Genomic DNA, 122,500 nt, shown 5'->3' on the forward strand with positions numbered 1-122,500 from the left:
GAATCCCTCTGTTAAGTGAATCATTCTTAAAAGTTCTCAGACTTAATTGATCCTAATAACTAAAATCATAGAGCTACCACTCCTATCATTTGCTTTGCCAATTTCCCAATAAAATATATAAACATTTCTGCTAGCAATGTTTCAGACCCTGACGTAATCAGCAGCATTCAGCATACCAAAACTCACTACAAAATTCTATTTAGCCCTTTTAATAAGAAACGGTCCCCCCCCCCACAAAAAATAATTTGTTCTCAAGACAGAGTCCCTATTATGGGACATTTTAATTAGTGCATTTTAGCACAACAGAATGATTAATTAGAACTTTTTTAAACCATACTGAATAAGTTTCCTTTACACTGATACATACAATAAAATTTTCATCCACATAAATGGTAATAACTGGAAGTAAAATATGTATAATGACACCGAATGGAGTAGAAATATCCTGACATAGAATGCTGTATGTTTAATGGAGCTCAAAGGATCAATCAAGATACTTACATTGTATGGTCATTACTATCTTACACTCAACATTCATCCTCCATAGACCATACAATGTCCCAACATATCGTGTACTTACTGTGAGAATTAAAGACTTTCTTAAATCACTTTCTAGCTTTGCAAACGCAATTAATCTGCACTTCAGCATACTTTAAGTACACATCAAAATGAATTTACAAATCACTAAAAACAATTTGAAAAAACACGAATTGGAATAGGTGCTCAAGATCTGTACGACTTTTGTCAAGTTTTAGTCTTACATTTTCACTTGTCCATTCCTTTTGGATATTTCATTCTCCAATTTCCAGTACATCTCAAGCTATTCATGTATTTGTTAAATAGAAAACTCCCACATCTCTTTTATTCATCACCCAACCATGTTTTGTCATTCATGCTTAACCTCTGATTTACCTTTCTTTAGCTGTTAATCCTAATATTCAAAGCTATGGAATATTAATAATAAAATTCATCACTTCAATACATACCAGTAGTTCACCTTTCTTCCTTGCTGAAGCCTCCACCGATTCCCTATCTCCAATTGTCCATTTACAGCCTGCTATAATTAGCAAAGCCATCTATGGCACTCTATGGTAAACAACATTGGCTTAGTGCTGCTTCATATCTGAAAGTGAATTTGAAGCCAAAGAAACTCTTGCCATCACTAACCAGTGGGGAGGTGGGGGTAGGGGAATTAGGTGAGCCCCATGTAATTACCGAAATAATAAATTCCATTAAAATTATTTTATTCTAATGTCTTACTTGGGATTTACCTTGCTGAATCCTGCACTCTTATTAAGGTGGGTAAGTGAGGTAAAGAGCCAAAAGAAAGTATCCTAAACCTGAATCATTTTATATATTAACCTGGATATTCTGCTAGTCAATATTCCATATATTTGTGTTATAAAACTATAGTTACTTCTACCAAAAGTTACAAAACAGATCAATTCTAGTGAGATAAAAAAGGGATTTTGACGAAGGAAAAATCTATTTCTGGGAAGAGGCCTGTGACGAAAATTTACCGAAGCGAACATACCCAAAATGGCTGCCGATATCTCGGCAGGACAATCGCTTCCAAAACTAAAAACCACCATAATGGAAATAGAACAAATGCCCGGTACTGTCAAAAGCTGCCAAAACAAACTATGGTACTTAACATTGGTAAGGGTGAAGTAACAACGTCAGTCATGTTGAAATAACGAGAAATTCTTCGAAAAAACACTGTGCCCAAAAAAACTATGCTTGCTTCAAGTCCAATTAAAGAAGGATGTCCTAGAGGGCGCGCGTGGTAGGTGTCGTTGGGGAGTTCAACCATGTTATCTAGGGCCTGTCACGGCCCTCCCCATTGATGAAGGGATTATCTAAATGGAAGACAACCTGTGAATAGTGGTTTACACACGCCTTTGTTTAATACACGACACCTACAAGGTGTTCGCGCGAGGGTTGTAACCTCTGCATTCCATGCTTTTATCTTTCTCTAGTATATTTGGAAGATTTATATTAGGAAAGGTATAAGGAAGGACCTTTCTCACCGGCCGTCACAGGCCCCCCAGAAATAAACAATTCCCATAGGGACCATAAAAAAAGTCTATAACTATTACTGTACAGTTACAATAAAATATCGAACATCATATTAAACTAAAATATGACCAGCTGCTCCCACAAGACTTAATGCCCAGCAATCTTTATAAAAAACAGGCCTCATTCAAGTAGTTTAGCACACACTAATTGGTATTCCACTGACCTGTTGCCAAGACCAAAGAAAGATTCCAACAGAAATTAAGTTTAGTAACAGAACTAATATCCCGAACCCTAACTTTTAAGTACTGCATATTTGCTTGATTCCAACTCTACATTCATTTCAGTCCCCAAATCTTTAAGAAATCACAGTACATAGATTTCTAGGAAAAGGGGTGACTGTATCTCAACACTCCCCCCCCCCCACAAAAAAAAAAGCATGGACTTTTTCCTAGTGAAATCTGCATCTATATAAACCTTTAGCACACCTTACTATACATAGAAACCTATCTTCTGAATCACTACACACAGTCTGACCTCAGAAGGGGATATGAAAAAAGTTGAGGTAAAACATCTTGCATTGAAATCACTCTTGGTCTTCAAACTTGGCCAAAGAGATAAAACTATCTAATCAACCACTAAGCTGACATTTCTGAAAAGGGCCTGAAATTCACTACATTTCAATGCCAAAGCCAAAAGAGATTCTTTGTTGTGAGATCCTTGAATGGTAATCTGTACAACAGTTCATAACGTGGGCCTTTCAAATAGAGTCAAACCACACCTAAATTCAAATGAACTGATCTAAAGACAGGAGGTTTTCTATAATAAAAGATCTAAAACTATTTGCAATAATACCGAAAGAGGAAAAATTTAATCCAATATTGCTGATGGCAGTATTAATCACTGACTTAGAACCTTTAATAAATGAAAGTAATTCCTTATAAAATATGAAAGGAAACACTTAACAATAGATAAACTGGTCTTGGCCTCTGAAATTCCTCTGGATTTCCACCAATCACAATACATGTCCTTGTCTTTGGTATGAATTACTGGTAGATTATTTTTTGTAAGCTGAAATAGACAGTCTAGAGGGCCTTGAAAAAACTCTCCCTCAGTGAAACAGGGGATACTGACCAAATCAAACACAGTTATTGGCCATTCAAGGCAAGCAAAATATTGTTGGATAAGAAAGCAAACAACAACGAATAAAAGTAAAAATACAAAAGTTATTATTAATGGTATCATTATGTACAACTGTTATATAAAAATCTATTATTAATCAGGCACAAATAAATAACTTTAATCTACAAATTTACAGATGAGAAATTAACAACATAATATTTTGTACTAGATAAAATATATACAGTATAATACACATTGGTTCAAAGACTGATACAAACTATTAATACGCATATGAAGCCAGGAAATTAATATAATCATGATAAAGGAAAAGATAATTATATGTCAAAATTATTTTCATGATTCATAAATATAAAACCACCATTTTCCTAATGTTGTTAACACCAGTAAGGTGAATGTTACAATTATTTATATTATAAAATACAATACTTCAACCAAATCTCTCTCAATTCTCAATAGGCAGACCAGAAAGATAACTGTATTTCTTTAATGAAGGATGAAAATTGCGTAGTACCAAGTTAATGAAATCAGCCAGCAAAGTGGTAAGAGACCACAAAGAATGAATGTAAAATTAAAGCTATAAATGTAAAGTAGTTAGATACAAGAGAGATGCTGCAAAGAACCTTTAGATACTATTGCACGCAGCCTGAGAGCAAGGCCCTAAGTAGGGTAAAGTACCAATGGGAGCGGTGTACACTGCCCAAGTACTCGATCACAATGCATAAGTAATTTTGAGTTATTCTCAAAGGTTAATGTTATCATTGATAGCAATTGCTCCCTCTTTTATACCATGAGTTACATCATAATTAGAATACAAGTTATGTACAATTACACACAAAAGTATAATAACAGGTTGTCAAAATTTTAAGATTTGGATATACAGTACACTGTACTAAGTAGAAATTCAAACAAGTAAAACAAAACGTTTTGAAGCTCCAAAACTTTCATATTTCAGTATGAAAATTATAGAAAGGAACAAAATAATGCAATGTATACAGTACCATAACTGCATGACAATGATTATTGATACAGTATTTGAGAATCTGATTTTCAACTTACAAAGCAATTAGAATACCACAATGATTCAGCAATTACCATGTATAGCAAATGTAAAAACAGTTATTTATAGTTTATAAATTATGTTTTTCCCTCTTGATATTTGATCAGTTCAGGCACTAAGCCAAAGTATAATTCTTGTTCTATACCATGAAAAGCTCCCATTACACTTTGGCTTGCAAAGTGTAATTACTTGATGCTTTAGCTTTGCTTAACTGAATATGCAAGCTGAGAAGTTACTCTACACTTGATGGAAACTTAAATCCCGTGTCATAAAAATTATGGAGGTTATCACCCATATTTTTACTGTGCAAGATTCTCAGGCATCAAATAACATCATGAAAAATCCACCTTGAGATTCTGATATATCATGGAGAATAAAGAATCAAGCATAAATATTCTAACTTGAGGTAACCTTAGGATGATGTTTGGAGGGAATTGAGAAATTTGCATCACCTCAAAAATTAGGGCAATTCAGTTATCATCAAACAGTTTCTAAATGAAGAATCAAGAAACTTCCCTTCTCTTTGTTGTCAATTATACCATTGTATATAATTCCAATGGAAACCTTGGTTATTAAAGAATACTAAATTCAATTGACAAACCATAAATGACCATAACACAATTCTAGTATTTTTAACAATAAGGTTGACTAAATCATGACAGTAAAGGACATGATACATATAAATAATAAAAGTGTTAAAAGTGTATTTAAGCATCAGTGATTCTGCACTTATAGAATATTTTAGCTCCATAGAACTGAACATAACGTTATCATAAATAACTGAGTCTACAATACTTTAATTCTAGAACATATCACCTAAGTACATTTGTTGTCATTGGTTACACATGCTCACACCAGTTAAGGATATGATACAGGAAATTTCTATTATTATTATCAATAAGTAATAATTTAAACCTGTCCAAGTAAATCTTTTTTAAATCTTACAGGGATTGTTTATAAGTCATTATTACACATGGTTTAATATACAAGTGTACAGTATTGCAACTCCTTAAAATTTCATTGATTGGATAAATTAAAAATGCTGAAGATTCTGAAAATTTCTTTGGGACGACTGTTTCCACCTGGTATATTTAGTTAAAAATTGAAGAAACATTAAAAATATGATTGATTGTAAGGAGATTTGAATTGAATTATTGTATTCGTATAGAAATAAGTAATTCTGGGATGTAGACCAAACACACAATCATAGATTCTTTACGTAGATAATGTCTCTCTGATGGTTTTCCTTTGCTAGGGAAATGAGACAATGGAGAATAAAATTGTGCGGAGGGAAATACCATACACAATTCCATGGTAAGTTTAATAAAGGATGCAAATCCCAAAATGTAACATGGGTTTCTTGCAATGATAAAACCAAATTACCCCTCTACTCAGTAAAAAAGAGAATAAGGAAATGATTTATATTAATTATTACATTACCTACAAGACACCAAATTATCAGTCAATAGAAAATGTGTACCAATTATTGCTGTGTAATGAGTTACGAAAACTTGATAACTTTACAATTTTGCGAATATGGTAAGTAAAATTTTTCAAATGATACTGTATTTTAAAAAGGACTGCATTATAGGTACAGTACTCCCAAATTAACAACAGGGTTAAACGTTACTTAAGGGTCCGTCCGCCATGGTGTTTTGACATAACCTTCAGAAATTGAAAATCGTTTTAGTTTTTATGCATGCAGAAACATATACATGCTCTCCGGAAGTTTCAACCAATTGTTTTAAAAAATAATGAAGATATAGCGGTCTGCAAAATCTTTTACGTCTAGCAGAGATGGAAGGCATTGGTAGAGGTAGGCGAACGCAACTACGATCTATGAGAAGAACAGCCAGAGTTTCAAAAGACATATAGAAGTTACATTACATGTGTGTTTGTTTACTTGCAGTTCATAAATGCATAGTGTTTTCACAACGTCCTCATGAACTTTATAGCAAGGCCAATGTTACCCAAGGTCAAAGAAAGAACAAAAAGTAACCAGAGAGCAATGAAAAGAACCAAAACGAGAGGGAAACATGAAAAAAAGCACAAAGCTGGAACATTCTAACTTAAACTCTGGCAACAATGAGAGGCCACTGGCAACTCATGACACCCTTACACCAAGTGTATTAGTAAAAATAGTGTTTAAATACCTCGTTTAGGAAGCCTTCATGTAGGAATCAACAATAAAAATACAAAGTAAGGTTTTCATAATAATGTTATCTTAATTTTTTTGAGAAAGAGCAAAAATTTATAGCAAATCTTTAGGAGCTCATAACTCGAAAACATACTTATTAACACTTAGGTACATTTTTCTCACTTACTTATTGTTCGATATTTGAGAGAAAAATATCATTGAAAAGAGGAATAAAAATCCCAAAATTTTTTGTACCAGAATTTGGATTTTCCTTCTTATCTTTTTTCATGATTATTCTACGTCTAGACGAAGAAAATTAAGAATTAATTCATTATAAAAAAGAAAAATCGAATATCTGTCACAGAGTTGTTTGATTTATTAAGAAGTTTTGATGGCAGGATTTTCAATGCAATTGGTGACATTAGTTGAGAAAAATGTACCTAAAATTCCTATAAAAATCTTAATTTTTGCTAATAAATCAAAAGGTTTTTGACCAAATGACTTGAAATTTTTATATGAGAAAGGTAATATATATGTCTAAAAACATATATAGAAATTGTGTATTTTGAATCATTAGAAAAAAAAAGGGCGGACATGGTTGACGGTCCCCTTAAGCGTATTCAACAGTAATCAAACACAACCCTCTTGGCAAACGTTTCTAGTCTTAGATTTTTTTCTAATAAAGGGTGGTAAGTCACATCAGTGAATTTCCTTAAGGCTTAGGACCTAAACTCAGACACTTAATATAGATTCTCATAAATCTAGATTAGGCTTTCGGTCAATCCCTCCAAAGTTAAAATGAATAAAAAATATCGGGTATGTCTGATTTCACATAAATAATGCAGAGCAATATACCTGTACATATTAGCTGCTCTGCTTCAGAATTTCTTTTATTTGGTAAAATCTTTCTTATCGTTTTTCCTATTTAATATAGCTTATACATATTTTTCTTTCATTTGTGCATTGGTAGTAGGTTGGCCAAGGCACCAGCCACCCATTGAGATACTACCACTAGAGTTATTGGGTCCTTTGACTGGCCAGACAGTACTACATTGGATCCCTCTCCTTTTTCCTTTGCCTAAACATACACCAAATAGTCTTGCCAATTCTTTCCACATTCTCCTCTGACCTCATGCACCCAGCAACACTGAGATTACTGAACAACTCTTCTTTGTTCATGTGGTTAACTACTGCACTGTAGTTGTCCAGTGGCTACTTAACTCTTGGTATGGGTAGAAGACTCTTCAGCAATGTTAAGCAGCTCTTCTAGAAGAGGGACACTCAAAAATCAAACCATTATTCTCTAGTCTTGGTTAGTGCCACAGCCTCTGTACCATGGTCTTGGGGTATAGTCCTCTTGCTTGAGGGTACACTCGCACACACTATTCTATCTTCTTTCACTTCCTCTGGTTTTTAAGTTTTTGTAGTTTATATATGAAGGATTCATTTTCATGTAGTTACTGTTCTTAAAATATTTTATTTTCACCGTTCATTACTTCTCTTGTAGTTTATTTATCTCCTTATTTCCTTTCCTTGCTGGGCTATTTTCCCTGTTGGAGCCCTTGGGCTTATAGCATCCTGCTTTTCCAACTAATGTTGAAGCTTAGCAAGTGAAAATAAAAATAGAAATAATAATAATAATAATAATAACAATATGACAAATTCGTAGATAATTTGTATTTTTCCTAACTATACAAACCTTAGCTATTTAATATGGGTATTACTTTCAGCGTAGCTGAAATGACGAGCCATTAGAATTTTAACGTGGGTTTACTACCCCCGCGCTAGTTAGCGAGGGGGTAGGGAGGGGTAACTTGCTACCCCTCCCCCCCTCACACACCTGTGATTAGCTCACTTTGCTTAGAGGTAGGACTTCCCGGGGGACAGGGCTGGCGGGCAAGTTTGATTAAATAGCTAAGGTTTGTATAGTTAGGAAAAATACAAATTATCTACGAATTTGTCATTTGTTCCGTAACTGAAATACAAACCACGCTATTTAATATGGGTGACTCAACCCTTAGGTAGGGTGGTAAGTCCTAGCCATTACTGGCTTTTGGCTTTTTTCCCGGGGACTCAGTATCTGAATGTGTTAGTACTCAAAGATAAGGAGTCCCTGCACCTTGCAAGTGCCTTGCTCTGCAAGGACCGCGGCCTACGTAAGCTTGTGTGTGAAGGAATGAAGTGTGACTCGTCCTAGGAAGTTGACCTGAAGTCCTTTAGATGGGATTCTAGGATAGGACGTTCCCAATACCACCTCGTAAGGGTATGGGGATGTGACAGTATTATCTTAATACTAGGAACACAAGGAAACATGGTTTACCTGCAGTGGTTTGAGGTCAGTTGTGCAGAGAACCCAGGATGCTGCTTTCCCCAAGAGAGGGGAGAATGAAGAAAAGAATAAGGGCTAGGCATACCTTTTCATTCATGCAGACTAAAACCGGGCAATAATGCCCTCAACCCTCTGCTACTTGTCCATTAAGGAGCCTGAGGTTTAAACCAGCTGTTGTGCAGCCATCACAGGGCCGATAGAAAACGTATCGAGCCTCCTGTGGGTCACGTTATGCAGGTAGTGGGCTGTGAAGGTTGTCTGACGCTTCCAAACTCCTGCTTGTAAAACCTGTGTCACTGAGTAGTTCTTCTTGAAGGCCAGGGATGTAGCAATGCGCCTGACATCGCGTGCTCTAGGGCAACATGCCGGAGGAGGGTCGGGATTCAGGGAATGATGGATAACCCTGCTAATCCACACTAAGATAGTATTCTTAGTGACCCTCCTCTTCGTCCTTCCGGTGCTCACAAACAATGCCTGCACCCGAGGACGAATTACAGCTGTTCCCTTAAGATAGAGCCTCAGACTCCTCACTAGGCACAGTATGAGATGGTCTTGGTTATCTGTTAAAGAACAAAGACTTGAAATCCGGAAAGAGTCAAACCGAGGGTCCGGCACTCCTGGATTTTGAGTCTTGGCAACAAACTCAGGGACGAATCTGAACGTTACCTCCCCCCATCCCCTTGAATGGGCAATGTCATACGAGAGACCATGAAGTTCGCCGACTCCCTTGGCTGAGGCCAAAGCAAGTAGGAAAACCGTCTTCTAAGTCAGGTGGCGATCAGAAGCCTGGCGGTAATGGTTCTAAGGGAGGTCTCTTAAGAGACCTGAGAACTCGAACCACGTTCCATGGAGGAAGTCTCACTTCCGACTGAGGGCAGGTAAGTTCATAACTTCATATGAGTAAAGAAAGTTCCAGCGAAGAGGAAATGTCCATACCTTTGAGCCTGAAGGCAAGACTTAAGGCTGAGCGATAGCCTTTCACTGCCGAAACCGAAAGGCGCATTTCTTCCCAAAAATACACGAGAAACTCCGCTATTGCTGGAATAGTGGCATCGAGTGGAGAGATACCCCTTCCACGCACCAACCACAGTAAACTCTCCACTTCGCCTGGTAGACCCTTCGGATGACTTTCGCAGGTGTCGAGACATCCTGATTGCAACTTGTTGCGAAAAGCCTCTCTCTGTGAGGAGATGCTGGATAGTCTCCAGGCGTGAAGTCGCAGCGAAGCTACGGCTTTGTGAAAGATGTTGGCGTGTGGTTGTTTGAATAGCTCGTGTCGTGGAGGAAGTTCTCTCAGGAGTTCCGTCAGGAGCTGCAGAAGGTCCGGAAACCACTCTGTGTGATGCCATAGCAGAGCTATCAAGATCATTGAAAGGTTGACCGATATTCTGGTCTTGTTGAGTACTCTCCTCATCAGACAGAGCGGGGGAAAGGCGTATACGTCAATGTTGTCCCACCGTTGTTGGAAGGCATCTTGCCAGAGTGCCTTGGGGTCTGGGACTGGGGAGCAGTACAGGGGCAGCTTGAAATTCAAAGCTGTCGCGAACAGATCCACCATCGGGGAACCCCACAAAGTCAGGACTCTGTTGGCTACTAGACGATCTAAAGACCACTGGGTACTCACTATCTGGGATGCCCTGCTCAGACTGTCGGCGAGCACATTCCTCTTGCCTGGAATGAAACGAGGTGATAGTGGAATCGAGTGGACTTCGGTTCATCTCAGTATCTCTACTGTCAGATGGGATAGCTGCTCTGAAAAGGTACCTCCCTGCTTGTTGATGTAAGCCACTACTGTGGTGTTGTCACTCATCACCACCACGGAGGAACCCGCCAGGTACTGTTGGAACTGTTGAAGTGCCAGGAATACGGCCTTCATTTCTAGCAGATTTATGTGGAGGCACTTTTCTGATTCTAACCAGAGGCCTGAGGTCCTGTGGTTCAGAACATGGGCCCCCCACCCTTTCTTTGAGGCGTCCGAAAACAGCATCAAATCCGGGGGGAGGACGAGAAGATCCACTCCCTTTCGTAGGTTCTTGTCTGTCACCCACCACTGAAGGTCCGTCCGTTCCGCAGGACCCAGTGGGACCATGACGTCCGGGGAATCGTGTCCTTGATTTCACCGAGACTTGAGTCGCCATTGCAGGGATCTCATCCTGAGGCAACCGTTTGGAACTAGACAGGCCAGGGAAGAAAGGTGACCGAGGAGACGTAACCACGATTGGGCTGGGAGTTCTTCTCGTCTGAGGAAAGGATCTGCAACCCTCCTCAGCCTTGCTATCCTGTCGTCTGATGGGAAGGCTTTGTGGAGATTGGTGTCCAATATCATGCCTAGATATACCAGTCGCTGAGTTGGAAGCAGAGAAGACTTCTCAAGATTTACTATGATCCCTAGATCTTGGCAAAGTCCCAGAAGCTTGTCTCGGTGTCGAAGTAGGGTTGACTCCGAGTCTGCCAGGATCAGCCAGTCGTCCAGGTAACGGAGGAGACGGATGCCGATCCTGTGTGCCCATGAAGAAATCAGAGTGAACACTCTGGTAAATACCTGAGGTGCTGTGGAGAGACCGAAACAAAGCACCTTGAACTGGTAGATCTTGTTGTCTAGGCTGAATCTTAAGTACTTCCTTGAAGACGGATGGACTGGGATCTGGAAGTCCGTGTCCTCCAGGTCCAGTGTACACATGAAGTCTTGTGGTCTCACTGCAAGTCTGACTGTGTCTGCCGTCTCCATGCTAAATGGGGTTTGTTTGACAAACCTGTTCAGAGCTGAGAGGTCGATGACTGGTCTCCAGCCTCCAGATGCCTTCCTTACAAGAAAGAGTCGACTGAAGAAGCCTGGGGAACCGTCGACGGCCTCCTGGAGAGCGTCCTTCTTTAACATTGTCTCGACTTCTGCCCGTAGGGCTTGGCCCCTTGCCGATCCCATGGCAAAGGAGCTCAACGACACTGGATCCGCTGTCAGGGGAGGTAGAGATGTTGTGAACGGGACGCGATATCCCTGACTGATTACGGAAATCGTCCAGGAATCGGCCCCGAGTTGCTGCCACCTGATTGCGCAACTTTGTAGGCATCCCCCTCACTGGTGGACATGCAGGGGGATTGCCAATCCTAGCGTTTGCAGCCTCGGCCACTCCCTCTAGGATTTTTCCCTCCCCTGGAGGACTTTTTGCCTTTCTTGTCTTTGACAGGAAAGGGCTTGACACCGTTACCTTTGCTGCCATTGCCGGTTTCGTCGTCTTGGACGGGCGAGGTTGTTGAGGTGCTGGAGGTTTATAGGGCTTTGATGTAAGAGCCCTATGTAGGAGAGAGTCCTGGTTGGACTTCCTCCACCTCACAGCTGCCTGTTCCATGTCTTTAGGCTCAAACAGATTCTTTCCCAAAAGGGAAGAATGTCTGAGCCTGCTGACCTCGACGGCTGGGACCTTCGTGTGGAACCTCTCTGTCACTGCATCACGTCGTTTCAGGATGGAATTGGCCCACAAGTTTGAGACATGGTGGGCCAGAAACTCAATGGTGCGGGTGCCTGAAAGGAGGAAGGTCTCCAGAGCCTTCGTGGTGCTCTCCTTGGACAGGTCCTCGGATCGCAACAGGATGCCAAGAGACCCCAGCCAGACGTCCAGCCACGAAGTAGCCTGCATGGCACACTTCGCAACCTTCTCCTGACTTAGGATCTCTGCCGCCGAGAAAGACACTTGCCGGCTAGAGAGCCTCTCTAGAGGGACTCCCTTGGTGAGCTCTTCCACCGAATGGTGCATGGGGAGAGCCAGGCAAGACTCCTCCATGATCTCAAAGTACCTCCTCTGGTGGATACGAGGAGGAGGGAGGAGCTTGTTGCCAGCAGTGGAATGGCTGGAGGAGGCGAGTTCGGAGAGCTGGCCCTCAACCTTATCCCTGGCACTCTTCACCCCTTGGGACCAGGGCAAAGCCGCACTGGTCTTAGCGGGTTTCTGAGTGCCAAAGACTCGGTCCAGGACTGTGTCTTTACCCTCTTGAGGAGGAATCTCAGGGTCCGGGAACCCGTTGAGATGCCTCATCAGGGTCAGAACCTGCCAGAAGGCATGCTTTGACTCCTGTGGCTCCCCTCCTGGAGAACTGGCAGCAAAGTCTCCCGTCCCCAAAGGCTCTTCTTGGGGGGACACGTGGACGTTCTCTGAGGGTCTTGTTGGCTCTGGTCGAATCCTTGAAGATGACTTGGGGATGGTCTTAGAGTCCTTAGGTTCCCTCCTGGGAGGAATACAGGACTCCAACGACGACGTCTGTGGGATCTTCTCTGCCCCCATCCCGGGACGATTCTCCTGCACGAGGTGGGGTTTCTCCCATTGGTGCAATGGGAGAACGTCTCACCTTGGTAGACTCCCCTGAGGACGGAAAATCGTCGTCCACAGGAGAGAGAGAGAGAGAGAAAGTCTGGGGGGGGGGAAGAGCCTTCCTCAAGGACTTCCGAGGAGCCAGCTTGGCCCTGGGAGAAGTTCAGTACCACGACTTCTACTCCTCTCTTCCTCTTTAGTGGGGTAGGAGCTGCCATTGATTTGAGGCCCAACTCAGAGAAGGCAGGTTTGAAAGCCTGCATGACGGCTCTGACAAGGGGCCCGAACCATGGCTGCTTACTGACAGCTGCGCTATCAGAGACTCCCTCTGAAGGGAAGGGGATCGGGCAATCCTTCGGAGTAGAAACTACAACTGGGCCTGCCTGGAAAGAAAGGGAAGAAGGTTGGTTCCTGGACCTATCCGGAGTATTTCCCTCCTCCTGCTGGAGCGCTGATCTGCACTTGCGGGGGGGAACGTGAAGATGACAGCCTGGAGGCTCTCGTTCCTGTAGCTTCGCGCGGGGGCTCGCGCTGTAAATCCCGATGGGAATCGCGCTGGGGATCGCGTTGGGAATCGCGCTGGTGCTCGCACGATGGGATTTTGCCTGGTTCGCGCAGGCGTGCAGAGATGATGGCGAGGGCGCGTGGGCGAGCGCTGGCGTGCAGGAGAGCGATGGCGCACTGGCGAGCGATGGCACACTGGCGAGCGATGGCGCGCTGGCGAGCGATGGCGCGCAGGCGAGCGATGGCGCACAGGCGAGCGACTGCGCACAGGCGATCTACGACACGTGGGCGAGTGGCCGCAGGTGATCGGTGACGCGCAGGTGCGCGATCTGGCGAAAGCAGAGAGTGTGCCGAAGGGTGTGCAAGTGCTTGCGTGCACGGAGGTGATACCTCGCATACGCGTGGGCGCGTAGGAGGGCGCACCGCAGGAGCTGGAACAGTGCGCGCGATGTCGCGTAGGCGAGGGCTGACGAGCAGGCGAGGTTCGAAGGAGCGCAGGAGATCGCTGACGGGAAGGAGAAGAAAGATTCTTCCCTCCTACGCCCAGATCTGGAGATCGTGGGCGCGCAGGCGAATGCTGGCGCGTAGGTGAAGAGCGCTGGCGAGCAGGAGATCGTGGGCGAGCGTGGGGCGCATCAGGATGAGAGAGCGCAGATGTGCGCTGGCGAGAAGAAGATCGCTGGCGCGCAGGTGAGCGCTGGCGAGCAGGAGAGCGCTGGCGCGTAGTTTCAGCCACAGGAGATCGCTGGTGCGTTGTCCCTGGAACAGGTTTTTTCTGAAGTGCAGTCTCAGGAACAGCAGGAGAGCGCTTGCGCGCCATAGCGTGTGGGCGTGCAGGAGAACGTTGGCGCGCAGGGGATATCTGGTGCTTAAGGGACTTACTCACAATGTGAGAAAGCCCCTTTTACCCTGTAGGGACCGATGCCCGTTGGATAGCGGGGTGCGTGGGCGTCCACAGCGCATCAGCGGCCAGGAATGGAGATGGGAGGTCAGCAGGTCTGGCAGGTGAAGGAGATCGTGAACAATCTGCAGAGAGGTACAAGGATACAGCTGCAACGGTCGGTGCTCGGCGAGGAGGATCCTCTGCGGGGGACTGCGAAGATGAAGAACCGAAGAGGCGCTTCCTAACTCTCTTGAGGGGAGAAGGAAGGCCTCTACGGCGAAGAGAAGGGAGAGTTTTCCGTCTGATCGTCCTCTGGGGGCAGCAGGCAGACCATCGGCAGTCCTCCGAAGAGAAGTCTCTGCTAGTGAACTCCCCCGAGGGGGAAAATCACCTGCAGAAGAGACCGTTGGACTTAGCTCCTCCCTCGAAGGATGTTCGGAGGGGGGAACTAAGCCTTCAGCTGCATCAGGAACCATAGCAGGGGTTTGACCTAACTTGTCGGAAGCCCCTGCCACAACAACGTCGACGATAGACAGAAGATCAACCTCTGCTACCGTCGGCGACTGTTTGACAGCAGCCCCCAATCTGATTATGTCAAACAGGGTTTCCTTGGAGGGCGAACCCTGAAGCCCCAAGGAAGCCCAAAGCTGCAACAAATCATTGTTAAAAACATTATCAGAAATATCCTTCCCCGGGGGAGGAGGAGGAGCTGCCTCGCTATGGGCGGCAACTCTCTCTCCCGAACCCCAAGGTTGGTGAACGTAAGTACGGCCTACGCTACCACTCGACGGCCTCTCGGGAGAGACTGATCGAGTGGGAGCTTCGGAGGAGGTTCGGGCTACGGAAGAAGTCTCCTTGGGATTTTCTCTCTTCAAGGAAACCCCTGGAGGAGAAAGATCCCGTTTGGTCTTCTTCTTCCAGTGCCGGGAAAACCTCTCCCACTGGGAGGTAGACCACTTCCAACACTCACCACATACTTTATTTCTTTCACACCGTTGGCCCCTGCAAAAAGGACATAAAGTGTGAGGGTCTGTGTCCACCGCCGACATAAACGTTCCACAAGGGCGGTCAGGTAAGCCGGGACACTTCCGCATGGTAGAGGCCAACTTCCAAACACACTGAAAAGAAAAAGCAAAAAACAAAGATCAACGGCTGTCATATAAGCGAGGGTGGGAGCAGACACGTTTGATCGTCACCCGAGCCAAAAGCAAAGTGAGCTAATCACAGGTGTGTGAGGGGGGGAGGGGTAGCAAGCTACCCCTCCCTACCCCCTCGCTAACTAGCGAGGGGTTAGTAATCCCTCGTTAAAATTCTAATGGCTCGTCATTTCAGCTACGCCAAAAGTAATATCCATATTAAATAGCGTGGTTTGTATTTCAGTTACGGAACAAAATAATATATGGTATTAAAGAGGGAGGTTTATAGACCAATTCAACAAAATACTATATGTATTTTACGCTACACAAAATGCTGAAATCCTGTGCTTCTGTTCATTAAATGCTTTATTGTACAAATACTGTATATGAAAAATATATTCTTTTTCTTCCTATAAGGTACATATTTTGTGCTCATTTACATTAGATAATCTAACATGAAGAGTAAGGCCACCAATATTTTACAAAAATTAACATATATTCAGGCAATGGCAATGGTAATTAGATGACAAAAAATCAAACTAGAACGGACACTCAGTAGAGCGCACACTAGTTTCCTGGAAATCTGATATAAATTGACCATGATATAGCAAAAGGACGTTTTGACCTTTTTATTAACTTTTTATTACCAATCACTTCCAAAATTCAATCAAATTATCCTTGGATCATGGCCAATCATCTCAACAAATTTCATGAGATTAAGTCAAATAGTTTTGGGTTATCCAAATCACAAACAAACAAACAAGGGTAATCATATCACTATAAAATGTTGTATATCACAAGATCATCATCACAAGATAGGCAAGTTAATTGTGCACATTTTGACGATACAGTAGTTTCATTCAAATCATATAAAAATTGGCCTCGATATAGAAAAAAGACGCGTTTGACCTTTTTGTGATCTTGGCCTTGACTTTTGACCCTATCACTCTCAAAATCTAATTAAATTGTCTTTGGATAATGGCTAATCATCCCACCAAATCTAATGAGATTCGGTCAAATAGTTTTTGAGTTATACGAATCACAAACACACAGACAGACATACAATCCAATAAATACACCCCTATCAAAACATAACCTTTGCAATGAAGTTGGTGAAGGGAATGACCATTAAAAAACATCATGAAAACATGAAAATCATAACTTCCATGAAAAATTTTATAACTATCATAATCTCACCTGCAAAATCTGAAATTCACTTCAAACTTGGTTTACGTTTGTGTATGTTGGAGTCATGGCAAAAGGCTTTAGAAATATTCAGAAGTAAATATATTTGGAAAACAGAAGGAAGAGCGAAAGCACTGAAATTTCGATATACTGTACACTCTAGACCTATATGAGAAAGTACAGGAAATTTACAGCAACAAATATCCCGGCTAAAAGATGAAGTAAAGTAAATGGTATACTCATTTTAAGACCTACAAGAACAAAATTATTTATAGAAATGCAATAAGCAATCTTAATTCAAATTACTATTTCAGGAAATGATCCCTGAACAGAAATAATTTTATATGAAGATAGATATTAAGTTTCAGCTTTCATCTAATGAGAGTAAACTGTTAAAATAACACATTTCATAAGTTATTCATAGATTCTTTAAAGACCATTTCTAATAAATCTAATAAAAATAATGCTCTAAAAAACAACAGAATTGAGGTATGTTGTGCATAATTCTCAAAATATGCAATGTAACCTCATACAAAGTATAAAAGGAACACTGCTATAAGGAAAACTATAGACCTCCTGAAAAGGAAAAAGGGGAAAAAATATTCAGATAAAAACAATTACCGTACTACCACTACAGGTATATCAAATATTGCAGGTAATTTTTCATAAGTAAAACAATATACTGTATTTCACTTTCCAACAGACTACATTCATTAATAAAAATATATTAAATTTTACTTTTAATTACATTTGCAAATACTGCACAAGTTCATAGCATTTGTATCTAGTATGTAAAACCTCTCTAGAATTCAAGCAACTAACATCATTACAAAGTAGAGACTTTTAATGAAATAAGAATACCCATAACCAAAATTAAATACAACTGCTTAAAATAATACCTTACCAGTTTCAGAGTTTGGGGCCCTTTCCTTTTGTAAAGACTGATAGTGTTCTGAGACTTACTTGTCTGTAAATATAAGAATGAAAAATAAATAAATGGACGATATTTAAAAACCTTCTATTCCATAATAAGAGCCACCAATTCACAAAGCTTGTAACTATAAACCAATGTCTATACAAGTTCATGAAAAACATGAAATCTTCATTAACCTAAGAAGCAACCTCTATCAGTGAAAGTTACATTATTTAACCTCTGTAGGATATTACCACGGGACTCCTTACATTAAATCTTTTGCATCAAACTGTAAAAATGAATTAAGATATTTCATATATCTATCTATATATCTATATATCAACCATAAGGGCATTTAATATCGAATTCAACCTTGGGAATATATACCCCCTGAAAATTCTTTTATGCTGAATGCTTCTGACAAGGCAAAGACTAGAACCTATGCCTCGGAGTTGAAACAATTGACAGCAGTAGAATCTACCAAACAAGCCATCACGAGAGATACAAGCTCATTTCAAGTCCATTGTACTTATGTCAAACTCAGTAATCTGTTCTTAGATGTGAAATCAACCCATCTCCACTATGACTGCTGATTAATGAGTTAGCAACACATGGGTAATTATGATGATTCTTAAACACTAACACACATGACTTCAACAGATGTAAATATCAACCACAAATGACTAAATTAGCATGGTAATCTAAAGATTCTAAATCATTTATAATTTTTTTCAAACCTATGGCAAAATTGTCCCTTTTCTTAAAGAAACATATAACAATAATAAAAAAGAAATAAATAATAATATAAACTCAATTGAGATGAAAATATTAATCTAAATTTACTCTTGAATGCGATGAATCTAAAAAAATCACTGCAATCTATCTATTACTTTTGACATCTATTCTAATTACAAGACAAGAGACAAAATTAACCAAAATGTCAATACCTTTGACAGATGTAATATTTTCTATCCTATAATTTTGTTTCTCATCACAAATAATTAAAGATATCAACAGCTTAAATACAAATCACATTCTGTAATAGTCTTAGAATTCATAGAAATAAAAAAAATGTATTTACCTATTACCTGATGTAAACAGTTCCCTTTTCATACTTACAACTTACCTTGCTATATGACTTGGAAGAGCTGGAGGGAATAAGACTAGAAGATGATATGGCGAAGACTGTACAACATACACTTTAAAGGAATCGCACGAGATATAAGACTCTAAAGGTACGTGGTCACGATGAAACTGAAAAAAAAAACATGTTATAAATAAACTAAACAGATCATGGAGAAAAATGGTACCTTTATAATAAAATCAATTATCTTTATACTCACCTGAGGTCTATATGGCATACTATATGATGCTAGTTCATTTTTGACATTATCACTGATTTTAAAAGTTTCCATTTTCATCACTCCAATAGCCTTACCCCTAGTATGATATTATACAGAAAAGAAGAGCAAAGAAAAGTATATACTGTAGATTCCAAGATTTCACAAAATTAAGTCAGTCTTCATATCAGGAGGTGTTTCAAAGCTGTATTTGAGGCGAACCAACCCATGCTATGTGGAGTGAAGGATAGCACAGAAGCTCGACAACCAATGGGCACAGAGGTCTCATTATTTCCATCACGAAGGCCTATGGGAATAGCAGGCAAAGTCCTTGCACAGACACTCCTGAGAGAAACGGGGTGCCCTTTCTCTAATGAAGGGGTTCCAAGATTACATTACAAACAAAGCCAGAAAGCACAAAAGTAGTAGAGGATAGCACAGAAACTGCATAAAAGAAATAAGAATTAGTCAGTACAGCTCTAGTGTTGGCTGTAGGTAAGACCATGGGAATAACAGACAAAGTCCTTTCCACCTATTTAGTCTCAGGAAAACAAGACCACATAATACAGATTCAAGAAGCAGCTAAGAGTGAAATTGCGGTACTGAAGAATTTTGATAAATCAGTTACCATTTTTTTTACTAAGAACAGTTCATAAACTTCCTGTGAAGGGACAGGTTGAACCTCAGGGGTAATAGGGGAAATCAAGAAACTGAGGAGTGCAAAAGATGTGTGAGGATGAATGAAAGAGAAGTGGAGAGCCAAACCCAATATATCTCACATGCTAAATGAGCACCCTGCTATTTCAGCTACAATGCATACTGGGGAAATCTCATGAACAGTCATGAAACCATTTGGACAGCCCACAAAGTTCTTTTCTTTCAAAAATTAAACAATTCATCTATAAAAGATATTATCTTTTAAGAATTAGACTATTTACCAATGAAAAAGTTCTTTACTTTAAAGAATTAGACTATCTATGAATAAAATAGAATTAAGCTATTTACCCATAAAATAGCAGAGTAAAATCTTTACTTCCCTTAAATGCACCATAAGAAACGACCCAACTCCCTTCACCTACATATAAAATCTCTCATCAATTAGAAATAAAAAGTAAACAAACAAAATAGGTTAAATTCTTTTGAGTTCTCTCACAACTTGGCTCAAAGAAATTTTATGCATTTGTACAGTCTTAACGCAATATTTTAATGCATAATATCAAGATGGAAATTGCAATAGGATACGACATGACATAAAATTGACAAAACATCATTTAATTTAAAGTGCTGGGCACAAGTGAAAAAATAAAGACTAATTAGAATAGATCTATTGTAGAAAACATTTATTATACAGAAAAAAAAACTTGAAAGGTGGCTAATTCCAATACCCAATAATGCACAAATCTCTCTCCCCTTCTCTTTCACATGCATGCATGCATAAATTGAGATATCTTTGTATTCTCAAATTTTGACTGCATATTAAAAAGATATTCTGGTAATAAATTCTATTAATTTAGTTTAACTATATCTATTTAATGCTGATTTACAGTCAATTTACATTATTTGGCAATGATGTATGTGAACACTTTCATAGTAGTAACGCAGGCCTTTCTAATGTTACCACATGCTAGAGATACTACTTTCCCAGACAAAGTAAGTTTATATAATTCTTGGTCTCATTACCACTGGCTAGATATGCTACTTTGCCAGACAAAGTAAGTTTATATACTTCTTAGTCACTTTCTATAAAATAAATTTTTGATCTTTTAAAACATTCTCAGTGTATTTGCAAATTAAGTGTGGTTGCATCACTGCTAAAGCATGCTAGTTATATAATGATTTTTGTTTCCATAAAAAAAAATGAACACTTCTTAATATACCAACCTGTAAGATTAAATATTAGAACCTCTAAAAATTTCTTGGTTTATCTAAAATAACCTAAATCAATTACTCAAACATAAAGATCATACCATGTAGTTCCTCATGAGAAAAAATTCTAGTCTTCATGGAACCCATGGAACCCAAATTTAATCAAATATTTCCTCAATGACCAAAGCTTATTTCGATATTTGCATTTACCAAAATTCCTATTTTTTCATAAATAACATTCCTTCCACTGAACTTGAAAGTTCTATTTTGAAAAATGATATTTTAATTATAAAATAAATTTTTGAATATACTTACCCGGTGAATATATAATAGCTGCAACTCTGCGGCTCGACAGAAAACACACTCAAAAAACTCGCGAGCAATCGCTATGAAGGTTGCGGGTGTGCCCACCAGCGCCAACTGTCGGCCAGATACCACTCTTGCATGTAAACAAACCCTTCAATTCTTCTCGTCCCGCTGCGTCTCTATTGGGGAGGAAGGGAGGGTCTTTAATTTATATATTCACCGGGTAAGTATATTCAAAAATTTATTTTATAATTAAAATATCATTTCTAAATATTTAACTTAGCCGGTGAATATATAATAGCTGATTCACACCCAAGGCGGTGGGTAGAGGCCAGAGTTAATTAAGTTTACAGCGTATAAGCTAAGAGTTTTTTTGACAGTTATCAATACAGTATAACAAAACCAAAATATATAGGTACCTGGTAAGGAAGTTGACTTAGACGATTACTCTGCCTTGTAAGTCTGTCTTCCTCACGGAGCCCAGCGATCCTCTTAGGATGCTGAAAGACTCCCAGGAGCTGAAGTATCAAGGGCTGCAACCCATACAACAGGACCTCATCAAACCCCTAATCTGGGCGCTCTCAAGAAATGACTTTGACCACCCGCCAAATCAACCAGGATGCGAAAGGCTTCTTAGCCTTCCGAACAACACATAAAACAATATTAAAAACATTTCAAGAGACAGATTAAAAAGGATATTGGAATTAGGGAAGTGTAGTGGTAGAACCCTCACCCACTACTGCACTCGCTGCTACGAATGGACCCAGTGTGTAGCAGTCCTCGTAAAGAGTCTGGACATCTTTCAAGTAAAATGACGCGAACACTGACTTGCTTCTCCAAAAGGTCGCGTCCATGATACTTTGCAGAGATCTGTTTTGCTTGAAGGCCACGGAGGTTGCTATAGCTCTAATCTCGTGCGTCTTAACCTTAAGCAAAGATCGGTCTTCCTCACTCAAGTGGGAATGGGCTTCTCGTATTAAAAATCTGATAAAATATGACAAAGCATTCTTTGACATAGGTAAGGATGGTTTCTTAACCGAACACCATAACGCTTCAGATTTACCTCGTAAAGGCTTAGTACGAGCTAAATAGAACTTAAGAGCTCTAACGGGACATAATACTCTCTCTAGTTCGTTGCCTACGATCTCTGATAAGCTAGGAATATCAAAAGATTTAGGCCAAGGACGAGAAGGCAGTTCATTCTTGGCCAGGAAACCAAGTTGAAGAGAACAAGTGGCTTTTTCTGTCGAAAAACCGATGTTCTTGCTGAAGGCATGAAGCTCACTGACTCTTTTAGCCGAGGCCAAGCACACCAGGAAAAGAGTCTTAAGAGTGAGATCCTTCAGGGAGGCTGAATGTAAAGGCTCAAACCTGTCTGACATGAGGAACCTTAGGACCACGTCTAAGTTCCATCCAGGAGTAGCCAAACGACGTTCCTTAGAAGTCTCAAAAGACTTAAGGAGATCTTGTAGATCTTTATTGTTGGAAAGATCTAAGCCTCTATGCCGGAAGACCGAAGCCAACATGCTCCTGTAGCCCTTGATCGTGGAAGCTGACAGGGAGCGAACCCTTCTCAGGTATAAGAGAAAATCAGCGATTTGGGCTACAGAGGTACTGGACGAGGATACAGATACTGACTTGCACCAGTCTCGGAAGATTTCCCACTTCGATTGGTAAACGCTAATGGTAGAAGCTCTCCTCGCTCTTGCAATCGCACTGGCTGCCTCCTTCGAAAAGCCTCTAGCTCTAGAGAGTCTTTCGATAGTCTGAAGGCAGTCAGACGAAGAGCGTGGAGGCCTTGGTGTACCTTCTTTACGTGGGGCTGACGTAACAGGTCTACTCTTAGAGGAAGACTTCTTGGAAAGTCTACCAGCCATCGAAGTACCTCGGTGAACCATTCTCTCGCGGGCCAGAGGGGAGCAACTAACGTCAACCTTGTCCCTTCGTGAGAGGCGAATTTCTGCAGTACCTTGTTGACAATCTTGAATGGTGGGAATGCATATAGGTCTAGGTGAGACCAATCTAGGAGAAAAGCGTCTATATGTATTGCTGCTGGGTCTGGGACTGGAGAGCAATAGATTGGAAGCCTCTTGGTCATCGAGGTTGCAAAGAGGTCTATGGTGGGTTGACCCCAAGTCGCCCAAAGCCTCTTGCACACGTCCTTGTGGAGGGTCCATTCTGTAGGAATTACCTGACCCCTCCGACTGAGGCAATCTGCTAAGACGTTCAAGTCGCCCTGGATAAACCTCGTTAACAGGGAGATGCCTCGATCTCTTGACCAAATGAGCAGGTCCTTTGTGATCTCGTACAGTGTCAGGGAGTGGGTGCCTCCTTGCTTTGAAATGTGAGCCATGGCTGTGGTATTGTCCGAGTTGATCTCCACCACTTTGTTTCGAAGGAGACTCTCGAAGTTCATCAAGGCCAGGTGGACTGCCAAAAGCTCCTTGCCGTTGATGTGCATGCTCCTCTGACTTGAGGTCCACAGACCTGAGCATTCCCGACCGTCCAGGGTCGCACCCCAACCCAAATCCGATGCGTCTGAGAATAGAACGTGGTTTGGTTTCTGAACTGCTAGGGGAAGTCCCTCTCTTAGACTGATATTGTCTTTCCACCAATTCAGGCATGCATTTACCGTTTCGGAAATCGGGATTGAGACCGCCTCTAGCGTCTTGTCATTTTTCCAGTGAAAAGCTAGATGGAACTGGAGAGGTCGGAGGTGTAGCCTTCCTAGCGAGACAAACTGCTCCAGGGATGATAGAGTTCCTACTAGACTCATCCAATTCCTGACTGAGCAACGTTCTCTCTTCAACATCCTTTGGATTACGAGCAGGGCTTGATCTATTCGGGGGGTAGACGGAAAAGCCCGAAAAACTGGACTGCGAATCTCCATCCCTAAATACAGTATAATTTGGGATGGAATCAGCTGTGACTTTTCCATGTTGACCAAAAGTCCCAATTCCTTGGTCAGATCCAATGTCCAATTGAGATCCTTCAGACAGCGATGACTGGACGAGGCTCTGAGAAGCCAGTCGTCCAAGTAAAGGGAGGCTCGGATTCCCGATAAATGGAGGAATTTTGCCACATTCCTCATAAGCCTCGTAAACACGAGAGGAGCAGGACTTAGGCCAAAGCACAGGGCCCGAAACTGGTACACCACATTGTCGAAAACAAACCTCAGAAAAGGTTGGGAATCTGAGTGAATGGGGATGTGGAAGTATGCGTCTCTTAGGTCGAGAGAGACCATCCAGTCTCCCTTTCTGACCGCTGCTAAGACTGATTTCGTGGTCTCCATGGTGAACTTTGTCTTCGTGACAAAGACGTTCAGAGCACTGACGTCTAGCACCGGTCTCCAACCTCCTGTCTTCTTCGGTACTAGGAAGAGACGGTTGTAAAACCCCGGTGATTGAAGGTCCGAGACTTTGACCACCGCTCCCTTCTCTAGCAAAAGAGACACTTCTAGTTTCAGGGCTTGTCTCTTTGATTCCTCTCGTTAATTGGGAGAGAGATCGATGGGGGAAGTCGCTAGAGGAGGTTTGTGTACAAATGGAATTTTGTACCCCTCTCTGAGCAACCTCACAGACTGTTGGTCTGCGCCTCTCTTCTCCCAGGCTCGCCAGAAGTTCTTGAGTCTGGCACCTACTGCTGTCTGAAGCTGCGGGCAGTCAGACTCTGCCACGTGAGGACTTGGCTCCTTTCCTCTTTCCTCTCTTTCCTTCGGCACGAGTACTTCCCCTGCTGGGAGCTCTGCCACGAAAGGGCGGAATAAACCTGGACGCTGGAGTGTCTATCCTTGGTCTAGCAGAAAAGGAAGTCGAAGGAGTCCCTTTGCGAGCAGAGGACGCTACCAAGTCATGGGTGTCCTTCTGCACGAGTGACAAAGCTATGTCCTTAACCAAAAGTTCAGGGAACAAAAACTTCGATAAGGGGGCAAAGAGTAGCTCAGATCTTTGACAGGGAGTAACTCCTGCCGACAGAAAAGAGCAAAGAGACTCTCGCTTCTTAAGGACTCCTGAAGTAAACGAGGAGGAGAGCTCATTGGATCCATCGCGGATGGCTTTATCCATGCAGGACATAATGAGTAAGGAGACATCTCTATCAGCCGATGAGATTTTCCTACTTAAGGCTCCCAAACACCAGTCAAGGAAGTTGAAAACTTCAAAAGCTCTAAAAATGCCTTTCAGTAGATGGTCAAGGTCCGAGGATGACCAACTAATCTTCGAGCGTCTCATGGCTAGGCGGCGGGGAGAGTCTACAAGGCTTGAGAAGTCGCCCTGGGCAGAGGCAGGGACTCTCAAGCCGAGAACTTCTCCCGTGGCATACCAGACGCTCGATCTAGACGAGAGTTTAGATGGGGGGAAGGCAAAGGCCGTCTTCCCTAAACACCTCTTGGTTTCCAACCAATCGCCTAAAAGCCGTAAAGCTCTCTTGGACGAGCGAGAGAGTACAAGTTTTGTAAAGGCTGGCATGTCAGCAGGTACGCCTAAAACAAACTCAGACGGCGGCGAACGAGGAGCCACAGAGACAAAGTGTTCGGGAAACAACTCTTTAAAAATGAGCATGACTTTCTTAAAGTCCATAGATGGCGGAACTGCTCTTGGTTCATCAATATCTGAAGGATGATCCTCAGGCTGAGGGTCAGCAACGTCCTCATCCGAAAGTTCCTCATCTGACAACTGATGAGAAACAAGCAAAGGGGTTGGCAATGCTTGACACGCAGCGTCCACCAGCACTGGTGCATAAGTGGCGGACCAGGACGCAGCGTCCTGTAACTGCTTGACAGTCTGGGAACTGTCAACAACAACAGGTGCGTGAGGACGCACAGTGTCCACCCGAGACTGCTTAGACCGCCTAGTCTGAGCAGTCAAAACAACTCTAGGTTGCGGAAGTTGACGCTCAGCGTCAAAACAAGTCAACTCCGATGGTTGGCGAACGTCCTGAACGTCACCAGGCGCATCAGCAAGTTGCCTAACGTCCAAATGCGGCTGAAAATCCACACGAGATCGCATCGAGTGTGGTTCTACCCCAACTGCTTGACGTGACTTGGCTACACCAGCGTCAACAGGACACACAAATGAACGTTTGGGTGGCTGAAGGCCAGGATCTCGATGAGATAAACGGCTAGGCTCAACGGAAACCTTATCGGCATTGTAGTCTTCCATAAGGGACGCAAGCTTAGACTGCATGTCCTGCAGTATAACCCATTTTGGGTCCATGGGAATGGGTGCGGTAACCGACGGGGTTACCGTCTGAGACGGCACAACTTTGCCTTGCTTAGGCAGCGAGCAGTCATCCGATGACTGCAACGGGTCCGAACTGTCCCAATGACTACATCCAGGACGTTGGACCTGTCCTGAAGGGACCGACTTCCGTTTAAGAGGCCTAGAAACCTTGCTCCACGGTTTCTTGCGTGAAAAGCCTTCGGAAGACGAGGAAAAAATGGGCTCTCTCGTCTTATGGTAGGGGCGATCTTGGTGAGATACGCCTGATACCATAGAGGGAACGTCTGTTCGCTGATCAAGGCCTCTCGAACCCATAAGTCGTACGACATTACTTCTCCCCTGGGCTTGGGAGCTTGCAAGAGGTCCCGGACTAGGTGAACGACAGGCACGAACAGACGAACCCTCGGTCGCAACACTGTTCACAACACTTTGCGCACTAATCACTTTCCCACTTTCCGCCGTGGCACTATGACACTTAAGTTCCTTCACGTCAGCCATGAGTTGATTACGATTAGTTGCTAACGCTTCAACTCTTTCCCCCAAGGCATGAATAGCACGTAACATGTCTTGCATAGACGGTTCCTGAGTGCTAGAAGGGGGGTTAGGAACAACCACTACAGGGGAAGGATTAGGTTCAGGGGCATGTGGAGAGGAAAAATCTACAGACCTAGATGAACTCCTCCTTACCCTATCTCTCTCTAGTCTACGTGCATATTTATCGTATTCGAGCCAATCGAATTCCGAAAGGCCCACGCATTCCTCACACCGATCTCCCAATTGACAGGTTTTACCCCGACAATTGGAACAAACAGTATGTGGGTCGAGAGAAGCATTTGGAAGACGCCTATTACAGTCCCTAGCATTACACTTTCGAAATCTAGGTACTTGAGAAGGGTCAGCCATTTTGAATTAGTCAAAGAAAATTCCAAAAACAATCCAAGTCATCAACAAATAATCTGATTCAATAAAGAGTTCAAGAGTTTATGTTGAGGAAAAACACCTGCACTGCGAAAGCTCAAACCAAAATGAAGTACTTCACCAAATATGTTGAGAAAACTCCAGGTTCTACAGCGAGTATGAATACGTCTTGTCGTCAACGTCGACAGAGAAGAATTGAAGGGTTTGTTTACATGCAAGAGTGGTATCTGGCCGACAGTTGGCGCTGGTGGGCACACCCGCAACCTTCATAGCGATCGCTCGCGAGTTTTTTGAGTGTGTTTTCTGTCGAGCCGCAGAGTTGCAGCTATTATATATTCACCGGCTAAGTTAAATATTTAAAAACAAAATCTTAGTCATAACATAAACTCATTTTTATCAACAAATTTTCATAGTTCCTCGTGACCAAACTTCTAATCCTCACTGACCTGAGTTTACTTGAATATTCCCTCATGGACCTCTGTTTACTTGAATATTCTTTTACCCATTTACCTAAATTCCTTTTTTTCACAAATAAATTTTTTTTTAATAAAATCTTTGTTTATTTTAAAACTCCAAACTTTATGATTTATAACTGAACTAGAACTACTGGGCAACGACTCAAGTTATTTGGATACAAGATGTTTATCTTTTCTAAAAATTAAGGCATACATACCCCTGCTGGTATGTCATCTGGTGGCATCGCTGGAGGTTGTAGCAAAGGACCAACAAGACTCCTGTAGACTGACCGCAAAGCAGTAACTTTTTTTGTAATACTCAATGGCCTATTTCTTGACTCTTCATTCAAATGAACACAACTGACACACCTTTTATTATCATAATTGACTAGAAGTAGTCTGGAAAAAAAAATTTCCATCATAAAAGAACATAAAATATGTAAATTTACAATATCTAATTTGTAGTTTACAAATTTTACACTTGCCAATATCTTATTTTATTCCAAATAATTAATTTTTGAGTTGATTGTATATTCTGGTTTCATATACAATATTCTGATATTTCAAATAATTTATAAATATCTATTTCCTAATTTCAAATTATATTTCACTGAAATAAAATCAAGCGTATCTTCACCAAAACAATAATAAACAATAATATTTAAAAATCAGAATATAAGTGATACAAACATCAAATAATTTTTCATATGTAAAATGTCCTCCAGAGTCAGAATACAAGTGCTTTGAACAAAATATTTTCTCATATACACAACGCTCTCCAGAGTTAATATAATTCATAGCTCCTACTGAAGCATGAGTTTACAACTTTCAAGCTTTTCTAGCTTTTTCATGAGGCTAACATATGAGCAATTTAGCTCTGGAACTGTTAACGTCTTTTAAAATTTGAAGATACTCTACTGTATAGTACTGTACTGTAGAAAGAAATGACAAATAAACTATCAATTACCAGAACTTTCAAAGTGCAATAGCAACAGATAGAAAGTGTTTTATTTACCCAATAACTGCATTATCCAACTGGGAGAGTATATGTGGTGTGATATTCCATGGTATTAATGTTGATATGCTTTCAATAATTTGGTATGACGGAGCCCAAAAAGTTGATGCTGATCTCATCATTTCATTCAAGGTTGGAGTTGGCCCACATAATGTAAGAATAGAGAGGTTTACAGTTAATCGTACCACTAGCATTCTAAAAGGCACCTGAAAAGAACGAAAAAACCTAATAAATGGGGTGATACCTCCAATACAAATATCATCTAAACTAATAACTAAATAAAGGAAACCCTAAAAGAGTCTGCCCTTCTTACCCATAGGCATTAAGTTACAGCTATTGCAAATGACAAGAAACTAGAAACTAGTTTAGAAAATGTATATTGAAGCAATAACCAAGGAGTTTAACTAACAAGGCCTTATATAAAACCTTGTTGAATATCTTAGAAATATCCAGAGATATTACATAAAACTCCTTCACAAGAAGCAGCTCAAAAGTTGAAAAAAAATGTCAAGAAATAACTTTGAAAGCAAGATATGGATACATGACATCAATATGTTTGGTGAAATAGATAATGACCTACCTCAACTGTTTTATATATCTTTTTCTTTACTTCATTTAAAATCAAGATATTTCAGATGAAATTTTAAATTTCCTATTAAACTCTCATATGTAAAATATTCCAAAGTCAAAGCAAGAATATGATCCAAACCCAACTAAATAAATATTCCCGGAAAATATATTTTCACTTAAAAGAATTGGATCGTTTTGAAAAGACTTACATTCGGACTTTTATTTGGGAGATATATTGGCATGTCTCTTGCTACTGTGCAAAGATTTGTAGCTACCAGAAGTGGCAATAAGACTAGTTCAATGTGGGATAAAGACCAGAAATTCTTGGTTCCACATAAAATTCTTCCTTGTAATAAAATGCACCCATATGTAGAATCTGCTGCCTCGCAAAACTTGTCTAACTCTGACTGAAAAGTAAAAAATATATCAAGTTAATACAAATTTCATAATAATGTATACCAAACAACATATTTACAATGAGAGATATCTACAGTGGACAGAATAATTTTGTTTTTATTCATGCTCCAATGTCTTGCTAGAGGTAGAGAAATGTCAAACATTACCAAATAATTCCAACTTTACTTGTTACAAAGTTCTATTCCTTTACCTCATTTATCTGCAAAACAGAAGTCTTGAACAATTAAAGCAGTTGTGCACAGGAATATTTTCAAGTGTTAACAAATTAAAAGCTTGTATTCTGAATAAAACATGAATATAAAATCCTTATATGAATTAAAATGACAAGATTCAGGCAGTGGGATACCCTCTAAATGATGCACTGAAGAGAAGACAGAAGATGGCAGAACAACAGATGCCAGAACAGCAGCCTTGGTTTATGAAACAGGTATAGTCAATGCCACAACTAAGGTAAAGAAATGGCCAAAATTTAAAAGACAGGAACAAACAAGATCCAGTCACTGTCACCAAAGGGCAAAGATTGCAAAGTTAAAGATAATATGGGATTGGCAGCCATCGCAAACCTTGCACAGATGAAGCCACAAGGATCATGGCCTCCAAACCCAAGATCAGTGCCTCAATTTAATACCCAACTGGATACTGTACATAATTTGGGCCGGGAGCAAAGACCACTTTCAATTAAACCTGATGTTTGAGGCATATAAATTTGCAACAAACAGGAGATTCTGCAAATGTGAAGGGATGGAAGTGGGTGATGCGGATGCTATAACATAAGTGCACTTGGACATTCAGAATAAAAGAACTGAAAAAAGATAAGGATAAAAATAAACTGAAATACTTCATATGCATATTACCAACAGTACAGTATGTGTGTTGATAAATTCAAGCTTTTCATAAGTTCCATTCTAAAATGAGCAAATATAAATTTGGAAGTACTGTACAGTAATTTGTATTTTTCCTAATGATACAAACCTGTAGCTATTTATAGGGAATAATATCACAAATTTTAAGTAATTTGTATTTTTCCTAACAATACTTACCTCGAACTACTTTCTTAGGAGTATCTGGGATCTCCTCCCAACCGACCAGAGTTTTGTGTAGTTTACCCCTAGTCCCTTTTTCTATGAGGGGCAACCTCAGGTGGAGTGGAACATGCCCTGAGGCTATCACCCAGGTCAGAGAGCATGCTTGCTCAGGTCTCGATCTCCAGTAAGTTCTTGATAGCTTAGGTATCTATGAAGTCCAGCAAGGCACTCGGGGTAGGATGGGCGGGCCATTACCCGAAAGTAGTTTGAGGTAAGTATTGTTAGGAACAATACAAATTACTTAAAATTTGTGATTTGTTCCAACACAGAATACTTACCTCGAACTACTTTCTTAGGAGACTTATACCTTAGGAGGTGGGAGTGTCCTTCAGGACCTAGAGACCGTGACGAGAATAGAAGAGGAACCTAGGTAGGAGACTAGGTTCTGCTGACCTCAAAGAAAACACGAGAAAAAAGGGAAAACTACGCAAAAAACCATCTTAGTGTCTATGTAACTCACTTCAGCAAGAATCCTAGGAGACATGTCCTTCCAATGATAGTGTATCCCATGGCAGTTTCAGGGGGCTAACCGAGCCATTTCCGGTAAGGGAATAGGGGAAGGAAGAACAAGGGGCTCAGGAAGGAACCTGTGTCTCTTGGACTAGCTACCCGCAGTTACCACTGGGGCTACACCCTTAAACCATTTGGAGCGCGGAAATGACGGGACCGCGCGAGAACCCGCCCAGGGACTTTCTCGAGTAGTCCTTCAAGCAGTGAGCCGTAAAGGTCGACTGGTTAGACCAAGTACCTGCCCGCAGGCTTTGGCCCACTGCCATGTTCTTCTCAAATGCCAAAGAAGCATTTAGACTCCTAATGCTATGGGGTCTGGGCTTTCCTGGAAAGGGGACCCCTGCACTACTGTAGGGCCTGACGATCACTTGCCTTATCCAGAAGAAGAAAGTGTTCTTGGAGACTGGCTCCTTCACAGTCCTGAGGAAAATGAACAGACTCTTGATCTTGGGATGAAGTCTAGCTGTCCTTTCTAAATAATGGCATACTGCAAGTCCCTCGGGTTGTCCGAGCGAGGAAAAGCTGGCACTGGGAACAATTCCATTTTAAGGTCCCAAACAGCTGGATTCTGAGTCTTGGCTACGAAGGAGGGTAAGAATCTGAAAGTAGTATCTCGCCAGCCCTTCGAGTGTGAGATCTCGTACGACAGGCCAGGAATCTCACCTACTCTTTGCTGATGCCAGAGCTAAACAAAAGACTGCCTTGAGGGTGAGCTCCTTGTCTAGAATGTCTTTTAGAGGCTCAAAGGGAGGTTCCAAAATCAACTTCAAGTACCCTAGCCACATCCCCCTGGGGCACTCTAATGGCTTGGGGGAAAAACGACTGCTCGAAGCTCTTGAAGAGCGTCGAGATCTACCTGGAGGCATCCAGGCCTATGTCCTTCAGGAGGAAGACTTGGGATGGACATGCCCACTTCGTCCCTGAGATAGACCAGGAAGTCTGCTATCTCGTGAATGGAGGCCCCTAATGGCCTGATGTTCTTCGAGGAGCACCCCTTAGAAAAGGTATCCCACTACGCCTGGTACACCTCGACTGACGAACGCCTCAGGTACCCTGCCATCCTTGATGCTGGCCTCGACGGAAATCCTTCCCTTTTCAGGAGACGCTCGATAACCTCCACACGTGAAGGAGGGATCAAGGGTTTTCGTGGAACCTCTGGAAGTGAGGCTGCCGGAGAATGTCTGGTCTGTCTGGAAGTGTCCCAGGTGTAAGGCATGCCAGTTCCTTTAGATCCACTCCCTCTCTGGCCACCAGGGCGCTACCAAAGTCACCCACAGGTTGGCCGTCCGTCTCATTGGAAGGCATCCTCGAACGCTGCCGCTGGATCTGGCACAGGAAAACAAAAACACGGGGAGCTGTGCGTTTAGTCTCGTGGCGAAGAGGTCGAACACCGGGGAGCCCCACTTAAGGGAGAGGGTTTTGACCACTTCTGGGTGTAGGGACCACTCGGGCCCTACCACTCGACCCTTCCAGTTGAGGCCGTCGGCCAGGACGTTCCTCTTCCCCGGAGAAAACCTGGCTGAAAATTTAATTTGTTCCACTTCAGCCCATTCTAGGAACTCCATCGTGAGATTGCACCGTTCCTTCGACTTTAGTCCTCCTTGCTCTTTCACGTAGGCCACCACCGTGGCGTTGTCGCACCCCGGATCCCCGGAACTTCCCTAGGGTAGATGGACGATCCTCATCTCCAGCACGTATATGTGCAGGTTCGTCTCCACGACTTCCCATTTACCTTTTGCCATTTTGTCGAGAAGATGAGCACCCCATCTCTCCTTGGATACGCCAGTGAACAGGAGCATCTCCGGAGGGTCGGCAGAAAAGGGCATACCCTTGAGGGTGTTCGTTCCGATTGCTACCACCCCAGGACTTCCTTCATCTCTGGGGACACCAGGACTATCTAGTGCGGGGAGTCCTCTCAGTCTTTGCTAGACCTTGGCTCTCCTGGGTTGGCCCGACAGGAAGGGCCAGAGTATCTGTTTCAGGGTGTCCAGTTTCTCCGCGGAGGGGAAGGCCCTCGCCATCCGGGAGTCTAGAACCAACCCTAGGTAGGTCATCCTGGTGGAGGAAATCAGCCGGGACTTCTCCAGGTTGATGATGATACTCAAGACATTGCAGAACTGCAGGAGCTTCTCGTCTTGCTCCCTCAGTACTTCCTCTGGGACTGAAAGCAACAACCAGTCACCTAAGTACTGAATCTGGCGGACGTCCTGTTCGTACGCCCAGCCTGAAACTGTTGAGAAGACCTTCGTGAAGCCCTGAGGACTGTCGACAGTCTGAAGCATAGGGTTTTGAACTGCCATGTTTTGGTACTCCAATTTACCTTTAGGAACCTCCTGTTGGAGGGATGAACAGGGACCTGGAAGTAAACGGCTTTGAGGCCTATGGACCTCAGCAGTCCTCCTCCTTCAAGGTCGCTAAGACCAACTTCGGAGTGTCCACCTTGAAGGCCCTCGCCATCCGAGAGTCTAGAACCAACCCTAGGTAGGTCATCCTGGTGGAGGAAATCAGCCGGGACTTCTCCAGGTTGATGATGATACTCAAGACGTTGCAGAACTGCAGGAGCCTCTCGTCTTGCTCCCTCAGTACTTCCTCTGGGACTGAAAGCAACAACCAGTCACCTAAGTACTGAATCTGGCGGACGTCCTGTTCGTACGCCCAGCCTGAAACTGTTGAGAAGACCTTCGTGAAGCCCTGAGGACTGTCGATAGTCTGAAGCATAGGGTTTTGAACTGCCATGTTTTGGTACTCCAATTTACCTTTAGGAACCTCCTGTTGGAGGGATGAACAGGGACCTGGAAGTAAACGGCTTTGAGGCCTATGGACCTCAGCAGTCCTCCTCCTTCAAGGTCGCTAGGACCGACTTCGGAGTGTCCACCTTGAAGCCGGTGTTGTACACAAATTGTTGAGGGCTGAAAGGTCTCCAGACCCCTGTCGCCTTTTCCACCAGGAAGAGGCTGTTGTAGAACCCTGGACTCGGTTCTCGACTGGTTCTACTGCCCCTTTCGCCAGCATAGCTGAGCCTTCTTCCTGCAATACTGCTACTCTCCAGGGGTCTCTGGATGCCAACCACTCCGCCTGTTGATCTGGGATCCGAGGTGGAGGTCCGCTAGGAAGGGAAGCTTGTACCCCTCCTTTAGTACTGCTATGGTCCCCGGATCCGCTCCGTGGTCCCGCCATGCTTGCCAATATCGTTTGAGGCATCTCCCCCACCTGAGGCGCCAGCAGGAGTAGGGGGGGGGCCTCCCCTCCTAACTCCTTCGAGAGCCGCGGCCTGAACGCCCTCTCCTGGAGTCTGAGTAGGAGGGTCTGAAGGTTAACTGAGGAGTCGAAGCTCCCCTACAGGGGGCAAGGCAAGGGAAAGATTATGTGTGCCAACTTCTACATCCGACGGGCGGACGGAGCCGAAGAGGCACCGGGCAAAGGTGCGGGGCTCCCTCTCCCGCGGCCACCGAGGCAGGCACTGGAGAGGCAATATCCCCGTTCGACCCGCTCAGGGAAAAACCACTCTGCCTTCGTCACGGATGGAGCCGTCATGGTCCTACCCCCTCCCGGGGAAATCCGTGGGGTTTTAGAACCCTGCCATGTCAGAGGCCTCTTCTGATGCTTGGATGGGGTTGGCCGGGACAATGGCATGGCTGGCCCCATCATGGTTGGAGCCGCCGGAACGGAGGTATCCGTCATGGGTGCGTCAGCAGCCACCTCCAATGCTTGGATGGGGCTGGCCGGGACGATGGAGCGGCTATCTCCATCACGGATGAAGCCACTGGGACGGAGGTACCCGTCATAGGTCTACCCCTTCCCGGGGAGATCCGTGGGGTTTAAGTACCCTGCCATGTCAGCGGCCTCCTCCGATGCTTGGATGGGGCTGGCCGGGACAATGGCATGGCTGGCTCAATCATGGATGGAGCCGCCAGGACGGAGGTAGCCGTCATGGGAGTGTCAGCGGCCACCTCCAATGCTTGGATGGGGCTGACCAGGACGATGGCCCGGCTGGCTCTATCACGTATGGAGCCGCCGGGACGGAGGTAGCTGTCATGAGTGTGTCAGCGGCCACCTCCAATGCTTGGATGGGGTTGGCCAGGACGATGGCACGGATGGAGCCGCCGGGACGGAGGTAGCCGTCACGGGTGTGTCAGCGGCCACCTCCAATGCTTGGATGGGGCTGACCAAGATGATGGCATGGCTGGCTCCATCACGGATGGAGCCGTCGGGGCGAAGGGAGCCATCATGGGTGTGTCAGTGGCCACCTCCCATGCTTGGATCATGGGTCTACCCTTTCCCGGGGAATCCGTGGGGTGTGAGTACCCTGGCCTACCAGCGGTTGACCACGAAACCTGAATGGAGTAGTCGTGGTACCGGGTATGGATGCCATGCTGCCGGGTCGATCCAGCGGCTACTTCCGCTGGAAGGATGGAGCTCCTGCGGATATCCCTGGAGCCACGGGCTTCCCCGTGTTGGCTGGTTGGTTCCTTTGTTCAGGGCTGGCCATCGAAGGAACGGAGGCTGGGACAAGGCTGCCAGTCCGAAGAGGCGACTCTCTCCGCTGGGCGGGAGAAGTCGGAACCTTCGCGGGCTTATGCCTGTCGGAACGGGGGCCTCTGTCCTGGGTCCACTGCGCTTGTGCCGAGCTAGGTGGCCTTTGGAGGTCAGGACTCGACTGCCAGACCAAAGGGGCGACTCTCCGCTGGGCGGATGGAGCCGGACCCTTCGCGGACTTATGCCTGTCGACTGGCATCACCGTTGGAACGGGGGCCTCCGTCCTGGGTCCACTGCGCTCGTGCCGAGCTAGGTGGCCTTTGGAGGACTTATGCCGGTCTGCCAGAGCCTGCTGTAGGGTTGTCGGGGTTCACGTCGAAGGGCGGGCATCACCGTCGGCACGGGGACCTCCGTCCTGGGTCCACTGCGCTCGTGCCGAGCTAGGTGGCCTTTGGAGGTCAGGACCCGACTGCCAGGCCGAAGGGGCAACTCTCTCCGCAGTGCGGATGGAGCCGGACCCTTTGCAGACTTACACCTGTCGACTGGAACCTGCCATGATGAGGCCCTACGTCGGGTGCCGCTGCTGAGCTTCCTCAGCGCCCCGTCTTGGGAGGCTCCTTCTCGGCGACATCCTCGGCTGCAGAAGTGACTGAAAAACATGCCAAAGAGGCTGGAGAAGAATTAGGGACATTTTTCCCCCACATGGGGTCATCAGAGGAGACGTGGCCTGCTTGCACCAGGACTCCCGCCCCTCCCTCAAGCCCCTCACTCGTCTGGAACGACGCCACAACCCCACTATCCTGAAGATCAGACTCTTGGGGAAGGGCCGCGGCCCTCTTCCCCACAACGGACTTACCTCGTCCCCTACCCTGGGTAGGGGAGGGTAGTAGGGAAGCTCTGTCAGACGAGACGCCCGGCGAAACAAGGGGGGAAGGGGCGCTAGTCTTCTTAGGCGACCTCTTCGTTGCCTACTTCTTCTTGGTGCTATACTGCACCCACTCAGACTCCTGGGGAAGAGCAATGGGCACTTCCCCACAGCCGACTTACCTCGTCCCCTACTCTGGGTAGGGGAAGATGGCTGTATAAAGAATCTCCATTCGACGAGGCATCGGGAGAAGTAAGCGGCGAGGAGAGGCTCTCCTTTCTATGCGACCTCTTGGACGCATTCTTCTTCTTGGTGCCGAAGCGCACCCACTGCACCACGTTCCAGGACTCGCACTCCGGACACGTGGCTGTAGGAGAACATAAGCTGCCCCTACACCACGAACACAGAGGATAAGGGTAGGAAGGATGATTTATTGTTAATTTGTTCTCTTCAGCTATTTATTTCCTTATTTCATTTCCTCACTGGGCTATTCTTCCTTATTAAAGCCCCTGGGCTAAAGCATCTTGCTTTTCCAAATAGGGATGTAGCTAGGATAGTAATAATAATAATAATAATGTCCACGTGGGGACCTCAAAAGACAGAAAAAGGGGGGTTGGGGACACAGGGTCGCACTGGGTAAGAGAGAGCGCTGAGATGTTATCACGGCGTGACCAGAGAACTTACTGGAGATCGAGACCTGAGCAAGCATGCTCCCTGACCTGGGTGATAGCCTCAGGGCATGTTCCACTCCATCTGAGGTTATTCCTCATAGAAAACGGGACTAGGGGTAAACTACACAAAACTCTGGTCGGTTGGGAGGAGATCCCAGATACTCCTAAGAAAGTAGTTCGAGGTAAGTATTCTGTGTTGGAACAAACCCCTATATATAGCGTTGGTTTGTATTTAGTGACGGAATAAAATGTGAACTATTTAACAAAACGTTTGTTTTTTATTATGTCAACATATTTGTAACGTTCCTACTAAACGTTTCATCAAGTCAGGATATATTTGCAATACCGCTTTTTATTTCAGTTTTGTTCTATACAAATAGGCATGCATATTCTCAATAGTATTGGTGTGCATATTCTAACATTAAAGAGGAATCATAAAATAATATCTTCAAAAAACTATCAAGGGTTTGGTTGTGAAAATATAGTTCAAAGCAATGACAATAAAATACTGAGTATAAAAGTACTGTAATGGCAAAGGATCATCATTGAAAAAATTTGCATTGCATTACAAGAGAGTTTAGTTTATGTATACAATAATGTATGTATGAATTGCTAAAAACTACCAAATACTGCCATAATTAAAAATGAAAGTAGCTATATTTTTGTAAAACTTTTTGTATTAATATTCTTGAATTAACTGCAATCTAATATATTGATTACATGCAAAAATCTTATCAAAGTTCTTTCTTCTATACATATACAGTATCTGTACATGCTACATATTTTCATTAGTTGAGTCAGGGGAGTGGGAAGGAGTGCTAGATAGCTGATAAAAAAAAAAAGGGTTTTGACAAAGGAATAATCTATTTTTGGGGAGGTGCTATGATGTCGCCAAGGACTTTTCTGTAAAAGACTAGGACAAGGAATCCAATACGACATAAATAACAAAGAATTGTTTCCCCGCTTTAGAGTCAGTGTATCAATGTGCATAGCACTAACTAAACTTGTATTAAAGAGACCTTTGAATTCAGACACTACTCAACTCGACAATGATGAAAATCCTTTTATGGGTGATGTCATTCCATTATCACTGCATGGACAAAAGTACCAACGTTGCAATTGGAAACTATTATACTAGCATATCAGCTTGCGTCCAACCGCAATCATCTATTTCGTCATTCTAGGGAAAACAATATCGTCTAGTGAAGCAAGGAAAAGAAAGTTGAGTAACAGAAACCAGGATTTCCTCTAATTGCAAAACTGTATTAGTATTACATAATGTAAGTTTAAATCTCGAGCAAAAATGTTGAAAACTGAGTAACTAAGTGTTTTTAATTTTGATTTGTACAGCGTTTCTAGCCATTACCCCCAGCTTCTTATAAACATAGATGGGTTTTATTTGTTCACCCTTCCAGTGCTTTTTTATCTTTATCAAAATGTCTGAAAGCAATAGGAATGAATATACAGTCATGTATTGCATTTCTTGCAAGATTTTTCAAAGTACAGTATTTTCTTCTTTACAGACAACTGTAGGCTAAATGTTTTTGATAGGAGTTGAAAGTAGGAGAGGAACATTGCCAGCTGACAAATGAGAATGAATGACTGGTTACGTCAGACTAGTCTACTAGTAAAAAACGGATTTTGAAGCGAAGCGAAAAATCAATTTTTGGGTGAGATGGCCATGTCATCCTGATGGAAGGTTCCTATTGGTAGCTTTCTAAGGGATATTTGGCTACAGTGATATTCCCAGAGAATTGACCTTTAGGTCTCCAGAATTCTAACTCCTGGCGCGAATATCCTTAAAATTTCTCTTAAGGATATCGCATAAAATCAGGGGACGTATATCTGGATATGACACATGGCAATCTTCACCCCAAACAACGTTTTCATTTTTTGGGGGGAAGAGTGGCAAAAATAGAAGGGGAGCCGTTATCAAGTTTTCCCTTCCTCCCGTACTATTACGAGGCTCCAAGATGTCGCTCATTCCTTGTAGCATTGAGCATGGTGCTACAGATATAGTAGTTTCGAGAGGGATCTTGCCTAAGCCTTTTCTATGGAAAAGGAGGGCGGGTCCATCAGGACGACATGGCCATCTCACCCAAAAATAGATTTTTCGCTTCGCTTCAAAATCCGTTTCTTGGGCTGATGGAAGTGTACCTGAGAATTACTAGAAAGTACTGTATCTGTGGATTTGTATAAGGGCCTTCTAACCTTGGGAAAATTTTATATGGTCATACAGGCCATTAAGAAATATGACGATACCGTTATACGTCATTACCTCTAATCATGGAACAATGTTAGGGCTTCTTGATCCCTGCAGGGAAGTGTCGTGCTAGACAGTAAAAAGTGTCTCAAGGTTTGTATATTGTAGGAACAAATATAAGTATCACTCAGAATTATTTGTTTCATTTATTCCAGTAATATAAGGTTTACTTAAGAAATTAAGTAAAGAACTCTGGCTATCTTTTATTTTGCTACTTACAGGGCGAAATAGACGCAATTACGCTTTTAGTCCTTTATTTATTAACAAGTGTAAATAAAATCACAAATTTTAAGTAATTTGTATTTTTCCAAACAATACTTACCTCGAACTACTTTCTTAGTAGTATCTGGGATCTCCTCCCAACCGACCAGAGTTTTGTGTAGTTTACCCTATAGTCCCGTTTTCTATGAGGGGTAACCTCAGGTGGAGTGGAACCTGCCCTGAGGCTATCCTCCAGGTCAGAGAGCATGCTTGCTCAGGTCTCGATCTCCAGTAAGTTCTTGATAGCTTAGGTATCTATGAAGTCCAGCAAGGCACTAGGGGTAGGATGGGCGGGCCATTACCCGAAAGTAGTTCGAGGTAAGTATTGTTAGGAAAAATACAAATTACTTAAAAATGTTATTTTGATAATAAAATAAATTTTTGAATATACTTACCCGGTGATTATAATAGCTGCAACTCTGTTGCTCGACAGAAAAACTCTAAGTAAAAATTTGCCAGCGATCGCTACACAGGTAGGGGGTGTACTCAACAGCGCCATCTGTCGTTCAGATACCTAGTACTCATTGTAAACAAAGAACTCAATTTTCTCCTCGGTCCACTGTGTCTCTATTGGGGAGGAAGGGAGGGTCCTTTAATTTATAATCACCGAGTAAGTATATTCAAAAATTTATTTTATTATCAAAATAAAATTTTTCAATATTTAACTTAGTCGGTGATTATAATAGCTGATTCACACCCAGGGGGGTGGGTAGAGACCAGCAAAATATGTTTACATCGTATGAGCTAAGAATTTTTATTTCATTTTAGAAGTTATCAAAATAACTAAACAAAATAAATAGGTACCTGGTAAGGAAGTCGACTTGAACAATTACTCTGCCTTTTTAAGTACGTCTTCCTTACGGAGCCTCGCGATCCTCTTAGGATGCTGAGCGACCCCTAGGAGCTGAAGTATCAAGGGTTGCAACCCATACAACAGGACCTCATCAAAACCTCTAATCTAGGCACTTCTCAAGAAATGACTTTGACCACCCGCCAAATCAACTAGGATGCGAAAGGCTTCTTAGCCTTCCGGACAACCCAAAAACAACAATAAAAACATTTCAAGAGAAAGATTAAAAAGGTTATGGAATTAGGGAATTGTAGTGGTTGAGCCCTCACCCACTACTGCACTCGCTGCTACGAATGGTCCCAGAGTGTAGCAGTTCTCGTAAAGAGACTGGACATCCTTAAGATAAAAAGACGCGAACACTGACTTGCTTTTCCAATAGGTTGCGTCGATTATACTTCGCAGAGATCTATTTTGTTTAAAGGCCACGGAAGTTGCGACAGCTCTAACTTCGTGTGTCCTTACCTTCAGCAAAGCTTGGTCTTCCTCATTCAGATGGGAATGAGCTTCTCGTATTAACAGTCTGATAAAATAGGATAAAGCATTCTTTGACATAGACAAAGATGGTTTCTTAACTGAACACCATAAAGCTTCAGACGGGCCTCGTAAAGGTTTAGTTCGTTTTAAATAGAACTTAAGAGCTCTTACAGGGCATAAGACTCTTTCTAGTTCATTTCCAACCATACGATAAGCTTGGAATATCGAACGATTTTGGCCAAGGTCGAGAAGGCAGCTCGTTTTTGGCTAGAAAACCAAGTTGTAGAGAACATGTAGCCGTTTCAGATGAGAATCCGATGTTCTTGCTGAAGGCATGAATCTCACTGACTCTTTTAGCTGTGGCTAAGCATACCAGGAAAAGAGTCTTTAAGGTGAGATCTTTCAGAGAGGCTGATTGTAGCGGCTCGAACCTGTCTGACATAAGGAATCTTAGTACCACGTCTAAATTCCAACCAGGTGTAACCAAACGACGCTCCTTCGTGGTCTCAAAAGACTTAAGGAGGTCCTGTAGATCTTTATTGTTGGAAAGATCTAAGCCTCTGTGACGGAAGACTGATGCCAACATGCTTCTGTAACCCTTGATAGTGGGAGCTGAAAGAGATCGTTCTTTCCTCAGATATAAGAGGAAGTCAGCTCTTTGAGTTACAGAGGTACTAGTTGAGGATACGGATACTGACTTGCACCAGTTTCGGAAGATTTCCCACTTCGATTGGTAGACTCTAAGGGTGGATGTTCTCCTTGCTCTAGCAATCGCTCTGGCTGCCTCCTTCGAAAAGCCTCTAGCTCTCGAGAGTCTTTCGATAGTCTGAAGGCAGTCAGACGAAGAGCGTGGAGGCCTTGGTGTACCTTCTTTACGTGTGGCTGACGTAGAAGGTCCACCCTTAGGGGAAGTGTTCTGGGAACGTCTACTAGCCATCGAAGTACCTCGGTGAACCATTCTCTCGCGGGCCAGAGGGGAGCAACTAGCGTCAACCTTGTCCCTTCGTGAGAGGCGAACTTCTGCAGTACCTTGTTGACAATCTTGAACGGAGGGAATGCATATAGATCTAGATGTGACCAATCTAGGAGAAAGGCATCTATATGAACTGCTGCTGGGTCCGGGATTGGTGAGCAAAATATTGGGAGCCTCTTGGTCATCGAGGTTGCAAAGAGATCTATGGTTGGCTGGCCCCAGGTGGCCCAAAGTCTCTTGCATACATCCTTGTGGAGGGTCCATTCTGTTGGAATTATTTGTCCCTTCCGACTGAGACAATCTGCCATGACATTCAAGTTGCCTTGGATGAACCTCGTTACTAGTGATAAGTTTAGACCTTTTGACCAGGTGAGGAGGTCCCTTGCGATCTCGTACAAAGTCAGAGAGTAGGTCCCTCCTTGCTTGGAGATGTACGCCAAAGCCGTGGTGTTGTCCGAGTTCACCTCCACCACTTTGCCTTGAAGGAGAGACCTGAAGCTTTTCCAGGCCAGACGTACTGCCAGTAGCTCCTTGCAGTTGAAATGCATTGTCCTTTGACTCGAGTTCCATATTCCCGAGCATTCCCGACCGTCTAATGTCGCACCCCAGCCTACGTCCGATGCGTCCGAGAAGAGAACGTGATTGGGAGTCTGAACAGCCAGGGGAAGACCCTCTCTTAGGTTGATATTGTCCTTTCACCAAGTCAGACAAGACTTTATCTTTTCGGAAACTGGGATCGAGACCGCTTCTAGCGTCTTGTCCTTTTTCCAGTGAAAAGCTAGATGGTATTGAAGAGGACGGAGGTGTAGTCTTCCTAGTGACACAAATTGATCCACGGATGACAGTGTCCCTACCAGACTCATCCACAGCCTGACTGAGCAGCGTTCCTTCTTCAGCATCTTCTGGATGGATGGCAGGGCTGGGGGCTGATCGTTTTGTTGTTCAGCAACGTCCTCATCAGAGGGTTCCTCATCCGAAACTGATGAGGAAACGGCAACGGAGTGGGCAACGTCTGGCTCGCTGAATCCGGTCGCACTGGTGGATGCGTGACGGAGCCGGACGCAATATCATGGAACTGCTGCACAGTCTGTGAACTGTCAACAACCATGGGTGCGCGAGGAAGCACAGCGTCAACCCGAGACTGTCTAGACCGTCTGGGTTGTGCAGTCAATACCCTACCGGGTTGCTGAGGTTGACGCACTGTGTCAAAACAAGTCACCTCTGCTGGTTGTTGAACGTCCTGAACGTCAACAACCACCTCCGAGCGTCGCTTAACGTCAACGTGCGGCTGGCAACCCACACTGGGTCGCATCGGTGGAGGAACCACCTCAACTGGCAGACGCGAGTAGGTTACCTCAGCATCAACAGGGCGCACAACCGACCGGTTGGAAGGTTGTTGGCCAGAAGGTTCTTCTCCGCATTTAAGTCCTCTATCAAGGACGCAAGCTTGGACTGCATGTCTTGCAGCAAAGCCCATTTAGGGTCTACGGGAGCAGGTGTGGCAACAGACGGGGTTAGCGACTGAGGCGGAACCGTTTACCATCCCTGAAAGCCTTGTTATGCGTGACATAATAGTACAGCAAAACTTCAAAGGCTCGACAACAGCTGTGAAGTTGACCTGTAAACAACTTGGAGCGTCTTCTGGCTAGGCGCCAGGGAGAGTCTACCAGAATTGAGAAGTCTATCTGGGCAGAGGCATGAACTCCCAAGCTGAGAACTTCTCTCGTGTCATATCAGACTCTCGCTCTAAAAACCAGTTTAAAAGAAGGGAAAGCAAAGGCTGTATCCCCCAAACTCCTCCTGGTGAAAAACCAGTCGCCTAGCCAACGTAACGCTCTCTAGGAGAGCGAGAGAGCACTAGCTTAAAAACAACGGCTTCGAAGTAGCTAGGCCTAGTGTAAGCTCTGACGTTTAGGCGAACGAGGAGCAGCAGTTACAAAAAGATCCGGACGAAGATCCTTAAAAAAAATCATCATGATTTAATTAAAGTCCATAGGAGGCTAAGCAGCTTTAGGCTCCTCTCCATCTGACAGAGTCCTCAAGGGAATATCAGTAGGAGGGAGAACAGCAACTTCCTCATCTACAGGAACCTTGTCCGATAAAAGCTGAGTCTATCACTGGTGCATTAGTAGCGGACCAGAACGCAACGTCATGTAACTGCTTGACAGTCTGTGAACTGTCAACAACTGAACTGTCAACCACAACAGGTGCGTGAGGACGCACAGCGTCCACTCGAGACTGCTTTGACTGCCTAGACTGAGCAGTCAAAACAACTCTAGAATGAGGAGGTTGACGCACAGCGTCAAAACAAGTCAACTCCGATTGTTAGTGAACGTCTTGAACGTCAACAGGAGCATCAGCCAGTGGCCTAACGTCCAAATGCGGCTGAAAAACCACACGAGACCGCATCGAGTGTGGTTCTAAACAACCTGACTGGCGTGACTAAGCTACGCCAACGTCAACAGTAAGCACAAAGGAACGTTAGGTTGGCTGAAAGCCAGGATATCGATGAGATAAACGGCTAGACTCAACGGACTAATCGGCAGAATAGTCTTCCATAAGGGAGGCAAGCATATACTGCATGTTTTGCCATACAACCCCTTGAGGATCAACGGAAATGGTTGTGGTAATAGACGAGGGTAACGTCTGTGACCGCAACACTTTGCCTACAAAAAAAGACTCTCGGAGTCTGTGTTACGTTTTTGTTAGGCGGCGAGCAGTTATCCGATGACTACATAGGGTCAGAGCTGTCCTATTGGCTGTAACCAGGACGCTGGACCTGTCCTGAAAGGACTGACTTTCGCTTAAGGGCTTCGAAACCTTGTGACAGGTTTCTTATGCGAAAAGCCTACGGATGGCGAGGAGAAACAACGTCTCTCTCGTCTTATGGTAGGGGAGATCTTGGTAAGATACACCCGATACCATAGAGGGAAAACGTCTGTTCGTTGGTCAAGGCCTCTCGAACCCATAAGTCGTTTGACATTACTTCTCCCCTGGGCTTGGGAGCTTGCAAGAGGTCCCGGACTAGGTGAACGACAGGCACGAACAGACGAACCCTCGGACGCAACACTGTAACACTTTGCGCCTCGGACGCAACACTGTAACACTTTGCGCATATCACTTTATCATTTCGATTTTCTGTTTTGCACTAATTTCTACCTGAAACACGCAATTCTACCCTTCATTAAAAGGTAGTAATTGCGAAATTAGTCGTATAATGCAAGCTCATAATACCAGCAAAAAACAGAAAACATATTTTAAGATAAAAAGAAAAATCAGTGGCTGGGAAAGAGACTAAACACTAGTTCATATAACTACGTTTTCAATCTCTCACCGCACATAGCCTGGGGACGAGAATAAAAACCTAAAAACGTTTTATCCTTCCTCCCCGTACAGCGACTAGGGACGTGAGTAACACGAGAACAACGTTACCCGCTTGAACGGAACGTTTTCTCTCCTCTCTCTCCCTCTGTCTCTATCTCTCTCTCTCTCTTTCTCTCTTGATTTCGCACCTAAGAGAAGAGCCCAATTATATATCGTCAAAAAAACATGTTATTTGACTAAAGGAAAAAACTGAAAGGTTTTTCAAATAAAAAGTTCCTTTAAATTAGAATTTAAAACATTTAAGCTAAGAAAGAATGAACAAAACGTCAGAATCGGTTTACTCTTACTGCAAAGTGAAACCGTGATACACTCTCTCTCTATCGTAACGATAGAGCGCATGTTGTACGTCCTGAACGTCAACAACTGCGTAGCATAAAAAAACTAAACGTTAGTTCATCTTTGAAAACAGTACGAAGACTATCAAAGAAATTCTTTCATAAAATATTACATCTAAAAAGTTTTAAAACCTTAGCTCTTTAAAAGCTAAAGACGATATAAAGGGCTCAACGTTGATTAACTTCGGTTCCAAGTTAGGACCGCCTACTCTCAGGCTCTGCCTTTTTAAGTACGATATATAAACAAAGCATTAAAATTTATATTTATATGTTTATAAAAAATGGAAAGTTAATCGAAGAGGCCTAATAAAGGCGGAGAGATATAAATTATAGAGGAAAATCTATAACGTGATAAGATAATTATTAAAAGCCTAAACACACTTCCGTCTAAGGGAAGGGTCGGCCATTTAAAAGTGAAAGAAAGTCCATACTCTCTTTGTCACCAGAATTAAATCTATCCAAAACGAGTTCAAGTTTTAAGATGAAGATAAAACACCTGCATAGCGAAAGCTCAAAACTAGAATAGTGTACTTCACCAAATAGTTGTGAAAACAAATCCAGTTAGCAACAGCGAATTAGTAGGTCTTGCCGGTAGCCCGACAGAGAGAAAATTGAGTTCTTTGTTTACAATGAGTACTAGGTATCTGAACGACAGATGGCGCTGTTGAGTACACCCCCTACCTATGTAGCGATCGCTGGAGAATTTTTACGTAGAGTTTTTCTGTCGAGCAACAGAGTTGCAGCTATTATAATCACCGGCTAAGTTAAATATTGAAAATTTGTGATTTGTTCCAACACAGAATACTTACCTCGAACTACTTTCTTAGGAGATTTATACCTTAGGAGGTGGGAGCGTCCTTCAGGACCTAGAGACCGTGATGAGAATAGAAGAGGAACCTAGGTAGGAGACTAGGCTCTGCTGACCTCAAAGAAAACACGAGAAAAAAGGGAAAACTATGCAAAAAACCATCTTAGTGTCTATGTAACTCACATCTGCAAGAATCCTAGGAGACATGTCCTTCTAATGATAGTGTATCTGAGAAACATCACAACAGAGCTGCTCTCAGTTATTCTGGTTTTTCCTGAATTAGCATGAACAGTGAATTAGATTGATAAAGTTTGTGACTATATGAAGTGTTGGTGATTGACGGGACACTGTGATAAGGGCATTAAATAGTGTGAATTATATTTTCAAGGGAGCATTTACAATCTCCCTGGCCCCACGAAGTTTTTTTTCCTTGGTTGCCATGACAACAGATTTTGTTTATATAACGTTTTTTATGATTTGAGTGGCCATTTGAGGGCATACTTAACCAAATGGCTAACTTGGAAACTATTGAAGATGTTAGGAACTTGTCCCAAACCCAAATTAATAGGCTGACGAACACCCAACTGAAGGAGGCACTGAGGACAGTCCTTAATGCACACACTAATGAAGAACCTTCAAACGCAATATTACTGCAGGAAATAAGGAATCTGACAAGAGAAGTAGAGCAAATGAAGCAAATAAGAAAGGAGGTGACAGAATTGTCATCTGACTTAAAACAAGCTTTTAGTATTATAAGTCAGCAGCAGATGTTCCTGGAATCACTGGATGCAAGAGAACATCGAAGAAAAATCATCATTACTGGAGTATCAGAAGTAGAAGACAATATAGGAAGGGATGATCAGTCAAAATTGAGGAGGATTCTGGATGAAGTAGGATGCGATGAAGCTTTAGACCCAACGAATTGGGAAATTAAAAGGCTTGGTCAAGTGAATGATAGGAGGAAGAGACCAATCCTGGTAGTTGTCGACGACCAGAGACAGAAGGACAACATCTTGGATAAGGCCAAAAACTTGAAGGAAAAACCTGAACCTTTTTCGTCTATTTACGTGAAAAAAAGATGTCCACCCAGCAGTGAGAAAGGAACTAGGAAGGTTAAGGAAGCGTGAGAGAGAAGAAAGAGAGAGGACAGAAAATCGGGGAGCAAGCATATTCTATGACAAGCAATGACGTGTCTTGTTGCGGGACGGTCTTGTGATTGATAGGTATGCACCTTCGTATTTTTAGGAAGGTCACAAAACAGTGGTTGCCCCAATGAACTAAATATGTGTTGTTGGAATGTTGCAGGAGTAAAGGATAAGATGAATAATCAAGATGTTTTATCTTTTGTTCTTAATTATCATATTGTTTGGCTATTGGAGATAAAAACAACTGCTAAAATAAATGTACCTGGCTTTTATACATACCAAAATCCGTCTATGTATTGTGGTAGAAGAGGTGGAGTGGCAATGTTAGTAAAATATTAATTATTGAGTGTCATTAAATTTGTGAATATGAATATAGAAGGTCAAATTTGGGTTGAATTATCATGCTATCCTGGGTTTATGTTTGGAGGTGTTTATATACCACCAAGTGATTCGCCTTATTTTGTACCAACATGTTTTGGTAACCTTGGAGCTGTTATGAATGAGTATGAAAATGTAGTAGCAATGGGGGATTTTAATTCCCGTGTAGGTATTCCCCTTCTTTGTAACGAGAACTTTGAACCATATATTTACAGTGGGGTGATTGATTTGAATATTAATGGTAATGGTAGGAATTTGTTGAATATGTGTCAGAGCAGTAATATGGTAATTGGTAACCACCTTGTTTATGGAGAACACACTTTTGGAGGTGGCTTAACTTTCAGAAGGGGGTCAGACTGGGTATCAGAAATTGACTTGTGCATTATTTCACAAAAATCACTTAACCACTTGAAGTCTGTTGAAATAAATCAAAACTTTTTAATATCTGACCATGCCCCGATGATGGTGAGGCTTAATCTCACTAGTACGAAGAATGTAACCCTTCCATTATTAACTGAGCGTGCAAGAGATTTGGGCAGATCTTACTTTGACTCAAATTATCGAGATCACAGTTGCATAACGAGAGGACTTGCTTGCAAGCAAGTAGATCTAAATAGATTTAAACGAGCAATAGAGGAGGCAATACCTCCCAGTTTGGATGAAATTAATGTAAATTCAGTTTGTACTGGATTGGAATCAGCCACTATAATAATCAATAGGGTGGCTAAAGAATGTAAATTACCAAATGGGAGAGAGCAGTATCAAAATGAATGGGATCAGAATCACCCAAGGTGGAAAAGGATATTTGAAAAGGATGATCCAAAAATTATTTGGAAGTCAATTAACTGGAAAGGGAATGTAATGAATAATGATGACAGTACTCAACCGGATGAAGTTCATTTCAAATTACATTTCGAAAGGCTCTTTAATCCTGATCCTAATCTTGCAAACAATATCCAACCACTCGATATATCTTCGTCACCTAACATTCCTATATTAGACGACCCATTCACTTATCAAGAGATAGATATGACAGTGAAAAAAATGAATGAGGGGAAAAGCTATGTTGGTGTGTGCCCTGGTATATTGTCGCTTTTGCCAATGACTTGGCTGAGCTTTTCCCTTACCATTTGTAACTTTTTATTTTGTAATTTTATTTACCCTTTTGCTTGGTGTCATGACAGGTTAGTTACACTCTTCAAATCAGGTAATAGAATGGACTGTGGGAATTACAGGGGCATAAGTATAATGAACACTTTCGCAAAATTTTATGATGCACTGTTGGTGAGACGTTTAAATCTGTGGGCTGGTATAGATAAATGTCAGGCTGGAGCCCAAAAGGGTAGAGGGTGTATCGAACAAATATTATCTTTGAGGCTTATGATGGACTACGCAATTTTTAAGAAAAAGAAGCTGTATGTTGTATTTGTAGATTTTAGTAAAGCATATGACCGTGTTCCAAGAGATAAGTTAATTGAGTGCCTAAAAGAGAAAGGTTGTGGTAAGACTATGTTAATGGCCATTCATAAGATCTATGCTTGTACTAAAAGTGTCTTGAAATCAGCTGTGATTATATCTACTGTTGGAATACGTCAGGGTGCTCCAACAAGCTGTTTATTATTTACTATCTACCTAGACAAAATGGTTAAAATGATAAAAGAGGGAATTGGCAGAGATGGGTTTTTAGGGACAATGCATACGCTATTATTGATGGATGACACAGTTATTTTAAGTACATCAAGAGAAAAGTGTTTTGAGAAAATTGGGATTATGTTGGATTACTGTAACTTATATGGGATGATTGTTAACGAAAAAAAGACCAAGTTTTTTGTAGTAAATGGAAATGCAAGAGATAAAGAGTCTCTAGTCATAAATAATGTTAAGATAGACCATTGTGAAAAATATTTGTATCTTGGTGCATGGTTTACGGGTGATGGCAAAATGCAATCAGTGCTCAAACAACATGAAATTGAAAATGCAAAGACCATTAACAAGTTCTCAATATTTTGTTATAACAATACAACTATGCCATATGCATATAAAGTCAAAGTGTTCAAAGCAGCGTTAGGAGCCTCACTACTTTATAGTGCAGAGAGTTGGCTTACAAACAACGTAATATGTATGGAGAGGATATACAACCAGGCTGTTAGATGCTTATTGGGGGTCAGAAATAAGACGCCTATGACATTGTGCTTAGTGGAGAGTGGCCTTGAGTCTTTTAATCATGAAGTTCAAGTAAGAAGGAAATGTTTTTTAGAAAAAAAAAAGGCGAACATTGATATGGAAGAACCGTTCCACTATATTTATGAAATTTGCAGAAGTGAAAATACACCCGGTTACAGATTTTTGAATTCTTGCCTAGTTGATAACATCATCAGGTCAAGCCTTGACCAAATGAAAAATGAAATCCGGAATAAACCTGAAACAGCAACAAAATATTATATGTACAGAGAAATTTTAAATAGATCCTTGCAAAGGCATAGAGTGTACAGTGAAAATGTTTATGTACCAGACTATATACGAATTGCCTTCACTAGATTACGTTTAATGTCCCACGACCTAAGAATAGAGACGGGAAGGTGGAGTAGAACTCCAAGGGAGTTGCGAGTGTGTAATTGTGATTCACAGACAGTACAGAATGAAATGCATGTCCTAATTGAATGTACAATGTCACGATCGAAGAGGCAGAAATTTAGTAATCTTAATTATACGAACATAGACGCACTGTTTGGAGAAGAAAACCACGTAATTGACCTGTGCCAGTATATATTTGAAGTGTTAAAGATTTATAATTAAATATTTGTTTTGTTTTGGTGTTGATGTATAAGGGGTTTGTTGTGATGGTTGATTAATAGCCTTATATTTCTTTATGGAAGAAAATATGATTTTTCTGGATAAAAGATTTTATAATGTAATGGGGAAAATGTATAATTGTTACAGAATAAAACCCACTGTTTTGTGTAAACTAAATATAATTATTGTACTACAATGTATATAAAGTTTTGTCAATAAAGAATAAATAAATAAATAAATATTCCATGGCAGTTTCAGGGGGGCTACCCGAACCCTTTCCGGTAAGGGAATATGGGAAGGAAGAACAAAGGGGATCAGGAGGGAACCTGTGTCTCTTGGACTCGCTACCCGCAGTTACCACTGGGGCTACACCCTTAAACCACTTGGAGCGCGGAAATGACGGGACCGCGCGAGAACCCGCCCAGGGACTTTCTTGAGTAGTCCTTCAAGCAGTGAGCCGTAAAGGTCGACTGGATAGACCAAGTACCTGCCCTCAGGCTTTGGCCCACTGCCATGTTCTTCCCAAATGCCAAAGAAGCATTTAGACTCCTAATGTTGTGGGGTCTGGGCTTTCCTGGAAAGGGGACCCCTGCACTACTGTAGGGCCTGACGATCACTTGCCTTATCCAGAAGAAGAAAGTGTTCTTGGAGAGTGGCTCCTTCACAGTCCCGAGGAAAATGAACAGACTCTTGATCTCGGGGTGAAGTCTAGCAGTCTTTTCTAATAACTCCCATACTGCAAGTCCCTTGGGTTGTCCGAGCGAGGAATAGCTGGCACTGGGAACAATTCTATTTTGGGTTCCCAAACAACTGGATTCTGAGTCTTGGCTACGAAGGAGGGTAAGAATCTGAAAGTAGTATCTCGCCAGCCCTTCGAGTATGAGATCTCGTACGACAGGCCAGGAATCTCACCTACTCTTTGCTGATGCCAGAGCTAAACGAAAGACTGCCTTGAGGGTGCGCTCCCTGTCTAGAATGTCTTTTAGAGGCTCGAAGGGAGGTACCAAAATCAACTTCAAGTACCCTAGCCACATCCCCCTGGGGCACTCTAACGACTTGGGGGAAAAAACGACTGCTCGAAGCTCTTGAAGAGCGTCGAGATCTACCTGGAGGCACCCAGGTCTATGTCCTTCAGGAGGAAGACTTGGGATGGACATGCCCACTTCGTCCCTGAGATAGACCAGGGAGTCTGCTATCTAGTAAAAGGAGGCCCCCAACGGCCTGATGTTCTTCGAGGAGCACCCCTTAGAAAAGGTAGCCCACTACGCCTGGTACACCTCGACTGACGAACGCCTCAGGTACCCTGTCATCCTTGATGCTGTCCTCGACGGAAATCCTTCCTTTTTCAGCAGACGCTCGATAACCTCCCCGCGTGAAGGAGGGACCAAGGGTTTTCGTGGAGCCTCTGGAAGTGAGGCTGCCGGAGAAGGTCTGGCCTATCTGGAAGTGACCCAGGTGTAAGGCATGCCAGTTCCTTTAGATCCGCGAACCACTCCCTCTCTGGCCACCAGGGCGCTACCAAAGTCACCCACAGGTTGGACGTCCGTCTCATTGGAAGGCTTCCTCGAACGTTGCTGCTGGATCTGGCACAGAAAAACAAACCAAGGGGAGAGGGTTTTGACCACTTCTGGGTGTAGAGACCACTCGGGCCCTACCACTCGACCCTTCCAGTTGAGGCCGTCGGCCAGGACGTTCCTCTTCCCCGGAGAGAACCTGGCTGAAAAATGAATTTGTTCCACTTCAGCCCAGTCTAGGAACTCCATCGTGAGATTGCACCGTTACTTCGACTTCAGTCCTCCTTGCTCTTTCACGTAGGCCACCACCGTGGCGTTGTCGCACCCCGGATCCACGGAGCTTCCCCGGGGTGGATGGACGATCACTAGGCCCGCTCTTTGTACGATCCTCATGTCCAGCACGTATATGTGCAGGTTCGTCCCCTCGACTTCCCATCTACCTTTTGCCATTTTGTCGAGAAGAAGAGCACCCCAGCTCTCCTTGGATACGTCAGTGAACAGGAGCATCTCTGGAGGGTAGGCAGAAAAGGGCATTCCCTTGCGGGTGTTCGTTACGATTGCTACCACCCCAGGACTTCCTTCGTCTCTGGGGACACCAGGACTATCTAGTGCGGGGAGTCTTATCAGTCTTCGCCAGTCCTTGGTTCTCCTGGGTTGGCCCGACAGGAAGGGCCAGAGTATCTGTTTCAGGGTGTCCAGTTTCTCCTCGGAGGGGAAGGACCTCGCCATCCGGGAGTCTAGAACCAACCCTAGGTAGGTCATCCTGGTGGAGGAAATCAGCCGGGACTTCTCCAGGTTGATGAAGATACTCAAGACGTTGTAGGACTGCAGGAGCTGCTCGTCTTGCTCCCTCAGTACTTCCTCTGGGACTGAAAGCAACAACCAGTCACCTAAGTACCGAATCTGGCGGACGTCCTGTTTGTACGCCCAGCCTGAAACTGTTGAGAAGACCTTCGTGAAGCCCTGAGGACTGCCGACAGTCTGAAGCATAGGGTTTTGAACTGCCATGTTTAGGTACTCCATTTTTCCCTTAAGAACCTCCTGTTGGAGGGATGGACAGGGACCTGGAAGCAGACGGCTTCGAGGCCTATGGACCTCAGCAGTCCTCCTCCTTCAAGGTCGCTAGGACCGACTTCGGAGTGTCCATCTTGAAGCCGGTGTTGTACACGAATTGTTGAGGGCTGAAAGGTCTCCAGAACCCTGTCGCCTTCTCCACCAGGAAGAGCCTGTTGTAGAACCCTGGACTCGGTTTTCGACTGGTTCTACTGCCCCTTTCGCCAGCATTGCCGAGCCTTCTTCCTGCAATATTGCTATTCTCCAGGGGGCTCTGGATGCCAACCACTCCCCCTGTTGATCTGGGATCCGAGGTGGAGGTCCGCTAGGAAGGGAAGCTTGTACCCCTTCTTTAGTACTGCTACGGTCCCCAGATCCGCTCTGAGGTCCCGCCATGTTTGCCAATATCATTTGAGGCATTCCCCCACCTGAGGCATCAGCAGGAGTAGGGGGGCCTCCCCTCCTAACTCCTTCGAGAGCCGCGGCCTGTCTGAGTAGGAGGGTCTGAAGGTTAACTGAGGAGTCGAAGCTCCCCTACGGGGAGGAAGGCAAGGGAAAGATTACGAGTGCCAACTTCTACATCCGAAGGGCGGACGGAGCCGAAGAGGCACTGGGCAAAGGTGCGGGGCTCCCTCTCCATCGGCCACTGAGGCAGGCACTGGAGAGGCAATAGCCCCGTTCGACCCGCTCGGGGAAAAACCACTCTGCCTCCGTCACGGATGGGGCCGTCATGGGCCTACCCCCTTCCGGGGAAATCCGTGGGGTTTAAGTACCCTGCCATGTCAGCGGCCTCTTCTGATGCTTGAATGGGGCTGGCCGGGACAATGGCACGGCTGGCCCCCTCACAGATGGAGCCGCCGGAACGGAGGTATCCGTCATGGGTGTGTCAGCGGCCCCCTCCAATGCCTTGGATGGGGCTGGCGGGGACGATGGAGCGGCTATCCCCATCACGGATGAAGCCACTGGGACGGAGGTACCCGTCATGGGTCTCCCCCCTCCCGGGGAGATCCGTGGGGTTTAAGTACCCTGCCATGTCAGCGGCCGCCTTCGATGCTTGGATGGGGCTGGCCGGGACGATGGCACGGCTGGCTCCATCACGGATGGAGCCGTCGGGACGGAGGTAGCCGTCATGGGAGTGTCAGCGGCCACCTCCAATGCTTGGATGGGGCTGACTAGGACGATGGCACGGCTGGCTCTATCACGGATGGAGCCGCCGGAACGGAGGCAATCATCATGGCTGAATCAGCGGCCACCTCCAATGCTTGGATGGGCCTGGCCAGGACGATGGCACGGCTGGCTCCATCGCGGATGGAGCCGCCGGAACGGAGGTAGCCGTCACGGGTGTGTCAGCGGCCACCTCCAATGCTTGGATGGGGCTGACCAGGACGATGGCACGGCTGGCTCCATCACGGATGGAGCCGCCAGGGCGGAGGGAGCCATCATGGGTGTCAGTGGCCACCTCCAATGCTTGAATGGGGCTGGCCAGGACGATGGAGCGGCTATCTCCATCACGGATGAAGCCACTAGGACGGAGGTAGCCACCATGGGTCTACACCCTCCCGGGGAATCCGTGGGGTGTGAGTACCCTGGCATACCAGCGGTTGAACACGAAGCCTGAATGAAGCAGTCATGGTACCGGGTATGGATGACATGCTGTCGGGTCGATCCAGCGGCTACCTCCGCTGGAAGGATGGAGTTCCTACGGATATCCATGGAGCCACGGGCTCCCCGTGCTGGCTGGTTGGTTCCTCCGTTCAGGGCTGGCCAACGAAGGACCGGAGGCTGGGACAAGGCTGCCAGTCCGAAGGGGCGACCCTCTCCGCTGGGCGGGAGAAGTCGGAACCTTCGCGGGCTTATACCTGTCGACCGAGACCTGGCTGTCGAAGTCTTGGAGGGTGGGACATGGCTGCCAGACCAAAGGGGCGACTCTCCGCTGGGCGGAAGGAGTCGGCACCCTCGCGGACTTATGCCGGTCAGCCAGAGCTTGATGTAGGGTTGCCGGGGTTCACCTCGAAGGGCGGGCATCACTGTCGAAACGGGGGCCTCCGTCCTGGGTCCACTGCGCTCGTGCCGAGCTAGGTGGCCTTTGGAGGACTTATGCCGGCCTGCCAGAGCCTGCTGTAGGGTTGCCGGGGTTCACGTCGAAGGGCGGGCATCACCGTCGGAACGGGGGTCTCCGTCCTGGGACCACTGCGCTCGTGCCGAGCTAGGTGGCCTTTGGAGGTCAGGACTCGACTGCCAGACCAAAGGGGCGACTCTCTCTGCTGCGCGGATGGAGCCGGACCCTTCGCGGACTTACGCCTGTCGACTAGAACCTGCCATGATGAGTCCCTCCGTCGGGTGCCGCTGCTGAGCTTCCTCAGCGCCCCGTCTTGGGAGGCTCCTTCTCGGCGACGTCCTCGGCTGCAGAAGTGACTGAAAAACATGCCAAAGAGGCTGAAGAAGAATTAGGGACATTTTTTCCCCACATGGGGTCATCAGTGGAGATGTGGCCTGCTTGCACCAGGACTCCGTCTCCCAACACACTCCCGCCCCTCCCTCGTCTGGAACGACGCCACAAGCCCACTATCCTGAAGATCAGACTCTTGGGAAGGGCCGCGGCCCTTTTTCCCACAACGGACATACCTCGTCCCCTACTCTGGGTAGGGGAGGGTGGTAGGGAAGCTCTGTCAGACGAGAAGTCCGGCGAAGCAAGGGGGGAAGGGGCGCTAGTCTTCTCAGGCGACCTCTTCGTCGCCTACATCTTCTTGGTGCTATACCGCACCCGCTCAGACTCCTGGGGAAGAGCAATGGGCACTTCCCCACAACTGACTTACCTCGTCCCCTACTCTGGGTAGGGGAAGATGGGTGAATAAAGAAGCTCCATTCGACGATGCATCGGGAGAAGTAAGAGGAGAGGCTCGTCTTCCTGTGAAACCTCTTGGAAGCATTCTTCTTCTTGGTGCCGAAGCGCACCCACTGCACCACGTTCCAGGACTCGCACTCCGGACACGTGGCTGAAGGAGAACATAAGCTACCCCTACATGACGTAACACAGAGGATAAGGGTAGGAAGGATGATTTATTGTTAATTTGTTCTCTTCAGCTATTTATTTCCTTATTCCATTTCCTCACTGGGCTATTTTCCTTATTGGAGCCTCTGGGCTTAAAGCATCTTGCTTTTCCAAAAAGAGCTGTAGCTAGGATAGTAATAATAATAATAATAATAATAATAATAATAATAATAACAATGGGTCCACGTGGGGACCGCGAAAGACACAAAAAGGGGGTCGGAGACACAGGGTCACACTGGGTAAGGAGAGCCCGTCGGGATGTTATCACGACGCGACCAGAGAACTTACTGGAGATCGAGTCCTGAGCAAGCATGCTCTCTGACCTGGGGGATAGCCTCAGGGCAGGTTCCACTCCACCTGAGGTTACCCCTCATAGAAAACGGGACTATAGGTAAACTACACAAAACTCTGGTCGGTTGGGAGGAGATCCCAGATACTCCTAAGAAAGTAGTTCGAGGTAAGTATTCTGTGTTGGAACAAAATAGAATTATACATGCAACAGTTACAGATAAAGTTTTTATACCTGAAAGGGAATAAAAGGTTAATGCTACCATAATAATTGAAAAATTAGTTAAATTTATCAATATAATTTCAGTAAATGTTGGATACTATCAAAACTGTGTACTATACTGTACTATGTACAAGCGGCACAAGTGTTATCTGTATAATTCTTCACCTGAAAATTTGAACAGTCCTAGTGTCACCTTGGTGACACTCATATAAAAGATATTGCACTGTAGGTGTCAACACCTTTTCACCCGAATTGAGAGTCCCAATCAATTCACAGTTCATCGCAGCACTAGACGACAGGTTTTAGTACACTACCTGCCACCACCATAATGTTTGTAAAACACTCTGGATGACTTCCATCCAGTATATAAGCGAAAAAGGTCGAAGTCCAGATACTAAAAGAAGTTCAGTGAAGAAGCAATTTTTCTTGGATCATGACCTGCGGGTGTACATTCAGGATCCGCTCTGCGAATAAACTATGTGAGCTTCGCTCTCAGTTGTTTTAGGGATAAGTTAGATCCTGAGGTTTCTCGTTTGAAGAGCTGTCCTCCCCTGAAGTCTGAAGTTTTACGAAGATAGACCTTTAGACATTCTACTGGACACAGAGAGACATCTTCCTTCAGAGGACAGATTCTCCAGGGACCCCACCTCTTAGTGGGTAGCTCATTCTTGGCGAGAAAGGTAGGATCAGGAAAGAGATTCAGTTCTTCCACTTCTGTGAACTGAATGTGGCGCTCATCTCTTGATAGGGCTACTATTTCACTAACTCTAGCCCCTGAGGTTAAAGCGAACAGGAAAATAACTTTTTGAGTAAGATCCTTAAGAGAACCATTTTCATTATTCAAGTTCGAGGCAAAATGTAAGACTTTGTCCAAAGACCATGAAATGGGCTTCGGAGGTGCTGCAGGTCTAAGTCTAGCGCATGATTTCGGAATCTTGTTAAAGATTTCGTTTGTCAGGTCCACTTGGAAAGCGTATAGAAGAGGTCTAGTCAATGCTGACTTACTTGTCGTTATCGTGTTGGCAGCTAGGCCTTGTTCATGAAGGTGGATGAAGAAGGACAGGCCAAAGTCTATTGAGACTTCCTTTGGGTTTTTTGCTTTGACAAAAGCGACCCACATCTTCCAAGACGATTCGTATTGTCTTCTCGTTGGCTTTGACTTGTATTCTTCTGGAAGTCTATACTGCTTTTTGAGATCCCAAAATCTTTTCTTAACTGCTAAGGTGAGAAAATCATGAGATGAAGGTTTTGGGTTCTCTGTGATGAAGCGAAGACAGTCGACTTCTGAACCAGTTAAGATGAGCAGGGTTCGGTAGAGGGACCAGCCTCAGCTCCAGTTCCATTACCAGAGGGAACCAGTTGCTCTTGGGCCACTTGGGGGCTACTAAAGCTGCTGTTCCCTTGAAGGATCTCAGCTTGTTAAGGACCTTCAGAAGGAGACTGGTCAGAGGGAACAGGTAAATCCTGGTCCATTCGTTCCAGTCGGGGGACATGGCGTCTATCGCCTCTGCTAGAGGGTCCTCGTATGGGGCTACATATCAAGGTAGTTTCTTGTTGTCGCTCGTTGCGAAGAGATCGATCTGCAGTACCGGGACTTGTTCCAAGATGAAGGAGAATGAGTCTGCATCTAGGGACCATTCTGACTCTATCGGCTTTAGCCTGGATAGAGCGTCCGCCGTCACACTGCGGAACCCTTGTAGGTGGACTGCTGATAAGTGCTATCTTTTCTTTTTCGATAAAAGAAAGATGGCTAGCATGACATGGCTGATGTAGGGCGATATCGAGCCTTGTCGATTCAGACATTTCACTATCACTTCGCTGTCTGAGATCAGCCTGATGTGGGCTGATCTGCGAGGGGAGAGTTTTCTCAATGACAAGAGGACTGCCATAGCCTCCAGAATATTGATGTGAAAGGTCTTGAACCGGGAATACCAAGTCCCTTGGACTTTCCTTTGGTGAGAGTGACCTCCTCATCCTTCCATCGAGGCATCCTGATGGTAGAGGTGGTAGTAAGGGCACAGTCCTCGTTAGGCTCTTGACCTTCGACCACGGCTTGAGAAGTGATCGCAGTAAGGCCGGTATCGGTCTTTGTAGACCTCTTCAAGCGTTCGATGCGTATCTTCTCCAGACTCCTGACGCATCTTTTAACTGGGCTCTTAGCACTGGGTCTGTTACTGCTGCAAACTGGAGAGAGCCCAGTACTCTTTCCTGTAGGCGTCTTGAGATCCTGTCGGATTTCAGTAGTCTCTTGACAGACCCCGCAATCTCTCTTCCCTGGGGGGAATGGAGAGATGGTGTGACTTCAAGTTCCAATGGATTCCCAGCCATTGAAACTCCTGAGCTGGAGAGAGTCAAGACTTCTTAAAGTTGATCTTGAATCCTAGATGTTTCAAGAACTAAATCACCTTCTTGGATGCTTGCAGACAAGCCGTCCTGGATGCTGCCCACACCAGCCAGTCATCCAGGTACGCTGCTACCTGAACACCTTCTAGGCGTAGTTGTTGAACGACTGCGTCTGCAAGTTTCGTGAAGATCCTTGGGGCTATGTTTAGACCGAAGGGCATGGTTCTGAAGACATACATTTTCTTCTGTAGCTTGAATCCTAGGTAGGAGGAGAGGGGGCAGCTGACTGGGAGGTGCCAGTAAGCATCTGCCAGGTCTATTGTGACTGTGTACGCCCCTTTTGGTAACAGGGTCCTTATGTGCTGAAGGGTTAACATCCTGAACTTGCTGTTCTTGATGAACTTGTTGAGTGGGGGCAAGTCCAGAATGACTCTGAGTTTGTCTGAGTCCTTCTTGGGAACACAAAAAAAGCCTTCCCTGGAATTTGATGGACTTTGCTCTTCTTATAACCCTTTTGCTCATAAGTTCTAGGGTAAATTCTTCCAATGAGGGGGAGGAGTGCTGGAAGAATTGAGGAAATGATGGTGGAAGCTTGTTCCACCTCCAACCTAGTCCATTCTTGATTAGGCTGTGGGCCCAAGGATCGAAGGTCCAACGATCCTGAAAGTGTTGGAGCCTCCCTCCTACTTGAAGCATCTCATTGCTTCGATTGTCCGGAGGGTTTACCTCCCTGACCGCGTCCTCCCCTACCTCGTGAGAGGTGTCTTGAGGAGCCCCGTCGGGAGCCTCTACCTTTGGGATGAAAGGTAGTGGTTTACCCAGGGTTGAATGCTGGTGACTAGGCAACCAGCTGCTGAGGCACCACTTGGAATGTGGTTTGTGGTTGAGCAACCACTTGGGGCACCGCAGTCATGGTGAGTGTGGGATGTTGTTGGGCAGGCCGAAAGTGTAGTCTGGGTTTCTTAGTCTTCCTCTTAGGTTGGGGACCCGCATCCGTAGAAGACTTCCGCTCTGATGAGATGCCCCACTTAGGAGAAGGTTCCTATTCTAAGTGGCGGCTCTATCAACTACCTCCTTGACCACTTCATTTAGGAAGAGGTCTTTACCCCAGATATTGGAAGAAATCAGTTTCCTGGGTTCGTGTTTTATTGTTGCTGCAGCAAACACGAACTCCCTGCAGGCTCTCCTAGCCTTCACAAAGACGTACAGGTCCTTTACTAAGGTGGCCATGTGCATTTTGGCCATGACCATGAGCATGTCTGGGGTGCTTCTCAGACCTGCACTCATCTCAATGCAGTTCTGTAGGGATAAGGATGCCGCCAGTCTCTCCTTCGTCTCTTGCTCCCTGTGCAAGAGAAAGTCTGACATTTTCGGGAGATTCTCACTGAACTGTCGTCCCGCGATATCTGCATCCAACTTCCCTACTGAGAAGGTTAGGTGGACTTCTTTCCATTCCTTATCCTCCATGGGCAGGGCTAACGACAGAGACCTACATTCCTCTAGTGCAGGGCATGGTTTTCCTGCCTCCACTGCCTTGGCAACAGCTTTAAAAGCCTTTGACGTAAAGGGAAAGGCTATGGAAGCAGGAGCAAGAAAGGTAGGGTGCTTCTTGCTCAAGGCGGACACTTTCGAGTTCGTGTAACCCACTTTCTTCAGATTGCTCGACAAGAGAGCCTGTGCCTTGTCATGATAAAAAACCATGACCTCCTTTGGTTCCGTCTCCTCTTTTGACGCTGGCTCCTGCTTCAGTCAAATGAAGCATTCTGGGTAAGCGTTAAAGCTTGGCCAGAACTGGATGTCACCTAGGGGACGGCTCCCATTTTCTCCGAGATGTAAAGTTTGCCGTTAGTAATCGACATAATCTCCACATACCTCCAGGGATTGGTTTCGGAGCAGGATGAGAGGTCTTGGACCCTGAGTCGCTTGTATGACCCTCGGGAGGCGGTGAGTCTCTCAAGTTTCGCTTCCCGTGCTTTGCCTTGCTTGCAAATGCTCTCCATTAAAGCTGTCAGATGGGCCAGTGCCTGGCTCATGTCGTTCAATATAGGGGTAGAAGCAGATGATGTCGAGGGTAACGGCTCTGGTGCCAGCACAGACGGAAGGGACTCCAACTCAAACACTTCTTCTTCTTCCGGAGGCAGAGTAGACTCCTCCTCGGGATCGTCATTCAGTAGATCCTTTTCAGTATCTGTGGACACTTCAGACATTCTTTCCTCCTGATGGATGTCCATGCCTTGTAACGCTTCACTGACATCCGTTTCGATGGCAATCTGGACGCACGGAGGTCCGGGTCGTGCTTGGGGCACAACAGCTTCACTACCCGCTTTCGGGAACAGCAAACTTCACATCCTGTCGTTTGGTAGGTACGGTCCGGGAGAGTTCCTCTGGAACCCTCGTACCCACTTGCGCAGCTTTTCTCATGCTGCATCCCTCAACTCCACTGATATGGGGTCATCGAAACCTTTGGTCACCAAGGTCCGGCAGGTGTTGCAGTCTTGGGGGTCCCAGTACCGCAGGGTTAGGGTAGTGATGGTGCAGGGGGTATGAGACCTGCATGCTTTGTGACCATAGAAGTCCTTACTCCTATGGTTGCAAAAGATGACGTCACATTTCTTCCGTGGTTTCTCCTCTAAAGAAAGGAAAATTAAATGAGTATGTGGTTGTTTATCTCACATGATAAAAATCTTATGCAAAATATTAATATTAATATTTTAACCATTATAGCTTAGGATAGTAAGCTAGAAGGGAAATAGGAACGGACACATACTTGTGTCTCCTGTCCTGCCAATTGCTGTGACCTCCCCCAATATTAAGGTAATAGAGTTTGTTTTATCAGGGCAAACTCAAAAGAGAAGGTTTCTAACCTCTAGGGATAGAATAAGTGTATACTACCACTGACCCTTCTTAATTTGTTTAATATTGTGGGGTAAGTATTAACTGATTACTAATCAGTGTATTGAAGGAATTCTTTTCTTTCAATATAGGATTGGTCTCAACAATAGACTGTGCAAGGATACCCAAGGTATGTTGGAAAATAACTACTGTATAATATATACTATAGTTTTCTGTCAGCAGTATATACTATACTGCAAATATACTGGCTACTGTATAATCATGTACTGTAGTTCAGCCAGCATCTTGCCGGCTAGGCTAGCACGTGGTGGTACAGTCTGGCCAGCATGTCGCCGGCTGGGTAGTATCTGACGACACTGGTCCAGCCGGCGGTACCTGACGGCACAGGGCCAGCCGACATGCTGCCAGCTGGGATAGTGCCTGGCGGCACTAGCTGACAGAGAGAGAAAGCATGGAGAGAAGGGCTGCCTTATTAAAATGTATATCTACAATAAATGAGGATGTAAGTACATAACCTTACTGCATTCCTCCAGAATGAGGGCTCAAATGGAAGGGGAGAATGCATCATTCAAGCTTCTATCCAGCCACAAGATCCGTTGTTAGTCACTGCCGGTTTCAGGAAAGTGGATGGCAGTCCAAGGAAGGACTGAAGAGCACTCAACAGCAGAGGGGTCTTCCACCGGCAGCTGTCACAGCCGGCACAACCTTTCCTTGAGCCTTGCGTCCATAAAGGAAAGACAGAGTGACTATACAGCTGCCTATGTAGGAGCCTGGCTGGCACCACAATCTACCAGGCAACCGGTGAGATTGTAGGACGACGGCCACATTGTGATAGCTAGGCCATCGCTAAAGGACAGAGAGGGACAGGGAAATGGGTCCTGTATCAAGTGTAGAAAAAGGCGGCAGGGTTGCCGCCACTTCCACACAAGGGTGAAACTTTGTTTCAGTATCTGCGCCATCCTCGGCGGCAGAAGAATATCTATTCTTCAGCCTAGGGTCTGCCGAAACAGGACTAGTCTTCTAGACCGCAGGAGAGAAGGTGGTGGCATCATACTACCACTTTTGGGGGCCTAGGGAGGCATAGCCTCCTATGCCGACAGCTCAAAGTCAGCAGGGGAGTGATTACTCGCCCTGCTGCTCAGCCGCCGGCATAAAGACTGAATACTGTACTCTGAGGTTCTGACGAAAACCCAAACCGAGATACTCACCGGCAAGGGTGGGAGACAGAAAACACTAGCCTAGTCAAGCCTGAGTGCACTACTCTATGGCAAGACTAAGATAGGGTTGTCGCCTATGGCGGCACTCAGAGGGAAAGAGGGATTACCCTTAAATCTCCACAGGAGACGAGTATCGAGTTATATAAATAATTCTAGGAGATATACTATCTCCTGTTGAATTATTAAAACGATACACAAGGGTAACCGGGGATAATGTATGAAAGTATACTGAAACGTATAGGCTAGGTAGCCTAGCGCAGGGTGAGATCTCGGTTACCTAAATCGCCGAAACTCTAACGTATACGATCAATATAAGAAAGAGGAAATTTGTATGTATAAATATATCTTTACTAGTATAATTGTGCCTATATAGCTTTCATAATTTATTAATGCTATTACAACCGGGAAAATCGTTCTGCTAACTAAATAATACATGCATAACAAACGACAGCGCCCATGGCGCCTCCGGTGATCGGCCAAGCTCCAAAACACATTAAATTAAACTAATTTTACTGTGAAGCAGAAGCTAAAAATTATACACAGTTAAGAATAAATACTCAACTTTCCAGAGGCAGAAGAGGCTGGAGATTGCATGATAATTCCTCTCAATAACGATCAAAACATTAGCTAACAGGGAAAAAACCACCGTGCGCAATTGCTACTGAAATGGGAATGAGCACCATCTTGGAGCCTTGTAATAGTATGGGAGGAAGGGTAACCTTGATAACAGCTCCCCTTCTATTTTCGTCACTCTTCACCCTCGAAACGAAAACGCTATTCGGGGTGAAGATTCCTATGTGTCGTATGAAGATATACGTCCCCTGATTTTATACGATATCCTTAAGAGAAATTTTAAGGATACAGTATTCGTGCCAGGATTTAGAATTCTGGAGACCTAAAGGTCAATTCTCTGGGAATATCACTTAAGCCAAATATCCCATAGAAAGCTACCAATAGGACCCTTCCATCAGGACGACATGGCTTGAGTCCAAAAATTAACATACAGCACAGTATAAAATTAATCTTATGTACTTAAGAGCCTAGCAATGTGATTTGGTGTTCTACTTTACGGTAACTCAAGAATGCTGCTGAAATTACAATTAAACTCTTACTTGTAAAGTATGCTGTTCTGAAGGTAGAAGACACTCTGCACAACCAGTTAGATGTGAAAAGCCTTGATCTTCGCCTATAGATCTTGATAAAAGTTCATCTAGTACAGGATAACATGGCTGAAAAAATTAATAACAATAAATAACAAGCTCTAGGAAAAGCAATGCACAAATCACAAGCTTAGATGGAATTTTTTTTGTACATTTTATCAGCTAATCCTGTTGGAGAGATATAGCACACAATCCCTTACTTAAGGCTTTACTTTCAAATTATGCATTTAAACTGATGTATCTAGTACTGATCAAAATGGAAAGATCATAAATCTAAACAAAAGGTGATAGCTTTTACTCAAGGGAAAAAACATTTGATGTGAAGTAAGTAATCATTCACATATTCATATTGATTAAATCCATTGCTTCATCATTATTATTACTATTACCACTACTAATATTACCTTGGAAATAAACACTCACATCAACAAGCAAAGTATAGGAAAAAATCTGTATGACATAGGGTTGAACCCAGGACCTCTTAGGTGATATACGAGGGAGCACATTGTGTGTATGTTTATTTCTATCACATTCACATCATAGTAAAATTCAAATTGCATACTATTTGGTCACTATCATGCCAGGAAGTTGGGCAAAATTCATTATTGTAAGGTGTTATGTGTTCAAGTTGCCAGTTTCTTTTTTCCCCTTTGCAGACTGGTTGGTAAGTCTCCTCAGCTATCACTCAAGAATAAAAGAATAAAATATATTCCTCAGGAGAGACAAGGCTTCACATTTTTTAAAGACGTTCTTAGCATACCAATATCAGGTCAAATTACATTTACTTTGATATAAAGCTTACACTCTCTGGACTAAAGCTGTTAGTTGGGCATAATTAATTATAGTCAAATGAGATATACAGTATATACTCCTTTTTCAAAGATGATAAGTCTCCTGTTTCACCAAATGAACATGTCTACAGTTGCCACAGAACCAGGCTTAGTTTTTTAACCAAAGAAGATAGAACACTTCTATCTAATTATGTTGATAAAACTTCCACTTGGAGGTACAATCGTTTTGACTGCCTAGTTCAAAAGTAATCAAGCTAAAAGTGTCATCACTCAAATTTACATTTCCGTCTTTAAAATTGAATATACTGCATATCTTACATGACTTGTTGGTAACTTTCTGAGGTGAAAGGCTTATGTGTACTATGTGTACAGTACAGCACATGTACTCAACTGTTTTTCATGTATCCTGCCTATATGTAATTTTAGATTTATAACCTATTGAATGCTAAAATACATTATGTAAATCTACTTTACTGCATACAGTACAATCCCCTTGTAGTACCACTTACCCTTAGATCTCTCTTCAATCTCTCTACATTTGAAGCAGTTGTCAAGGCATCTAGGCCTAAAAGGAGAACTAACGATGAGAACATCAAGTCAAGGAGGGTCCCATCACAACTGTCACCGACACAGTCAATCCCTCTTATCATGATAAGTCTGATGCTGTAAAAAAATAACAAAATGAACGAATGAATGATTGTTAATTATCCGACATCATAAAATTAACAGTCATTGATGCTGATTGGAGTATGATTAATAAAGAATAATTAATTTAAGACAAAAAAGAAAATCAGAAATGAATAAATAACTATAGTACAACATTTAAACAATGGGAACTGACAAGAAGAAAAAAAGAATAAATATAAAAATAGCCTTTATAACACATTCTAAACCTAACAATTTAAGAGCTCCATTGGATGAACACCAATTGAGAATATGGCTGATAAAGCAATTGCAACAGATCCCAATTTTCACACTATTCCACTTCTAAACTGCGAGAATTTTCAACTACAAATAAACTTCTCGAAAGGAATGCTGAGCTTCAACAACATGACAAATTCGTAGATAATTTGTATTTTTCCTAACTATACAAACCTTAGCTATTTAATAGGATTATTACTTTCGGCGTAGCTGAAATGACGAGCCATTAATTTTTAACGAGGGTTTACTACCCACACCGCTAGTTAGCGGGAGCAGGGGAGGGTAGCTTGCTACACCCCCCTCTCACACACCTACGCTTGAGCTCCCTTTGCTTGGAGGTAGGACTTCAAGGGGATAGGGCTGGCAGGCAAGTTTGGTTAAATAACTAAGGTTTGTATAGTTAGGAAATATACAAATTATCTACGAATGTCATTTGTTCCGTAACTGAAATACAAACCATGCTATTTAATAGGGGTGACTCACCCATTAGGATGGGTGGACGTCCCAGCCAGTCTGGCTTTTGGCTTTGCCCGGGGAATCCTTATTTGAGTGTGTAAGCACCCAAGAAATAAGGAGTCCCTGCACCTCGCTAAACCCTTACTACATAAGGTCTGCGGCCTACACAAGCTGTGTGTGGAGGTATGATGAAGTGTCACTCATCCTAGAAAGTTGTTCTGAAGTTCTTTAGATGGAAACTTGTAGACTAGGATTTTCCCAATACCACCTCGTCAGGGTATTGGGACGTAACAGTATTAATCTTAATAATAGGAACGCAAGGGAGCATGGTTCACCTCCAGGGTTTGAGGTCAGCTATGCATAGAACCCAGGATGCTGCTTTTCCCAAGAGAGATGATGAAGAAAAGAATAAGGGCCAGTCAAACCTTTTCATTCATGCAGACCAAAATGACAAATTCGGAGATAATTTGTATTTTTCCAAACCATACAAACCTTAGCTATTTACATTGGGTTTACCTTTTAGCGTAGCTGAAATGACGAGCCAATAGTTTTTAACGAGGGTTAATTACCCCCGCGCTAGTTAGTGGGGGTAGGGGAAGGGATAGCTTGCTACCCCTCCCCCCCACACACCGGTGATTTGCTTCACTTCACTTAGAGGTAGGACTTGACTTGGGGGCCAGGGTTGGCGGGCAAATATGTGCAAATAGCTAAGGTTTGTATGGTTAGGAAAAATACAAATTATCTACGAATTTGTCATTTGTTCCGTAACCGAAATACAAACCACGCTGTTTACATTGGGTAACTTACCCATTAGGAAGGGTGGCAAGTCCCCAGCCTTACTGACTTCAGCTTTGCCCGGGGACTCCATCCCTCAGAGAGTAGCACTTGAGAGAAGGAGCCCCTGCACCTCACAAGTTCCTTGCTTCGCCAGGAACGAGTGGCCTACATAAGTTGTGTGTGGAGGAAAGTGTGACTCGTCCTATGAAGTTGACCTTGAGACCTTTAGATAGGAATCTAGGATAGGACGTTCCCAATACCACCTCGTCAGGGTATGGGGGACGCAACAGTATTAAGCTGAATACTAGGAGCACAAGGAAGCATGGGTTACCTGCAGAGGTCGAGGTCAGCTATGCGAGGACCAAGATGCTGCTTCCCCAAGAGAGGGGAGAATGAAGAAAGAAGTAAGGGTCAGACATACTCTTTCATTCACACAGACTAAAACCGGGTAACAACGCCCTCAACCTACTGCTACTTGTCTACAAAGGAGCCTGAGGTTAGATCAGCTGTTGCGCAGCCACCACAGGCCCGATAGAAAACGTATCGAGGCTCCTGTGGGTCACGTCCTGCAGGTAGTGGGCTGTAAAGGTCATCTGACGCTTCCAGACCCCCGCTTGAAGCACCTGCGTCACAGAGAAGTTTCTCTTAAAGGCCAGGGACATAGCAACACCCGACATCGTGTGCCCTAGGGCGACGTGACAGAGGAGGGTCTGGATTCAAGACGTGGTGGATAACCCTTCGAATCCAAGCTGAGATGGTGTTCCTGGTGACCCTCCTCTTCGTCCTGCCTGTGCTCACAAACAATGCTCGCACTTGAGGACGGACTGCAGCCGATCTCTTCAAGTAGTACCTCAGACACCTCACTGGACACAGTAGCAGCTGGTCTGGGTCGCTTGTTACAGAGCGGAGACTCGCGATCCTGAAAGAGTTGAACCGAGGATCCGGCACTCCAGGATTCTGAGTCTTGGCCACAAACTCAGGGACGAACCTGAACGTTACCTCCCCCATCCCCTTGAATGGGCGATGTTGTACGAGAGACCATGAAGTTCACTAACCTGCTTGGCCGAAGCCAAAGCGAGCAGGAAAGCCTTCTTCCAAGACAGGTGGCGATCGGAGGCCTGGCGTAATGGTTCGAAGGGAGGTCTCTTAAGACCCCTGAGGACCCGAACCACGTTCCAAGGAGGAGGTCTCACTTCCGACTGGGGGCAGGTAAGCTCATAGCTACGTATGAGTAGAGAGAGTTCTAGCGAGGAAGAAATGTTCACGCCTTTCAGCCTGAAGGCCAAGCTTAAGGCTGAGCGATAGCCTTTCACCACCAAGACAGAAAGGAGCATTTCCTCCCGCAGATATACGAGGAAGTCCGCTATTGCTGGAATAGTGGCATCGAGTGGAGAGATACCCCTCCCACGACACCAACCACAAAAGACTCTCCACTTCGCCTGGTAGACTCCCTCAGAGGACCTTCGCAGGTGCCGAGACATTCTCTCCGCAACCTGTTGCGAAAAGCCTCTCTCCGTGTGGAGACGCTGGATAATCTCCAGCCTGAAGCCGAAGCGAGGCCACGGCCTTGTGAGGGACGTTGGAGTGGGGTTGTCTGAGAAGCTCGTGTCGTGGAGTAAGTTCCCTCGGGAGTTCCGTCAGGAGCTGCAGAAGGTCCGGGAACCATTCCGCGTGATGCCATAACGGAGCTACCAGAGTCATCAAACAGTTGACCGATAGTCTGGTCCTGTTGAGCACCCTTCTCATCCGACAGAACGGTGGGAAGGCGTACATGTCGATGTTGTCCCACCATTGCTGGAAAACATCTTGCCAGAGATCCTTGGGGTCCTGGACTGGGGAGCAGTATAGAGGTAGCTTGAAATTCAACGCTGTCGCGAACAGGTCCACGGTCGGGGAACTCCACAAAGTCAGGACTTTGTTGGCTATCTGAGGATCCAAAGACCACTCGGTACTCACTATCTACGAGGCCCTGCTCAGACTGTCGGCGAGCACATTCCTCTTGCCAGGAATGAAGCGAGCTGATAGTGTTATCGAGTGGACTTCGATCCACCTCAAAATCTCTACTGCAAGATGGGATAGCTGCTGCGAAAAAGTGCCTCCCTGCTTGTTGATATAAGCCACTACCGTGGTGTTGTCGCTCATCACCACCATGGAATGACCCGCCAGGGTTCGTTGGAACTGTTGAAGAGCCAGAAAGACGGCCTTCAACTCTAGCAGGTTGATGTGCAGGCCCTTTTTTGATTCTGACCAAAGGCCTGAGGTCCTCTGGTTCAGAACGTGCGCCCCACATCCTTCTTTTGACGCGTCCGAAAACAGTGTCAATTCCGGGAGGAGGACGAGAAGACTCACTCCCTTCCGCAGGTTCTCGTCGACCAGCCACCACCGCAAGTCCGTCCGTTCCAAAGATCCTATCGGGACCTGAACGTCCGAGGAATCGGATCCTTGATTCCACCGGGACTTGAGCCGCCACTGCAGGGATCTCATCCTGAGGCGGCTGTTTGGAACCAGACGAGCCAGGGAGGACAGGTGACCTAGGAGACGCAACCACGATTGGGCGGGAAGCTCTTCTCGCCTAAGGAAGGGTTCCGCCACCCTCCTCAGCCTTGCTATCCTGTCATCTGATGGAAAGGCTTTGTGGAGATTGGTGTCTATCTGCATGCCTAGATAAACCAGTCGTTATGACGGCTGCAGAGAGGACTTCTCGAGGTTTACCATGATCCCCAGATCCTGGCAAAGACCTAGAAGCCTGTCTCGGTGCCGAAGAAGGGTCGACTCCGAGTCTGCTAGGATCAGCCAGTCGTCCAGATAGCGAAGGAGACGAATGCCGTTCCTGTGCGCCCAAGATGAAATCAGGGTGAACACTCTGGTGAACACCTGAGGAGCTGTGGAGAGACCGAAACACAGCACCTTGAACTGGTAGATCTTGTCGTCTAGGCAGAAACTCAAGTACTTCCTGGAAGACGGATGGATTGGGATCTGGAAGTACGCGTCCTTTAGATCCAGTGTGCACATGAAGTCTAGAGGTCTCATCGTAAGTCTGACCGTGTCCGCTGTCTCCATGCTGAACCGAGTTTGCTTGACAAACCCGTTCAGAGCTAAGAGGTCGATGACAGGTCTCCAGCCTCCAGACGCATTCCTTACAAAAAAAGAGTCGACTGAAGAAGCCTGGGGAGCCGTCCACGACCTCCCGGAGAGCACCCTTCTTGAGCATGGTTTCGACTTCCGCCCGAAGGGCCAGCCCCTTTGCTGATCCCGTGGCATAGGAGCTCAACGACACTGGATTCGCTGTCAGGGGAGGTTGAGATGTTATGAACGGGATGCGATAGCCTTGGCTGATCACTGAAACCGTCCAAGCATCGGCCCCATGTTGCTGCCACCTGTGCAAGCAACGTTGAAGGCATCCCCCCAAAGGTGGACATGCAGGGGGACTGCCACTCCTAGGGTTTGCAGCCGCGGCCGCTCCCTCTAGGAGTCTTGCCTCCCCTGGAGGACTTACTGCCCCTCATGACCTTGGCTGGAAAGGGCTGGGGCTTAGACACCACTTTCTTAGCTGCCGGTGCCTACTTCGGTGCCTTACGAGGCTGCTGCTACTGTTGCTGCGGAGCTGGAAGCTTATAGGGCTGAGCTGTAAGGGCCCTATGGAGGAGGGAGTCCGTGCTAGATTTCCTCCACCTCTCAGCCGTTCGCTCCATATCCTGTGGCTCGAACAGATTCTCCCCAAGGAGGGAAGCATATCTGAGCCTACAGACATCCACGGCGGGGACCTTAGGGTGGAACCTCTAGGTCACCGCATCGCGCCGCTTCAACACCGAGTTGGCCCACAGGGTGGTGACCTGGTGCGCCAGGAACTCGATGGAGCGGGTGCCCGAGAGTAAGGTCTCCAGGGCCTTCCTATTGGTCTCCTTAGACAAGTCCTCGGAGCGCCCAGAGTTCCTAGCCATATATCCAGCCACGAAGTGTCCTGCATGGCGCACTTCGCGACCTTCTCATGGCTCAGGATCTCCAACCCCGAGAACGACACCTGCCGGGCAGAGAGCTTCTCGAGGGGAACTCCCTTAGCCAGCTCTTCTACGGAGTGATGGAGAGGAAGAGCGAGGCTAGACTCACCCAAGATCTCAAAATACCTCCTCTGCTGGAGACGAGGAGGTGGGATGAGTTTGTTCCCGGCAGAGGAACGACTGGAGGAGGCAAGAATCGCGAGCTGGGCGTTGGCCCTGGCTCTGGCGCTCTTCAATCCCCGAGACCAGGGCAGAGCTGCACTGGTCTTAAGGGCCTTCTGAACATCGAACACTTGGTCCAGGACCGTGTCCTTGCCTTCTCGGGGGGGCGATCACGGGGTCCATGAACCCGTTGAGTTGCCTCATCAGGCTCAGGACCTGCCAGAAGGCATGTTCAGATTCCTGCTGGTCTCCTCCTTGCGGGCTGGCAGCTAAGTCTCCCGTCCCGGGAATCTCTTCTTGGGGCGAAGCGTGGACGTTCCCCCGGGGAGCAGCGGGTTCCTGGCGAATCCTTGAAGACTATTTCGGGATGGTCTTGGAGTCCTTGGGTTCCCTAATGGGAGGGATACAGGATCCCAACTAAGAGGTTCGAAGAGCCCCTTCAGCGCTAGACGATTCTCCTCCATGAAGAGAAGGCTCCCCCCTTGGTGCCGAGGGGGAGACTATCGCCTCACTGGACTCACCTGATGACGGAAAAGCCTCGTCCACGGGAGAAGGAGAAAATGCCTACGAAGGGGATGGGGCCTTCTCGATAGACCTCTTAGGAACCAACTTCTCCCTGGGGGAAGTCACCACGAAGTCCACTCCTCTCCTTCTCTTCAGCGTAGGGGAGGCAGCCGTTGGTTTGTTCCCCTGATCGGCGAGTGCTGGCTTCATAACCGTCACTAACGCCCGCATTAGAGGACCAAACCAAGTCTGTCGCTCCACAGACACAGAGTCCGAAATCCTCGCTGGAGGGAAAGGGATCGGGCGATCCTTCGGAGTGGACACCACTGGACCTGCCAGAAAAGGAAAAGGGGAAGAAAGACACACAAACCTCTTTGAAGTGTCTTCCCTGTCCTGCACAATGGTCCTGCGCTTTGGTGGAGGCGATCCTGAGCACAGTCTGGTGACACGCGTTCCTGCTGCTGTCACTGGCTGTGAAATTCGGCGCGAACGGTGGTCGCGCGGGCGCGCAGGCAAGTGGTCGCGCGGGCACGCAGACGAGCGGTCGCGTGGGCGAGTCGGTGAACAAATGCGTTGGCATGTCGGCGAGGGAACGCGTTGTCGCGCGGGCGAGCGAGAACACTCCGAAGATCGCTGGCGACGTTGGTCAGGAGACCTGTAGCACGTGGGAAAGTGATTGCGAGCAGGCGATCGGTGGAGCGCTGGCGAACGCTGGCGCGCAGGCGAGCGATGGCGTGTTGGCGCATGTTGACGCGTTGGCGAGCGATAGCACATAGGTCGCACAGGCGAACGACCGTGCGAGGGCGAGTTAACAGAGGGCGAGTTAACAGAGGGCGACCCATGTCCTTCCAGATCCTCTGGGCGACGGCGCATTGGAGAATGCATGCGCGCAGGTGACAGGTCACGCGGGCGGTCCGGAGATCGCCGATGTTCAGGTGATCGCTGACGCGTAGGAGAACGATGACGAGCAGGCGATTGTTGAATCGTCTGTGATCGCTGGCGAGCTGGTGATCGCTGGCGAGCAAGAGGGCGACGCGTGGAATCCTGTGAAGGAACAGTCGGTGCGGCGCGTTCAGGAACAGGAACAGGAAGCGCGTGGGCGAACATGTGTTTTAGAAACACTCGCTGGCGAACGCGAGCGATGTTGTACAGGAACAAGCTAAGGATCGCGAGGGCGCTCAGGAGACCAATGGCGCGCAGGGCGCACAACAGGAACTGCAGGATATTCGGAGACCACAGGGGAGCGCTGGCGTGCAGAAGGGCGATGATCCTCATAAGAGCGCTGACGAGCAGGAGAGCGCCTGTGCGCTAACAATGCAGAAGGGCGAGCAGGGGAACGCTGGCGCGCTGGGCGCTCTTCAGGAACAACAGGTTGAAGGATGTCCTCAGGAGAGCGCTGGCGAGAAGAGGGGCGATCATCAGGAGAGCGCTGGCGAACAGGAGATCGCTGACGAGCAGGAGAGCGCCTGTACGCTAACACTGCACGCGTAAGGGAAGAATCCCTTTGCCCCGAAGGGACCGTTACCCGTCGGGTGGCGAGGTCAGGTTGCTGAACATCTACCCCAGAAGTTGAAGGTCTGGAAGGCGTAGGAGACCGATCCCCAGAGAGGTCTAATGAAGCTGGAGCTGCAGGCTGTTTATAGCGAGGAGAGTCCCCTTCTGAGGAAGAAGGAGAAGATCCAAAAAGGCGACGGGAGGCCCTTGCAACGCAGCGGACGGTGAGCCTTACGGCGAAGGCGGCCACGAGGAAGATCGTCAGGACCATCAGTCCTCCGAAGGGGAGTCTCAGTCAAAGCACTCCCCTTAGAGGGAAGCTGGACAGCAGAAGAGCCCGTAGGACTCCCTTCCCCCTTCGAAGGATGTACGGAAGGGGGAGGGGAGCCGTCAGCACCAACATCCTCAACTGCACCAGCAGAGGATTGCCCCGCCCCGTCGGAGGCCTCTGCCACCACAACGTCGACGATTGACAGAGGATCTACCTCTGCTATCACCGGCGACTGCTTAACGGCGGCCCCCAACTGGACGAGGTCAATCAGGGCAACCCTGGAGGGCAAGTCCTTAAGCCCCAGAGAAGCCCAAATCTGTAAAAGATCATCGTTAGACAAAGATTCATCAATAACCTCCCCCGGGGGAGGAGGAGGAACCGCCTCGCTATGGGAGGCGACGCCCTCTCCCCCAACCCAAGGTCGGGAAACAGAACTAGGGACTGCGCTCCCACTCGGCCGACTCTCCTTAGGAGCCGAACGAGGGGGAGCTTCGAAGGAGGTTTGGGCGGCGGAAGAAGAATCCCGAGAACCTTCCTCCTTCAAGGCAAACCTGGAAGGAGAACGGTCTCTCTTGGACTTCTTCTTATGCCGGCGACCAAACCTCTCCCACTGGGAGGCAAACCACTCCCTGCACTTATTTTCCTGATCACACCGTCGGCCTTGACACTGCAGGCAAAGGGTGTGAGGATCAGTGTCCACGGCCGACATAAAAGTACCACAAGGGCGGCCGCCAATTCCAGGGCACGTACGCATAGTAATCATAAAGGTGGTCAACTTCTAACACACACACACAAACTGAAAGAGAAAGCAGAAAAAGATTAAAGGCTGTCAACGAGGACGATGGACAGACACGTCTGTTCATCGCCGGAGCCAAAAGTGAAGTGAAGCAAATCACCGGTGTGTGGGGGGGAGGGGTAGCCAGCTGTCCCTTCCCCTACCCCCGCTAACTAGTGCGAGGGTAATTAACCCTCGTTAAAAACTATTGGCTCGTCATTTCAGCTACGCTAAAAGGTAAACCCAATGTAAATAGCGTGGTTTGTATTTCGGTTACGGAACAAACCGGGTAACAACGCCCTCAACCTTCTACTATTTGTCCAATAAGGAGCTTGAGGTTTTAAACCAGCTGTTGTGCAGCCACCACAGGATCGATAGATAATGTATTGAGTCTCCTGTGGGTTACGTCTTGCATGTAGTGGGAGGTGAACGTTGTTTGACATTTCCACACCTCAGCTTGAAGAACCTGGGTCACTGAAAAATTTCTTTTGAAGGCCAGGGACGTACCTATGCCCCTGATATCATGTGCTCTGGGGCGCCGTGACGGAGGAGGGTCTGGATTCAGTGCAAGGTCAATGACCTTGCGAATCCATGCCGAGATGGTGTTCTTGGTGACCCTCCTCTTAGTCCTTCCTGTGCTGAAGAATAGTGCTGGCACACGAGGACAGGCTGTGGCTGTTCTTTTGAGGTACAGCCTCAAGCTCCTTACTGGGCATAGTAAGAGATGGTCTGGGTCATCTGTTACAGTACGGAGACTAGAAATCCAGAAGGAGTCGAATTGAAGATCCGCTACTCCTGGATTCTGAGTCTTAGCAATAAACTCAGGGACGAAGCTGAAAGTTACCTCTCCCCATCCCTTTGAGTGGGCAATGTCATACGAAAGACCATGAAGTTTGCTGACTCGCTTCGCCGAGGCCAAAGCTAGCAGGAACACCGTCTTCCAGGTTAGGTGGCGATCTGATGCCTGGCGTACTGTAATAGTTCATAGGGAGGTCTCCTAAGAGACCTGCGAACTCGAACCATGTTCCATGGGGGAGGTCTCACTTCCGACTGAGGGCAGAAGTTCATAACTACGTATGAGTAGAGAAAGTTCTAGCGATGAGGAAATGTCCATTCCTTTCAGCCTGAAGGCGAGACTTAAGGCTGAGCGATAGCCTTTTACTGCCGAGACTGATAGGTGCATTTCTTCCCGCAAATACACGAGGAACTTCGCTATTGTTGGAATAGTGGCATCGAGTGGAGAGGTACCCCTTCCACGACACCAACAACAGAAGACTTTCCACTTTGCCTGGTAGACTGCTGCTGAAGACTTTCGCAGGTGTCCAGACATCCTGATCGCAACTTGTTGCAAAAATCCTCTCTCAGAGAGGAGATGCTGGATAGTCTCCAAGTATGAAGCCGTAGTGGACCTACGGCTTTGTGGAAGATGTTGACATGTGGTTGTCTGAGTAGATTATGTCGTGGAGGGAGTTCTCTTGGTGGGTCCGTTAGGAGTTGCAGAAGGTCCGGGAACCATTCTGCGTGATGCAATAGCAGAGCTATGAGAGTCATTGAAAGATTGACCGATGTTCTGGTCTTGTTAAGTACTCTCCTCGTCAGACAGAATGGGGGAAAGGTGTAAATATCGATGTTGGAAAGCATCTTGCCAGAGAGCGTTGGGGTCTGGGACTGGGGAACAGTACAGCGGGAGCCTGAAGTTCAGAGCCGTTGCGAAGAGGTCCACAGTCGGAGAACCCCACAAAGTCAGGACTTTGTTGGCTACTAGATGATCCAAAGACCACTCGGTAATCACTATCTGAGATGCTCTACTCAGGTTGTCGGCAAACACATTCCTCTTGCCCTTAATGAAGCGTGCCGATAGTGGTATTGAGTGGATTTCGGCCCATCTCAGTATCTCTACTGCTAGATGGGATAGTTGCTGTGAAAAAGTACCTCCTTGTTTGTTGATGTAGGCCACTACTGTGGTGTTGTCACTCATCACCACCACAAAGTGACTTGCCAGGTACTGTTGTAACTGTTGGAACTGTTGAAGGGCTAGAAAAACGGCCTTCATCTCTAGGAGATTTATGTGGAGGTACTTTTCTGACTCTGACCAGAGGCCTGAGGTCGTGTGGTGCAGCACGTGGAACCCCCACCCTTATTTTGAAGCATCCTAAAACAGCATCAAATCCGGGGGAGGACGAGAAGATCCACTCCTTTTCGTAGGTTCTCGTCTGCCACCCACCACTGGAGATCCGTCAGTTCTGCAGGTCCCATGGGGATCTGGATGTTCGGGGAGTCGTACGCTTGATTCCTCAGGGACTTGAGTCGCCACTGGAGGGATCTCATCCTGAGGCGGCGACCATTGGGAACTAAACAGGCCAGCGATGAAAGGTGACCGAGGAGATGTTACCACGATTGGGCTGGAAGTTCTTCTCGTCTGAGAAAAGGTCTTGCGATCTTCCTCAGCCTTTCTATCCTGTCGTCTGATGGGAAGGCTTTGTGGAGAGTGGTGTCTATAATCATTCCTAGGTATACCGGTCTTTGAGTGGGAAGCAGTGAAGACTCCTTGAGATTTACCATGATCACCAGATCTTGGCAAAGTCTCAGAAGTTTGTCCCGGTGTTGAAGAAGGGTTGACACCAAGTCTGCTAGGATTAACCAGTCGTCCAGATAACAGAGGAGACGGATGCCAATCCTGTGTGCCCAAGATGATACTAGGTTGAACACTCTGGTGAAGACTTGTGGTGCTGTGGAGAGACCGAAGCACAGCACCCTGAACTGGTACTTTCTGTTGTCTAGGCTGAATCTTAAGTACTTCCTTGAAGACGGATGGACTGGGATCTGGAAGTACGCGTCCTTTAGGTCCAGTGTGCACATGAAGTCTTGCGGTCTTACTGCTAGTCTGACCGTGTCTGCCATCTCCATGCTGAATGGAGTTTGTTTGACAAACTTGTTCAGAGCTGAGAGGTCGATGACTGGTCTCCAGCCTCCAGACGCCTTCTTTACAAGAAAGAGTCGACTGAAGAGTGCCCTTCTTCAACAGGGTCTGGACTTCTGCCCGAAGGGCTTGTCCCCTTGCCAATCCCACAGCAAGGGAGTTCAATGACACTGGATTCGTCTTCAGGGAAGGTAGAGATGTTATGAACGGGACGCGATATCCTAGACTGATCACGGAGATTGTCCAGGAATCGGCCCCAAGTTGCTTCCACCTGTTTGAGCAGCTTTGTAGGGATCCCCCCCACTGGTAGAAATGCAGGGGGACTGCCTATCCTAGCGTCTGCAGCCTCGGCTGCTCCCTCTAGGATTCTTGTCTACCCTGGAGGACTTTTTGCCTTTCCTTTCTTTGACAGGAAAGGCCTTAGACATCATGGTCTTCGCTCCTGTTGTCGTCGTAGTGGTCTTGACTGGACAGGACTGCTGTGGTGCTGGAGGCTTACACAGCTTGGATGTTAAACCCCTATCAAGGAGGGAGTCTTGATGAGACTTCCTCCACCTCTCAGCGGCATGTTCCACATCCTTAGGCTTGGACAAGACGGATCCCTCTAGTGAGTAATGTCTGAGTCTATTGATCTTGGCGCTAAGGACATTCCGGTGGAATCTCTCAGCTACTGCATTACGACGTTTCAGGATGGTATTTGCCCACAAGTTCGAGACTTGGTGGGCCAGAAACTCGATCGTGCGAGTACCTGAGAGAAAGGAAGGTTTCCATAGCTTTCCTGGTACATTCCATATATTGAGCCACGAAGTGGCTTCCATAGCACACTTCGCAACTTTCTCCTGGTTGAGGATCTCGGCTGCTGAGAATGAGACCTGCCAGTCAGTCTCTCTCAAGAGGGACTCCCCTGGTTACCTCTTCCAGCGAGTGGTGAAGAGGAAGAGCTAAACAAGGCTCCTCAAGGATCTCGAAGTATCTCCTCTGCTATACGCGAGGAGGTGGGAGGAACTTGTTGGTGGCACTGGAACGGATGGAGGAGGACATTTCGGAGAGCTGTTGTGAGATCTTGTCCCTGGTACTCTTAACCCCCTGAGACCAGGGCAGGGCTGCACTGGTCTTAGAGGGTTTCTGAGTACCAAAGACACAGTCGAAGACCATGTCCTTGCCTCGATCTCTGGGTCGGAAAACCCGTTGAGAGCCCTCAGAGTCAGAACTTGCCAAAACGCATGTTCTGACTCTTACTGGTCTCCGCCTGCTGTAGGACTTGCAGCGAAGTCTCCTTCTATCCCCAAAAGCTCTTCTTGGAGAGAGTTGCAGACATTCCCTGAGTGGCTAGCTGGCTCCATCCTAGTCCTAGTAGAGGACTTTGGCAATGTTTTGGAGTCCTTAGATTCCTTCCTGGGAAGGATATAGGACTCTAACATTGACGAGGATGGCATGTTCCTTTCAATCCCCAACTGAGGAGACCCCTCGGCGCGAAGAGAAGTTTCCCCCATTGGTGCGATGGGGGAAAGTCTCTCCTCGCGTAATTCCCTTGGGGACGGGAAATCTTCGTCCGAAAGGGAAGGAGAGTCAGTCTGAGGAAAACAAGGAACCTGCCTCGAAGGTCTGCGTAGAGTCAGTTTCGCCCTTGGGGAAGTGACTGCGTCTGGAGCTCCTCTCTTCCTCTTCAAAGGGGTAGAAGAAGCCATGGCTCTGTGTCCCAATTCAGAGAGGATGGGTTTGAAAGCCTGAGCTATGGGTCTGATCAAGGCACCGAACCAGGGCTGTTACCTGACAGACGTCCAGTCAGATGTACCCTTTGAAGGGAAAGGGATTTAAGGATCCCTGGGAGGAGTTACTACCATTGGTGGGTTTGCCTGAAATAGCTTTGAGATTCTGGACCCCTCTGGAAGTTTCCCTTTCCCCACAATGCGCGGTGGTATGCTCTTGGGGGAAGGGGAATGAGGAGATGGCGATCTTGCCGTACATTGTTCAGTAGTCTCGCGCGCAGGAGGATATTGACGCTCGCGCGTGGGAGAATAATAGCGCTTGCGCGAGGGAGAATATCGGGGCTCGCGCAGGGGAGACTGTTGGTGCGCGCGCGGGCACGCAGGATTATCAAGTTGAGTATGCGGGCGCACGGAAGCGTTGGCACGCACCTGTGCTGGCCGTAGGGCGGGCGCGCGTGCAGGAAAAAGTTCTCTAGTGCGCGGAGTGGAATCATGAGAGGCGCGCGAGAATGTTGGCGCGCATCCCTAGGAGAGGATGGGTGCGTGTGCGCAAGGCACGGGAGAAGGCTTGTGCGCAAGGCACGGGAGAAGGCTGGCGCGCAGGTGAGCGCTGGCACGTTGGAAGGCTGGCGCGCAGGTGAGCGCTGGCACGTTGGAAGGCTGGCGCGCAGGTGAGCGCTGGCACGTTGGAAGGCTGGCGCGCAGGTGAGCGCTGGCACGTTGGAAGGCTGGCGCGCAGGTGAGCGCAGGCACGTTGGTACTGGTTGGCATGTGAGAGAAGGCAGCATTGCTGACTTCCCGGAAGTCCTGTTATCCATTGACAGTTGGGGGGCAGGTTTTACCTGGTACATAAGGTGGTGCGTAGCATGGTACGCAGGAGATTCAGATGTTGGGCGCATATGCGCACGGGCAGGAGAATGTTGGCGCGCAGGAGAGTACTGGCGCGTAGGAGAGCACTGGCGAGCAGGAGAGCACCATTGCGCAGGTGGTTTGCGCGCAGGTGAGTGTTGGCGCGCAGATGGGCGCGGGCGCGTAGGGGACTGTGGGCGCGTGGGCACAGTTTGCGCAGGAGAACGTGGGCATCTATGCGCATGAGGGCGCGTGATGAAGCTATGCTCCTGTTAGAGCGTATGCTCTTGATGCCCTATGTTAGGGTTATGATGAGAATCCGCGTGTAGTGATGGGGCCTGACGAGCTAATAAAGAGCGATCGTCAGGTCTCGTGGGCGTGTATGTTGTTGGCGCGCAATAGTGCGCTTAGGTAGAGCCTTGTTAGGCCCATGTAGAAATGGAGACGGCAGGTCGGCAGGTCTGTCATGTGGAAGGCCAACGTGTCTTTTAAAAGGACAACCTTCCACTGAAGGAGATCGTGAACGATCTGCAGAGAGGTCCAGGATCAATGCAGGAGCAGAGATGGATGATTGGTCTAGAGGCTCCTCTGCGGGGGACTGCATCGAAGATATTGAACCAAAGAGGCACCTCCTCACCGCAGGTGAAGGAAGGCTTCTAAGGCGAAGAGCCTTCCGACGAATGCACCCTCTGGGGGCTGTTGGATCAGCAAGCCGACCTTCTGCAGTCCTCCGAAGAGGAGTCTCTGTAAGTGAACTCCCCCAAGGGAGAGAAACACTAGCAGGAGAGACTGATGATGAACTTAGTTTCTCCCTTGTAGATTGAACAGGAAAGGGAGAAGCTAAGCCGTCAGCTACCGTAGAGTTTGGAGTGGAAGAGGTGATGGGTGATACCGCATTGGATACTTCTGACACCACAACGTCAACAAGAGACAGAGGATCAACCTCTGACGGTGACGATGAATGCTTGACAGCGGCACCTAATCGAATGTAGTTAAGCAAAACCTCCTTGGAGGGCGAACCCGTAAGCCCCAAGGAGGACCAAAGCTGGAAAAGGGAGGTTAGTGACATCCTCGCCCGGGGGGAGAGGTGGAGCTGCTTCACTAGGGGAAGCAATGTCATCTCTCGAGTCCCGAGGTTGGTAAACAATACATTGGTCTACGCTACCACACGACGGTCTCTTCCGACCGAGTGTGAGCTTCGGAAGGGGTTTGGGCAACGGAAGGAGAGGCCTTGGGTTTTTCTCCTTTCGAAGCAACCTTCGAAGGAGACATATCCCGTTTGGACTTCTTCCGTCGTCGCGAAAACCTCTCCCACTGGGAGGTAGACCACTCCCTACACTTGTTGTTGCTATCACACCGTTGGCCCCTACAAGAAGGACAAAGGGCGTGAGGATCAGTCTCGACCACTAACATGAATGTTCCACAGGGGCTGTCAGGAAAACCCAGGGCAGGTGCGCATGATTGCAGAGGCCAACTTCACATATACAGAACTAGAAATAGAAAAGACAAAAGCAATTAAATGGCTGCCAAATGACGGCGAGGATGAGAGCGGACACGTCCGACCACCATTCGAGTCGAGCCGAGAGCAAAGTGAGCTCAAGCACAGGTGTGTAAGAGGGGGGGTTTAGCAAGCTACCCTCCCCTACCCCCGCTAACTAGCGGTGTGGGATAAGATACATAAGAAACCAAAGTTTCCCTGGATTTTAAGTAGCCATCAATCATTTTGTTTACATTTAAGTCAGTGTAGTTTTGAGTTCACTAGATAATTGGGAAGTGGTAGGGAAGATTATTATTATTACAAGGGAAGCTAAAACCATAGTTGGAAAAGCAAGATGCTATAAGCCTAAGAGCTCCAACAGGGAAAAATAGCCTAAAGAAGAAAGGAAATATGTAAATACAGTAAATAAAATAATGATCAATTAAAATAATTTTCTCAAGAACTGTAACAACCTTATAATACATCTTTCATACATAAATAATAAAAAGATGTTTATGTCAGCCTCTTCAACATAAAAACATTCACTGTACGTCTGAACTTTTCAAGTTCCATTGATTCAACTACAGTACCTGATTAGGAAGATCATTCCACAACTTGGTCAGAGCTGCAATAAAACTACTAAAATACTGTGTAGCCTTGAGTCTTATGGCAGAAGACAGAGCCGCCTTCCCTTGGCAGACAACTGGAGAGAACCATCACAAGAATCCAGACATCTGTGCTCAGAGGAGATGCTGAATAGACTCCAACCGTGAAGTTCCCATGATTTCACGAACTGGTGGTAACTATGAAGGTGCGGTTGACAGAGGTGCTAACAGATCGAATACCACTTGGCGTGGGGGCATTTGGGAGTCCCCAGGGTCATCCTGAGTCCTAGTGTAATGAACATACTGTTAATTAACGGACAGGTCAAGCTGAACAGAGGAAAGGCGTACAGGTCCAGGTGATCCCATGGGTGTTGGAAGGCATTTTCAAATGTGGCCCATGGGAGCAAAACATGGGGAGCTTCCTGTTTAACAATCTGACAAATAGGAATATCCCAAGAGAACCCCACAGGGACCACTCAGACCTTCTTAATCTGTCCCTGGCGACTGAGCGTATAGTATTTGCTATTAAATTTCTCTTGGCCAGAATGTACCTGGCTGACAACTCTACGTCATTAAATGTTGCCCAGGCATGCACTTGCTTTGTCAGCTCATAGAGAGCATGAGACTGTGCCTCATTGCTCGCTGATGTAGGCCACTATGGTGGTGGTGTCACTCATCAACATTACAGTGTGCCTCCCCAAAAGTTCTTGAAAAGCTTGCAAGGCTAGAAAGAACACTTGCTTTTCAAGAATGCTTCTGAACAGATGCATTTCTTCTCATGACCAAACACCCCAAACGACCCCACATATTACGTATTACTTTCCCATCCATCACAAGCAAACAAAAGTAAAAGCCAGCATTCCCTTTCCTAAAGAAAATTAAGTTTGTTAACAATGCAAGCAGATCTGTACGAGCTTGTGGCCAAAAGTAAGGAGGCTAATATGACTAGGGTGGGGGCAAAGCTTCTTCCCCACTCTCTCAACTGGTCATTTAACCCCTCACTTAATGATTCTAACAACTATTCTATTTCACACTGAAAACAGCTCTCTATTAAAGGACAATGCTTTGCATTTTGTATAGGAACAAATATTCCTTTCAATGTATTGTGGACTCAATTTTCAGTTGATTATAACCCTTTTACCCCCGGGGTATTTGGAAATTTCCAACCATTAACCCCCAGGGGGTTATTTTTTTCCCAGCACATTTTGCAGTATATTTTTTTAAAATTGCTCTAACAGCCTTAATTTTTGTCATAGAGAGGTCAGGTTGGTCTCATTCTCTTGGAAAATGCCTGAATTTTCTCAAAAAATTATCAAAAAAATATGAAAAACAAATTTTTATAGCATTTTTTTGCAAGGACGTACCGGTACGTCCATGGGGGTAAAGGGATGGGTTTTGTGAAACGTACCAGTAAAAGGGTTAAAACACTAAGGATACTATACCATATTTCAAATGAGTTAATTCATTGTACTGAAAGCTCTTACATAGATATCTTTTAAGCATTAAATAATTTATCCTAAAAATATTTGCTATAGCGACTTACAAAATAGCTTTTACCAAAAGAGGGTGTTCAAACTACTTCACGAACAGTATCTGCAAATTAACTTATGAGAAAAAGATTACAAGCTACTCACCTGTCATGATAAGTTTTCCAAGTCAAAGATGAACTACGTGTTCTAGTTGTACATAAAGTCACACCATGGCTCTCTCCAAAGACGTGCACACCATTCAATGACCCAATTAATGCATAGGCTGGCTGAAAAAAACAATTTATAAAATGAACAACATAACCAGTTGAAACAGCAGCAATACAGTATTTTTACATAAAAATCAGACCTAAAATTTACAAGTCATAATAATTCTAAATGCACTTTTTATGTCACAGATGATAAAAGTGTACAATAAATCATCGAAAATTGATAACCAAAATGTTTGTCAGTGTCCAATGCTAGTCACCGGGACTTTTTTCTAAGTTCCCAATACTGCAAATGTGAATAGGGTTATGCAATAGGACTCCCAATTGGATTTTTATTTTTAGTTGTGCACTGTGGGTAAGAAAATAAGACTATATTTTGCTTTTTTGTACTGAAGTGTGGGGATGAGAATAAAGCTGAAACTTGATTGGTTCCTCTGTTTTAAGTTTATCTAACCACCTACAAACTTAGAACTCCAGTGTAATTCTAGAAAACTAGCTTAAGCTGATATTGCTGACTTGTTTAGTGTGAATGTTCAATACTGTACTTGATTAAGAGCCTTGTTTTGTAACCTTTAAAAGTTAAATTTATGATATTTAGTCTCTAGTTAAATACTGTATACAAACCACATATTCTTCCTATTTGTTATCTTATGTTTTATCCATTTCTGACCAAGAATATTGGGACAAACCACCCATTTACGACTCCCCCCATAATAACAATTATGGGGATCCTAGTGAGAAACTGGGGGTGAACACCAAAAACAAGCAATTTGCAGCAATATCAATGGTAAAAAATGCATAATAAACACAGGATATTAAGATGGAAATATATGTGGCTTGAGTAAGTTGCAATAAATTAAAGCATCATAATTACCTAGGATTCAAATCAAGTCCCTCTAATGGCTTTAGCTCCACCACGGCTAGCTTCACTCGCAAATAAACATTATCTCACTGCTCATTTTGGCAAACAGTACATGGGTGTGCTGTGCCCACCACCCGTGTGGCACACAATAAAAAGTATCATAATTACCTATAATTTATATCACATCCTTCAAATGGCTTTTGCTATGCTGTGGCTTGCTTTGTTCACAAATAAACATTATCTCACTGCTCCTTTGTTCTGTCAAGCAGTACATGGATGACTTGTGCATGCTGATCATGTGGTTTATTATTTCAGATATTTTTCATTTTCAGATGACCAACAATACCTATGCAGTATAGTATACATAATAGTGTGTTTTAAATATAATCAATGATCAAGATAGATGAATTTACCCTTAATTTTGAAATAAAATTGAATACCCTTGTGGAAGATGTCTTTGTGCGACAATAATCATGTTGGAATTGAGGCAGAAGGGAAAAACAGACTTCCAGGGATTTATACACAGATGTTTGGAAGCTCTTAATTGGTTCAAAAAGCCCATTGAAAACTTAATTCATGCAAAAACAAGAAAGCTGCCAAAAGCAAATGCAAACAACATACGGTACAGTATAAACAGTAATCCACACTCAGTCTCAAAGTAAACAATGTACTTGTTTGCACAGTTCAGTCAATCAATACCTGAGTTATTAAGCACAGGCCAGCATTATTTACACTGTTGAAAAATGATATTTTAATTATGAAATAAATTTTTGAATATACTTACCCGGTGAATATATATAGCTGCAACTCTGTTGCTCGACAGACAAAAAACTGTAAAAAACTCGCCAGCGATCGCTATACAGGTTGCGGGTGTGCCCATCAGCGCCAACTGTCGGCCAGATACCATACTCAATGTAAACAAAGACTCAATTTCTTCTCATCCCACTGCGTCTCTATTGGGGAAGAAGGGAGGATCGTTTAATTTATATATTCACCGGGTAAGTATATTCAAAAATTTATTTTATAATTAAAATATCATTTTTAAATATTTAACTTAGCCGGAGAATATATATAGCTGATTCACACCCAGGGTGGTGGGTAGAGACCAGTTAAATATGTTTACATCTTATGAGCTAAGAGTTTTTATTTCATTTTAGAAGTTATCAATATAACAAAAACAAAATAAATAGGTACCTGGTAAGGAAGTTGACTTAGACGATTACTCTGCCTTATAAGTACGTCTTCCTTACGGAGCCTCGCGATCCTCTTAGGATGCTGACAGACCCCAAGGAGCTGAAGTATCAAGGGCTGCAACCCATACAACAGGACCTCATCAAACCCCTAATCTGGGCGCTCTCAAGAAATGACTTTGACCACCCGCCAAATCAACCAGGATGCGAAAGGCTTCTTAGCCTTCCGGACAACCCAAAAACAACAATAAAAACATTTCAAGAGAAAGATTAAAAAGGTTATGGAATTAGGGAATTGTAGTGGTTGAGCCCTCACCCACTACTGCACTCGCTGCTACGAATGGTCCCAGTGTGTAGCAGTTCTCGTAAAGAGACTGGACATCCTTAAGATAAAAAGACACGAACACTGACTTGCTTCTCCAATAGGTTGCGTCCATTATACTTCGCAGAGATCTATTTTGTTTAAAGGCCACGGAAGTTGCGACAGCTCTAACTTCGTGTGTCCTTACCTTCAGCAAAGCTTGGTCTTCCTCATTCAGATGGGAATGAGCTTCTCGTATTAACAGTCTGATAAAATAGGATAAAGCATTCTTTGACATAGACAAAGATGGTTTCTTAACTGAACACCATAAAGCTTCAAACGGGCCTCGTAAAGGTTTAGTTCGTTTTAAATAGAACTTAAGAGCTCTTACAGGGCATAAGACTCTTTCTAGTTCATTTCCAACCATACGATAAGCTTGGAATATCGAACGATTTTGGCCAAGGTCGAGAAGGCAGCTCGTTTTTGGCTAGAAAACCAAGTTGTAGAGAACATGTAGCCGTTTCAGATGAGAATCCGATGTTCTTGCTGAAGGCATGAATCTCACTGACTCTTTTAGCTGTGGCTAAGCAAACCAGGAAAAGAGTCTTTAAGGTGAGATCTTTCAGAGAGGCTGATTGTAGCGGCTCGAACCTGTCTGACATAAGGAATCTTAGTACCACGTCTAAATTCCAACCAGGTGTAACCAAACGACGCTCCTTCGTGGTCTCAAAAGACTTAAGGAGGTCCTGTAGATCTTTATTGTTGGAAAGATCTAAGCCTCTGTGACGGAAGACTGATGCCAACATGCTTCTGTAACCCTTGATAGTGGGAGCTGAAAGAGATCGTTCTTTCCTCAGATATAAGAGGAAGTCAGCTATTTGAGCTACAGAGGTACTGGTCGAGGATACAGAAACTGACTTGCACCAGTCTCGGAAGACTTCCCACTTCGATTGGTAGACTCTAATGGTAGACGCTCTCCTTGCTCTAGCAATCGCACTGGCTGCCTCCTTCGAAAAGCCTCTAGCTCTCGAGAGTCTTTCGATAGTCTGAAGGCAGTCAGACGAAGAGCGTGGAGGCTTTGGTGTACCTTCTTTACGTGTGGCTGACGTAGAAGGTCTACTCTTAGAGGAAGACTTCTGGGAATGTCTACTAACCATCGAAGTACCTCGGTGAACCATTCTCTCGCGGGCCAGAGGGGAGCAACTAACGTCAACCTTGTCCCTTCGTGAGAGGCGAACTTCTGCAGTACCTTGTTGACAATCTTGAACGGTGGGAATGCGTAGAGCTCCAGATGTGACCAATCTAGGAGGAAGGCATCTATATGTATTGCTGCTGGGTCCGGGACTGGGGAGCAATAGATTGGAAGCCTCTTGGTCAGCGAGGTTGCAAAGAGATCTATGGTTGGTTGACCCCAAGTGGCCCAAAGTCTCTTGCACACATCCTTGTGGAGGGTCCATTCGGTTGGAATTACTTGCCCTTTCCGACTGAGACAATCTGCTATGACGTTCAAGTCGCCTTGGATGAACCTCGTTACTAGGGAGATGTCTTGACCTTTTGACCAGATGAGCAGGTCCCTTGCGATCTCGTACAACGTCAGTGAGTGGGTACCTCCTTGTTTGGAGATGTACGCCAAGGCCGTGGTGTTGTCCAAGTTTACTTCCACCACTTTGCCTCGAAGGAGATACTCGAAGCTTTTCAAGGCCAGATGAACTGCCAACAGCTCCTTGCAGTTGATATGCATGCTCCTCTGACTCGAGTTCCACAGACCTGAGCATTCCCGACCGTCCAGTGTCGCGCCCCAGCCCAAGTCCGATGCGTCCGAGAAGAGAACGTGGTTGGGAGTCTGAACAGCCAGGGGAAGACCCTCTCTTAGGTTGATATTGTCCTTCCACCAAGTCAGACAAGACTTTATCTTTCCGGAAATCGGGATCGAGATCGCCTCTAGCGTCTTGTCCTTTTTCCAGTGAAAAGCCAGATGGAATTGAAGAGGACGGAGGTGTAGTCTTCCTAGTGATACAAATTGTTCCAGGGATGACAGCGTCCCTACCAGACTCATCCACAGCCTGACTGAGCAGCGTTCCTTCTTCAGCATCTTCTGGATGGATAGCAGGGCTTGATCTATTCTGGGGGCCGACGGAAAAGCCCGAAAAGCTAGACTGTGAATCTCCATCCCTAAATACAGAATAGTTTGGGATGGGACCAGCTGCGACTTTTCCAAATTGACTAGGAGTCCCAATTCCTTGGTCAGATCTAGAGTCCACTTGAGATCCTTCAGACAGCGACGACTGGAAGAGGCTCTGAGAAGCCAGTCGTCCAAATAAAGGGAGGCTCGGATGTCCGATAAGTGGAGGAATTTGGCCACATTCCTCATCAGCCTCGTAAACACGAGAGGAGCTGTGCTTAGGCCAAAGCACAGGGCCCGAAACTGGTAAACCACATCTTCGAAGACGAATCTCAGAAAAGGTTGGGAGTCTGAGTGAATGGGGATGTGGAAGTAGGCGTCCCTTAGGTCTAGCGAGACCATCCAGTCTTCCTTTCTGACCGCTGCTAAGACTGACTTTGTGGTCTCCATGGAGAACTTCGTCTTTGTGACAAAGACATTCAGAGCACTGACGTCTAGCACCGGTCTCCAACCTCCTGTCTTCTTTGACACTAGGAAGGCACGGTTGTAAAATCCCGGTGATCGAAGGTCCGAGACTTTGACCACCGCTCCCTTCTCTAGCAAAAGAGACACTTCCAGTTTCAGGGCTTGTCTCTTTTCTTCCTCTCTGTACCTGGGAGAGAGATCGATGGGGGACGTCGCTAGAGGGGGTTTGCGTACAAAAGGGATTTTGTACCCCTCTCTGAGTAACTTCACAGATTGTTGATCTGCGTCTCTCTTCTCCCAGGCTTGCCAGAAGTTCTTGAGTCTGGCTCCCACTGCTGTCTGAAGTTGCGGGCAGTCAGACTCTGCCCTTGGAGGACTTGGGTCCTTTCCTCTTCCCTCGTTTCCCTTCGGCACGAGCACCTCCTCTGCTGGAGGCTCTGCCACGAAAGGGCGGAATAAAGCGAGACGCTGGAGTGTCTATCCTCGGTCTAGCAGACAATGTAGGCAAAGGGGGAGCTTTGCGAGCCGAGGACGCAACTAGATCGTGGGTGTCCTTCTGAACTAACGATGCGGCAATTTCCTTTACCAAGACTTCAGGAAACAGGCACTTGGAAAGGGGAGCAAAGAGAAGTTCAGATCTCTGGCATGGCGTAACTCCAGCAGACAGGAAAGAACAGAGAGACTCTCGCTTCTTCAGGACTCCGGACGTGAATGAGGCAGCTAGCTCATTGGACCCATCACGGACGGCCTTGTCCATGCAGGACATAATGAGCAAAGAAATATCCTTATCTGCAGAAGAGATTTTCCTGCTCAGGGCTCCTAAGCACCAGTCTAAAAAGTTAAAGACTTCGAAAGCCCTAAATATCCCTTTAAGAAGGTGGTCCAGGTCCGATGGTGACCAACAAATCTTCGAGCGTCTCATGGCAAGGCGGCGGGGAGAGTCTACAAGACTTGAGAAGTCGCCCTGGGCAGAGGCAGGAACTCCCAAGCCGAGAACTTCTCCCGTGGCATACCAGACGCTCGATCTAGAAGAGAGTTTAGATGGGGGAAAGGCAAATGCTGTCTTCCCTAAACTCTTCTTAGACTCTAACCAGTCTCCTAACAGCCGCAAAGCTCTCTTGGATGAGCGTGAGAGAACAAGTTTAGTAAAGGCAGGTGCGGTAGCAGGCACGCCTAATACAAACTCTGACGGAGGAGAACGAGGAGCCACAGAAACAAAGTGGTCAGGAAACAACTCCTTGAATACAGCCATGACTTTTCTAAAGTCCAATGATGGTTGAGTTGCCTTAGGCTCGTCCAGTTCTGAAGGTTGATCGTCTTGTGGTTCAGCAACGTCCTCATCTGATAGTTCCTCATCCGAAAACTGATGAGGAAACGGCAACGGAGTGGGCAACGTCTGGCTCGCTGAGTCCGGTCGCACTAGTGCATGCGTGACGGAGCCGGACGCAACGTCATGGAACTGCTGCACAGTCTGTGAACTGTCAACAACCATGGGTGCGCGAGGACGCACAGCGTCCACCCGAGACTGTCTAGACCGTCTGGGTTGTGCAGTCAACACCATACCGGGTTGCGGAGGTTGATGCACCGCGTCAAAACAAGTCGCCTCTGATGGTTGCTGAACGTCCTGAACGTCAACAACCACCTCCGTGCGTCGCCTAACGTCAACGTGCGGCTGACAACCCACACTGGGTCGCATCGGTGGAGGAACCACCTCAACTGGTAGACGCGAGAAGGTTACCTCAGCGTCAACAGGACGCACAACAGACCGCTTGGAAGGTTGTTGGCCAGAAGGTTCAGCAGCAACCTTCTCCGCATTAAAGTCCTCCATCAAGGACGCAAGCTTGGACTGCATGTCTTGCAGCAAAGCCCATTTAGGGTCTACGGGAGCAGGTGCGGCAACAGACGGGGTTAGCGACTGAGGCGGTACCGCTTTGCCTCTCTTAGGCGGTGAGCAGTCATCGGATGACGGCAACGAGTCCGAACTGACCCAGTGGCTACAACCGGGACGTTGGATTTGTCCTGAAGGGACCGACTTACGTTTTAAAGGTCGTGAGACCTTGGTCCAAAGTTTCTTACGAGAAACACCTTCGGACGACGAGGTAAAAACGGGCTCTCTCGTCTTACGTAGTAGGTAGGGGCGATCTTGGGGAGATACGCCTGATACCATGGAGGGAACGTCTGTTCGCTGATCAAGGCCTCTCGAACCCATGCGTCGTACGACATTGCTTCTCCCCTGGGCTTGGGAGCTTGCAAGAGGTCCCGGACTAGGAGGACGACAGGCACGAACAGACGAACCCTCAAGCGCAACACTGTTCACAACACTTTCACTAGGCACTTTATCACTTCCCGCGGCACTTTGGCACTTTAGCTCCTTAACATCCGCCATGAGTTGATTGCGGTCACTTGCAAGGGACTCAACTCTCTCCCCCAAGGCATGGATAGCACGCATCATGTCAGCCATCGATGGTTCCTGAGTGCTAGGAGGGGGGTTAGGAACAACCACTACAGGGGAAGGAATAGGCTGAGGGGCATGAGAAGAGGAAAAATCTATCGACCTAGAAGAACTTCTCCTTACCCTATCTCTCTCTAGCCTGCGTGTGTACTTCTCAAATTCGATAAAATCGAATTCCGAAAGGCCCACGCATTCCTCACACCGATCTTCCAATTGACAGGTTTTACCCCGACAATTGGAACAAACAGTGTGAGGGTTGAGAGAAGCCTTCGGAAGACGCCTAGAACAGTCCCTAGCATTGCATTTTCTAAACTTGGGAACTTGTGAAAGGTCAGCCATTTTGAATTGGTCAAGGGAAAATTCCAAAAAACGATCTAAGTCATCAACAATGAATCCGATACAAAAAAGAGTTCAAGGATTTATTTGAAGAAAACGGATTTTGAGCGAAGCGAAAAATCTATTTTTGGGTGAGATAGCCATGGCGTCCTGATGGAAGGTTCCTTTTTGGTAGCTTCCTTGGGTATAAGACTACTAAGATATTCCCAGAGAATTTAACCACAGGTTATCACAGAATTCTAACTTCTGGAGCGAGTATCTCAAAGGTTTCCCTTTAAGACATCGTAATACAACAGGGGACGCGCATGTCTGAACGCGCCACATAGCTATCTTCACCCCGAACAGAGTTAATGCTTCGGTGTGTAAGGACTGAGAATAGCTGGGAGCCGTTCCACAGCTAATCTCACTCGTGGCTACTACTGATACTCGAGACGTAAACAAACGGACGCCATTGCTCTGATGACGTCACGCCCGTCTTCATCCTGAAGCCAGTTGCTGCCCATCACCATGATACAATTGCGTAGGGTGGGAACAAAACTGGACGAAGTAGTAGGGAGGGTCCATCAGGACGCCATGGCTATCTCACCCAAAAATAGATTTTTCGCTTCGCTCAAAATCCGTTTTTTGGGCTCAAGCCATGGCGTCCTGATGGAAGAGTACCAGAGAATCAATGTATCGTGGTAGATTTTCCCCCAGTATTAAGTGCCTAGGCATTGACAAAACAGCAAAGTAATCTTAGGTAAAGAACCATAGGAACGAAGTATCCTGCCCCCCTTGGTAGGAAGTTCCCATGGGCTATGCCGACGTCAAAGTGGTATTGAAGGGCTATTCATCCTGACAGAAGAACTTGAAGAACTTAGAGATGAAGCGGAATGTTTGGTATTTGTATAGGAACATTCTGAATTAGACCAGTGGTGGTTGGGCACTGTGTATAGAGTTCATCTCTTGGTTATCAGAAGTAAGTATTCGTGTAGGAACCTTACTGAGACAGGGTGAATATAATTTAGGATTAGACATCTTAAATTCTTCATAACCATAAGAAAGGAGGAATAAATAAAACTATGACAGTATGTATTTCATAGTAAGTAGGAGCTGAAAGAGACGCATAAGTAATAAAATAGAAATTTTATTTCACAATGCAGAAATTAAATAATTTACAGCAAAAGTAAAGTTCATTTACAGTAATAATAATGTACATAGAAATAAAGGCTTGCTCTTGAATCTGAAAAGGAATTTCAGGATTAGTAGGTACTCGTTCTCGAGGAACGCAAGTCTTTAAATAACACATCATGCTCAAGGCATGCGGCACTTGTGTGACACTATGACATTTCACCTGGGATAAGAACAGTTATAAAAGCACTAAGTGTTTTTAGACATCACTATGAATCGCTCGAGGGTCAACATAGGCACCCGAAGAGTTAGAGTCCCAAGTAACTCACTGTTCTACGCAGAGTTAGGTGCAGGTTTCATAACACTACCTGCGGCTACCACAAAATGTTTGACTTCGTGCACTTGTTTCGCATAATGTTTAAAGAAAACTCGCGAGGACTTCCAGCCCGTAAAGTTTTTAAGGCTTTCAAAGTCCATGCTCTGAAAGAAGTTCAGAGAAGATGCCACTTTTCTAGGATCATGACCAGCGGGTGTACTGTTCGGATCCGCTCTGCGAATGAAGTAGGTGATTTTCGCTCTTAATTGTTTCAGTGACAGATCGCTGCCCGATGTTTCTCCTTTGAAGAGTTGGCCTCCACCAAAGTTCGAAGTTCTGCGAAGATAGACCTTGAGACTCTCTACTGGACATAGAGAGACATCCTCCTTCAGGGGGCATATTCTCCAAGGGCCCCATCTTTTGGTGGGTAATTCGTTTTTAGCGAGAAACGTCGGATCAGGGGAGAGGGTCACTTCTCCTGAATCAGTAAACAGGATGTGTCCCTCTTCTCTTGATAATGCCACTATTTCGCTGACTCGAGCTCCCGAAGCGAGAGCAAATAAAAATATAACTTTCTGAGTCAGATCCTTGAGGGGGCATGAATCATTGTCCAAGTTGGAGGCAAAATGGAGTACCTTGTCTAGTGACCAGGAGATCGGTTTCGGAGGGGGTGCTGGACGTAGGCGAGCACATGCTTTTGGTAATTTGTTAAAGATGTCGTTGGACAGATCAATTTGGAAAGCATATAGAATTGGTCTAGCCAAGGCCGATTTGCAGGTTGAAATCGTATTGGCTGCTAATCCTTGTCCATGAAGGTGAATGAAGAAGGACATACAGAAATCAATTGTGATTTCTTTAGGATTTTTTGCCTTGACAAAGGAGACCCATTTCCTCCAGGATGATTCATATTGCCGTCTCGTGGATTCGGTCTTGTATTCCTCGAGGAAGTCTAGACTTTTCTTCGAGATCCCAAACCTCTTCTTTGCGGCAAGGGAGAGAAAATCATGAGATGAAGGTCCTTGATTTTCGATGATGAAGCGAAGACAGTCGACTTCTGTACTTGTTGAGAGAGAACTGGGCCCGGGAGAGGGATCAGCTTGGGCTGCAGCTCCAGGACCAGGGGGTACCAGTTGCTCCGGGGCCACTTGGGAGCCACTAGGGCCGCTGTCCCTTTGAAGGTTCTCAGTTTGGAGAGGACTTTCAACAGAAGGTTGGTGGGAGGGAACAGGTAGATCTTGGACCACCTGTTCCAGTCCAGTGACATGGCGTCCACCGCTTCTGCTTTGGGGTCCTCGTACGGGGCTACGTACAGAGGAAGTTGATTGTTGTCGCTCGTTGCAAAGAGATCTATCTGAAGTTCTGGGACTTGGTGAGAGATGAAGGAGAACGATCTTGCGTCTAGAGACCATTCCGACTCTATCGGGTTTGTCCGAGATAGAGCATCCGCTGTCACATTGCGGAATCCTTGTAGGTGAACTGCAGACAGGTGCCACTTCTTCTTCTCCGCCAGACGGAAGATTGGGAGAAGCACCTGATTTATCTGGGGCGATCTTGAGCCTTGGCGATTGAGACAACGAACTACCACCGAGTTGTCTAGGGTTAGACGGATGTGGATCGAGGGCGGCGGGGATAACTTCTTCAGAGTTAGAAGGACCGCCATGGCCTCCAAGATGTTTATGTGGAACGTCTTGAATAGTGGAGACCAGGTACCTTGAGCCTGTTTCTGGTGGGAGTGACCTCCCCAACCTTCCAGTGAGGCATCCGTGTGGATGTTGAGTGATGGAGGAGGGTGTTGGAGAGGAATGGACCTTTTCAGGGCCTTTTCTTCCGACCACGGCTTTAGGAGGCGTCGTAGTCTGTTTGGAAGCCGTCTCTTGAGGTCTCTTCGAGCGATGGATGCCGAGCGTCTCCAGACTCCCGCGGCATCCTTTAGCTGTGCACGAAGCACTGGGTTTGTCACTGAGGCGAATTGTAGAGAGCCTAGAACTCGTTCCTGCTGTCGTCTTGAAATGCGTTTGGATTTCAGTAGTCGCTTGACAGACCCTGCTATTTCCTTCCTTTTCTTCTGGGGGATGGAAAGGCGGTGTGACTGAAGATTCCAGTGGATTCCCAACCACTGAAACTTCTGAGCTGGAGAGAGGCGAGATTTTTTCTCGTTGATCTTGAATCCCAGGTGTTCTAAGTACTGGGTAACTTCGTTGCAAGACTTTGCACACTCTTCGGGCGATGGAGCCCAGACTAGCCAGTCGTCGAGGTAGGCCATCACCTGGACGTTTCTTAGGCGGAGCTGTTGTACTATGGCATCCGCCAGTTTTGTGAAGATCCGAGGGGCCACATTGAGGCCGAATGGCATGGCCCGGAAGGCGTAGCTTTTCCTTTGGAGTCGAAATCCTAGGTAGGAGGAAGCGTGATGGTTCATTGGAATGTGCCAGTAGGCATCCGCCAGGTCTATAGAGACCGTGTAGGAACCTTGAGGCAGAAGGGTCCTTATTTGTTGAAGCGTCAGCATCTTGAATTTGTTGTTCTCTATGAACTTGTTGAGGGGGGATAAGTCCAGAATGACTCTGAGTTTGTCTGAGTCCTTCTTGGGAACACAAAACAGTCTCCCTTGGAACCTGGTGGACTTTACCTTCCTTATCACCTTCTTGTTCAAGAGGTCTAGAACATATTCTTCCAGAAGGGGGGTTGATTGCTGGAAGAACTGCTGGAAGATTGGGGGTGGTTGCGTCCAACTCCAGCCTAGACCGTTCTTGATGATGCTGTGTGCCCAGGGATCGAAGGTCCAACGATCCTGGAATTGGCGGAGTCTTCCTCCCACCGGAAGCACTTCATTGCTTCTGGTGTCCCGAGGACTTGTTGCCTCGGCCGCTAGCTCCCTTTCCTCCTCTACCTCTGGAGGGACGGCGAGATGCGTCTCTGCTTGCACCCCTGAACGAGCCTCTACCTTTGGCATGAAAGGTAGTGGATGGTTGCTCAAAGGCAGGGGTGAAGACCGGTGACTGTGACAACACCGGTTGGGGGACCAATTGAAAGGTCTGTTGTGGTTGGGCAACCACTTGGGAGGTAGCGGGTCCCGGAAACTGACGTCGTTGCTGACGTTGCTGGGGTTTTGGCTTCTGAGGTTTCCTCTTAGGCTGAGGTCCATCGTCCTGAGAGGGTTTCCTTTTCCTGGACATGCCCCACTTGTGGAGAAGGTTCCTATTCTCCGTGGCGGCTCTGTCAGTTATTTCCTTGACAAGGTCAGAAGGAAACAGGTGCTTTCCCCAGATGTTGGAGGAAATCAGCCTCCGGGGTTCGTGTTTCACGGTGGCACCGGCAAACACGAATTCACGACAGGCTCTTCGAGCCTTTATGAAGTGGTACAAGTCCTTCATTACTGTCAGTAAGTGGGATTTGGAGAGTACCATGTAGTGATCTGGTACTCTAGTGTCACAGGCCATAACTTCCAGTTGGACTTGATGAGAAAGAGATGCCGCAAGCCTCTCCTTCATGTCTTGTTCCCGGCGAAGGAGGTGATCGTTGAGCTTAGGGAGGTCTTCATTAAACTGACGTCCGGCGACGTCAGGATCGAGCCTTCCCACGACGAAAGTATGCTGAACATCTTTCCAGTGTCGAGCGTCAGGGGGGGTCACGATGGAGAAGGGTCTGCACTCCTCCAGTGCAGGGCAGGGTTTCCCTTCTTCCGCCGCTTTAAGGCATGCAGCTAAGGCCTTTTCCAAGAATGGAAGAACCGCAGTGTCAGGTGCAACGTACGTAGGGTGCTTCTTGCTCAAAGCCGGAAGCTTAGAGCAGGTAAAGCCTCTACTCTTAAATGCGGAGGCTAGCATAGCCTGGGCCTTTGTGAGATCGAACACTATCTCTTCTTTAGGTTCGGTCTCTTCCTTCGAGGCAGGTTCGGAACGAAGCCGGACGTAACAGTCCGGGTAGGCCTCAAAGCTTGGGAAGAACTCCACATCTTCCAAAGGGACCGTGCCGATCTTATCACTGACAAAGATCCTGCCGGTCGCAATAACCATATGCTCTGCATACCTCCACGGGTTGGCATGAGAGCAAGCGGGGAGATCCTTGACCGAAATCTTCTTCGGCTCTCTGGATCCAATCATCGACCTGATGGACTCCTGGTTCTCCTTCAGCCTGTCGTCCATGACGGCTCTAATCAGCCGGATCAGTTCTTGAGTAGAAGAAGAAGGATCCGGAGTCGAGGAGGTAGACGGAATGGATATTTCCGTCGGTGTAGGAGTAGGAGGGGGGATGGACGAGGGAGCAGCTCCTAGCTCCGACTCGGTGTACTCCACCTTGTCTTCGTCCTCTTCGGCTCCTTGAGCCATAAGCGTCTTCTCCGTGTCTTCCGAGACGTCTGAAATCTGTTCATCATCCTCGGAATCTAAACGACACTCGTGCATGGACTGAGCCATGACCACATCAGGTTCCACCGTAATTTGGACAGTGGGGATCACATCTTTTGGTACCACTGAGTCAGGGGAGGCCTTAGGGAACAATAGGGACCTCAGTTCTTCGGTGGCCAGGTACGGTCCAGTAGCATTTTTCTGAAAGCCACGCACCCACTTGCGCAGCTTTTCACGAGAAATGTCTCTAACCTCCGCTGAAGGAGGGTTATGGAAGGCCTCAACTAGGTGGGCCTGGCAGACCGTACAATCCAGTGGATTCCAAAACTTCAAATCCCCTTTCTTGTCTGCACAAGGGGCGTGAGTCCTGCAAGCCGTATGCCCGTAAAACTGCGGGCGTTTCACAGCGCAGAAGGCGAAGTCACACTTCATCTGCTCCTCCTGTGGAAGAAAGAGAAAATGAGTATGGGGGAGTCATAAGAATGGCTCTTAAACTAAGTTAATATTAATCATTAATTTTAACTTAAAGAAGGTGTGATGCATAGAGAATGAAAACAGTAAAGGAGAACATGCTCCATGCATCTCGCCCGGCTGGTTACCATAAGCTTGGTCCCTGGATAATCCAAATGACCGAGGTCACTGGATATAGTTTCCTAGAATTCCAAGTATTTTGGAATTCCATGGAAAACCAAGGACAAGATTGGGATCGAATTCATTCGGTTCCCAGTTAAGAGCCAGAAGGCCTCATTTAAAGGTAACTGCTTCTGGCAACCAGCCGTGCTAAGATGCACATAGCATGCTGGAATTAGAAGAATGCAAAGAGACAGCATGATCACTAATAGAGCAGTACTAGGTACTGATCTTAATAGCAGAAGCAGCTTATCTGTTTGCGATATAGGGCTATCATAGTCTTATGATAGCTACAGTAAGGGGGTGCAAGTATTCTTGACGCCTCCGGGGCATCCGGCAAGCCGCCGGCATGCCGGAGCTCGCTCCAGCATAGATTCTGGCATTAGGACAGACAATTTTCAAAAGTCAGTTAAATACCAGGATGGCGGCCGCCGGCACAACGGAGGCACGCCGGCAGGGAGCGGCGGCTCCGGCAGTCGGAGGATGCCAGGTTGGTGACTGGGATAAGGATGGTAAAGGCAGTATCGGGTTGCCGGCAGTATATGCCGGCACTCCGGTGATCGACCGGCAAGCGGACGATTAGATAGGAGTAGGAGAGCCGCCGGTAGTAGCCGGCAGTCCCTCGGTACACGGGGGGCTGGCGGCAAGGGTAGGGAAGTCACCAAGTAGGAGGCAGGTATTGCCGACAGTAGAGGCGGCAAGAGACCGGCACCCGGATAGATAGAGAGACAGGGGGAGGGGGGGAAAGGATGCAGGAAGTACCGTCAGGGTTCCAGACATCCCTCCCCCTCCCTGAGGGGGTGTACCCATGATAGAGGCAGGCTCTAACATCCATGAGCAGGGGTCACTAGGGACCGGGAGCTAGGTAGCCCAAGGGAGGGCTAGGGAACACCCAAGAGGGGGGGGGGAGACTCCCATATGCAGAACTACACTAGTAACTAACCTTATAGGACACTATGAAGGTATATGTACCAGAGTGGACTGCACAAGGAAGCTCGGGTAGCCCTACTCTTCCACCCTAAGGAGGAGTTGTAGGACAGGGGACAGATGAGTATAAACTAACCTAAGCATAGGCTAGGCTATACAAGAGATAGGTGGGGAGGGAGAAGAGAGAAGTCTTCCCAGGAAGGGTTTCTGTACCAGAGCGGCCACTAAGGGAAGGGAGGACACTCCCTAACCTAAGATCAGGCTGATCGGCTAAAACGGTGCAAGAGTACAGTTTCAGCATGGAACAGAGAAACCTTCCTAACCCGACCTAGAACAGGGCTAAAAGTCCTGAACTAGGCAAGGAAGAAGACATATCGCTATCGCAGGAAAGTCATAGACTATCCTAGCCATAGAGGTAGGCTAGCCTAACCTCACTCTCAGACGCAGCCCTAAAGGGGGTTCATTCCTTTAGGGAGGACAGAGAGGCGATATATACTCTATTAGACAATTAATCCCTTTACTCAGAAAAGGGATCAAGGCTAAATAGAGGGAATGCCAAGGCAGGGGATGAAGGAAGCATATAGGGGTCCTAATATTAGGTTAGGCTAGAAAGAATCACTGACTAGCCTATCCCCTATATGGTCCCTGAAGGCGTAAACATTTGCATCACTGTCAAAAGTATTGTAAAATAATAATGCCACTATCTTCATAACTTAGTCTAGGATCACTAATAAATCATGCATGAACACTTGTATGTAGGCTCCTGGCCTGGGGGCTATAGTAGCCGACTGGTATGAGGTCAATCGATGACCGATAAAAAGCGTCTAAACACGATATAAAAGTTCCTAGCTATGAAGACTAAATAAACTAATGTATTCGATTAGTATATAATGCCGGAAACGTTGTTGTGGCTAACTAAATAAGACATGCATAACAACAACGACGCCATAAAATGGCGGGTCCGGTAGAGGCACAGCTCTGCCACAAAACATCAATTATTTCGAAAAGTAATATTTACTTTACGGCCAGAGCTTAATTAAACAATACTGGAACCTTGTACTCAACTTTCCAGAAGAAGGCGAGGCTGAAGGTAACGACATAGCGAAGATGCAAAGCGATAAAGATAACACAGGGAAAATCCGTCTAAGTAGGGCAGCTACTAAACAAAGGATGAAGACGGGCGTGACGTCATCAGAGCAATGGCGTCCATTTGTTTACGTCTCGAGTATCAGTAGTAGCCACGAGTGAGATTAGCTGTGGAACGGCTCCCAGCTATTCTCAGTCCTTACACACCGAAGCATTAACTCTGTTCGGGGTGAAGATAGCTATGTGGCGCGTTCAGACATGCGCGTCCCCTGTTGTATTACGATGTCTTAAAGGGAAACCTTTGAGATACTCGCTCCAGAAGTTAGAATTCTGTGATAACCTGTGGTTAAATTCTCTGGGAATATCTTAGTAGTCTTATACCCAAGGAAGCTACCAAAAAGGAACCTTCCATCAGGACGCCATGGCTTGAGCCCAAAAAAACCCTGCACAGCAAAAGCTCAAAACCAAAATAAAGTACTTCACCAAAGATGATGGGAAAAACTCCAGGTTTCAACAGCGAGTAAAGTACGTCTTGTCGACATGTCGACAGAGAAGAAATTGAGTCTTTGTTTACATTGAGTATGGTATCTGGCCGACAGTTGGCGCTGATGGGCACACCCGCAACCTGTATAGCGATCGCTGGCGAGTTTTTTACAGTTTTTTGTCTGTCGAGCAACAGAGTTGCAGCTATATATATTCACCGGCTAAGTTAAATATTTAAAATATTAAAATAGCAAGCATTTGTCCATTTCTTATAACGAATTCCAGTTATAATAGGAAATAAAAACAAATTCATATTAAACCTTTCAAATTTGTGGAAACCACCTTCAAATAACTATTAGTGTGTTTGACTCATATCAAAATATTAATGGCAAAATCACCAATAAAAAACCACGAAGGACTAGTCTTTTATATTGATCTCGAGGAGGTTCCTATATCTCTGAATATACTCTTTCTTATAAAATTGAAGATCAGAGGGTTACTTTGTAGAACAGCGGGCACACTCGCTAACTAGTCTCATTTGAGGTAGTTGGGGGGTCTAGGGGGGTAAGTACCTCAAGAGTATGACACACCAACATGAGTAAGGTTAGGTGAGGGTACCTTAATAACTTATTTCTTTGACTTTGTGTGATTAATGGGAGCCTTTGTATATCAGCGGCCAGTTTCTAAAGTGAGCATATAATATGGACACCAACTAAACTAAACTCGCCCCCCAACCTAACCTACAAGCCATGTCCTTACCTACTTACCTAATGGGTGGGGGGGCAACGCCCCCTGCGGCCCCCATAAACTGCTACAGTATATTCTTTGTCAGCCGTCATCATACGTACAGGTGGCCGCTATTATACATACACCCCAAGATTGTTATTCAGTAAAGAGTTTGAGAGCAATTATCGTTTAAAAAAAACCGTAGTATATACAAACAATAGTAGTAAAAAATAAAGTGACCAGTGAGAACATTATATGGTTTACATATTTAGCGAATTTAAAGTATTATATAACTTATCATACTATTACTAGAAATTAACCATCCTACGACATATCTAAAAGGAAAAACAAACTCAAGACACCTGTTGATGTTAAGAGTTGCACATAATCGCAACCAACCTGACATTTCAGCCCATGGTATATACAAAATGTTGCAAGAGAAATTTGCACAAATATCAATCGATGGCATCACCGGTATGTTAAAATTTATATTTGTGGCCTTACCGGTTTTCCTGGACCTGTGTGCCTTACAAATAAAGGTACTCCGCTACTGACACATAACCCTATAAGGGTACACGACGCCATATTGTTTACTTCTGAAATTGACAGCTTTTTGTTTTTTCGCAAGTTGAAAACTTCTTCTTACTTTTCCTTACGGAAACACAACGCCCTCTCAAGGATCAACTGGTGAAAACACAAATATGGTCCATACATAAATATCAGTTTGTAAGTACCTACAGTATATGTGCACAAACTTAAGCAGATATTTTGAAAGTTCGAAGATAGGAATGTTTGGTGGGAAAAAAATGTAGAGCGATTTGAAAGCTTACAGCAGAGATTGCAATTTTTGAAAATGTAAAGACTTAATTTCCAAGATTACAATCAATTATAATACTACATCAAAATCAACCTCGTATACTATACCTTAAAAGCTTTTGAAATATAGTCATTTAAAGGTTCGCCATCCCCAATATTGAAAATGAGAGTGGGGCCTCCAAAACAAGGCCAGAAACTAAAAGTATATAAATATACTTTTAAAATTGCCACCAACTCACCAGGATAAGGGGGAGGGACCTCAACTAACCCGGTCCATGGGCCCCCAAATCTCTAGTTAGTTACGCCCCTAAATTTGTTATATCATCACTGGTCCTTTTTTCAAATCAACATCCTCCTGTTCCTATTAATTTTCTTAATTCGGGAGTTTTTCAAAGTACTTATTTACGTATTTTGTCTCTTATCATTTATTGCCCGTATTTCCTTTGATATTTTGCAATTTTCAATCATTTCTATGATGTTTTAGGCTTGATTCGGTTACTTCTAATATTTTTTCCGATTCCCTTTCTCCTTACTGACATTATATACTTCTCGATTGCTGTCCTGTACCGTCGGAGTTTGCTGCTATTTCCTTTCCTTCAATTACCCTTTGTATATCTTGATTGTACATAGTTATATATATATATATATATATATATATATATATATATATATATATATATATATATATATATATATATATATATATATATCCTTCCCTATTTCATATAAAATTTTTCGCTATTTTTCAATCTTACATACCATATTTCGCTGACTGCTTAAAGGTTTAAAGGCAACTCATGAATGGCAGAGGCAAGGAACAGTGACATTGCCCTATCAAGCAGGACAATGTCCTGGAGACTGACCATATTACATATGATCAGCACCCGAGACCCTCTCGACGCAAGCTAGGACAAAGGAGAGCCAGGCAGGCCTATAGGCTCCCATAAACCCCCATCCTTAGCTCACAAGGATAGTGAGGTTGCAGCGACCAAAGGAACTAACGAGTATGAGCGGGACTCGAACCCAGTCTGGCAATCATCAGCAAGGACGCTACCAACAGGCCACCATGTTATTTCTATATATACTGTCTGATTAGCTCACAACAACCTATGTGGTGTTAACTATACCTAACCTGGCAAAGCAATATCATTCTTTTATTTGATATAGTCTGCATTAGGTTGGCCAATGCACCATTCGTAAGGCGGGTTTACACGGCCGAACAGCTCGCCGAGCTCGGTTGTCGAACCTACTTGTAGAATGGCTCGAAGAGCTTTCAGACAGTACATCGAACCTCAGTGTGCCTCGTGCTAAAACAACGTCAACATGTCTCCCGACCAGGACGATTTGATAGCCATCGCTTTAGCAGTGGCACTAAAAAAAAAAAAGATCAAAGTGGACGAAGGATTGGCTACTAAAAAGAGAAATTTTCACACACCAACTTGCTTGATATTATTATTATTATTATTATTATTATTATTATTATCATTATTATTATTATTATTATTATTATTATTATTATTACTAGCCAAGCTACAGCCCTAGTTGGAAAAGCAAGATGTTATAAGGCCAAGGGCTCCAATAGGGAAAAATAACCCAGTGAGAAAAGAAAATAAGGAAATAAATAAATGATGAGAATAAATTAACAATAAATCATTTTAAAAAACAGTAACAACGTCAAAAATTATAGCCAGATGACTGGCGCAATTATTTGCGTATGGATGAAGACACATACATTGATGTACTGAATCGTGTCAGCCCTATCATTACTTATGAAGATACAACTGTGAGGAAGGCCATAACTCCACATGAAAGACTGAGTGTCACTTTAAGCTATTTAGCAACAGGAAAGAGTTTATTTTCATCGTCTCGGCGTCTCGTGTGCAGTCAGGCTCGAGTTTTCATTAATATTTCACGCAGAGCCGCTATTCCTTTCTTTCTGGCTACTTTATTGGAATAGTCTTTTGATTTAACTTTCCATAAAGCTGGATGAGCCCGATATGCATGTATGAAATCAAGTACGACTTCCTTCATATTCTTGCTTTCATTAATGGCAGTAATTATTCATTTCTTTGATGATGTTTCCTCTAGCAGGTTTGAATAACAACTGAGGTTCGATGCTCGACACGCTCACACCGTTCGTCAAACAATGTAGCTCCGCCCACAAAAGTCAAGATGAGCCTGACTTTTATCGAGCCGTTCGACGAGCGCGCTCGACAACCAAATAGCCCGTTTACACGCTCAAACATCAATTCAAACACAGGGTTGTCGAGCCAGGCTTGACGAGCTGTTCGCCCGAGTAAACCCCGCTTTAAGGCGGGTTTACACGGCCGAGCAGCTCGCCGAGCCCGGTTGTCGAACCTACTTGTAGAACGGCTCGAAGAGCTTTCAGACAGTATATCGAGCCTCAGTGTGCCTCGTGCTAAAACAACGTCAACATGTCTCTCGACCAGGACGATTTGATAGCCATTGCTTTAGCAGTGCCACTAAGAAGGAAAAAAAAAGATCAAAGTGGACGAAGGATTGGCTACTAAAAAGAGAGAAATTTTCACACACCAACTTGCTTTAAAATTACTTCTTTCAATATTTCATGCAGAGCCGCTATTCCTTTGTTTCTGGCTACTTTATTGGAATAGTCTTTTGATTTAACTTTCCATAACGCTGGATGAGCCCGATATGTATATATGAAATCAAAGTACGACTTCCTTCTCATTCTTGCTTTCATTAATGGCACCCATTATTCATTTATTTGATGATGTTTCCTCTAGCAGGTTTGAATAACAACTGAGGTTCGATGCTCGACACCCGTTCACACGTTCACACCGCTCGTCAAACAATGTAGCTCCGCCCACAAAAGTCAAGATGAGCCTGACTTTCATCGAGCGCGCTCGACAACCAAATAGCCCGTCTACACGCTCAAACATCAGTTCAAACACAGGGTTGTCGAGCCAGGCTCGACGAGCTGCTCGCCCGTGTAAACCCCACTTTACACTACCACTAGACTTATTTGGGCTCTGGCTCGCCAGATTGTACAGCCAAGGATCCCTCATACTCCTGACAAAAAAAAAAAAAAAAAAAAAAAAAAAAAAAAAAAAAAAAAAAAAAAAAAAAAAAAAAAAAAAAAAAAAAATATGCAAAATTTTTCATCTGCTGCAGGCTCTTGGAAGAGCAAATGATACACTAGATTGACAATTGAATAATTGCAAACCATCATTTATCCTCATAACATAACATGACAAGAGGAGGACTTATTACAGTATAACGAAAAGACTATCATATCGTATATCACGTTACTTTCGCTAATAGAATATAACAAAAGAACGTCACTGGAACGTATTCATTACAATCATACTAAGGTCTCGGACGAGAATTGACAGTTTATGAGTGTTCTTCCAGATTTGCCCGGATGGGGGTAAGACAAATATAGGATTCACCCTTCATCCCCCATATCACCCTTATTCAATGAATTCTTTAAGTGAGAGCAGTGAATGAGCAATGGCCAGTTAAACACAGGTGTTCTGAGGCCATGTAAGGAGGATTATCTGCAATACTGTACACTTTACCAGGTTAATATTAATTACTTAATCATTTTGCATAAAAATATACTTTGATTTATGGAATTTGAGTCATATAGTTCACCACTGGGGTCAGGGAAGCTATTCGACTGTACTAGCAAAGGCTAGGTATAAGAGATAAGCCAGGGAGATGGAAGAAAAGAAGCAAAGTAGAAGACTAAAGAGGTTGCGGATAGAGGTCGAAAGCATGATGCAAAGGGCTTTTATTGATGCCTACAATGAACAATGTAAGGTAAACTGATGGAACTATCCCCCAAGGCAGGATAATACCCACCCTCTATGGGAAAACGAAAGCACGTCAGAGAATGAACAAGGGCACTTAACCACATCCGTCCCTGATGCATTACACCTGACACTTCTGTGTGTATTGTTTATGCCAACAAGCGCTTCCCGAAAGACGTACTGTCACTTAGTAGGTTGAAAAGACTTTCGTAAATATTACATATACTATTCCAATAATAAAATAGGAACGTTCTTCGTAAGATTGTATGCTCTATTGTAAATATGCCATCTTAGCTAGTTTCTTTGAACAGTGACATTCAATCTGTAATTAACTTATGCAACTAAATTACAATAGCTCATGGGAAAAATGAGTGATAAATCCTGAAAAAATTATCATAATACTATTAGCATTTTATGGGACATCTTTCATCGAAATTATCTTAGCTACTTATTTTTAATACAATGTAATATTCCAAGATTCAAATAAAGACATGCAAAGCTGAGGAATTCATATGTTATCGCTTCACATAACAGAAAACGTGGAGGAACTTTCAAAGAAAATAAAAATATGCCCTTTTACATGGGTAACTTGTTTAGATTGTATATGTTGTCCATTCTTTTTGTTCAGTAACTACTATAAATACATATTACAATAAATTAAGCATTGGTTCATGACAAAATACCACTTTCCTAACATATTTCTCCCTTAATCTTTTTGAACCGTAGTTAACTGTCTTTTTTTTTTTTAACGTCGAGTCATTCCCATTAATTTACAGATGGCAAAGACAATAGTATTAGTATAGTTAAAACAACAAAAGTGTATTTAGCTGCATTCATGCCTCAGAAATTTTTGTATTATTCTGAGTAATCTAAAACCCTTAATAAGGCAATTGTGAGATTAATAAAATTCACATAAAAAACCAGTGCGTTATCCGTAATTTAAATCCGTTACATTATCTAATTCATACATTCTTCAATGGCCGCCGAAAAGTGTTTTAATCACTCGATACATTTCTTTGTGGCAAAGCTGTCAACTTGATGCATAAAACTGATATAAACTAAATAACCAATTTATCATTTACACAAATGTTTCAAATTAGAAATTAAAGAATATTATTATTGTTATTACTTGCTAAGCTACAACCCTAGTTGGAAAAGTAGGATGCTATAAGCCCAGGGGCTCCAACAAGGAAAATAGCCCCGTGAGGATAGGAAACAAGAAAAAAATTAATTATTTAGAGAACAGTAACATTAAAATAATTATTTCCTACGTAAACAATGAAAATAATAAAAAAAAAACAAGGGGCAGAGAAATAAGATAGAATAGTGTGCCCGAGTGTACCCTTAAGCAAGAGAACTCTAACCCAAGACAGTGGAAGACCATGGTACGGAGGTTATGGCACTACCCAAGACTAGAGAACAATGGTTTGATTTTGGCGTGACTTTCTCCTAGAAGAGCTATCTACTATAGCTAAAGAGTCTCTCCTACCCTTACCAAGAAGAAAGTAGCCACTGAACAATTACATTGCCGTAGTTAACCCCTTAAGGGAAGAAGAACTATTTGGTAATCTCAGTGTTGTTAGCTAGTAGGTTGGCCAGGGCACCAGCCACCCGTTGAGATACTACCACTAGGGAGTTATGGCGTCTTTTGACTGGCCAGACAGTACTACATTGGTCCTTCTCTCTGGTTACAGTTAATTTTCCACTTGTCTACACACACACACACACACACACACACACACAGATTAGTCTGGGGTGTTCTTTACATATTCTCCTCTGTCCTCATACACCTGACAACACTGAGATTACTAAACAATTCTTCATCAAAGGTGTTACTGTACTGTAATTGTTCATTGACCCCTTTCCCCCCTTGCTAAGGGTAGAAGGGACTCTTTTGCTATTCATTTTGATGCTGTTACTCTTCTTAAGATATTCTATTTTTCCATGTTTCCTTTCCTCACTGGGCTATATTCCCTGTTGAAGCCCCTGGCCTTATAGCATCCTGCTTTTCTAATTAGGGTTGTAGCTTAGCAAGTACTAATAATATTATTAATATGAGGACATAGGAGAATATGTAAAGAATAAGCCAAACTATTCGGTGTATGTGTAAGCAAAGGAAAAATGAACCGTAACCAGAGAGAAGGATCCAATGTAGTACTGTCTAGACAATCAAAGTATCCCATAACTCTCTAGTGGTAGTATGTCAACAGGTGGCTGTTGCCCTAGCCAACCTACTACCTACTGTCGACCAAAAACAATACCGCCAATGCTTGGATTTTTATTCTTTGTGTGTAGGAGGAGAGGGTATCTGTGGTGGGAAGTAGCAGATGGTCAGACCCTAGAAAACTGAATGTATCTAACATCCTTGGCCACACCTTGGTTCAGAGGAGGGTTGAACACAGGCAACCCTCCTCGAGCTAGGTGTGATCACGGTCTTGGTATACTTGTATACTTAAATCTATAGACCTTGCCTGTACAGTATATACCTAGACCGTGTACTTGTCTACTTGAATCTGTGGACCTTGCCTGTACAGTATATACCTAGACCGTGTACTTGTACACCTGAATCTATAGACCTTGCCTATACAGTATATACCTAGACCATTTACTTGTATACTTGAATCTATAGACCTTGCCTGTACAGTATATACCTAGACCGTGTACTTGTATACTTGAATCTATAGACCTTGCCTGTACAGTATATACCTAGACCGTGTACTTGTATACATAAATCTATAGACCTTGCCTGTACAGTATACTGTATACCTAGACAGTGTACTTGTCTACTTAAATCTATAGACCTTGCCTGTACAGTATACTGTATACCTAGACAGTGTACTTGTCTACTTAAATCTATGGACCTTGCCTGTACAGTATATACCTAAGCCGTGGGTGTAATAGGCCACGGGTTGCATTGTGACCTAATAGAGCCGATAGAAAATGGGCAAACATGGAGTTGAATGGAACTACATGTAGGCTACTGTCAAGTCCATTTTTAATTTTACGTCAGCATGTAGTATGTCACACAGAAAAATACACGTATGATATGTTATAATAATATGGAAAGAAAACATGACTTAATGAGTAGGCTAAACCTTGATTTCGGTTCCTGTTATTATTTTTGTTATAGGTTCTACGGTCAACAAAAATGATGTTAACTAAGCAGAGCGCATACTATGTCTAGTAAAAACTAGGAGCAAAACCTGACAAGCAAAAAGGGGGAAAACTTAACTATAAATTCGCTCTCTCTTTCTCACTGCGAATTACATGGGGAGAGAGAGAGAGAGAGAGAGAGATAGAGAGGAGAGAGAGAGAGAGAGAGGAGAGAGAGAGAGAGAGAGAGCTGTTATGATATGAAGAATTTAAATCCATTGTTCCATTCATTCATTATAAACCCCTCCTCTCTTGTTATGATATATGAACAATTCAAATCCATTGTTCCATTCATTCATTATAAACCCCCTCCTCTCTCTCTCTCTCTCTCTCTCTCTCCTCTCTCTCTCTCCTCTCTCTCTCTCTCTCTCTCTCTCTCTCTCTCTCTCTCTCTCTCCTTTAAAACGCTTCCCGTCCTATCTGTTCATCCTTTTCATGGGAGAAAGGGAAGAGAGGAGAATAGGACGATAGTAATGCGAGATATGTCAGGCCATTTGAATGTTGTGAATAAGCTTTTAGCAGACGATTGCAAGAATCAAGGAATTCAAAGGGATGTTTTGGCTTATCTGCGCGACGCCATACCCTGTGTTCGGTAATGAAAACATGTCGCATGAATTGGGGGGTTCCTCTAAAAAAAGAAAAAAAAAATGAATGAATTGATGTATATACTACATATTTTTTAAGGAGACAGGAAATTCTGTTTCTTTTTGTATTATTATTATTATTATTATTATTATTATTATTATTATTATTATTATTATTAATTGCTAAGCTACAACCTTAGTTGGAAAAGCAGGATGCTATAAGCCCAGAGGCCCCAACAAAGAAAATAGCCCAGTGAGGAAAGGAAACAACGAAAAATGAAATATTTTAAGAATAGTAACAACATTGAAATAAATATCGCCTTATTAACTATAAAAACTTTAACAAAACCAAGAGAAAGATGAATAAGATAGAATAGTGTGCCCGAGTGTACCCTCAAACAAGAGAACTCTAACCCAAGACAGTGGAAGACAATGGTACAGAGGCTATGGCACTACCCAAGACTAGAGAACAATGGCTTGATTTGGGAGTGTCCTTTTCCTAGAAGAGCTGCCTACCATAGCTAAAAAGTCTCTTGAATGAGGTAATTTTGTGATTTTCAGTACATTACTGTGTTGACTAATATCGCAAAGCTGATCATCACAAAATGGAAAATTTTGATATATCTAAATTTTGTCTTTCTTTGTCTTATAGGAAATATTTTTAAACAAGGTAATGGAAGGATTTTCAGTGTTGTGTAAATTACAATAATGTACAGACAAAAATCGTTGCTAAAGAGGTATAAAACTGGAATTTTTTCATTCTCTCTCTCTCTCTCTCTCTCCTCTCTCTCTCCTCTCTCTCTCTCTCTCTCTCTCTCCTCTCTCTCTCTCTCTCTCTCATATGTCTTTGATAGAGCAAAGAAAAACTAATTGATTCTCTCTCTCTCTCTCTCTCTCTCTCTCTCTCTCTCTCTCTCTCTCTCTCTCTCTCTCTCTCTCTCTCTCATATGTCTTTGATACAACAAAGAAAAACTGTATGGTTCTCTCTCTCTCTCTCTCTCTCCTCTCTCTCTCTCTCTCTCTCTCTCTCTCTCTCTCTCTCTCTCTCTCTCTCTCTCTCTCTCTCTCTCCTCTTCATATGTCTTTGATACAGCAAAGAAAAACTGTATGGTTCTCTCTCTCTCTCTCTCTCTCTCTCTCTCCTCTCTCTCTCTCTCTCTCTCTCTCTCTCTCCTCATATGTCTTTGATATAGCAAAGAAAAACTATATGATTCTCTCTCTCTCTCTCTCTCCTCTCTCTCCTCTCTCTCCTCTCTCTCTCTCTCTCTCTCCTCTCTCTCTCTCTCTCTCTCTCTCTCTCTTTTAAGAGATAATCTTATGAAAGGTCTCTAAAACCATCTAATTTTAAAATACTGCGGAAATCACTGGCCCACAGCCCTATATCTTATCTTATCTTTTTTTTTTTTTTTTTTTTTCTTTCTTTTTTTTTTTTTTTTTTTTTTTTTGCAATATTATGAAGTAGCATCATGTTTTGACGATTTATGTAGGCTATGTAATTTGCCCGAGACAAATACTTCATATTTCCTCTTTAAATAGCATTCCACAGACTGCGAGATTTACTTCGTTAATTCGTTCGTTTTCGAGCGCCTTGCTTATAGCAAGACTCAGGCTCTTGCTTTAAAGCAGCCTGGAAGAGAGAACGGGAGATTCGCTGATTTACAAAATATACTGTTGTAAAGTAATATATTATTCAAACTACTTCTTTTCTGGAAATTAGTTACTGAATTACAAAACCATATTTGTTTTCTATACCGAAGCATAATCGATACCGAAATATACAAAAGGTCTGGAAAATTAGGTAAATAAACGATCAAAATTAACATATTCAAAATACAAGACCATTTCTATTGTATAACCTTATGAAGGCTAATTTGTTGAATCATTGTTATATGTTAATGATGGTTTATTTCTTTCTAATAGTCAGGTATATGAGGGTTCTATATCTCCTATTTCTTATTATCTTTTAGTTCAACCTATGCTTTATCTATTTCTCATTTCTGTAGGTAAAATCTAAAATAGTTCAAAGAGCTCATACCGCCTCCAACACTGCTAATTTTTTAATAAGGCGCATTTGCAGCTGTGTCCCTTTAAGCTCGAAAAAGTTTCCTGTTATCTGATTGGTTAGAATTATCTTGTCCACCCCAATCAGCGATCAGGAAGCATTTCCGAGCTAAAAGAGCACCCCTTCGAGTCGGTGCAAATCTTCCCCACTAAAAAGAATTGACTATAGTTACGAAACTCCTGGGTCGGAAAGACATCGAAATCTAATTATTACCAACATTATTAAAATTGTTATAATCATCAACATTTTAAGAATTATGATGATTATTAAAATTATTATTATCATCAATATTTTGAAAATTATGATTATCAAAATTATTATAATCAAAATTATTTGAATTATCATTACATCTATTTCTTTGCACATGACCAACACTTCTCAACGCATTTCATTAACATCTAATAAAGGGACATACAAACACATAGACAAACAAAGAAATAACTAAACAAGTTATCTGTTGGCAAAGAGCAAAGAAAAAAAAAGCATCAGAACGAAATGTTTATTTATTTTCGTATGGATGGCATATAGAAACGTCAACCATAAAAGTACCTCTCATGCACATCATAAAATTTTTGAGATTAACAAATCCAAGAGGGTGTTCAGTTGCTGATGGGATAAGGACAAAGAACTTTACCTTCTGGAACACAGTGGGCCCTCGCTTCGTCGAAAAGTTCGCCTGTTTTGCAGCCAAACCTGAAAGAATAGATGGGATTTTTTTTATTTTTTTTTTTAAGTAAAAAAAAAAAACCTATAGTTTGTTGTACGGTATATGTTACAAACAAACTCATTTCTGTTTACTCCAGACATGGGCCTCATATGCTGTTGTACCAACCGTGTGTCACACGATCGTACATAAATTATTTTGTATATATTATGCTTGTATCTGCGCTCTTCCCTCGCACTAAAAAGAACCAGAATAGACATGTTGGCGTGTCGCCTATGTAACATTGTCATTTTCTCGAACATGTATTTTCCTGTTGCCTTGAGGTTTTGTATATAAATGGGGTGTGTTCTTTAATAAAGATACTCAGTTGATTCCGTCCTCCCTTTGAGTTCACAACCCTCTCTCGGCTCGTCACACTGTTATCTTGGGCTAATTGCATGAAAGTCTCGGTTTACAGATGTGAAATAATCATTCATGAAAATTGTCGTTAACATATTTCTTTATGAACTGCAAAACACTTTCTGTCAAAAATATAAATGAATTTATAATGCTATTTATGCGGTGAACCCTTTATAGGCAATACAATATTAGCTCAAGTCTGCTGTATAATTAGGCAAAATCTACTTTAGATTCTTATAGTTATTGATAAGTAATTATTATTATTATTATTATTATTATTATTATTACAAGTTAAGCTGCAACCCTAGTAGCAAAGGAAACAAGGAAACAAATGCACAACAGGAGAAGTATTCAACAATAGAAATAAAATATTTTAAGAACAATTGGTGATTAATTTATAAGTTTTTTTTTTTTTCTTAATAGAGAAACTTACGTGTGTTTCACGCCGCCCTCACACAGGTAATATACGATGCAGCCCCTGTAGAAGTCGGAGAAATATCCATCGTCGGTACAGACGAAAGTGGGTGGCTGGCCTTGGTTTCGACCATTAGCGATCACGTTTGTAATAAAAACTGTGAGAAAAAGAAAAATTCTTTTAAGATTGTGATCATATTTACACAAATATAAACAAAATAATGTAATTAAGAACAGAGAATATGAGTCAGAGAAAAGGACCAGATAGTGGAGTGATCTTCCTCACTGTTAGAAATTTGCCGTAAAAAAAGGGTAAAAATCCTGGCATAAATGTTGCCATATATTTACTGTTTTAAAAACATGTACAGTATATTGACGTAAAGGAATGATATTATGATTACCGACCAGTAAAAGATAATAACAAAGTAGGGTAAAATCACTGTCACCTATATTTTACTAAAATAAATCTGAGAACCGTATATTTTTACGGAGAAGTTCCGATTAAAATTACGGTTTTTTTTTAACAGTGCTGATCAGGCACAGTTGACTCGGTGGAACTTCAGAACTTCAAACTTGCAGCGAATGTTTTTATATTGAAGAGGCTGATACAAGTCTCTCTTCGCTGTTTATATCTGACAGACCCATTTTAGCGTTATTACCTATGATGTTTTATATTCTTTATCCGTTGCTTCTTGTGTAGTTTATTAGTTTCCTTATTTCCCTTCTTCACTGGCCTATTTTATTTGTTGTGGCTTATATCATCCTGCTTTTCCAAATAGCTTAACTAATAATAATAATAATAATAATAATAATAATAATAATAATAATAATAATAATAATAATAATAATAATAATAATGTTAAAGAACTACTCTTGACCCTAAGTGAGACTTGGTTAGAACAAAAATGCTAGCGAACAATGCAAGTTGAAAAGCATATTGCAAATGGAAGAAACACAGTCCATGGCTACAAAGTGGTCAAATGATCTTACCAAACCAAATATCATGTCACCACAGTTGAGATACCTAGACCGTGCATGTCACTAATAACAAATACGTATATTTACCCAAAGAGAATAACAATACAATAAGGCGCGCCATTTCTTGAAGAATAATTGAAGGAAGGAACCGCTGGAGTGGTGGATCTTTCTTAGTATGTGAGAAAGTGACTGGTGCTCCTGTTAGTGGCATTCGCCGTTTAAATAGGGACAAGGAGGAAATACCAAATTATCTATGGCCAGGTGTGACGTCTAAGTATATGATAAACCTTGCATATAGGTGAGAGAACAATCGGCAATGGTTATTATGTGCTAATCCCCTTTTCTTTGAAGAGATTCATAAAAAGGGGAGTGCTGATATCATGGGCATTTTTGTAAAAAGAAAAAAAGAAAAAAAGAAAAAAGTTTCTTTCATTAATTTCGTAGTTAAGGTACGTTGTAGTGTAGACTTTCTAAGAATTTAATAAATATTGATAATCTAATTGATAATTGGTGAAGGGTAGATGGAGATGGTTTTGGTCATGCTCTTTGCACTCCCCAAGAGAGATTAGTTCGCCAAATTTTCAACTGGGCTCCACAAGGCACTAGAAGAGTTAGAAGACCCAGGCCTACATGGCTGAGGACTATGAAGCGTGAAGTAAGAGATGGTGAATGGAAAAGTATAGATTTAAAAGCTCAAGATAGAGAGGACTGGCGAAATCTAACCGAGGCCCTTTGCGTCAATAGGCATAGGAGATGATGATGATGGTTTACCTGTTCTTTTGCTTCCTATTACACTAAGTCATCTGAAAATAAGTTGTCATTATGCAAATCCCGTGTATAATCTTTAAATTCCTCCATAAGGAAAATATTCAATCTCGATTCCTATTTTTTCAAAGAAATTATTAAAAATCATTAAGTTTGAATCGTGTTCGCCTAGCATTCACATAGTAACAGATCGATCCCAGCCCGAACCATAAGTTTAAGCTGTTTACTGGGTAAGCCACTGCTTTGCTTGCTTGGGCACCACAAGTGGCGGGTTGGGCTTACCCGGCTGACGTTTTGAAGTAGTAGGCTGGCCAAGGCACCAACCACCCGTTGAGATACTACCGCTAGAGAGTTTTGGGGTCCTTTGACTGGCCAGACAGTACTACATTGGACCCTTCTGTCTGGTTACGGCTCATTTCCCCCCTTTGCCTACACATACACCGAATAGTCTGGCCTATTCTTTACATATTTTCCTCTGTCCTCATACACCTGACAACAGTTGAGATTAACAAACAATTCTTTACCCAAGGGGTTAACTACTGCACTGTAGTTGTTCAGTGGCTACTTTCCTCTCGGTAAGGGTAGAAGAGACTCTTTAGCTATGGAAAGCTGCTCTTCTAGGAGAAGGACACTCCAAAATCAAACCATTGTTGTCTTTCTTGGGTAGTGTCATAGCCTCTGTACCATGGGTCTTCCACTATCTTGAATGTGAGTTCTCTTGCTTGAGGGTACACTCAGGCACACTATTCTATCTTATTTCTATTCCTCTGGCTTTGTTTAAGTTTTTATAGTTTATACAGGAAACATTTATTTTAATGTTATTGTCCCTGATTTTTTTCTTTCTTTCCTTTCCTTACTGGGCTATTTTCCCTGTTGAAGCCCCTGGGCTTATAGCATCCTGCTTTTCCAACTAGGGTTGTAGCTTAACAAATAATGATAATAATAATAATAATAATAATAATAATAATAATAATAATAATAATAATAATAATCTATCTGATGAAACTGGAACGGAAATCAGACACCTTTAACCTTCAAGAATCATTCAGGTTTAGTTAGAGCTGCGTTTTTACAACGAAGGTTGCTGTAAAGATTTTTTTTTTCCATTAATACATCGAGGTTTACAACAAAACGTCAGCACACTTCCTAATTCCCCATCTCTCTAATTTTACACTTTGCTGTAGGGATAATATTTAAGACCTATATATTCAACATGCAGATTTTGTTATTATCTACCTTTAACCGTAAAACCTCTGCTAGCAATTTATAGTTATATGAATAGCATTCCTTTTTGAGTGGGAATACCTTAATATGGCAAAATTAGTTCATTATGCATGCTGCATAAGATTTTTCATAACTCCGACCATCCTTTACATTCAGATCTCCCTGAACAATTCTATCCTGTTCGTAATACTAGGCAGGCAGTTAATTCAAATACCCAGGCCTTCTCCATCATGAGGCTCAATACTACACCGTGTTCTAGAAGTTTTATTCCCGCTGTGACCAAGTTGTGGAATGATCTTCCTAATCGGGTAGTTAAATCAGTACAACTTCAAAAGTTCAAACTTGCAGCAAATGTTTTTATGTTGAACAGGCTGACATAAGTCTTTTTATAGTTTATATATGGCATATCTGTTTTGACGTTAGTACTGTTTTTAGAATGATTTTTTGTTAATTTGTTCTCATCATTTATATATTTCCTTTCCTCACTGGGCCATTTTTCCCTATTGGAGCTCTTGGGCTTATAGCATCTTGCTTTTCCAACTAGGGTTGTAGCTTGGATAATAATAATAATAATAAAAAGGTTTTGCGTATCGCCATGATCAGCCAAGCTGCAGTCTACTAGATAGGGCCACCCATACTAGGTTGGTTTGCTGTGAGCAATCAGATAAAAGTCTCCCCCCATTACCTGACTGAAGTGGCCAGCATGGTGATGAAAACTAGCCAAACCTAGACCTTAGAGCTGTTTAAGAGCTGGTTTATTTCACGAAACACCACATTGCAAAGAAAAGAAAAACCACCAAAAAGGGGAAATACGTATTAGACAGTACTAAAGAATACACTTCATTTCTATTGTCTCCTACGAAGAAAGTGCATCAGGACAAAGTCATTACTAAAATTCCTCATTTATACTAAGACTAATACTGTTTAAGCGTGTCGTCTTGTGTAATTACAAGATGTGAAGAGCAACTAATGCTATTTATGATTCTCCTTTCTCCTCGTGGAAACGTTTTCTCTGTGAAATCATACATTTTTTTAAGTCGAGGAAAAGATCGAGATGGAGGCAGAGAAATTAGATGGCTAGATAATGGACAGGATGATATGGAGAGAAGAGGTTTGGTGGAAGAGGAGGCCTTTGATAAAAGACATCAGGCAACCGACCGCTTAATGTAGGGATAGCAGTGGGGAAGAAGAAGAAGAAGAAGAGGAAGAAGAAGAAGAAGAAGAAAAATTACCACACTTGACCTGGCTAATGTGATAAGAGCTCCGCCCACATAAACACAACAGCTTTGCCCACATAAACAAATATCCGTATGTATGTTCGTACTTTCACTGTACCATATATAATGTAAAAAAAAAAAAAAAAAAATAAGAACCACACGGAAAATGAAAATATAAGATCGAGACCTAACTAGTTTCGTCTTATTTCTTCAGAAAACTGATTTATAAAGTATTTTTTTGTTTACATCATATATGGTACAGTGAAAGTACGAACACACACACACAGATATTTGCAGAAAAATACTCCAGACCAAACACACTACATTACCAGGTGTTTATGTGGGGTCGAGTGGGGTCATTCCGAATGGCAGATATTACTCTTTTAATAAACGTTTATCTTGAAAAAAAATGAAAACTTTATCCGTATGAATACAAAAACATAATCATACATGTATACCAACAAGCATGCATACTCATGTATATGTTTGCACACATAATTAACATGCATATACCCATTTATGCATATAATACACTATTAACACATACACACACAATATATATATATATATATATATATATATATTATTGTTATTATTATTACTTGCAAAGCTACAACCCTAGTTGGAAAAGCAGGTTGCTATAAGCCCAGTGGCCCCAACAGGGAAATAGCCCGGTGAAGAAAGGAAAAAATAAAAAATATATATATACATATATATATATATATATACATACTGTATATGCATATATACGAGTATATACATATGTACATATATGTACATACATATATATATATATATATACATGTATATATACATATATATATATATATATATATAATTACATAGATACTTGTACATGTTTTACAAGTCAATGCATATACAGTGTATATATATATATATATGTGTGTGTGTGTGTGTATATATATATGTATGTATGTATATATATACATATATATACATATATATACATACATACATATATAAATATATATATATATATATATATACTGTATATAAACAAATAAGTATCAAGAAAGCATATACTCATATTTGTATATAACTGTACATACTGTACAAGTGAATGGTAGTTAAATCCAAGATATTAATTCCGCATTTGCAATTATTATCCGAGGTACATAATTATTAAGCAAGAATTGAAAATCTCTTTGCACACAAATGCATTGAGTTTGTATATTTTATATTCTATATTCAAGTTGTTATCAAATCTTTCTTTTGAATGAACCAATTTCTTTGCACATGATGAGTTAATAGGGTGATTTTCCTTCTCTTAACTTGTACAACTTATTGACTTATTGATTCCGGCTTCTCCCAGTTGAACTAGGGAACTGAATGGTCTGAATGCCAGGCCATTTAGCCCAAATTCTACAAATCATAAAAAAGTTTCAGACTCTGTTTCAGATGAATAATCAGATGTATTTCGGTGGTTTAACTAGATTGATGATGAGCTAAAACAGTATATATGCTTTAGGTAGTTCTATATATGTATAATTATCCCGACTTGTTTAAATTCTTCATCAATGAAGAAAAAATGTCATATTTGATCCGGGCTCTAGAATTAACACAGCTTCTTTTTGCCAATTCATTGTATTTTGTCTGTATAAGTCTAGGTATGTTTTAAAACACGAAGAGGAGATAAAAGTTTAATATTTTGTTACAGCACAGGATTATTAAAATATAAAATACCGATGGAAAAAAAATAACAGGTTGGAAATATTTAACATAATTATTAAATTCATATTTTTGTACATAAATTCTCTTAAATATTTTTTTTTAATTGAGTTATTGAAGTTTCCAGTTCCTTGAAAGTGGTATGGTTGTCTTGAAGAGCTGGAGTTGTAACTTTTTTTAATAAAGAACAAATCCAAGATTTCAAAGGATGTTCACTATCTATAAGAGAAAGGAGGTTTAGCTTCATTGAAAAAGATAGCTAGTTTCCTTTTTGAATATTTACATTTACGATAAGGAAGGGGACTTTTTGAAGCATATCCCCTCTTCTTGAAAACAGTCCTCTATCTTGAAAAGGGTGTATGTACAGTTCTTTGAAGAGAGGGGGATCCACTATCTTGAAAAGGATCTGGATGCAACATCTTGAAGAGAAGGGTGATCAGCTTTCTTGAAAAGGTCCCGATCTTCATTTCCGGTGAGGGTAAGGACATGTCACGCTTTCTTCTGGAACGCACATGGCCTTCTTCTCATCGAAAAGTTCCCCTGTCCTGCAGCCGAACCTAAAAGAATAAGGATTCAAGTCAAGCTTCTAACTAAACTTCTTAGTTTTCTTCTGGTTTTTAATTTTTGGGTTTTGGTCTTGTTTTCCTATGAGGCTTTATGAACGCAGGCTTCTCTTCCAGTGTGACTTTATAAACGCAGGTTTAGCTTCCAGTGAGACTTTATGAACGCCGTCTTAGTCTTCCTATGAGACTTTATAAACGCAGGCTTGTCTTCCTATAAGACTTTATGTACGCAAGCCTGTTTTCCTATAAGACTTTATGAACGCAGTCTCATCATCCTATTAGACTTAATGAACGCGGACTTGTCATCCTATGAGACTTTATGAACCATTGAGACTTTATGAACATGGTCTCATAATCCTAAGAGGCTTTATGAATGCACCGATTAACGTATTCTTTAAGTCATTAATTCATTTCCATAAGTGACCGTATCATTCATGCAATTATGAATAAAAGCAAATATGTCATATATTATATTGCACTTCATTTTAACGAGAACTCTTTCATCCCATAAAATCTGAATTAATTCCCTCTTTCTCTCAGCTTAGCATCTAGCTGCCTTGCATAAAGTTAGATGTGGTTTGTGCATATCAAGTTAAAATGGGAGTGTCTGGCTAGATGGGGTCACCCTAAAAACTTTGCAATTGCATAAAGTTAGACGTGGCTTGTTCATATTAAGTTAAAATGGGAGTGTCTGGCTAGATGGGGTCACCTTAAAAACTTTGTAAAAAACAAACGTCCTACACCTATAAAACTGCCACTTACTACAAAAAAACAATATTCAAATATTGGAAAGCATTATTGTGTGGAAGAACAGGCAGATTTCTACAAAGTTTATATTATCACTATTATCATTATTACATGTTAAGCTACAACCCTATTTGGAAAAGCAGCATGCTGTAAGCCCAAGGGCTCTAACAGGGAAAATAGCCAATTGAGGAAAGGAAACAAGGAAACAGATAAACTACAAGAGAATTATGATTAAAATAACTTATTTTAAGAACACTAACAACATTAAAATAAATCTTTCATATATAAACTATAAGAACTTTAATAAGCAAACAAGAAAAAGAGAAATAAGAATAGTGTACCCGATTGTACCCTCAAGCAAGAAAACTCTAACCCTGGACAGCGGAGCACCATGGTACAGAGGCTATGGTATTACCCTAGACTAGAGAAGAATGGTTTGATTTTGAACAGTAAGGCCATGTTTATCAGCGAACTTCATCAGGTGATGAGAGTAATTTTTTTTTTCGCACCTGAAGTATTAGAGATTTCAGTTTACAAACTTACAAACACTGCAATATACACATATTTTTTGTTATTATTATTATTATTATTATTATTATTATTATTATTATTATTATTATTATTATTATTATTTGCTAAGCTACAACCCTAGTTGGAAAAGCAGGATGCTATAAGCCCAGGGGACCCAACAAGGAAATTAGCCCATCGATAAAAGAAAACAAGGAAAAATAAAATATTTTAAGAACAGTAACATCAAAATAAATATTTCCTATATAAACAATGAAAAACTTAAACAAAACAAGAAGAGAAATAAGATAGAATAGTGTGCCAGAGTGTACCCTCAAGCAAGAGAAACATGTATTTTTTTTTAAAGTTAATGCCAATGAAGGGACTTACGTTGACTTTACGCCGTTCTCGCAATGGTAATAAACGATGCAGCTGCGGTAGTAATCGGCAAAATACCCGTCCTCTGTGCACTCGAAAACTGGGGGCTGGCCCTGGTCATGACCGTTGGCAGTCACGTAAGCAACGAGGACTGGAATGAACCAATTGGCTTCTGTATGTACATGTATATGTATATGTATATGTATGTATATATATATATATATATATATACATTCATATATATATATATATATATGTGTGTGTGTGTGTGTGTGTGTGTGTGCATGTGTGTGTGTGAATATGATGCTGAAACAATTACAATTACAAGTACACAACTCGCGGAATGATTAAGGAACCTTTCCAGTAAGAAAAAGTGCACAGAGAAATAAGAAATTTACACTGATGTACTTCTAATCGTATAAAAATCATTCTATTGCAATATCCAGATAAAATACGGCCTTCAATTTAACATTTCCAGCAATTAAAACGAATCAAATATAGCCTATCTATCACTTAAATTATCATGAATATTTCAGATTGCAGACATTATTGAAATCCTTACCCGTGGCCACGAAGAGTGAAACGAATCGGAACATTGCTGGAAATTCTTTTACAGCTGGCAGCGTAGGAGACTGGGACCTCACCTCAGGTCTGCTTTTGCGATCTGGGGACTGATACGCTATCCTTAGGAACCCGGGATATATATACCGGTGCTGAGTAGGAATGTATGGTTATCAGTGAAAACCAGTGACGTCATTCCTTTGTTATGGCTTATCATTGAGGATAACTTAGCCATAGACGAAATCATAAAGAGATTTAATGCTTAGCGAGATGAGAGCTTTCACTGGAAAAGTGCGCAATGAATAGGGGAACCAAGATTATATAAAGTAGCTAAGATTTTTAGGCTGTTATACAATCTACCTGGATATTAATAAGTTTAACTTGTACACAGTGAAAGCTGAAAAAAAAAAAAAACCTTTTTAAAGTAAAGTTAGTTCTTGTACTCTTATTCTTTAAATACTGGGTTCAAGTCTTGGATAGAAAAGTATCTTTATTAATAGTAATTACTAAAAAATGTCGTAATCAAAGGCAATTATCTTCC

General features: G+C 44.2%; 1 protein-coding gene across 1 annotated transcript; it reads right to left on the reverse strand.

The window, feature by feature from the left end:
- Positions 1-15,710: 15,710 nt before the first annotated feature.
- LOC137626057 (protein fuzzy homolog) lies at positions 15,711-102,065 on the reverse strand. Its single transcript, XM_068357140.1, has 10 exons — positions 101,949-102,065; positions 84,031-84,152; positions 65,988-66,141; positions 64,640-64,756; positions 29,506-29,703; positions 28,727-28,932; positions 27,930-28,110; positions 18,734-18,861; positions 17,599-17,661; positions 15,711-17,270 (listed from the first exon to the last, which is right to left on the reverse strand). The coding sequence occupies exons 1-9, from the start codon at positions 102,027-102,029 to the stop codon at positions 17,604-17,606; spliced, it is 1,245 nt and encodes a 414-aa protein (XP_068213241.1). The 5' UTR covers positions 102,030-102,065; the 3' UTR covers positions 15,711-17,270; positions 17,599-17,603.
- Positions 102,066-122,500: the final 20,435 nt, after the last annotated feature.

This window comes from Palaemon carinicauda, chromosome 33 (genome assembly GCF_036898095.1).
Source record: "Palaemon carinicauda isolate YSFRI2023 chromosome 33, ASM3689809v2, whole genome shotgun sequence".
NCBI lineage: Eukaryota > Metazoa > Arthropoda > Malacostraca > Decapoda > Palaemonidae > Palaemon > Palaemon carinicauda.

Bases quoted from the DNA above. Each gene is read 5' to 3' on its own strand.
- LOC137626057 (XM_068357140.1), bottom strand. From the start codon at position 102,029: ATGGCGTCGTGTACCCTTATAGGGTTATGTGTCAGTAGCGGAGTACCT. The intron at 66,142-84,030 runs GTGAGTAGCTTG...ATTTTTTTACAG, and splicing joins TGGAAAACTTATCATGACAG to CATCAGACTTATCATGATAA. The intron at 18,862-27,929 runs GTATGTATGCCT...TTTTTTTTTCAG, and splicing joins CAGATGACATACCAGCAGGG to TTTCATCGTGACCACGTACC.